This window comes from Pongo pygmaeus, chromosome 10 (genome assembly GCF_028885625.2).
Source record: "Pongo pygmaeus isolate AG05252 chromosome 10, NHGRI_mPonPyg2-v2.0_pri, whole genome shotgun sequence".
NCBI classification, from domain to species: Eukaryota; Metazoa; Chordata; class Mammalia; order Primates; family Hominidae; genus Pongo; species Pongo pygmaeus.
Window position 1 is genome coordinate 108,895,924 of NC_072383.2, and position 104,979 is coordinate 109,000,902.

The 104,979-nt window shown below is 44.3% G+C and overlaps 1 protein-coding gene across 3 annotated transcripts; it reads left to right on the forward strand.

Moving 5' to 3' along the window:
* The first annotated feature begins 19,762 nt into the window (after positions 1 to 19,762).
* ATP2A2 (ATPase sarcoplasmic/endoplasmic reticulum Ca2+ transporting 2) lies at positions 19,763 to 89,271 on the forward strand. Of its 3 annotated transcripts, none has more exons than XM_054443886.2 (21): positions 19,763 to 20,140; positions 20,834 to 20,851; positions 20,940 to 21,022; positions 30,322 to 30,426; positions 34,969 to 35,107; positions 61,174 to 61,254; positions 64,588 to 64,673; positions 65,785 to 66,249; positions 70,825 to 70,913; positions 71,404 to 71,506; positions 72,240 to 72,371; positions 77,547 to 77,669; positions 77,769 to 77,987; positions 78,927 to 79,262; positions 80,505 to 80,725; positions 81,508 to 81,710; positions 83,162 to 83,247; positions 83,529 to 83,662; positions 84,289 to 84,406; positions 84,495 to 84,615; positions 88,590 to 89,271. In XM_054443886.2, exons 1-21 carry the CDS (start codon positions 20,023 to 20,025, stop codon positions 88,601 to 88,603), a joined length of 2,994 nt encoding a protein of 997 aa, XP_054299861.1. In that variant the 5' UTR covers positions 19,763 to 20,022; the 3' UTR covers positions 88,604 to 89,271. The 3 variants fall into 3 exon arrangements, with proteins under 3 accessions (XP_054299861.1, XP_054299859.1, XP_054299858.1); XM_054443884.2 differs by lacking the exon at positions 88,590 to 89,271 and adding an exon at positions 85,687 to 86,066; XM_054443883.2 differs by lacking the exon at positions 88,590 to 89,271 and having other exon boundaries at positions 84,495 to 85,617.
* The last annotated feature ends 15,708 nt before the right edge of the window (positions 89,272 to 104,979 follow it).

Consider the following 104,979-nt stretch of genomic DNA (forward strand, 5'->3'; position numbering starts at 1 on the left):
CTTGACCTCCTGGGCTCAAGCCATCCTCTCACCTCAACCTTCCGAGTAGCTGGGACCACAGGTGTCCACTACCACACCTGGCTAGGTTCTCATATTTTTTGTATACTTGGGAGGCTGAGGTGGGAGTATCTCTTGAGCCTGGGAGGTGGAGGTTGCAGTGAGCGAGATTGTACCACAGCACTCCAGCCTGAGTGACAGAGCAAGGCCCTGTCTCAAAAAAGAAGAAAAAAGAAAAGACTGAAACTTTCTGGTCTTATATGGGGCATAGAGGGAAGATCTGAGCAAACACCCATCCTTCTGTGACTTGGAAATTGAATCCTGCCTGACTCGGGGCCTTTCCCTTTTAAAGCTCAGTGATATTAAACCCTTAGAGCGGGTAACCCTGAGGAGCAAGAGCACTGAGAAGTTTCCACCAAAGGTTTGGATTCCATGCACTTGGGCCTCTAAGAGCCGGTTTTATCCCCTTCAGTGGCCTCAAGAACAGAATGACAGAATGAGGTTGATAGACTCCTTCTGACAGTTACATCTCCCTCCTTGGAAGAAAGAGGAGGAAAATAACAAGTAGCAATGCTTCCCAATTTTACGAAGTGAAAAATAATGGCCAAGCACGGGTGGCTCACATCTGTAATCCCAGCACTCTGGGAAGCTGAGGCAGGAGGATCGCTTGAGCCCAGGAATTCAAGACCTGCCTGGGTAACATAGTGAGACCCTGTCTCTACACAAAATTTTTAAAAATTAGCTGGGCATGATGGCGCATGCCTTTAGTCCCAGCTACTTGAGAGGCTTTGATAGGCAGATTGCTTGAGCCCAGGAGGTGAGAGGCTTCGATAAGATCGCTTGAGCCTAGGAGGTCAAGGCAGCAGTGAGCTATAATTGCACCACTGCACTCCAGCCTGAGCGACAGACTGAGACTCGGTCTCAAAAAAAAAAAAAAAAAATTACTATTCATCCTTAAAGAAAGAAATCCTGTCATCTGCTAAAACATGGATAAACCTTAAGGACATTTGGCTAAGTGAAGTAAGATAATCACAAAAGAACAAATACAGATACTGCATGATTCCACTTATGAAAGGTATGTAAAGTAGTCAGACTCTTAGAAACAAAGTAGTATGGTGGTTGCCAGGGACCCAAGGGAGGGGGCAATGGGGAGTTGTTCAATAGATAGACAGTTTCAATTTTGCAAGATGGAAAAGTTCCAGAGATCAGTTGCCCAAGGTGTGTATAGTTAACACTACTGTACTACTGTACACTTAAACATGGTTAAGATAGTACATTTTATGCTATGTTTTTGACCACAAAAGAAAAAAGGAGGTGAATCCAATTACACACGTGCCAAGGGCTGGCTCGGTAATGATTCTTGGAGCGGAAGCCTGTTTGTTGTGCAGGTGTACCCCACATGCGTGGCTTGGCAGGCTCCCCTGCCAAACCTCACCAGGCCACCTGGTCCACCTGGAACAGATTATCTGAAAATCTCGAAGCACCATCTTCACACATATTGGCCATTTTCCATGATACCCCAAACCGATTTTGTTCTTCAGTACTTTTGCAAATCAGTTATGCACTTCAACTCTCCAATAATAATGACAAAATTAATAACTAGTATTTACTGAAAACTTACTCCAAAGGAATTACATCATATATGAGTAAGGTGAAAATCAACTGTAGTCAAACAACCTTTGAAACTACCTTAAATTGCCAACAAAATACAATATAAATGATCTAGTGTGAACAGCAGCCCTATACAGTAATTCCCAAGCAAACTTAAAGCTTTAGAATGATTGAGGTAGCTCAGAGCAAAAACCAAAAGGAAAGGTGATATGTAGATGTCTCGGCATTCACATCATTCTGTCTTTAAGATAACAGAAATATTTTAAATGGGGAATCTGGGAGAGGGGTGGCTGAGTGAAAAATTTCTGCTGACCTGCAGGTTTTACTAAATTCTCTTTTAATATTAAAGCTCTATCAAAAGTCTGAAAAATTGACCAGGCGCAGTGGTTCACGCCTGTAATCCCAGCACTTTGGGAGGCCGAGGCAGGCGGATCACTTGGAGGTCAGGAGTTTGAGACCAGCCTGGCCAACATGGTGAAACCCCGTTTCTACTAAAAATACGAAAATTAGGTGGGCTTGGTGGAGCTGCCTGTAATCCCAGCTACTTGGGAGGCTAAGGCAGGAGAATTGCTTGAACCTGGGAGGCGGAGGTTGCAGTGAGCCAAGATCGCACCACAGCACTCCATCCTGGGCATCAGAGCTAGACTCCATCTCAAAACAAAAAAAAAAGGAAAGGTGGTATGAATGTCTGGGCATTCATACCATTCTATCTTTAAGGTAACGGAAATACTCCAAATGGGGTTTCTGGAAGAGGAGTGGCTGAGTGAAAAATTTCTGCTGACCTGCAGGTTTTACTCAATTCTCTTTTAATATTAAAGCTCTATCAAAAGGCTGACAATTGGCCAGGTGCTGTGGCTCATGCCTGTAGTCTCAGTGCTTTGGGAAGCCGAGGCAGGCAGATCACCTGAGGTCAGGAGTTCAAGACCAGCCTGGCCAACATGAAACCCCGTCCCTACCAAAAACACAAAAATTAGCCAGGTGTGATGTTGCATGCCTGTAATCCCAGCTACTTGGGAGGCTGAGGCAGGAGACTCGCTTGAACTCGGGAGGTGGAGGTTTCAGTGAGCCGAGATTGCGCCACTGCACTCCAGCCTGGGTGATGCAGTGAGACTCCAACTCAAAAAAAAAAAAAAAAAAGTCTGACAGTTGAGGCTAGGCATGATGACTCAAATCTGTAATTCCAGCACCTTGAGAGGCCAAGGTGGGAGCATCACTTGAGCACAAGAGTTCAAGACCAGCCTGGGCAATACAGAGAGACCTCCTCCCCACGATGCCACCATTCTACAAAATATTTTTAAAATTTAGCTGGGCATGGTGCTGTGCACCTGTGGTCCCAGCTACTCGGGAGGCTGAGGTGAGACAATTGCTTGAGCCCCGGAGGTAGAGGCTGCAGTGAGCAATGATCATACCACTGCACTCCAGACTGGGTGACAGAGCAAGACCCTGTTTCAAAACAAAACAAAAAAAACTGACAATTGAGAAATGGTCATCCGCCAGTATCCCTGCAGTGCCAGACCCCATGGCAATGCCAGCCTTCACTGTCTTCAACATGGGAACAGCCTTCACAGTAGGAAAGAGAGCCTGGGACCTGATTATCACGTAAAGATAAATTCTCCACAGTGCAGAGCAGACAGGCAATTTACAGGTACCTGTAGCATAAAATTTAACAGCCATAAAAGAAGCCTTATGCATTTTGGAAACGGGAAAAAAAAAAAAGCTGAGTCTTTTGGAGAAGAAAGATAAAGTGAAATTTCATCTTTGATTTTCTCTGGGAAACATTGTAAACTAGTTAAAAGACAGACTGCAGAGGGAAGGAAACAATGAGAATTTCAGCTTTGTCTCTGTCCTTTTACTTGTTTATTTTAAATATATATGTAACTATTAAGCAAAAAAATGGAAGTCACTAGAGTTACATGTATCTACACTTGTATTTTTAGCTTATATGAATAAACCTACAAAAAAAAAAAAAAAAAAAACCCAGGCCAGGCGCACTGGCTCACGCCTGTAATCCCAGTAATTTGGGAGGTCGAAGCAGGCAGATCACCTGAGCTCAGGAGTTCGAGACCAGCCTGAGCAACATGGAGAAGCCCCATCTCTACAAAAAAATACAAAAATTAGCCGGACGTGGTTGCGCATGCCTGTAATCCCAGCTACTCGGGAGGCTGAGGCGATTGCTTGAGCCCGAGGGGCAGAGGTTGCAGTGAACAGAGATCGGTCATGGGTGATAGAGAAGACTGTGTCTCAAAAAAAAACACAATAAATAAAAATTTTAAAAAACGTAATAGTGAGTAAAACAAAACAAGATGCCAGATATGTACAAAATTGGTAAGTTTTGTGTAAACTATGAAAAATACCAAATAATACAGTTTGCATTGTTTTGTTTTGTTTTTGTTTGTTTTGAGACAGACTCTCACTCTGTCGCCCAGGCTGGAGTGCAGTGGCACTATCTCGGCTCACTGCAACCTCCACCTCCCAGATTCAAGCAATTCTGCCTCAGTCTTCCGACTAGCTGAGATTACATGCAAGCGCCACCACAGTTAGCTAATTTTTGATTTTTTTGGTAGAGATGGGGTCTCACCATGTTGGCCAGGCTGGTCTCGAACTGCTGACCTCGTGTGATCCACGCACCTTGGCCTCCCAAAGTGCTGGGATTACAGGTGTGAGTCACCACGCCTAGCCCATTTTTGTTTATGGATATATATATCTATAGTAAAAATACAAGAATATGCATGAGAATGATAAACCCCAAGTTCAGGATAGAGGTTACCACTGGGAAAGAAAGGTCAAGAATCAGTTTCAAGGAACATACAAGGAACTTCAGTTCTACCAATAATGTTTTATTTCTAAATGGTGCATAGATGAGTGTTTATTATATTATTATTTTACTTTTTTCTGTGCCTGAAATGTGTCTTAGTTTTAAAAACGGGGGTGGCAGGAATTTGAAGCCTCTATACCTTCAATAATGTCTCTGTATCTTCTATAATGTTAATGGATATGTTTGTTGTTAGAAGATTAAATCAAATGGTTTACGTTTTAGGAGGGCTGGGCCTTAAGATCAGCCTAAGATAAAGGTGCCTGCAATGTCTCTCTACTAGTGCTGCCAGGCACGTGCAAGGCACATCACATGCACAGTCTCTCATGTAACTCACACGAAAACTACATGAGGTAGATTCAATTATCCATTCTTTATAATTGAGGAAATAGGGACACAGATTAAGTAGCTTGCCTAAGAGCATACAGTATTACCTGGTGCCTGCAATTCTCTGAATTTGTCTCTCCATGTTTTCCAAAAGGTGATGTTTTGAAGACTGTGATAATATTGAATCATGTGACTGGAAAAACAGGGCAAATCACAAGTTAAAACACACCCCCGTCTAACGTGTGCAAAGCCCTCTCTGAGGAGTCTCATTAGCCTGGAGCCTGGTTCTAATGCACTAAGCCCTTTCCCTTCCCTCCCCACTGGACTCCCTTTTTAATTGACATTTAATTGCCTGTGGTCAGATTTCCTCCAATCCCTGTGCCTCTGGGCCCCTGATCTTAGGAGACTTGGGGAGTTAGACCTATATTTTCTTGGATTTCCACTGACTTCCCATTAAATTATTATCCCTGGGTACAGTGGACTCCGTGTGCATGTGTTGCTTTATTTCGCCTTTAAAGCATACAGCTTTAATTGGGCAATCACAATGCCTTTCTCCCACTATCGTCAGCAGGGAAGTAAATAATCAAGCTCCCCATCTTAAAACTTCGGTAAAATGAGGTCAGCAAGATGTGTGGTATTGACATGGCACCCAGCAAAGGAAAATGACTCTTGGTGGCTCACATTGTTGTGGGGCTTGTTTGCGTTGCTGTGCAGTTGTAATGGAAAATGAATAAAAATAAAAATCCCGGGGCCCTTTTTGGCCAGCACTTGGGAAGTTAATCCCACTGTCCTGGCAGAATTCCAGCTCAGGTCACTGCATTCTGCTGGTGGAAGCCTCCTTGTGCAGCTTTCAGTGGAAGAGGAACTCTGCTTTGCCTCTTTTCTCAGCAACATGTGCTGCAAATTAAGCAGCTGTCCCTTCCCCACCCTGGACAGGGCTGCATTTCAGTGACTCAGAATGATCCTCTCTCCCCTTGCCACGGCGGGAAGTAGGGACAGATCTGGGATCAGGAAATTAAACTGGTCCAAGAACCAGCTGAGGAGATATTTGCTATAATAAAAATCTTTGTGGGTCTCTGAGTGCTTCTGCGCAGTCGGAGAATCACAGATTCCTAGCATTAAAAGGTTTTTCAGGAGTCATCTAGTTTCTTTCTAAAACCCCATGCATACATTCCCTCCATTTGTTTTATAACATTTTATTATGCAAATTTAAAATGTTTCTATACCTGAAGTATTTAGAAGTTTTCCCTCCCCTCCTCACCTACTTTTTTTTTTTTTTTTTTTTTTTTGTAATGGAGTCTTGCTCTGTCACCCAGGCTGGAGTGTAGTGCTGCGATCTGAGCTCACTGCAACCTCCACCTCCCGGGTTCAAATGATTCTCCTGCCTCAGCCTCCTGAGTAGCTGGGATTATGGGCATGTGCCACCATGCCCCGCTAATTTTTGTATTTTTAGTAGAGACAGGGTTTCGCCATGTTGGCCAGGCTGGTCTCAAACTCCTGACCTCAAGTGATCCACCCACATTGACCTCCACACCTATATACTTTTGTTGCTTCTTTTCATTGTTTTACAGACTTTTTAAAAAATGTTTAACACTCTTTCCAATATGAAATTTATTGCATTTCTTTTCTTTTCTTTTTTGAGACAGAGTTTCGCTCTTGCTACCCAAGCAATGGTGCGATCTCAGCTCACTGCAACCTCTGCCTCCCAGGTTCAAGCAATTCTCCTGCCTCTACAGGCACCTGCCACCATGCCTGCCTGGCTAGTTTTTTGTATTTTTAGTAGAGACGGGGCTTCACCATGTTGGCCAGGCTGGTCTCAAATTCCTGACCTCAGGTGATCTGCCCACCTCAGCCTCTCAAAGTTCTGGGATTACAGGCATGAGCCACAGCGCCCGGCCGGATTGCATTTCATGGTGTTAGAAATAGATCCAAGCTAATTCTTCTCCATACAAATAATCTTCTATTCCCAAAGATGTTTATTGAATAGTGATTTCTAATTTGTGTGACTTAACCTCTCTGAGAATCAATTTTCAGTACCTGGAAAAATAGGAATGATAATGATACGTACCAGACAGGCTTGTCCTAAGGATGCACTAAGACAACATGTGAAAAGGTCCCAGCACATTGCACGCATGGCAAATGCATGTCTATTAAATGGTGTCTTCCTTTTTGTCCCTTCCTTCTTTTTATTTATTTATTTATTTGTTTTTATTTTTTGAGACCGAGTCTTGCTCTGTCTCCCAGGTTGGAGTGCAGTGGAGCGATCTCAGCTCATTGCCACCTCCACCTCCCGGGCTCAAGCAATTCTCCTTCCTCAGCCCCCCAAGAAGCTGGGACTACAGGTGAGCGCCACCACGCCCTGCTAATTTTTGTATTTTTAGTAGAAACAGGATTTCACCATGTTGGCCACTCTCGTCTCAAAATCCTGACCTCAAGTGATCCGCCCACCTCAGCCTCCCAAAGTGCTGGGATTACAGGTGTGAGCCACCCACCGCACCCGGCCTCCTTCCTTCCTTTTTTTTTTTTGAGGCGGAGTCTCTGTCACCCAGGCTGGAGTGCAGTGGTGTGATCTCTGCTCACTGCAACCTCCGCCTCCCAAATTCAAGGGATTCTCCTGCCTCAGCCTCCCGAGTAGCTGGGATTACAGGTGCATGCCACCATGCCCAGTTAATTTTTGTATTTTTAGTAGACACAGGTTTCACCATGTTGACCAGGCTGGTCTCAAACTGCACTTTGCCTCAGGTGATCCGTCCACCTCAGCCTCCCAAAGTGCTGGGATTACAGGTATAATCCACCGCATCCTGCCTCCTTCCTTCCTTTTTATCTGCACCAGCCTATTTTTTTTTTCTAGAACCCTTTTATGTACCAATGAAATCAAGCCTTGCTGGAATGGTTGGTTGTCTACCCCTAGTTTTATATTGGGAGGCTACTAAGAAGAAAGGTTGGGGGAGGACAGGAGGGTGAAGGGGCGTTCTGGAAAAGACCCATCCTAATGACACATGTGCTGTGACTGCAGCCCCCTCTCTCCCCTCAGGTCAGAGAATCCTCTTAGAGGCTGTTCTGTGGTCTCAAAATGCTCCCCGCCCCCAAGTTGCCATGTCAGATGTTTGAGGGAAATCTGATTTCTGAGGACAGAGCTCTAGGTGTGGGTTGTTTTATTTTGGGGATGGGGTGGGGGTAGGAGTTGGCCATGGGTTTGCTGCATTCCAGGAAGAGGGAGGACTGCTCTCCTCCGATGAGTCATGGAAGAGAAACGTCTAATGTTTGCAAACGTCTCCAGCCAAGCCTCTGCTTTCTTGGACTCCACCCATCCCCCATCCATGCAGATTGGACCCCCGTGAGAAGATTTAAATGTTAAGGTTGAAGGCCAAAGAGGCCATGGCTCCACCGGTTGAGATGGGAAGCAGCTAAGAGAACGGGAACGATTGTCCAGTACCTCTAGACTCCAGCTTGCAAGACACGGTACAGGACCTTACAACAGGTGTATCTGTCTCCCAAATCAGGACATACTCTGGGTGGTGCAGGAGGATCAGGTGAAAGAACTGGATTTTCACAGGGGCCCTGCCATCTGCAGAGGGCTTCCAATCAACACGGCATCTGCAGAGGGCTGGGAGATCAGAGAAGCCACAGCTGGAGAAGGAGCAGAGGGGATTGCAGAAAAGGCCAGGGCATAGGGAGTCAGGGGAGGTCTTGCAAATGACAGAAGCTGTGATCTGTCTCTTTCAGGGGAAGATGAAGGATAAGCGGGCTTGAGAGGGATGGAGCTGGTGGGGGTGTGCTGGGAGCCCACGGCTGCCTCAGCCTCAGCCTTAGCCAGACTGCTGGAGCCAGATGGGGTTCATGATGCATCTTCCCAGATGGAACGGATCAGGCATGTCAGACAAGCTTCTCTTAGGATACATGGTGTCTTCCTCCCTCCCCCTATTCGAAATCAGGAGAGAATCACAAGGTAACTTGGGAGGGCAGCCAACCTCCTGGGATCTTTTGTGAACTATCAGGTAACTACAGCAGGATCACAATAGGAGACCTAAACATGCCTCCACCAACACCCCCGCCCCTTTTTTTTTCTATTGTGGGACATCAAGGGAGCAAGCTGGTCAGCTTGGGAACAAAGATCCTATTCTAGGAATTTGTCCACAGCAATCCTATCTGCTGTGTGCACTGTCCTTGGATTTCTGCCAGACTGAAACTCAACCTGCTTGGGGCTGCTACCACTACTGCGAGAGCAACACCCTGGCACCCGGCAGGGAAGGGAGAATCAGAGAACTCATCCTTTAAAATTAAAATTGCATTTAATCACTCTTCTTTCTTCTACCAGGCTCAGGAGGCCAGGCCATCTCTGCATTTTAAGTATTTCACCATTTAAAGTCTAAGCACCTTGGGGGGTGAGGAAGGAGGGCAGTGGAGGAGAACTTTTGAAATCTTTCCACAAAAATCAAAGAACAAACCAACTAGAGGGAAAAATAGCTGCTATATTTAAACTACATTATCCCATCAGGGAGCTATGGTTTTGAGAACCATTCCACAGTACTTTGTTTGGCACTGCTATATGGGTTTCTTTTCTTGCTTTTTTTTAAGATGGCAACATTTTTTTTTTTCTTCAGAGCAGTAATTGCAAAGGAAGCAAAGGTCTTCACTAATTAATTTGGTAGATATTCACTGAGCATCTGCTATGTGCCTGGCACTACACTGGTCGCTGGGGGCACAAAATAGATAAGGAAGGACTCAAGGTCCTCATTGCAAATAATTATCATGCATTTATTCAAGAAGTTTTGATTGCATGCCTTCTAAGTGCATATGATTCTGTTACAGGAAAGGGTCCCGACCCAGACCCCAAAAGAGTAATAGAATTCAGGTCGAGTCCATAGAGTAAAGTGAAAGCAACTCTATTAGGAAAGTAAAGGAATAAAAGAATGGCTGCTCCATAGACAGAGCAGCCCCGAGGGCTGCTGACTGCCCATTTTTATGGTTATTTCTTGATGATATGCTAAACAAGGGGTGGATTATTCATGCCTCCCCTTTTTAGACCATATAGGGTAACTTCCTGATGTCATGGCATTTGTAAACTGTTGTGGCGCTGGTGGGAGTGTAGCAGTGAGGAGGACCAGAGGTCATTCTCATCACCATCCTAGATTTGGTGGGTTTTGGCCACTTCTTTACTGCAACCTGTTTTATCAGCAAGGTCTTTATGACCTGTAGCTTGTGCCAATCTCCTATCTCATCCTGTGACCTAGAATGTCTTAGCCATCTGGGAATGCAGCCCAGTAGGTCTCAGCCTCATTTTACCCAGCTCCTATTCAAGATGGAGTTGCTCTGGTTCACACGCGTCTGACAATTTCTATTCTCCTGGAGTTTATAATCTGGTGGAAGAGGAGAGACAATAAACAAGTGACTTAGGGTGATTAAGTGCCATGAAGGAAGGAGTGTTACTCATATGTGCATTTGCCCATTTGCTATTCCTTCTGCCCAAAATGCTGCTCTTCTTGGCTCTAAATTTTCAAAGGACTCTGTATTATTCCTGGCCGTCCTCCTGTCACTCTCAAATGCGAGTCCGTGACCCAGTCAAGCGGAGATGTCAGATCAGCGCTGAGTATATGCATCTGGACATACAAATGTGTAGTCAACAATATGTAGGTGGGCCGGGCGCGGTGGCTCACGCTTGTAACACAGCCCTTTGGGAGGCCGAGGCAGGTGGATCATTTGAGGTCATGCGTTCAAGACCAGCCTGGCCAACACAGTGAAACCCTGTCTCTACCAAAAAATACAAAATTTAGTCAGGCGTGGTGGTGCATGTCTGTAATCCCAGCTACTTGTGAGGCTGAGGCAGGAGAATAGCTTGAACACAGGAGGTGAGGGTGCAGTGAGCCGAGATCGCGCCACTGCACTCCAGCCTGGGTGACAGAGTGAGACCCTGTCTCAAACAAATAAACAAACAAACAAACCCATTATGTAGGTGGAGTTTAAAGCAGTGGGACTAAGGAAAGATTACAGATAGGAAGACTGCCTCGTCCTAAGCCCTGGGACACTCCAGGTTTAAAGTTAAGTAGAAGAGTCTGGACACAGTGGCTCACATCTATAATCCCAGCACTTTGGGAGGCTGAGGTGGGAAGATTGCTTAAGCCCAGGAGGAGTTCAAGACCAGTCTGGGCAACATGGCAAGACCACCCCATCTCTACAAAAAATAAAACAATTTAGCAGGGTGTGGCGGCACATGCCTGTAGTCCCAGCTACTCGGGAGGCTGAGGTGGGAGGATCGCTTGAGCCTGAGAGGTTGAGATTGCAGTGAGCCATGATGGTGCCACTGTACTCTAGCCAGGGCAACACAGCGAGACCCTGTCTCAAAAAGAAAAAGAATAAAGTTAAGTAGAAGAGGGAGAGGCACAGAAAAGGAGGTTGAAAACGACCAACCAGAGAAGGGGAAGGAAAACCCAGGTTACTATACTCAAGTTGAGTGATATAAAGTGCTGTTTGAGGCCAGGCACAGGTGGCTCACGCCTGTAATCCCAGCACTTTGATAGGCTGAGGGGGGCGAATCAGTTGAGGTCAGAAGTTCAAGACCAGCCTGGCTAACATGGTGAAACCCCATCTCTACTAAAAATACAAAAATCAGCCAGGCATGGTAGTGCACGCCTGTAATCCCAGCTACTCAGGAGGCTGAGGTGGGAGAATCACTTGAACTCGGGAGGTGGAGGTTGCAGTGAGTTGAGATCGTGCCACTACACTCCAGCCTGGGTGACAGAGTGAGACCTTGTCTAAAACAAACAAAGTGCTATTTGAGACTTCTGGGGTGCTGATGATGGAAGTGTTGGAGAAGGCCACTATCATGCAAGACTTCCAAGATGAGGTGGAATTTGAGCCTTCATTTTGAAGGGTGATAGAGGTTCACCAGGCAGATCCAAGCAGAAGAAACAGCCTGAGGAGAGGTCCCAAGGAAGGGAAAATGAGTCATTGTGTCAGGAGCTTAGAATTGGAGGAGAGGTCTTGGTGGATGTGTAGCAGACGACACTGCAAACTGCAATGGAAGAATGTAGGGCATCTCCAAACAGGGTTTTCAGTGTTCTGTGCTAGTTACATCTTTTTTTTTTTTTTTTTTTTTTTTTTGAGGCAGAGTCTCGCTCTGTCACCCAGGCTGGAGTGCAGTGGTGCAATCTCGGCTCACTGCAACCTCTACCTCCCGGGTTCAAGGGATTCTCCTCACTCAGCCATCTGAGCAGCTGTGATTATAGGCGCATGCCACCACGCTCAACTAATTTTTGTATTTTTAGTAGAGATGGGGTTTTGCTATGTTGACCAAGCTGGTTTTCAACTCCTAGCCTCAAATAATCTGCCCACCTCGGCCTCCCAAAGTGCTGGGATTATAGGAGTGAGCCACCACACCCAGCCCTGTGGTAGTTACCTCTGCTTCCTCCAAACCAGTGAGATCTTTGACTTTCCTCAGTGAAGTGAACATCTGTTGTTTGGCAGATCTAACATTTGCAGCTCTGTCTTCTGATAACAGCACCAGGATTTTCCTTTGAGGCTTTGTTTTCCAGCATGTGTGTCCTGAACTAGCAACATCAACATCACCAGGGAACTCAGAAATGCAAATTCTTGGGTCCACCCCAGACCTACTGAATTGAGCATTCTGGAGGTAGGCCCCAGCAAAAGGTGTTTTCAGAAGCTCTCCAGGTGATGCTGAGGCATGCGTGTGAAAACCACCGCTGTAGGGAACTACTTCTTCCCCTCTCAGTCCGTGCAGTTCAGATGGCACTGACCATAGTCTTTGCTTCCAGGGGTGTGCACAAATCCCAGAGAAAATCTTAGGCCTTTCTCTCCAGCTTAGTGCTCCAAAAGCACTAAACTGGAGAATTAGAAACTGGAGATGCTGGAACCATGTCTGCCACCACCTGGAGAGAGGCTGCCTGAGAGTAAAAAGCAAAGGAAAATCTGGGTACAGGCTCACACCTGTAATCCCAGCACTTTGGGAGGCTGAGGTGGGCAAATCACCTGAGGTCAGGAGTTTGAGACCAGCCTGGCCAACATGGTGAAACCCCGTCTCTACTAAAAATACAAAAATTAGCTGGGCATGGTGATGCGTGCCTGTAATCCCAGTTGCTCAGGAGGCTGAGGCAGGAGAATCACCTGAACCCGGGAGGTGGAGGTTGCATAAGCCGAGATCGCACCACTGCACTCCAACCTGGGTGACAGAGCAAGACTCTGTCTCAAAAAAAAAAAAAAAAAAGAACAAAAAACAAAAAGCAGGCGGGGCGCAGTGGCTCATGCCTGTAATCCCAGCACTTTTGGAGGGGCCGAAGTGGGTGGATCACTTGAGGTCAGGAGTTCAAGACCAGCGTGGCTAACATGGTGAAACCCCGTTTCTACTAAAAATAAAAAAAATTAGCTGGGTGTAGTGGCGCAGGCCTGTAATCCCAGCTACTTGGAACGCTGAGGCAGGAGAGTCACTTGAACCCCGGAGGCAAAGGTTGCAGTGAGCTGAGATCACGCCATTGCACTCCAGCTTGGGCAACAAGAGGGAAACTCTAAATAAATAAATAAATAAATAAAAAAGGAAAGAGGCAGAGCTAAGAGGTGGAGAGAGATTCTCAGTGACTTTGAGCACCTGGATCAAGCTGTTCTAAATTTGGAGTCTATTCCCTATAAGTCCCTTTTTTATAAGCATAAAATAGTGAGTTGGATTTTTCACACTCGGCCATCTAAAGAATGCTTATAATCGTGCGGTGTACAGGGAAGGCAGATTCTGGAAAAGACATTCTGTTCAGTTTGACAGATTCTCAGATATTGAAGTTATAGTTCACGGGCATGGAGAAAAAGTGGTGGCCACTAGGTACTGGTGTGTGTTCAGTAACACAAGCCATATGCATTTCTGTGAAAAGAGCACTAGAGTGTGGATTTGGAGCCTGTTACGGACAATGTCTCTGAATCTTCCTCTTTTTTTTTGAGACGGAGTCTCCCCGTCGCCCAGGCTGGAGTGCAGTGGTGCCATCTCGGCTCACTGCAACCTCCGCCTCCCAGATTCAAGCGATTCTCCTGCCCCAGCCTCCCGAGTAGCTGGGATTACAGGCATTCACCACCATGCCTGGCTAATTTTTGTATTTTTAGTAAAGACGGAGTTTCACCATGTTGGTCAGGCTGGTCTCAAACTCTTGACCTCATGATCTGCCTGCCTTGGCCCGCCACAGTGCTGGGATTACAGGCGTGAACCACTGCGCCCAGCCATTTTTTTTTTTTTTTTTGAGACGGAGTCTCGCTCTGTCGCCCAGGTTGGAGTGCAGTGTCACAATCTTGGCTCACTGCAACCTCCGCCTCCTGGGTTCAAGCCATTCTCCCTGCCTCTGCCTCTTGAGTAGCTGGGATTACAGGCACCTGCCACCATGCCTGCCTAATTTTTGTATTTTTAGTAGAAATGAGGTTTCACCATGTTGGCCAGGCTGGTTTTGAACTCCTGACCTCAGGTGATCCACCCGCCTTGGCCTCCCAATGTGCTGGGATTACAGGCATAAGCCACCACGCCTGGCTAGTCCTCTCATTAACTTCTTATGGACAAAGTAGAGAAAGGTGGGTGGTAGACTAATGTCTGCCTAATCATCTTAAGTGACTTTATATGACAACTTAAATAATGCAGGCAATTCTCATCATTCTACTCAACAAGTATGTGCCCCAGAATAAGAGATGACAGATGTGACTTGGTTGAACAGCCTTAGTTCTCATTGGTGTCTCAGTGTAAGCATCTGACTGTGCCAGTTCTGATTTTGGTACATAAATGGATGTTTTCATATAACATGACCCTTAGGTCAAGCTGACTACATCAGGCACTCAACCAAAAGAAAAATGATCTGTTCCAACACTGTGTAATAAAGTATTATAGAAGATAAGGAGGCAGGGAGTGCCTTATAAGATTTTCACTTTACTGATTTTGGACACTGTAGTCAAGTTGATTTTTATAATAGTTGAACAATTAAACACATTTGATTGGTTATTTTCAATCTGGAATGAGTGTCTCGAAGTTCTACTGGATAGAGACATAGAAATGCTTATCAAATTTGTATGTAACCTGAAGCTGGGACATATAGCTAAAGTACTTGAAATTGAAGATCTCAAAAGACTAGAACAGACCCTAAACATGGGTCTAGAGCATGAGAACATTCAAGTATACGCAGAAGTTCAGTGCCTGGGTTAAAAACAATCAACAGTGCAAGTGCACAATGAGATATACCGACTGTAGTTTATATAGAAAGGACTCTCTTTTGAGTTGACTGTTAGCACAAATCTACAGTGTGCAGGGGAAAAGATCCAGCACAAAGGTGGGCATGACAACTCCTCTGCAAGACCATGCCCAAACTTTGTTTTTTGTTTTTTTTTTTGGGATGGAGTCTTGCTCTGTTGCCCAGGCTGGAGTGCAGTTGCTATTACAGGAGCATGCCACCACACCCAACTAATTCTTGTATTTTTAGCAGAGACGGGGCTTCACCATGTTGGCCAGGCTGGTCTCAAACTCCTGACCTCATGTGGTCCACCCGTCTTGGCCCCCCAAAGTGTTGGGATTATAGGTGTGAGCCACCTCACCTGGCCCCATGCCCAGACTTTTGTATTCAGTGCTGGGTACCTCTAGAACTGGATGACAAAGTTGCTGAGGGATTACAAACTCATGATCTAGGAAGAAGCCGGGAAGAGACTTTTCTTTTTCCCTAGATGGAATCTTGCTTTGTCGCCCAGGCCGGAGTGCAGTGGCACAATCTCGGCTCACTGCAACCTCTGCCTCCCGGGTTCAAGCAATTCTTCCACCTCAGCCTCCAGAGTAGCTGGGATTACAGGCGCATGCCACCATGCCTGGCTAATTTTTGTATTTTTTTTTTAGTAGAGATGGGGTTTCACCATGTTGGCCAGGCTGGTCTCGAACTCCTGACCTTGTGATCTGCCCGCCTTGGCCTCCCAAAGTGCTGGGATTACAAGCGTGAGCCGCCGTGCCCAGCTGGGAAGAGACTTTTTAACACAGTAGATAGCTTGAAATACTCAAAGGGATCTCACACCAAAGAGGGATTAAATTCGTTTGGAATGGTTCCAGAGACCTAAACAAGATCCAATGTATAGATGAAGTTAGCCAATGGGAGGTGGATCCAGCCTAGAATGAGACTGCTTTAGTGATTAGAGCTGTCCAAATACAGAACGGACTGCCTTTTACAATCTCCACTGCTTTACAGGGAGCTGTAGAGCATTGGGAAGTTGGCTGGGGCCTCTTTTACAAGTCACTTATTTCCACCGTCCATTTCTGTCAGCTTGCCTTTTAGCAGCTTTTAAACCAGCTTACCTTTTAGCAGCTAATGTCCTCCTTTATTAATGCCTTTGAAGTTCTTTGATCAAATCATCCATCTTTCTGAATCACAGTTTCTGTTTTCTCTCCCTGTCCTCAATTGATTGAAGTGCCTGCAATCCTTGCTGAAAAATAGAGTATTTCTAAAACCTATTCTTACTTTTAAAAACCCTTCTTAACAAGAAGCAAGTATAACACGATGCATAAAATAAATTAAGCACAAGTTTATTTCTACATGAGAGAAACTAGATATTTCTGCCTTTGGGAGACTGCGTTTCTGATAAATTTTGGCAACCCATCAACAACAGTTTTCAGAGACACCAGCAGGTTGAGGAACCAAGAGTATAATTGTTATGATGATGTCTAAGGGGGCCAATTCTGGGCTTAAAATCACACTGTTTCAGCTTAAGGGAGTATTCCAGCCTCCAGTAAATAGAAAGCTTGCAGAGAACAGTCTAGGAGGGCAATGGCAACGTGGTAAAAGTACCAACGTGAACTTGAACCTTCCTTCTTTCTGAGAAACCTGTAATGCTGTCTAGCTTTGTTTTTGTCTGTTTGTTTTAAACTGACTACACTTCACAGTCATTCTCATGAGGCAGGTAGTTCAGAGAGGCCCTCTAGTTTATTTCACAAATTGGAAATCAATGAACTTGAGTTCACTGAAAATTTGCTGAGGCCCTCCTATTGGGGAGGCCCTTTGCAAGTTACTTATGGGCTAGGGATGGTGGGACTCATTCATTCATTCAAACAGCAGACATTTAATAAATGAGGAGCATAGACTAGGGACTGTTCTTTGTACTGAGGATGGACAAGATGGACAGGCCCTGTTCTTATGGAGCTTCTGTCCTAGAGCTCCATGAGACACTAGGAGACAGGCAGTTAACAGCTAAATCAAAATACAACATCACAAGTAAGCACTGTGAAGAAAACTGGCCGGGCACGGTGGCTCATACCTGTAATCCCAGCACTTTGGGAGGCCGAGGCAGGCAGATTACCTGAGGTCAGGAGTTCGAAGCCAGCCTGGCCAACATGGTGAAACCCCATCTCTACTAAAAATACAAAAATTAGGCAGGCATGGTGGCGTGCACCTGTAGTCCCAGCTACTTGGGAGGCGGAGGCACAAGAACTGCTTGAACCCAGGAGGCCGAGGTTGTGGTGAGTTGGGATTGTGCTGCTGTCCTCCAGCCTGGGTGACAGAGCCAGACTCTGTCTCAAAGCAAAAAAAAAAAAAGAAGAAAAGAAAACTGAAAAATGTGATGGAAGGTGAATTGCCGAGAGCAGCCACTTTTTTATTAATTAATTAATTAAATTTTTTTTTTTGAGACAGGGTCTCACTCTGTTGTTGCTCAGGCTGGAGTGCAGTGGCGTGATCACAGATCACTGCAGTCTTGACCTCCTGGGTTCAAGCCATCCTCCCTCTTTAGCCTTCTGAGTAGGTGGGACTAAAGGTGCAGGCCACCCCGCCCAGCTAATTTTTTTCTTTTTTTTTTAGTAGAGATGGAGTCTCGCTATACTGCCCAGGCTGGTCTCAAACTCCTGGGCTCAAGGGATCCTCCTGCCTCAGCCTCCCAAAATGCTGGGATTACAGACGTGAGCCACTGTGCCTGGGTAGCCACTTTAGACAGCAAAGACATCTCTGAGGAGGGGACATGTAAGCTGCGATCTGAATGGAAAGAGAACGACACAAGTGAAGAAGATCTGAGCGAAGAGCATTCCATACAAAGGCTGAGGTCAGGAACTCCTCCAGAAGCTCATAATTGCACCAGAGGTGCTTATAACCCCAAGCAGTGACGGTGGCACAGAATATTCAACATCAAATGCCTAAGCTAATTTCCAGGCTGAGAAAGGTAAACCATCCTTCTCCTGCCTGCAGTGCTTCTATCGGTCCTGAAAGAGACAGAGGAGGTAAGGGAGAAGAATTGGTAGGAAATGGTGCAGAGCTGGTCTCAAAGGGCAACAACAGCCAGCCCTCCATGACCACACGCCCACCGTGAAGTCACGTGCCCCTCTAGAAGAGGCTCTGATGCCGTGACCTAACCAGTCTCCACCTGGCTTCTCTCAGTGCGTTGCCATATAGTATAATTTTTGTTTGTTTGTTTCGTGTAGAGTTTTGTTGGTTCTTTTCCAAGTATCAATCAAAACTACATGCCAACCTCCACTCCTTGGAAATAATTAAATAACATGACGTGCCTGATTTTTTCAGCTGGTGATGCACTGTAATTTGCATCTGCTGAAAGAATTTATCGTAAGTCCTGAAGCCCAGCCACTTGAGACAACTGAGGTGATTTTTCTGCTCTGCTTTTGCTCATGTGGATGGTACGTTATTGTTAAACACAAAAGTGGACTAAATGCTTCATTCTGCAACCTACTCCGGGAAGAAAGCTGCTCTTCTTTGTGAAGCGAATATGTTCATGTTTTGTTCATGAATTCCATGCAATTTCCCATCCCCTTGTTAAGTAATGTAGTTTCTTTATATTGGCAAAATTCCCTTTATCTTGCTGTGACCTGCGCTTTGTCCTCCGGACCAGAGCAAATCATCTGTGGCTTAAGAGCAGGCTTTGGATTCAAGTCCCCTTGTCTCCTGTCGAGGGAAGTGAGTCTATGAAACGGCCTTCATCTGAAAGCCACAGCGAAGCACCTCCTAGCCCAAGTCTAGCTGCTGTGTGGCAGCTCCAGCGGCGTGACCTGTGACTGCCCTGCAGACACCTATCAAGCGCTGCGTGAGCTATTAATAATAAAATCAACTCTTCTCCCTCCTCCCGCGAGGGGGGTTCCCTCGTCAGGGCCCAGAACCCGCTGGGGAAGAATCGGGGCTGGCGTGCGAAGGAGCTGGCGGCAGGGGGTGTAGGATGCGGTGTTCCCGATGCGACAGATGAAGGATTTGGGTTGTGTGGGAAGTGAACTGCGGAATTCCTCCCCTTGGTTTCTGAGGGGGACTCTGAAGGAGACAGATTAGGATGCAGAGCGCAGCCCGGGCGACCGAGGGCGAGGAGGCGAGCCAAGGACACCAGCCCGAGCGCGCCTCGAGGACGCCCCGCGTGGACCGCGCTCCCAGCTCCTCGGCCTCGCCTTCCAGCCATCCGCCCACTGGCCCCAGAGCAGCGAGCCCACTGTGAGCGCCCCACCCTGCGTCTGCAGGTGGGTGGGTCAGAGAACCGCACGCACAGAAGAGGGTACCCAGCTTCCCCTCCGGCAGCCCCGGGGCCGCGGGGCGCGCGGCCTCGATCCGGGTTCCTAGGGGCGGCGCGCGGGAGGGGGCGGGGCCTGCGCGGCAGCGTGGGCGCCAGGCGCGCGGGAGGAGGGAGCCGGGGGGAGGGGGCGGGGCCGCGCCGCCCGCGCCGCGCTGGGCGCTCTCGGCCAATGAGCGGCGTCCACATGCCGCGGCGGCGGCGAGAGGGGAGGCAGCGGCCGATAAATGCTATTAGAGCAGCCGCCGCGGAGCCGTCCCCGACGCCACCTCCTTCTCTTTCGCCGCAGTTTCCTCTGCTGCTGTCGGGCGTGCGGAGCTGAGGGACCCGGGCGAGCGCGCCGCGCACCGCCCCGCCGGCTCGCCTCCCTCGCCGCGTTCCGCCCTCAGGGGTCAGCCGGGCGCCCCCTCCTCCGGCCCGGGCGGGGCCTCTGATCGCCTCAAGAGAGCGGGGAGGGGGCTCGGGGGCCGCGGCCTGCGCTCCCGGCGGGCGGCTGAGGGCGCGGGAGGCCCTCCTTTCTGGCGAGGGGAGGGAGGGTGGGTCAGGAGCCCCCCCACCCACCTTGCGGAGCTCGGGGCCGCGCGAGGGGCGGTTGTCTGGGGGAGGGGGCGCGGGGTGATTCAGCGCCCGGCGAGGCGGAAGCGGCCACAGGAGGAGGAGGAGGGGAGCACCCGTCTGCGCCTGGGCTCCGGGGGTGGCACGAGCCCGCGGCCCGAGTGCGAGGCGGAGGCGAGGAGGCCGCGGGGACGGGAGGCGAGGCCGGCCGGGCCCCCGAAGCCATGGAGAACGCGCACACAAAGACGGTGGAGGAGGTGCTGGGCCACTTCGGCGTCAACGAGAGTACGGGGCTGAGCCTGGAGCAGGTCAAGAAGCTTAAGGAGAGATGGGGCTCCAACGGTAGGTGCCGGGCGCTCGGCTGCAGGGGCCCGGCGCGGCCGGGAGAGCCAGGGAAGATGGCTGACCGGGCTCCACCTCGTGGGCTTAGGCTCCGCGCCCGCCGACAGCTGCGGGCGGAGGGTCGGGCCGGCGCGCCGGCCCCGCGAGGGAGAAAGGGGCTGCGGTCCTCGCCTCGCCTTCCCTGGACCTCCTCGCGTCTCGGGCCCTCGACCTTTTCGGCGCGCGAGGCTCGCAGGCTTCTCTCCAGCAGCAGCCGGCCCCGGTGGAGGGAGGGACGAGGCTTCTGCAGCTGGGTTGAGGCCGGCAAGACGTTTTCTCGTCCCCTGCCGATTTATGAGGAGTCGAGGTCGTTGGAAAGCCTCTGACCGTTCTTGTCCTACCCAAAGTTACACATCTGGCAGAAGTGGTGACATCGCTGACACCACTCCTAGGTTCAGGAGCCCGAAGTGATTTCACGCTTAGGGCTAGACCTCAGGCCATTGATTACAAAGAGTGCATGCTTCCTTGAGATATCTTTATAGTATGTCCTCTGCTAAAAAAAATCGGATATTCCCATAGCTAGGTCTGTGTTTTAAAGATACTGATGCTTAGAATTGTAGCAGTTGTTTTTAGAAAGACGAAGTGCTAAAATGTCTCTCTTTTTTTTTAACCTCCCTCTTGACACATTGCTTGGCGAATTTCTACATTCTACAGAGTTACCGGCTGAAGAAGGTAATCTTAACATGCTGTTGCTGTTTTTTTTTTCCTCTGTTGGTGTGCTGATGGTAAGATGACAGTTACATGTATTTGTTTCTTACAGGAAAAACCTTGCTGGAACTTGTGATTGAGCAGTTTGAAGACTTGCTAGTTAGGATTTTATTACTGGCAGCATGTATATCTTTTGTAAGTATAAAAAATTTATTTTCTTTCCCCCAAAAAGCTGAAAGTATTCCATAGATAAATCAGAAAACAAATGATGTCCATTGGGTGAAAACATATTTGGAGTTATAAGCTGTGTCTCCATGTTTAAAAACAATCTGTGCATTTTAAAATTACAAAACAAAACACTTGAAGCCATTGGTATTCAGAAAAGAGATGCCTGACATTTACAGTGTGGTTAGGAGTTGTCCCAGAGTGTGGCATGGTCTTAGAAATTCTTGTGGTTTATCAGCTTTAATATCAAAAAGTTCTTCACTGGGAAGCCTTTAATGTTTTGGGTTCTTCCATTGTTATCGTGTTGTAAGATCATACTAAGATGATGTTGGACTCTTTGTAGTCTGTAAATAGAACTTACAAAAGGAATATTCCAGTTGCTTTCCCTTCCTGGTAATGGCAAGGTGACAGTTGTTCCTGACGGTGACAAGAATGATGACGGCTGTGATGGCACCGTTGTTGACCAAATTTGGTCACTGACCTTTAGGGTGGTGTGTTTGTCTAAATTGGACCCCTGTCTGAAGTGATTCTTAGGTTGAAAGATCAAGGTTTAGTACAGTTGGTTCTAGATCTTAAAGGAAAAAAACCAGCATGGTGTTTTTTCTTGTTCTGTGTGTGCTTACCCACTTGAGTGCTATATGGTTGCTAAGAAACTAGTGAAACGCAAAGAACTACAGCAGAAAAAAGGTGTTGGGGTGGCAAGTATATTTCTAGGTTTTTAACTTTTTTTTAAATGTTCGGTATTAATTTTTTGTTGCATTTTTTTGGGGGGGCAGTAGACTGCTTGCCAGTTTTCCTAAAAATGATCATGAATAGGACACAGATGTTCCTAATCCTAATAGCATGAGATGCCTTTTATTCTTGAATTACGTTATTCTTACAAAAACCACGATAAGTGAAATTCACCCAGTGCAGTACTTCTTTCTAGTTAAAACAAAATTGATAAAACTTCACGGTTTCAGTTTTGTACATATATGTATGCAGGTCCCAGGGATCAGCCTCAGTCTTTGTGAGAACCATACCATAGAGGGCTATTTTGAGAACGAAATAAACAAAGCAGTGGGCATTTATTTAATTCAGATGAGGAAAAGATTAAATTTGTACCCATCTTTTAAGTAGATAGTGGCAGCAGGAAATAAATTTTTGAATAATTTTTACATAAGTCCTGCTATGAGACTTTATTATGCCGTATTGGCCAAGTATTGTGTAGCAATTAATAATTCAGTCCCCAAGAACCTTTTCTGTGGTTTTCGTTGATTAAAATGGGGACTTACATAGCAAACCATTCAGCATTCTGAGTCAATCACAATGTACCTCTGATATAATCTGTTTCTCCTTGATTGATTAAAAAATTTTCCCCCAGAAAATGGCTGCTGTTTTACCAATTAAGGGAAATGAGTAGAGGTGTCTGATTAACTATAGTTTATCAATACATTGTCATGGGGCAAAATAAATGATACATTTGGAGGTAGTGTAAGATTTGTATTTAACTGGGTACGTAATTCTGAAATAGTCTTAGCGTTGGCAGTTAAATAATGGGGTCCGATAAGGTCATTGGGAACTTCTTAGAAGTTAATCAGCTGACGTATACAAGCCAGAAGCAAAATATGTTTTTACTGAATTCTGTGTGTTACAAGTTGAAGCAGTGTGGGAAACCATGCCACTGGTGTTATTATTGGGGTTGCATTGGGTCTGTTTTTTGAGTGGCCAGTTTGAGTGACTTTATATTAGCATTTTAAATTAATGATGTGTGTGGGTTTTGTTTATTTTTTACTTTGAAGTAATTAGAGGCTTATAGTTTGTAAGCATTTCAAGCAGGTTTTTAAATAAATGCTTTAATTTTTTTTATAGGGTAGGGCCTTGGCTTTTTGGAGCATTATAGAGCTATATTTTGGAGTTGAAATTTGAGTTCTTTTTTGGTAACTGGAATTACTGCTCAGGAAATGAACTGTTACATTTTTATTTTATGAGTTGGTAAATAGCAAAAGAATAAGTGTTTAGGGAGTACTTCTATAGAATTAATTTGCTTTGGTTTGTTTGATCAAGGAATTGCAGATATAAGACCTGTTGTGTTGATTTTCTTCATGTGGGGTTGGGTACTGCAGCTGCATTGTCTTTAGTGTTTCATTCCTCCTGTCTTTATCTTTTAAAAGAAAGCACTGACACTCTTTTTGTGGCAGTTTATTCCTATTGATGTAACAGAAAAAACATGGTAGAATATTCAGGTTTTTTTGGAGAAGTGACTAGGCGATTCTTATATACATCATGCGTCGTCAAGTCATGCTCAAATTAAAAAGAATATTAGTGATTTATTTCAAATATCAAACTAAGTAGCAAACTGTTAACTATAGTTAATATTTTGCTGTGGCATACAATAGGAAGCTATGCTTGTGACCTGTAGGGATCTAGTTTAATCTGTAATATTGGCCAAAGTGTTTTTTTGAAACGGTCACTTGGATTGAAAGAAATAAGCTTCATCTCCCAGTGCATATGAACATTAGAAATTGCTTAATTTGACATTCAAGACCCCCCCTCTATCATTCACTTTATCTTTTCATTCTCTTGTTGATTACCAACTTTGCTCTAAATGTAACACATAGTATGGTTGCTTAACTGGAATGCCTGCCCTTTCTTCGCTTTTCCTGCTTTGTTATTTATTGAGCACCTGTCACAGACAGTGTGGATACAGTAGTGAATAAAATGGACAGAGACCCCTAACTGGAGGATAATACTGCTGAGAAAAATAAAGCAAGGGGGTTTGGATATCAGAGTATGTGAAAGGGGGTACAGTTTTCAAATTGGGTGGTCAGGAAAGTTCTTGAGGAAGGTGACATTTGCGAAAGGAACTGAAGGAGGTGGGCATTGGGGCCATGTTGGTCTCCCGTCTGTCTAAATCATAAAGTCGTAATTAATATGGTAATAATTTGCATAGGTTTCTCTACCTTCCACCCTCGTTTCCCGTGTCAGCTACTTAGATTGACCCTAAAATGCTAATAAAACTTTCTAGACTGTGGCACTTCTCAACCTTTAGGTTACATTTGACCATTTGCATGTGTGTGTCTCTTTTCTTCCTACTAGACCCCCTTGAAAAGCACACCTTATTTTTTAGAGTTAGTGCTTTTTTTTTTTTTTTTTTTTTAATGTAGAAGGAGTCTCATTCTTGTTGCCCGGGCTGGAGCGCAGTGGCGCAATCTCGGCTCACTGCAACCTCCACCTCCTGGGTTCAAGTGATTCTCCTGCCTCAGCCTCCTGAGTAGCTGGGATTACAGATGTCCACCACCACGCCCGGCTAATTTTTGCCTGGCTAATTTTTGTATTTTTAGTAGAGACGGGGTTTCCCTTTGTTGGCCAGGCTGGTCTCGAACTCCTGACCTCAGGTTATCGCCTGCCTCAGCCTTCCAAAGTGCTGGAATTACAGGTATGAACCACTGAGCCCGGCCTAAGTTTGTGCTTTTGATGTCACAAATACTTGGGTGAGCTTGTTTCAGTAGAATTTTCTGAAAATATATGAGATCTTTTTATTGTGATTTCTCAGAAGAGAATACTCAAAGTATTTGATACTGGATTTGTAGTGATTTTAATTTTCTTCTGTATCTTTTAATTTTTGATTTTAAAAATGGGTTAAGAAGGGCAAATTACTGATTGGTTTAACTAGTTTACTCAGAGCTTTTCTTAAAATAATGATTTGAAAGGCGGATTTAGTAGAGTACTTTTTAAAAAGAAGATTGTTTTCTCACGCCTGAAAACATTGAATGTTTTTACATAGCTTTATATCTAGATCAGAAGGGAACGAGTTCTAATTCATGCTTTTTTTTCCATTTTATTAATGACTGAAAGAATTGTTTCCTCACCCAGAAATTATCGTAACGTTTATTGGTAATTCTCTGTATCATTCTCGAAATGTTTAATTTCCATTTCCTCTTTTTTTTTAAAAAAAAAAACTTGATGTAAATTTCTTCATTTATTGAGCAATTGTTTGAGGGCCCAAAGGCACAGTGCAAGTTTCTGAGAATACTAGGAGCAAAATGTGCTTATGCTCTTTTTAAGCACTTTTTTTCTTTCGTTTTCTTTTTATGATACTAAGAGCTCTTCCTATTATCACAGTGTATAGATATCTGAGTCACAACATCATGACTGTCTCCCAGTTTACAGCAGAACGTGCTTTTTACCTTGGATTAAAATTTGCTTTATTTGGCCAGGTGCAGTGAGTGGCTCATGCCTGTAATCCCAGCACTTTGGGAGGCCGAGGTGGGTGGATCATTTGAGGTCAGGAGTTCGAGACCAGCCTGGCCAACATGGTGAAACCCCACCTGTACTAAAAATACAAAACTTAGCCAGGCATGGTGGTGGGTGCCTGTAATCCCAGCTACTCAGGAGGCTGAGGCAGGAGAATCGCTTGAACCCGGGAGGCAGATGTTGCAGTGAGCCGAGATTGCGCCACTGCACTCCAGCCTGAGTGACAAAGTGAGACTCCATCTCAGAAAAAAAAAATTTTTTTTTTGCTTTATTATACTTACCAGAAGTATAATGCAGTACAGAGTGTTGTACAGTATTTCAGTGCTGTACAGAGATTAATCTTGTGGATAATAATTGGGAGATGCTCTATCCCTACTCTATTTTAAACAGTTTAATGTAGTTGAGTGTTCATTAGCAAGTGGTTACTTTGAATAATACTGGCACATTTGAAGCATTGAACTTGTTTGATAATGTAAGTCCCAGAAGACAGGTATTATTGTATTTAGCGCAAAGCAAAGGGAAGAAGAAACACTGTTTATGTCCCAAACTATGGGGCAGTGGTCTTCTCTTTTACTTTTCTTTGCTGCTGTTCATGAAGCTTGTTACCTTTTTGCTGTCTTTTTTTTTGAGACGGAGTCCCGCTCTGTCGCCCAGATTGGAGTGCAGTGGCACGATCTTGGCTCACTGCAACCTCCACCTCGCAGCTTCAAGTGATTCTCCTGCCTCAGCCTCCCGAGTAGCTGGGATTACAGGCATGCGCCACCACGCCCGGCTAATTTTTTGTATTTTTAGTAGAGATGGGGTTTCTCCATGTTGACCAGGCTGGTCTCCAGCTCCTGGCCTTTGGTGATCTGCCTGCCTCGGCTTCCCAAAGTGCTGGGATTACAGACATGAGCCACCTCACCCAGCCCAGATAATCCTTTTTACACACTGTTTAAAATTTTCAATTTTCCTGGAGGATAGGGTCTCCTGTCGCCCAGCGGGTGAATGCAGTGGTGCGATTATAGCTCACTGCAGCCTCAGACACCTGGGCTGAAGCCTGATTCTTGAGCCTCCCAAGTAGCTGGGACTATAGGTGTGAGCCATCAGCTTTGCCCTTTTTTTTTTTTTTTTTTTTTTGAGACAAAGTCTCACTCTGTCACCTAGGTTGGAATATAGTAGTGGCACGATCATAGCTCATTATAACCTCAAACTCCTGGTTTCAAGCAATCTTCCCGAGTAGTCAGGACTACAGGTATGCCCTGCCATGCCCAACTAATTAAAAAAAAAATTTTTTTTATACAGATAGGGTCTCACTATGTTACTCAAGCTAGTGTCCAATTCCTGGCCTCAAGAGATTTTCCCAAAGCGTTAGGATCATAGGCATGCGCCACCTCACCCAGCTGAAACAGATAATTCTTTTTTTTTTTTTTTTCCTTGAGATGGAGTTTTGCTCTTGTCAGCCAGGCTGGAGTGCAATGGCGCGATCTTGGCTCGCTGTAACCTCTGCCTTCAGGGTTCAGGTGATCTCCTGTCTCAGCTTCCCCAGTAGCTGGGATTACAGGCGTCCGCCACCACACTCGGCTAATTTTTTGTATTTTAGTAGAGGTGGGGTTTCACCATGTTGGTCAGGCTGGTCTTGAACTCCTGACCTCAGGTGATCTGCCTACCTCAGCCTCCCAAAGTGCTGTGATTACAGGTGTGAGCCACTGCTCCTGGCTTGAAACAGATAATTCTTTATATTCAACCTGTTGTCAAAATTTTTAGAAACATTTTCCCAGTTCCTTGTATAAATATACTTTGTATAATATAACTTCTGGCAAACCATAATTATGAACTCACATTACTACAGTACTATAATACTGCAGTAAGGGATCTTGCATTTCAGTAATGTCACTCATCCAGTTTTCCTCCCCTTTCTCTTACCCCATCTCCCTCCCAGTCTCATGGATTCTTTTGTCAATCCTCTTTCTCCTTACACAAGGTAAGAGGTTTTCTTACCAATAGATCAGAACTGTGAAGGACTGCCCGACATGATTTGATATGGTTGTTCTTCATTTTGGGCTGTAGTATTTTAAAGTAGAGGTTTGCTCTGATGGTCCCATCACTGCTTGCCATTGTCTTTCCCTTTGCTCTAGCTATCAGGGGATGTTGCTTTAAGTTTGTTCCCCAGGCTTTACTGCCAAGAGGGAAATTCATACCCACTTTAACAAGGTGCGAAGCTTATCTTACAGTTGCTAATGCCTCACTGACCTTTTGGAAAGGTCATAGTTACTCTTCAAGTTGAGCGATTTTTCTCCCCCAAGAGCTAATTAAAGTTTCTTGTTTCTGATATGCTCTCCTTGGCATATGTTTGAAAGTCTAGTATCAGAGCAGCTGTGATCCTGCATCTTATCAAAATTTATAACTTCCTAGAGAAGTTTTCATTCTGGCATTATTCCTGGCCTTAACACTAGAACTCCCTGTTAAAAGCATATACAGTAACATTTATCATACTCATTCTGGTTTTCTGTTTGCCTTAGCTCACTGGACGTTGGTGGTGATTGGCATCAGTCAGGACTTGGTGGTCCTGGTGCCTCCTGTTTTTATTTTTATTTTTGTCCTGCTCGAACAGATATTTCTTATTCTTGCCTTCTTCTAATGAGTCATTTGGATTCATTATTGCCATAAATCATTTGGAGGAGTGTTTTCATGATTTACTAAGTAGATCTTTTAAAGAAGATTTTATTATGAAATATGCAAACATTTTAAGCAATTTTTTAATTAAAAAAAATTCGACCTCCAAGATTAAATCATTAGATGTGGTTAACACTGTTTATGGATTGGTAAGTTTCCACAAAAAGAGGTTTTTAAATTTTTAACCACATAGACCACTCTTTACCATATTCATTATTCTTAGTATTCATTGTGGTGAGTTCTCTCTTTTTACCACGTTTATAGTTGTTGGATTGAGAAGTACAATGTGACTCTTAATTTGTAGTTTTTAAATCTTAACAAGGTTACAGTTGTATGAGCTAAAAGTTTAAACCTCTGCCCCTTTTTCTTGGGGCAGTGTTCTGTAACCAGTTACATTTTTGGACTTAGGTTATCTCTGAAGTGCTGTGTTGCTGTATAGATGTCATATGGAAGATAACCTACAAAATACACTTCGGATCTCCCAACAGCTTTGCGGTTCTGAAACAGCCTTCAGTAGTACCACTAAAAAGAAACAGGGAATTAACTGGTTTTTTGTTTCTTTTATAGAGATGAGGGTCTCGCTATGTTGCCCAGGCTGGTCTCAAGCTCCTGGCATGAAACGATCCTCCTGCCTTGGCCTCCCAAAGTGCCGGGATTATAGGCATGAGCCACTGTTCCCAGCCTAGAATTAACAGTTTATATATGCTCTAAAATTTAAGTCAATGATCGAGTTGTTTATACTGTGGATTTATGTCACATGGATATTACTTGATATGAATAATAACCAAATGAACATGACTGTTAGATGATCACCTTTTACTTTAATCAAGAATTGAAGTTTTATTTTTTCTAAATAGATACATATAAAATGAATGGAATTTATTCCCTCTCCTCAGATTTTATTTGGATTCTAAAATGGAATTATTACATCAAAAGATAAGGTATTTTTAAGAAGTATAGTTGTTTTTTTGAGACTGAGTCTTACTCTAACACCCAGGCTGGTGTGCAGTGGTGCGATCTCAGCTCACTGCAACCTTTGCCTCCCAGGTTCAAGCGATTCTCCTGCCTCAGTTTCCCAACTAGCTAGGACTGCAGGTGTGCGACACCACACCTGGCTAATTTTTTGTGTTTCTAGTAGAGGTGGTTTCACCTCGTTGGCCAGGTTGGTCTCGAATTCCTGACCTCAGGCGATCTACCTGCCTCAGCCTCCCAAAGTGCTGGGATTACAGACTTGAACCAGCACACCCAGCCATGAAGTACAGTTTTTTGTTTGTTTTTTGAGTTTCACTTTTGTTGCCCAGGCTGGAGTGCAATGGTGCAATCTTGGCTCACCGCAACCTCTGCCTCCCGGGTTCAAGCAATTCTCCTGCCTCAGCCTCCTGAGTAGCTGGGATTACAGGCATGCACCACCACACACTGCTAATTTTGTAATTTTAGTAGAGATAGGGTTTCTTCGTGTTGGTCAGGCTGGTCTCGAGCTCCCAACCTCAGGTGATCCCCTCACCTTGGCCTCCCAAAGTGCCGGGATTACAGGCGTGAGCCATCGCACCCGGCTTTTTTTTTTTCTTGTTTTGAGACCGAGTCTTGCTCTGTTGCCCAGGCTGGAGTGCAGTGGCACGATCTCGGCTCACTGCCACCTCCGCCTCCTAGGTACAAGTGATTCTCTTGACTCAGCCTCCCCAGTAGCTGGGATTACTGACACACGCCACCATGCTCAGGTAATTTTTTTGTATTTTTAGTAGAGATGGGGTTTCGCCATGTCGGCCAGGCTGGTCTGGAACTCCTGACCTCGGGTGATCTGCCCACTTCAGCCTCCCAAAGTGTTGGGATTACAGGTGTGAGCCACTGTGCCCAGCTGAAGTATAGTTTTGACTTTCAAGAATTCTTATGAACAAGACATAGCCAGTTGTTTATATAATTGCATTTTCTACCATTTGTTTCTAGAGAAAGAAAATAGATTTTGTCTATCATAATCCCTTTAGTGCTAGCCACTTTTTTTTTTTTTTTTTTTTTTTTTTTGAGTTTTCGCTCTTGCTGCCCAGGCTGGAGTGCAATGGCATGCAGTACACTCACGGCTCAATGCAACCTCCGCCTCCCCAGGTTCAAGTAATTCTCTTGCCTCAGCCTCCTGAGTAGCTGGGATTACAGGCACCTACCACCATGTCCGGCTAATTTTTTGTATTTTTAGTAGAGATGGGGTTTCGCCATGTTGGGCAGGTTGGTCTGGAGCTCTTGACCTCAGGTGATCGCCTGCCTTGGCCTCCCAAAGTGCTGGGATTACAGGTCTGAGCCACCATGCTCGGCCAGTGCTAGCCACTTTTTTAAAAAGTGACATTAAGCCTAAAAAGACACATTCTAACGTGCCATTTCTCTTCTAGGTTTTGGCTTGGTTTGAAGAAGGTGAAGAAACAATTACAGCCTTTGTAGAACCTTTTGTAATTTTACTCATATTAGTAGCCAATGCAATTGTGGGTGTGTGGCAGGTAAGCAAAAATTCCTGTACTGCAAAATTTCAGTAAGTTATGTAAGTGATTAGGGCTATATTAATCTTTCTGTTATCTGGTTTTTCCTGATGTGTTGAGTAAAAATATGTCTGCGGGAAGTTCACATGTATTTTCCCTTTATTCCATTAATTAATTAATGTTTTCTGACACAGTCTCACTCTGTTGCCCAGGTTGGAGTGCAATGGTGTTGTCTCGGCTCACTGCAACCTCTTCCTCCCAGGTTCAGGTGGTTCTCGTGCCTCAGCCTCCCAAGTAGCTGGGACTACAGGCGTGCACCACCACGCCCAGCTCATTTTTGTATTTTTTGGTAGAGACAGGGTTTCACCATGTTGGCCAGGCTGGTCTTGAGCTCCTGACCTCGAGTGAGCCGCCCTCCTCAGCCTCCCAAAGTGTTGGGATTACAGACGTGAGCCACCATGCCCGGCCTATTAATTTAATTAATTGCAAATTTTTGACCTTAATGCATATAAACTTTGCAGTTAAGATTGCCCATTCTTCGCCAAGTGTGGTGGCACCATCCTGTAGTCTCAGCTACTCAGGAGGCTGAGGTGGGAGGGTTGCTTGAACCCAGGAGGTCAAGACTGCAGTGAGCCATGATCGTAACACTGCACTCCAGTCTGGGCGACAGAGCAACACTGTGTCTCAGAAAAAACATTGTTCATTCTTTACGGTAGCAAGGAATTAAAATGGGTGAGAGAAGCTGCTTAAGGAAATGAGAATGTGAGAACCATTATCTATCTTTATGTCTCCTAGTTGCTTCCTGTGACAAACTTTAAAAGCTACACGTCATGTTTATTCTCCTTGGGTTTTTTGGTAGGTTTAGCTATAGAAATTGTTTCCCCTTCAGTGTTTACTACAGACTCTGAGACTTAAAATTCATGTTAAGTGTTCATCTTTTAGGTATTTGATGGATATAATCACCCCTTTGAGGACTGAAGTAGACCTTTTGTTTTTGTTTTTGTTTTGAGACCAATTCTCTGTCGCCCAGGCAGGAGTGCAGTGGCACGATCTCGGCTCACTGCAGCCTCCACCTCCCAGGTTCAAGCAATTCTGCCTCAGCCTCCTTGAGTAGCTGGGATTACAGGCACCTGACACCACACCCAGCTAATTTTTGTATTTTTAGTAGAGACGGGGTTTCACCATGTTGGTCAGGCTGGTCTCGAACCCCTGACCTCGTGATCCACCCCCCTCGGCCTCCCAAAGTGCTGGGATTACAGGCGTGAGACACCACGCCTGGCCTTTTTTTTTTTTTTTTTTTTTTTTGACCGACTTTCACTCTTGTTGCCCAGGCTGGAGTGCAATGGTGCAGTCTTGGCTCACTGCAACCTCCACCTCCCGGGATCAAGCGATTCTCCTGTCTCACTCTCCCGGGTAGCTGGGATTACAGGCACGTGCCACCATGCCCAGCTAACTTTTGTATTTTTAATAGAGATGGGGTTTCATTTTATTGGTCAGGCTGGTCTCAAACTCCTGACCTCAGATGATTCCCCCCGCCTTGGCCTCCCAAAGTGCTAGGATTACATGCGTGAGCCACCACGCCCGACACATCTTATAAACATACATAGTCCTGTTAAAATTGTAAACTTCTAATCTTTACCAATAAATGTTAATGATCTTTATGTGGTAGGTTCATAGAAAGATGGCCTACTTAGAAATTCGTAATTGTGCCATATATATATATATATATATATTTTTTTTAAGATGGAGTCTTGCTCTGTTGCCCAGGCTGGAGTGCAGTGGTGCAATTTCAGCTCACTGCAACCTCCGTCTCGTGGGTTTGAGCAATTCTCCTGCCTCAGCTTCCCGAGTAGCTGGGATTATAGGTTATAGGTGCCTGCCACCATGCCTGACGGTTTTTTTGTTTTTTTTTTTTTTTTTTTTTTTTGAGACAGAGTCTCACTCTGTCACCCAGGCTGGAGTGCAGTGGCACGATCTTGGCTCACTGCAAGCTCCGCCTCCCGGGCTCACGCCATTCTCCTGTCTCAGCCTCCAGAATAGCTGGGATTACAGGTGCCCACCACCATGCCCAGCTAATTTTTTGTATTTTTAATAGAGATGGGGTTTCACTGTGTTAGCCAGGATGGTCTCGATCTCCTGACCTCGTGATCTGCCTGCCTCGGCCTCCCAGAGTGCTGGGATTACAGGCGTGAGCCACCACGTCCGCCTTTTTTTTATTTTTAGTATAGACGGGGTTTCACCATGTTAGCCAGGATGATCTCGATCTCCTGACCTTGTGATCCGCCTGCCTCGGCCTCCCAAAGTGCTGGGATTACAGGTGTGAGCCACCGCACCTGGCCGCCTTCTTATGTTTTTCTCAAAAAAATTATATTACATGCCTGTAGTATCAGCAGTTTGGGAAGCTGAGGCAGGTGAATCAGTTAAGGTCAGGAGGTCAAGACCAGCCTGGCCAACATGGCGAGTCCCCGTCTCTACTAAAAATACAGAAAGTTAGCTGGGTATGGTAGCATGCGCCCCCAGCTACTTGGGAGGCTGAGGCAGGGCTTGAACCTAGGGGGCGGAGTTTGCAGCGAGCCGAGATCATGCCACTGCACTCCAGCCTGGGCGACAGAGCTAGACTTCGTCTCAGAAAAAAAAGATTTGAGTTTTTTAAAAAAGAACATTCTTAAGTCTTTAGTATACTGAATGGTATGAGCAGCAATAGAGGGTTGTGGCCTTCTGAAAGTAAAGAAAATTATGACAGTGTAAGGTAGTATGGGGGGCATACTCTTTTATTTCTGACCAGTGTCATCAAGGAGGGCTTTCTTTTTTTTAAGACGGAGTCTCGCTGTGTCATCCAGGCTGGAGTGCAGTGGCACGATCTCGGCTCACTGCAGCCTCCGCCTCCCGGACTCGAGATTCTCCCACCTCAGTCTCCCAAGTAGCTGGGATTACAGGCGCGCACCACCACGCCTGTTTAATTTTTTGTATTTTTAGTAGAGACAGAGTTTCACCACGTTGGCCAGGCTGGTCTCGCACTCCCAACCTCAGGCAATCCGCCCACCTCAGCTTCCCAAAGTGCCGGGATTACAGGCGTGAGCCACCATGCCCAGCCTTTTCATTGATTGTAATTGTCATCTTTGTCCTCAGGGTCAGAGATAATTTATCTTTTTTTTTCCCCCAAGACAGCTTCACTCTTGCCCAGGCTGGAGTGCAGTGTCATAATCACAGCTCACTCCAATCTCTGCCTCGCAGGCTTAGTGATCCTCCCACCTCAGCCTCCTGAGCAGCTGAGACTACAGGTGCATGGCACCACGTCAGGATAATTTTTGCATTTTTCGTAGAGACACTGTCTCATTATGTTCAGCCCAGGCTGGTCTGGAACTCTTGGGCTCAAGCGATCCTCTTACCTCAGCCTCCCAAAAGTGCTGGGATTACAGGCATGAGCTACTGTGCTCAGCTGATAATTTAAGCGTATGCAAAATACAGTGCTCATGGGATATTTGTTTAACCTTGAGCAGTCCAGTTAAATTCCACCCAACATGATCTTGAAGGGTAAGAATGTCTGATATGAGATTGAAATTAACTTTATCATGAATTTCCCAATTAAGATTTTTTAATACTTTTCCTGGGGTATATACATCAAAACTGAGGTACAGGTGTTACCAGCTTTCATCTTTGTGTCATTTGATTCTCTTTAGGCTGGTTTGAGTCTACAACTTCCATTCTGAAATCGGGAAGAAAATTACTGTGACTACTAACGGTTGATAGTTCATATATGATGTCATGAGAAATATATAGCTTGGGACTGGCAGTGCTATGATGAGAGTCCAGCCATTCATTGGTCTTTACAACTGGAGGGATAGTTCTTAGAATTTGTGAGAGATATTCATCACTCATAACATTTACTGTGTGCCCAAACACAATCTAAGCATGTTACATATGACTTCTTATCCTCACAAACCTTGAGGTAGGAACTGTTAGTGTTGTCATTTTATAGACAGTAAACTTGTGTGTTGTGTAACCTCTCTACAGTGACATAGCTGTTAAGAGCCTGTATTGAACCTGGGCAGCTTAGCCCAGAGTTGGGTTGGGTTGGGTTGGTTTTTTTTTTTTTTTTTTGATGGAGTCTCTCTCTCTTGCCCAGGCTGGAGTGCAGTGGCAGGATCTCGTCTCACTGCAGCCTCCGCCTCTCGGGTTCAAGCGATTCTTCTGCCTCAGCCTCCCAAGCCCAGACTATTAAGCTGTACTGCCTCTCACGAGACAGAATTGATTTTAAATGGCAGGGGGATTTGGCTAAAGGTGAAAGCTGTGTTTTACAGTCTTAGGGACAGCAGAGTCTGTAATTGCTTTTCCTCATTGTTTTATCCCCTTACCTTAATTGAGGGTACTTACGTTTCGTTTTTAATACAAAATAATAAATGTCCTTGTGTCTGTTGCCTTAGATGTGAATTGTTTAGTACAAATGTTACTAGTGGGCTTCCTTTTTTTTAAAGATTAGACCTCTAACATTTTATTCCTTGGATTAGAAATAATTGCAGTGTCAGGCAGGTCTTTACTACTCTTCTGTTTTCTTTTATACAGGAAAGAAATGCTGAAAATGCCATCGAAGCCCTTAAGGAATATGAGCCTGAAATGGGCAAAGTGTATCGACAGGACAGAAAGAGTGTACAGCGGATTAAAGCTAAAGACATAGTTCCTGGTGATATTGTAGAAATTGCTGGTGAGTTGAGTTTGTCATTTTTCTTTTATTCTAGATTGTATTTCTGAATGTAGTCCTTTTCTCAAGGCTCATAATTATATTTAAAATAATTGTTTTCATGTATCAACACATTTTAGTGCCATTCATACAAATCCTACATTCTTTAAAATTATTTTGAAATGTTTTAGCACCTCCCTTCCTGTCATTGATAAGGCTTTTGGTTTTTGTTTTTAAACAAGGTATTTTGAATTCTACTTGTTTAAATACATTTGTAGAACACGAGTGCTAGAGAGGTAAAACCTAATGTTGATTTGACAATTAGTTATAATGAGCAATTTGTTAGAATACTGGCTAATGACGACACAGTTTTTCCTATTTTGTTTCTTGGCACAAAAGTTCATGGTCAAGGGTAATTTCTTGACTCCGAAAGCTGTGCTTGGCGGGGCTTGGTAGCTCACGCCTGTAATCCCAGCACTTTGGGATGCCGAGGCAGGCAGATCACGAGGTCAAGAGATTGAGACCACCCTGGCCAACATGAAACCTCGTCTCTACTAAAAATGCAAAAATTAGCTGGGCATGATGGCATGTGCCTGTAGTCCCAGCCACTTGTGAGGCTGCAGCAGGAAGAATCGCTTGAACCTGGGAGGCGGAGGTTGTGGTGAGCCGAGATCGCACCACTGCACTCCATCTTGATGACAGAGTGAGACTCCATCTCAAAAAAAAAAAAAGTATGCTTAAAAATACTTATGTGTTACACTGAGCCAGGAGTCTCTGCCTGAATTCCAGAGATCAGCTTCAAAGAGTCCATGAATCCACTGTGAGTCCAGAGCTCTCCACAGACCTCCAAGGGTCAGTATCCTCACTGCTGTAGATTAGTGCTGTTTTTTGTTGTTGTTGTTGGTTTTTTTTTTTTTTTTTTTTTTTTTTAAGATGGGAGTCTCACTCTGTTACCCAGGCTGGAGTGCAGTGGCATGATCTCAGCTCACTGCAACCTCCACCTCCCAAGCTCAAGCGATCCTCCCACTTTGCCCCCCAAATAGCTGGTACCACAGGTGCATGCCACTATACTCGCCTAATTTTTATATTTTTTATAGAGAGGGGGTTTTGCCATGTTGCTTAGGCTGGTCTCAAACTCGTGAGCTCAAGTGATCCTGCCTTAGCATCCCAAAGTGCTGGGATTACAGATGTGCCCAGCAGCCATATTTCTGACAGTCCAAAATCACAACACCCCTGGGACCAACCAGGATAGGCTAGGTGGGTTGTTTGTTTTGGCTATTTCACTTAGAGAGTCATTACATACTATTACTCAGATTATCTGGCTTTTCATACCCTTTTGAGTTAAGTATACTATTTACTTTGTTGCTATTTGTGAATTATCTCGTAGTAATATGCTTTTATGTTGACTTGGGAAGGGTGTGCTTTGTCTTTATTGTCTTACTCATTTTAATGAATTCAAAAAGCTGCATTCCTTAACCCATGCTCTACAACTTTGGCCTCTGAAAGGAAATTGCCTTGTCATATTCTCTCATCCAGAAATTTTTGTTGTTCTTCCAGAAAAAAAGGATAGTGTTACATATATGCCAGTAAGTCGATTATTTGGGACTGTGTAGTGTTTGTGTGTAAATGGTGTGTGTAAATGATTTAACAGCTTCCTTAAGTATAGCGTTAAGAAAAGTACAACTCAGAATGAAGTGTCTTGGCTATTGGATTTTTTAAAACTTCCTGTTTTGGCCAGGCGCGGTGGCTCATGCCTGTAATCCCAGCACTTTGGGAGGCTGAGGTGGGCGGATCACGAGGTCAAGAGATCGAAACCATCCTCGTCAAAATGGTGAAACCCCGTCTCTACTGAAAATACAGAAATCAGCTGGGCACGGTGGCTCCCACCTGTAGTCCGAGCTACTCGGGAGGCTGAGGCAGGAGAATTGCTTAAACCCAGGAGGCAGAGGTTGCAGTGAGCCGAGGTCATACCATTTCACTCCAGCCTGGGCGACAAAGCCCCAGACTCCATCTCAAAAAAACAAATTTTCTGTTTTGACACAAATGTTATCATACTATCACAGATGTATTATTCTTTCACTCTATATACACACATTTTTGTATGAACTGTTGAAGGGTATGTTGCAGACATGATGCCCCTTTAACTCCTAAATAACATTTGTTTTATAGTATCAAGGATGTTCTCTTATATAACCTCAGTATGATTATCAGAATTAGGAAATTGATACAGTAGTATGTAAGATCTTATTCAGAATTTACCAGTTGTCACTTTTTTTGATGAGGGGAAGACAGGGTCTCGATCTGTCACCCAGGCTGGAGTGCAGTGGCACCATCACGGCTCACTGCAGCGTTGACCTCCTGGGCTCAAGTGATTCTCCCACCTCAGCCTTCTGAATAACTGGGATCACAGGCATGAGCAACCAAGAGACGGGTCTTGCCCTGTTGCCCAGGCTGGTCTCTAAAACTCCTGGGCTCAGGCAGTCCTGCCTCAGCCACCCAAAATGCTGGGATTACAGGCGTGAGCCCACTGCGCCTGGCCCACATTTTTTTTAATAGCAAAAAATATTTGAATTAGGGAATTCTGATGGTGATGAAGAAAATAGGTCAGAATGGGGAAGGCTGAAGATACAGGGAGGCTATTTTAGTAGTCTAGGCAAGAGATAATGAGGACAGTAACATTAAGAATAATGAAGGAAAGATTTTTGAGTTCATGAATAGTGGCTCTTAAGCAGGAGTGCACATCAGAATCATCTGGGGGCACTCTTTAAAGAAGTTTTTGGCAGGTCTCAGCCTAGAATATTAACTCTGAATCTCCATTGGGTACAGAATTCTGATCATGAGTAGTTCAAAAAGTGAGCCTCTGACTTTGTTACAAAACAGCAGATTTGTTTTGTTTTGTTTTGAGATGGAGTTTCGCTCTTGTTGCCCAGGCTGGAGTGCGATGGCACCATCACGGCTCGCTGCAGCGTTGACCTCCTGGGCTCAAGTGATTCTCCCACCTCAGTCTCCTGAATAACTGGAATCACAGGCACGAGCCACCACGCACCTGGCTTAGTTTTGTATTTTTTTGTAGAGATGGGTCTTGACATGTTGCTCAGGCTGGTCTCTCAAACTCCTGGGCTCAGGCAGTCCTGCCTCAGCCTCCCAAGTAGCTGGGATTACAGGCATGCGCCACCATGCCCAGCTAATTTTGTATTTTTAGTAGATACGGGGTTTCTCCATGGTGGTCAGGCTGGTCTCGAACTCCCGACCTCAGGTGGTCCGCCCGCCTCAGCCTCCCAAAGTGCTGGGATTACAGGAGTGAGCCACCACACCCGGCCTAAAGCAGCTCCTTCCGTCCGTCCATCTGTCCGTCCTTCCGTCCGTCCTTTCTTCTTTGTCCGTCCATCCTTCTTCCTTCCTTCCTTCCTTCCTGCCCCCCTCCCTCCCCTCCTCTCCCCACCCCTCCCTCTGTCCTCCCTCTTTTCCTTTTTTTTTCTTTTTTTAACTTGGAGACAGGTGCTTGCTCTCTTGTGCAGGCTAGAGTGGAGTAGTGTGATCACTGCGACCTCGAACTCCTTGGCTTCAAGGGGGTCCTCCTGCCTCAGCCTCCCCAGTAGCTGGGGCTGCAGGTGCCCACCAACACTCCCAGCTAATTTTTTGTATTTTTAGTAGAGACGGGGTTTCACTGTGTTAGCCAGGATGGTCTCGATCTCCTGACCTCGTGATCCTCCCACCTCAGCCTCCCAAAGTGCTGGGATTACTTACAGGTGTGAGCCACCACGCCCGGCCTTTTTTTTTTTTTTTTTTTTTTTTTTTTTTAAGTAAAGATGGGGTCTTGCTTTGTTGCCCAGGCTGGTCTTGAACTTCTGGGCTCAAGCGATCCTCCTCCTCCTGCCTTGGCCTTCCAAAGTGTTGTAATTACAGGCGTGAGCCACTGTACCTGGCTCAAAGCAACAGATTTTGATAATTGAATAGATAGGAGAGTGTGTAAATCAAAGATACTGGCAAGATTTCTAGTTTACGTGACTGGGTGTGATGATGGTACTCTACTACCTATAGAAGGAAACATTGGAAAGGAGATTGTTTTTCCACAAATATGTGTGGTGGGTGAGGTTGTAGATGACATCACCTAAATATGTGTATGAGATTCTGTTTGATTTTATGCTTACCGTTTCTCCAGCTTCTTCTTCTTTAATTTTTTAAAAAAAATAGAGACACAGTCTAGCTATGTTGCCTAGGCTGGTCTCAAACTCCTGGCCTCAAGTGATCCTCCTGCCTTGGCCTCCCAAAGTTCTGGGATTTACAGGTGTGAGCCACTGTGCTCTGCCTTGTTGGGCTGTTTTAGTGTGTTGAGTCTACTTGAAGACTTAGAGAAATTACTCCCAAAGCCTTTATCCTTAGTTTGCATTAGTAGACAGCTTCAGAGGAAACCACAACCGTGATACCTCAAAGCTCCATCCTTTTTGAAGAAACAGACAAAAGCCAACTTCTCTTCAGTTGGTGATTTTGGTTTCTCTGAATCTCTGAATCCTGGTTCTTGCCAGTCCTTCCTGTCTTTTGTAAGACACTCTAACCTAGTTAACTGTGAGAAACTTGGAAGTCATCTTGATTTTTTCCCCCCTCCCTTATCCTCTGATTTGTCCGTAAGGCCACTGATTCTGTCTCCAGAACACACCCAAGTTCGTGAACTCCGTTTCCTCGGTCAGCACACTAGTTTAGCCATCATCTCACACCGCAGCTGTCATCATCTCCTAACTAGGCTCTGGCTTCCTTTGTTGTCTTCCTCCAGTCCATTCTCCACACAAGGGCCAGAGTGGTTTCTTAAAGGTTGTGTTATTTATTCATCTGCTAAAAAAAACCCTTAAGGGACTTCCCCATTGCACTTAAAATACAAAATTCTCTGACCTGATAAACTTTCATTGTGTGTATGTACCTCCTGCTTTCTTCTATGATTTCATCTTATGCTGCTCCTTCATGCTGCAGACATCCAGGCCTTTTTTTCAGTTTTCAGTACCACCAAAGTCACCTTTTTTTTGGAAGGTTAGGCAAATTTTATAGAGTTTATTAATTTGCTCAATGCACAGATCTCATAGTGGTGAAGCTTTGGTTATTACCCTGACCTATCTCGCTTTCTCACACTGAAATTTCATTCTCTATATTGTTAGTATAGTTTTGTTGCATTTGATAGTTTAGAAAGGACAAATAATGTTTGATCTACAGTGTATGTGACTTAAGATTTTCAGTCTAATGGGCTTTTCCTTATTTATATTGTGGTAAAGTATACATATTATAAATTTATCCATTTTAACCATTTTTAAGCGTGCAGTTCTGTGGCATTAAGTACATTCACATTGTTTTGGGACTGTCACCATGCAGAACTTTATCTTCCCTAACTGAAATGTACCCCTTAAACACTAACTTCCAGTTACCTTCTTCCCTGGTCCCTGGCAACCATTCCCTTTATTTGAATATTCAAAAGACAATGAATTTAATATTCAAAAAAAACCTGAGTTTAAATCCCTTAGGTGAATTTACTACTATGATCAAGCAGAGTACAAATTTAAATCCATTTTCCTTTCACCTGTTTCTGAATCCTTCATGGATAGTGCTGATTCTGGTAGTTATTTACCACTTTTTTTGCCCCAGCTCTTCCCCCACAGTATGGTAATTGCTAAAAAGCATATATATTGCTTTGACATTGGGCTCTGTTTTTCTTTTTTCTTTTTATTACTATTATTATCATTATTATTATTATTTTGAGACACAGTCTCTGCTGTGCAGGCTGGAATGCAGTGGCGTGATCTCGGTTCACTGCAACCTCTGCCTGCCTGTTCAAGTGATTCTTGTGCCTCAGCCTCCCAATTAGCTGGGCTCACCAGCATGCACCACCACACCCAGCTAATTTTTGTAGTTGTAGTAGAGATGGGCTTTTGCCATATTGGCCAGGCTGGTCTCAAACTCCTGGCCTCATGACCCACTCACCTCGGTCTCCCAAAGTGCTGGGATTACAGGCGTGAGCCACTGCGCCCGGCCTGTTATTATTATTTTAGTTAAGCCCAACTGTGTGAGACATTGGGCTCTTAAGTGCTGCTTGCTTTTGTCTTAAATTGTGACCTTTTTTACTGAGTAATGCAGAACAGACATCTAGGTTTAGAATATATGTGGGCATTTTATTAAATACTGTTGTCATACTACTAGGCAGTGAGCACCTTAAGGACAGAACTGTCATATTGGCTGTTGTAACGTTATCGTAGGTTCTCTATGAATGAAATTTGAAATCAGAAGTATATGATAGGCTCAGCTAATGTAAACATAGTTGCTGTGCAGAACAAACAGTTGAAGTGTATGTGTGTGTTCAATACAATTATTATTATTATAGAGACAGAGTCTTGTTCTGTCACCCAGGCTGGAGTGCAGTGGTGTGATCTCGGCTCACTGCAACCTGTGTACCTCCCGGGTTCAAGTGATTCCTGCCTCAGTCTCCTGAGTAGCTGGGATTACAGGCGTGGGCCATTATGTTTGGTTTGCTTGCTTTTTTTTTTTTTTTTTTTTGAGACGAGTCTCACTCTGTTGCCAGACTGGAGTGCAGTGGCATGATCTTGGCTCACTGCAACCTCCGACTCCCTGGTTCAAGCGATTCTCCTGGCTCAGCCTCACAAGTAGCTGGGATTACAGGCACGTACCACCACGCCCAGCTAATTTTTGTGTTTTTTAGTAGAGACAGGGTTTCACCATGTTGGCCAGGATGGTCTCAAGCCCCTGACCTCATGATCCATCCTCCTCGGCCTCCCAAAGTGCTAGGATTGATCACAGGCATGAGCCACCGCCTGGCTAATTTTTTTGTATTTTTAGTAGAGGCAGGGTTTCGCCATGTTGGCCCGGCAAGTCTTGAATTTCTGGCCTCAAGCGATCCACCTGCCTCAGCCTCCAAAGTGCTGGGATTACAGGCGTGAGCCAATGCACCTGGCCTTCAATACAATTATTGAATGCCAGATTATTAGTATATTCAAGGTCTGTGTGATCCTCATTATTATCTTAATTCCAGAACATTTTCATCACCCTCAGAAAAACCCATACGCATTAGCAGTTGTTGCCCTGTTTTCCTCCCACCAGTTCCTGACAACCACAGTTCATTATCTGTTATGTGGATTACTGTCTGTTTTTCTGGATATTGCATATAAATGGAGTCAATCTTTGTGACTGGCTTTCTCTTAGCATAGTGTTACATTTCGTTCATGAATATAGCATGTATTTCATTCCTTATTGCTGAATAATGTTTATTAGTTGATGGACATTTGGGTTGTTTCCAGTTTTGGTCTATTATGAGTAATGAATAATGCTATAACTTGTACATACATGCTTATACTAATTTTTGTGTGAACATAACATTTTCTCTCTGTTAGGTATGTACCTAAGCATGGAATTATGGGGCCTATAGTGACTCTATACTTAACACTTTGAGCAGCTACCAAACTATCTTTCAGAATGGTGGTGGTATTGTTCTACATTCCCACCAACAATGTATACAAGTTCCAGTTTCTCTACATCCTTGTCAGGACATGTCATTGTCTGTCTTTTTAAAGTTTTACCCAGGAAGTGAGTATCATTGTGGTTTTGATGTGCATTTCCCTAATTTCTTAATGATGTTGGGCATCTTTTCATGTGACTATTGTCCATCGGTGTGTTTTCTTTGGAGAAATGTCTGTTTAAATCCTTTGCCTGTTTTAATTGGGTTATTTGTCTTTTTAATGTTGAGGTGTAAGAATTCTTTACATATCCTGCCTTATGAGGTGTGATTAGCAAAATTTTTTCCCCATTCTATAGGGATTCCTTTTTTTCACTTTCTTGACGGCATACTTTGTAACATACAAGTTTTTAATATGATAAAGTCCACTTATACATTGTTGTTGCTCGTGCTTTTGGTGTGATGTCTAAGAAACTGTTGCCAATTGAAGGTCACAAAGACTTTATATATGAGCCAGTGTATATGATCCAGGCGTGGTGGCTCATACCTATATGATCCCAGCACTTTGGGAGGCTGAGGCAGGAAAAACCACTTTTTTTTTTTTTTTTTTTTTTTTTTTTTTTTTGAGATGGAGCCTTGCTCTGTTGTCCAGGCTGGAGTGCAGCGAGTGGCATGATCTCGGCTTAGTGCAACCTCTGCCTCCTGGGTTCAAGCGATTCTCCCGCCTCAGCCTCCCGAGTAGCTGGGATTACAGGTGCACGCCACCACACTCAGCTAATTTTTGTATTTTTAGTAGAGACGGGGTTTCACCATGTTGGCCAGGCTGGTCTTGAACTCCTGACTTCAAGTGATCCGCCTGCCTCAGCCTCTGCGATTATAGGCAAGAGCCACCATGCCCAGCCTAGGAAAAAAAAATTTTAAATTAGCCAGGCAAGGTGGTACAGGCCTGTAGTCCCACTACTCAGGAGGCAGAGGTATGAAGATGACTTGAGCCCAAGAGTGGAGGCTGCAGTGAGCTACTATGATCCTGCCACTGTCCTCCACCCTAGGCAACAAAGCAGGACCTTGCCTCTTTAAAAACAGCAACAACAGCAAAAACAATGGTGTGAGGTAGGAGGTCCAGCTGCTTTCTTTTGCATGTGGATATGTAGTTGTCTCAGCACCATTTGTTGAAAAGACTTCTTCACTAATTTGTCCTGCAACCTTTGTGAAAAATAAATTTACAAATGCAAGGATGTATTTCTAGACTCTCTATTCTTACTCCATTGATCTCTGTCTTTAGGTCAGTACCATACTGTCTTGATAGCTAGCTGTCGTTTTGTATTTTTTGAAATTGGGAACTTGGGAGTGTAACTTTGTTCCTTTAAGATAATTTTGGGCATTCTGGGTTCCTCACATTTATATATAAATTTTTAAGATTTGCTTGTCAATTTCTGCAAAAAGCAAGCTGGTATTTTCATTAAGAATTGTGTTGTATCTATAGATGAGTTTGGGAAATATGGTCATAATATCAAGTCTTTGGATCCATGAGCATAGGGATGTCTTTCTGTTTTTGTTTGTTTGTTTGTTTTTTAAGGTCTAGTTGTCAGTGTTCAAGTCTTGTGCTTCTTTTGTTAAGTTTATTAAGTATTGCATTGTTTTTTGGGGGGAAAATATTTGTAATTGGAATAATTTTTTGTAACTTGAAATTGGCCTATTGGTGATATTTATTTATTTATTTATTTATTTATTTATTTATTTATTTATTTTTGAGACGGAGTCTTGCTCTTTCGCCACTATGACAGGCTGGAGTGCAGTGGCACGATCTCTGCTCACTGCAAGCTCCACCTCCCGGGTTCACGCCATTCTCCTGCCTCAGCCTCCCCAGTAGCTGGGACCACAGGTGCCTGCCACCATGCCCGGCTAATGTTTTTGTATTTTTAGTAAGAGACAGGGTTTCACCATGTTAGCCAGGATGGTCTTGATCTCCTGACCTCGTGATTTGCCTGCCTCGGCCTCCCAAAGTACTGGGATTAGAGGCGTGAGCCACCGCACCCGGCCTAGTGATATTATTTTTAATTAAAATTTTTAGATTCAAGGTACATGTGCAGGTTTGTTATGTGGATATAATGTGTGATGCTGAGGTTTGAGCTTCTACTGATCCTGTTATCCAGATGATGAGTATAGATGATGAGTATAATACTTCACAGATAGTTTTTCAGCCCTTGCCCCTCTTTCCCTCCCACTTTTTGGAGTGCCCAGTGTTTATTGTTCCCATCTTAATAGCTATGTGTACCCAGTGTTTAGCTCCCACTTAAAAGTGAGAACAGACAGTATTTGGTTTTCTGGGTTAACTCACTTAGGATAATAGTCTCTGGCTGCATCCATTTCGCTGGAAAGGACATGATTTCATTCTTTTGCATGGCTGTGTAGTATCACATGGTGTATATATACCACATTTATTTTTGAGATAGGGTCTCACTGTGTCACCCAGGCTGGAGTGCAGTGGTGCGATTTCGGCTCAGTGCAACCTCCACCTCCTGAGCTCAAGCCATCCTTCCACTTCAGCCTCCTTGTGAGTTCAGGCCATCCTCCCACCTCAGCCTCCTTGTAGCTGGAACTACAGATGCCCACCACGCCCAACTAATTTTTGTATTTTTCGTACAGACAAGGTCTCACCATGTTGCCCAGGCTGGTCTCGAATTCCTGGGCTCAAGTGATTCACCCACCTTGGCCTCCAAAAGTGCTGAGATTACAGGTGTGAGCCACCACGCCCGGCCACAATTTCTTTTTCTTGGGATATATACCCAGTAATGGGATTGCTGGGTTGAATGGTCATTCTGTTTTTAGTTTCTTGAGAAATCTCCAAACAGCTTTCCATGGGGGCTGAACTAGTTTACATTCTTGCCAGCAGTATATAAGTGTTCCCCCCCAGCCCCTCTTTTTTTTTTTTTTTTGAGGCAGGATCTCAAGTCTGTTGCCCAGGCTGGAACGCAGTGGCATGATTATAGCTTATTGCAGCCATGGCTTTCCAGGCTCTAGTGACCCTCCTACCTGAGCCTTCCAAGTTAGCTGGGACTGTAGGCACACACCACTATAACAGGCTAATTTTTAAATTCTTACGTAGAATTGAGGTCTTACTATGTTGTCCTGGCTAGTCTTGAATTCCTGGGGTCCAGTGATCCTCCCACCTCAGCTTCCCAAAGTGCTGGGATTACAAGCGTGAGCCACCGTGCCCAGCAATAATAGTCACTCTGACTGGTGTGAGATGACATCTCATTGTGGTTTTGATTTGCATCTCTCTACTAGTGATGTTGAGCATTTTTTCGTATGTTTGTTGACTACTTGATTGTTGTCTTTTGAGAAGTGTCTTTTCATACCCTTTGCCCACTTTTCAACAGTGATATTTGTTTTGTGTGTGTGTGTGTGTGTATGTGTGTGTGTGGATTTAAGTTCCTTATAGATTCTGGATATTAGTCCTTTGTTGAGTGCATAGTTTGCAATTATTTTCTCCCATTCTGTAGGTTGTCAGTTTAATCTGTTGATAGATTTCTTCTGCTGTGCAGAAACTTTTTGGTTTAACTAGGTCCCAATTGTCAAGTTAGAGGCTTAGTCATAAATTCTTTGCTTACGGCAGTGTTGAGAAGAGTATTTCCTAGGTTTTCTTCTAGGATATTTACAGTTTGAGGCCTTACATTTAAGTCTTTAATTTGCCTTGAGTTAGGAATTCTTTTTTCAATTTCATTTTCAGATTGTTCTTTGCTAGCGTGTAGAAATACAGTTGTTTTTTATGTATTGATCTTGTAGTTTGCAATCTTGCTGAACTCATTAGTTTTAATAGTTTTCATGGGTTCCTTAAGATTTTCTATATACAAGATCATGCATTTGCAAATGAAAATGTTTTTACTTCTTTCCAGTCTGGATGCCCTTTATTTCTTGCCTAATTGCCCTGGTTAGAATCTCCAATACAACGTTGAAGTACCAAGAGCAGACATCCTTGTCTTACTGATCATAGGGGAAAGCATCCAGTCCTTCACAGTGAAGTGTGACATAGGTGTGGGTCTCATAGGCAGGTGCCCTTTATCATGTTGAGGAAGCCTAGTTACAGCTGTAATATTTAGGTTGTCAGTATACTCTGGTGACCTTTCATGGTGTTTGTAAACTTATATGCAAATCAGAAATGATAGTTTGCTGGGTTACTAGGACCAGCAGGTCATTGAATTGGGTAAGATATAATTCTAAGCCATTTACAACTACTATATGGAACATTTTGGAAAAGCATAACGTGACTACATAACCTGGGCCAGATAAATAGGTATTTATTTTAGTAAGACTACACATGTTGAGCCTTTTAAACTTCCACCTCTTTTAAAATTAGTAATCAAATTGACTATGCAATCTAGCATTTAGCCCGATAATTCAGTTTTGTGAAAACTATAGAGTGAACTTTAATTCTGAATTTTTTCTTGTCAGTCGAAGTACTATTTGCATAGCTTGAAAGATTAAATGGCATAAATTGTGCTTTTAGACATGGTGACTTTTATATTTTCATTTACATTATGAAATTGGAATGTGAAGGGGTCTTTCAGATGTGTTGGAAAACCGGAGAGTGTTGTAAACTAATTGGAAGCTGAAAATAAAAAAGTACTGACTTAAGGATTTTGATATTTGCAGAAAGGAACAGACCTTTTTGTAGTCACTGTTTGGAATGTAAGGGTCATCTCATGACTTTAAAATTCTTTGTCAGCTTTTGGAAGATATCTGGTAGGATGGTTCTGGCTGAACTTTTCAAAGACTAAGCTGGAATAGATGGTTTTTTGAGGGAGACATGGAGAGAGAGTTTAACGAAACTATTTTTTTTTTTTTTTTTTTGAGACGGAATCTCGCTCTGTTGCCCAGGCAGGAGTGCAAGGGCATGATCTCAGTTCACTGCAACCTCCGCCTCCTGGGTTCAAGCGACTCTCCTGCCTCAGCCTCCCTAGTAGCAGGGATTACAAGTGCCCACCACCACACCCGGCTAATTTTTATATTTTTAGTAGAGACGGTTTCACCGTGTTCGCCAGGCTGGTCTCGAATTCCTGGCCTCAAGTGATCTGCCCACCTCAGCCTCCCAAAGTGCTGGAATTACAGGTGTGAGCCACTGTGCCCAGCCAGGAAACTAAATTTTATGTGTTGCTATACCAGCTAATCATTCCAAAGAGAAATTGGGTAAGCATACATAGCAAATGCTAATGTGAGTCGTAAGTATCTAGAACACAAGAGCCAAATGAAATTGATATGGCAAATAAAAACATGGAGAAAATAACCCACACATAGGCTGTGCACAGTGGCTCATGCCTGTAATCTCAGCACTTTTGGGGGAGGCCAAGGCATGCAGATCACTTGAGTCCAGGAGTTTGAGACCAGCCTGGGCAACATAGTAAAACCCCATCCCTACAAAAAATACAAAAATTAGCTAGGTGTGGTGGTGCACACCTGTAGTCCCAACTACTTGAAAAGCTGAGGCGGGAGGATCACCTGAGCCCAGGAGGTCGAGGCTGTGGCAGTGAGCTAGTGAGCTGAAATTAAGCCACTGCACTCCAGCATGGGCAACAGAGTGAGACCCTGACTCAAAAAAGAAAAAAAAAAAAAAAAAAAGAGAAAGTGACCCATATGTTCACGTCTTACGAAGCCACAGTAATTCTACATTATCTTAAGGCCAAGAAAATATTTCTCCAGATGGATGGAAACCAAAAGTAGTAAAGTTGTACGTAATCTTATGAGAAATGAACGTCATTGTTTTTAAGCTTTCTGTATTATCTGCTGACATTATGAAAGTGAATCAAGCTATAATAGCCTAAGTCGTTTCTGTTTTCTTTTTTTCTTTTTCCTTTTTTTTTTTTAAAGTAGAGACGGGATTTTACCATGTTGGCCAGGCTGGTTTCAAACTCCTGACCTCAATCCCAAAGTGCTGGGATTACAGGCATGAACCACCATGCCCGGGCATGGTTTTGTGGGGTGTTTTTTTGAGACAAGGTCTCCCTGTATTACCTAGGCTAGTCTCAAACTCCTGGGCTCAAGGGATTCTCTTCCCTTGGCCTCCCAAAGTGCTGGGATTACAGGCATGAGCCACCATTCCCAGCTAGAAGTCTTAGTTTTAGAATTTTGGGGCTTCTGGTATATGCCCCAGGGGTTATTTATTGACTCCTCAAGAACACTGTTTTCAGGGTTGTTTAAAACAAACTTTATGTATCTTGGTAACCCAGGGTTGATGAATAGCACTAGGAAATAAATATCCTCAGATGACTTCTGTCTTGTAGTATATACTCTGGAGCGAATCATCTTTTAAGATTATGTAAGTAGTGGAAGCGACACAATCTTAACATAAAATTGCATTTGCTTTAGCACTTTTACAGAAATTGATAATTTTATTTCCTAAAATGAAGACTTAATAGCCAACAGGGTGCCAGCAATTTCAAGATTTACTCGGGAATAAGAAGAATAATTCTTAAACTTGACAGCAATTTAAAGGAAGAAAACTTTCAATTTAAAGGAAGGAAACTTTTACTTCACACAGTCAACATGCAGTACTGAGATTTAGTAGCAGGTATAAACTGCTTTTGAAGCAGTTGAGTAAAAGAGTTATGAAATAGATGACTGGATTCATATAAGAACCTGGATTATGATCCTAGTTCTGCATGACATTGGACTATGTACATTAACCTCTGCAGAATTAGGTAATTGGAGTACTGTTTTAAGGAGCCTTCTTGCTCTAAAAAGTGTGATTTAGATAGTATGGCCATGAGTCCATGTGGACTTTGTTTTTGCTTTTAGAAAGCTGTTGGGGTTGGAATTGACTGGCTTTAAACATTTAGCAAACATTAAATGCCCTTTAACACAAAACAGAGTAGTCAGTCTGCTGTAGAGCAGAGGAGTTGGCATACTATCTTGTGGGTTGGTTGGTTGGTTCATTGGTTTATAGACAGGAGGTCTGACTGTGTCACTCAGGCTGGTCTTGAACTCCTGGCCTCAAGTGATCCTCCTGCCTTAGCCTGTAATCCCAGGTCTAATTGGGAGGCCGAGGCGGGTGGATCACAAGGTCAGGAATTCAAGACCAGCCTGGCCAAGATGGTGAAACCCCCGTCTCTACTAAAAATATAAAAATTAGCCGGGTGCAGTGGCAGGCGCCCGTAATCCCAGCTACTCGGTAGGCTGAGGCAGGAGAATTACTTGAACCCAGAGGGCAGAGGTTGCAGTGAGCCAAGATTGCGCCACTGCACTCCAGCCTGGGGGACAGAGCGAGACTCCATCTCAAAAAAAAAAACGCTGGGATTATACCTGTGAGCTATAGCGTCCAGCCAATATTTTGGGCTTTGTGGACCACAACAATCTCTGTACCAAGGTCTTTTATAAAATATGAAAAGTGAACTGTTTAAAAAAAAAAAAAAGTGTTGGCTGGGTGCAGTGGCTTATTCCTGCAATCCTAGCATTTTGGGAGGCCATGGCAGAAGGATCACTTGAGCCCAGGAGTTTGAGACCAGCCTGAGCAACATTGAGACCTTCTCTTTACAAAAAAAGTTTTAAAAACTTGCATAGTGAGGCTGGGCGCCGTGGCTCACGCCAGCACTTTGGGAGGCTGAGATAGGAGGTTCACTTGAGCTCAGGAGTTTGAGACCAGCCTGGGCAACATGGAAAGACCCCGTCTCTAAAAAAATAAAAAATGAAAATTTGCTGGGCATGGTGGCGTGCTCCTGTAGTCCCTGCTTCTCGGGAGGCTGAGGTGGGAGGATCACTTGAGCCTGGGAGGTCAACGCTGCAGTGAGCTCAGATTGTGCCAGTACGCTCCAGCCTGGGTGACAGAGTGAGACAGAGTAAAACTCTGTCTCCCAAAAAAGGTCGGGGAGTGGGGAGCCTTAAGATTTTGCACACTGCTTAGATCAATGTTTCTCTAACTTCATGTGTGTAGGAATTACCTGGGGATTTTGTTAAAATATATGTTTTGATTGGTTCAGTCTGAAATGGGGCCTAATTATTCTGCATTTCTAATAAGCTCCCAGGTCAGTAATTTGAGTAGCAAGGCTCTAGAGCAGATCTTAATCATTTCTAGATCACAGTCCCTTTGAGAATTAATGAAATTCATGGACTTTCTTCCCCAAAAACATATATTGAAAATCTTGTGTGCAACTTCAGGAGGTTCATTTGTCCTTCTCCTCAGAAACTCCACCTCAGGATTCTAGCTATTTAGTTTTAAAAACTGAAGTACAAGCCGGGCATGGTGGCTCATGCTTGTAATCCCAGCAATTTAGGAGGCCGAGGCAGGCGGATCATTTGAGCCCCGGAGTTTGAGACCAGCCTGGCCAACACTGTGAAATCCCATCTTCACTAAAAATACAAAAATTACCCGGGTGTGGTGGTGGGTGCCTGTGATCCTAGCTACTTGGGTGGCTGAGGCACGAGAATCGCCTGAACCCAGGAGATGGACGCTGCAGTGAGCCTAGATTGCACAACTGCATTCCAGCCTGAGGGACAGAGCGAGACTCTGTCGCAAAAAAAAGAAAAGAAAAGAAAAAAGAAAAATTGTTTTAGTTGTTCTGTAAATCTTGGAAGCTATACCTCTGTTTCCAAAGCCAAGATATAAATTATTACTCTAGAAAATGGATAAGCAGAAGAGCAAAATACTCTAAAACAGAAATCGGCATAGATGAATTAGAAACAGAGAGTTTTTGAGTTCCAGAGCCCCTGAGCACTGTCAGAATAGCTAAGACATTAAGAACTGTGAGAAATGAGAGATCTCCTCAACCATCAGACCATGATAGGCCAGTTGATCTTGAAGCCTGACCTGATTTCATGGGGCTGGCATTTCCTTCCTGATCTCCTGTAATCACCTCCTCTCTACTCCCCATGATTCGGTGGTAGTCACAGTACCAGGAAGTGCCAACCTTTTCATTCTTGCTACTGAGATGAAGATTTTGGAAAAAGGAGAAGAAACCATGTGGTTTGGGAACCACCTTTCCTTTTTTTTTTTTTTTTTTTTTTAGCTAGAGTGCAGTGGAATGATCTCGGCTCACTGCAAGCTCCGCCTCCTGGGTTCACACCATTCTCCTGCCTCAGCCTCCCCGTTAGCTGGGACTACAGGCACCCACCACAATGTCTGGCTAATTTTTTGTATATTTTAGTAGAGATGCGGTTTCACTGTGTTAGCCAGAATGGTCTCGATCTACTGACCTTCGTGATCTGCCCACCTCCCCCTCCCAAAGTGCTGGGATTACAGGTGTGAGCCACTGCTGCTAGCCATGTGAACCACCTTTCCTAAGCATTAACACCAAACCACCTAGATGGGCAGATTTAACTATGACCAACTTTTATATTACAAGATAATGGAACTTTTTTTTTTTTTTTTTTTGAGACAAAGTCTCGGCTCTGTCACCCAGGCTGGAGAGCAGTGGTGCGATCTCGGACCACTGGAACCTCCTCCTGGGTTCAAGCGATTCTTCTGCCTCAGCTTTCCCATTAGCTGGAATTACAGGTGTGTACCACCCCACCTGGCTATTTTGTATTTTTTTAGTAGAGATGGGGTTTCACCATGTTGGCCAGGCTGGTCTCGAACTCCTGACCTCAAGAGATCCACCAACCCTCAGCCTCCCAAAGTGTTGGGATTACAGGCATGAGCCACTGTGCCCGGCCGATAATGGAACTTTTGAAAACCAAGGGCTTGGTGGCCGGGTGCAGTGGCTCATGCCTGTAATCCCAGCAGTTTGGAGGCCGAGGTGGGCAGATCACCTGAGGTCAGGAGTTCGAGACTAGCCTGACCAACATGGAGAAACGCTGTCTCTACTAAAAATTCAAAATTAGCTGGGCATGGTAACGCTTGCCTGTAATCCCAACTACTCAGGAGGCTGAGGCAGGAGAATCACTTGAACCCAGGAGGCAGAGTTTGCGCTGAGCCGATATCGTGCCATTGCGCTCCAGCCTGGGCAGCAAGAGTGAAACTCCATCTCAAAAAAAGAAAAAAAAAAAAGGTAAAACAAAGGGCTTGCCATTACCAGTGCCAGAAAAATACAAGATTGAGAGAATGGGGCAACAGGAGGGACATAAACTTGGTGGGAGTATACATTTGTATGCAAAAGTAAAAGATACAGACAAAGATGTTAACCCTGTAACACTGTAAAAAGAAATGTTAGAAATAACTAGATAGCCATAAAATAGAGGATGATTCATTTAGTTCATGGTATGGTTGTGAAATACTGTGACCTTGAACAAGTACCTTTTAGTGTCTCGTTTTCCTCACCTATAAACAGGGAGGGAGTAAAGATAATAGATCCCTCCTTAGAGTTGTGAAGATTGAATTAGTAACCTATGAAGCTCTTCCAGCAGTACCTGGTCTAGAAATAATAGTCTCAGAATTTCACTGCTTATTATTACTATGCAGCCACTTTTTAAAATGAGACAGGTATGTATAAATATAAAAGGTCTAATATTGTTTTAGTGACGTTTTAGTGAATGTTACACATAAAGAGATGTCCAGAAAATCCAGAAGATACACTTTTTTTTTTTGGAAATGGAGTCTCGCTCTGTCGCCCAGGCTGGAGCGCAGTGGCGCGATCTCAGCACACTGCAAGCTCCGCCTCCCGGGTTCACGCCATTCTCCTGCCTCAGCCTCCTGAGTAGCTGGGACCACAGGCACCCGCCACCACGCCCAGCTAATTTTTTGTATTTTTAGTAGAGATGGGGTTTCACCGTGTTAGCCAGGATGATCCCGATCTCCTGACCTTGTGATACGCCTGCCTCAGCCTCCCAAAGTGCTGGGATTACAGGCGTGAGCCACCGCGCCCGGCAATATACTGTTAACTGTATATATATCTGTTGAAAGAGGGGAAGAAGAATGGTGTTTGACCTTTTAAACGCGCATTTTTCTTTTGTGATAAAAATCTCTGTTGGTAGGTAGGCTGGAGTACTCTAACATTGCTTAGTGCATGGTTGCCTCTGCAACATCTAATGAATTGGTTACCTTTTTCTACCCCTGTAACTCTAGTAACTGGAAACTTGCTTGCTTAATGATCAATGTCATTTTTTTAGTCAGTTCATTATAAAATATTCCTTATGAGCTAAAATATATTGTATCTGTTCTGTATGTTAGCTTTTTAATTTGGGGCTACATAGAAATCTGATTTATCACCAGTTTAGATCTGGAGGGGAGCTTATGAAACCTTATTTTAGGGGATGAGAAGACTAAAACTCAAGAGTTTGTAACTTATCCAGGAGCATGTGGCAGTTTGTGGCAGTACTAGGACTGTCAAATGTTAGCAGTGTAGTGTATCCTAAAATTCTTATTTTTGGCCGGGTGTGGTGGCTCACGCCTGTAATCCCAGCATTTTGGGAGGCCGAGGCGGGTGGATCACTTCAGGTTGGGAGTTCGAGACCAGCCTGGCCAACGTGGTGAAACCCAATCTCTACTAAAAATACAAAAATTAGCTGGCCACATTGGCACATGCCTGTAGTCCCAGGTACTTGGGAGGGAGGCAGGAGAATTGCTTGAACCCAGGAGGCGGGGGTTGCAGTGAGCTGAGATCGCGCCACTGCGCTCCAGCCTGGGCGACAGAGCAAGACTCCATCTCAAACAAACAAAATTAGCTGGGTGTAGTGGTGGGCACCGGTAATCCCAGCTACTTGGGAGGCTGAGGCAGGAAAATCGCCTGAAACTGGGAGGTGGGGGTTACAGCGAGCCGAGATCATGCCACTGCACTCCAGCCTGGGCAACAAAGCTAGTCTCCATCTCAAAAAGTAAAATAAAATAAAATGTTTATTTCCAAGTTAGTCTTAGCATTTGTTTCAAACGCTTTACCATCTTGGTAGTTCTCTTTGGTAACCAGATTGAATGCAGTTATGTAAATGGAGTCTGGTTGTCATTCTAGACATTTTTTGTCTTTTGACAGTCTATGGAAACTTCTTTGGCAGCCTTAATTACTCTACCAGCTAAAACCACAGTCTTTCTCGGATGTTCTTCCCATCCCCCCATTCCTAAATTTCTAGACTTTTACTGGCACAGATTATTTTGGTTTTAGTCTAAACGTAGAATTTAAGCAACTACCGTTATTGAACCTCATTTAGCTTAACCAAAGCTGTTATCTCTTTGGACCCTGATTTTTTATTGTTTCTAGCTTTGTGATGTTCTTCAACTTGGTAATTAGAAGTCTTTTGATACATGTATACTAAAGGAAATATGTGTGCCAAGTGATTTATTCATTGACAGATATTTTATTTGACACCCACTGTGTGCCAGGTACAGTGGTAAGGCTAGGAAATCAGTGATGTCTGAGTGACTCTGCCTTCATGGAGCTTTTGGTTTTAGTGGGGAAGATTCATGAAGACCATGCAAGTGTAAGGAAAGGACAGGATGCTCTGTGGGCACACAGTGAGGGATGCCAGCCTAATCTGGGAGTTAGAGGAAAGCCTTACTATTTATGGGAGAAGAAAGGGTATGTGAAGGCCCAGAAACAAGTTAGAGGAACTGAAGAGCATAGTGTGTTATGCTCAGAGGGAGGTGAGAGGGTGAGAGGCAAACAGCACTTGGGTCGTGGAGGCTGTTATAAGCCCGGGTTGGGATGCCAAAGAAGCTGTTGAAAGATTTTAAGACAGGAGGAGATCACATTTGCCATTTTAAAGACAGTACTGTCTAAGAAACAGATTGGGAGCAAACCAAAGTAGTATAATATGGTATTGTGTAATGTTCCTTCCCTGTTCACTGTGAGGCCTGGAAGTAGTTTAAAGTAGTCAAGTAGAGCTTCTCAAATGAAGAATTTCATTCAGTCTCTGCTAAACTACAAAATTTGTGACTCAAATTGGAAACCCATTGAAAATTTTGAGTCACAGTTAAATGTTTAAGTAGTTTAAGATAAATCTGTTACGCCTTGCGTTTCCTAGGAGCCATTTAGATTCAAAAACAATAGTGGTATTTAGAAGGTAATTTCTGGTCTTACATAGTGTTTTTCTTATAAAAGATTTTAATAACTGGTGTTTGCCACAAATTAGGGTTTTAAAATGCATAATACAATTGATTAATTAAAAGGATTTTTTTTAAAAAAATGCTGATTTTTGGTTTGTTTGGGTTTTTTTGAGATGGAGTCTCACTGTGTCACCCAGGCTGGAGTGCAGTGGCGCAATTTCAGCTCACTGCAACCTCAGCCTCCAAGTAGCTACAATTATAGGCGCCCGCCACCGTGCCGAGCTAATTTTTATATTTTTAGTAGAGACGGAGTTTCACCATGTTGGCCAGGCTGGTCTCAAACTCCTGACCTCAAGTGCTTCGTCTGCCTTGGCCTCCCAAAGTGCTGGGATTACAGGCGTGAACCACGATGCCCGGCTTGGATAATGGTAGTTTTAACCATCAGTATTTATATTTGACATAAGTGGTACAAGTAATGTTTAAGTATCATGGCTTATAAACGTTTGCATGGAGTTCTAAAATGTGGCAAACTGATAATTTAATGAACTCTTACTTGCACTCTTGTGCAAGTATACTGTGAGGATTTTGTTCAGATTGGAAGTCTTTATTGTAATAGCAAATTAAAGAGCTGTGGATTTTCAAGAGCTGAATTTGAAAGGTGTCTGATGTTAAATGGAAGGTAATTCAGAGTTTATTCTTTTATTATACCTGCCTCCACCCAAAGAGTCAGAGAAAAACATTTGGAAGAAAATATTGCAGAGCATCCCTTTGGCGAGAGTAAGAATTTTCCACTACCACTTGCCCTAAGGGCATTGACATGCCTCACCAGGGAAACGTTACAGGATGTGATCATCGGAACAGCCTAGCCTACTCTTCATGCACAAAATCCTTTGTCTGAAATTCACAGAAGCCTCTCCAGACAAAGGGAAATTGTTGTGTCTTCACTTGAAAAGTATTCGGTGGACCTTTACTTTCATGGACCTTTTAAGTCTAAGAACCTGTTCTCCTAATAGAGTCAACCCTAAATTGACTCTGATATCAACAAAAGGAATGTAACAGTCACACAGCAAGTTAAACAAAGGTTTTCATTAATTGAGCTTCCTTAGAGAAGGCTCCTTTTACTTCCTAGCCTGAGTTCCTGTGCATAAAATGAAGAGGACATTGGTTGGTCAAGATGATGTGATGGTCCTTCTAGCTAAGAAAATACTAGAATATGGCAGGTTGGTTGGTTTGTTTTTGAAATGGAGTCTCGCCCTTTCACCCAGGCTGTAGTGGCGCAACTTCGGCTCACTGCAACCTCCGCCTCTGGGGCTCAAGCGATAATCTTGCTTTAGCCTCCCAAGTAGCTGGGATTGCAGGCACCCACCACCACACCCGGCTAATTTTTGTATTTTTAGTAGAGACGGGGTTTCACCATGTTGGCCACACTGGTCTTGAACTCCTGACCTCAGGTAATCTGCCTGTCTCAGCTTCCCAAAGTTCTGGGATTACAGGCGTGAGCCACCGTGCCCAGTCTATGGCAGGTTTTTTGGATTTATGTTTCTTCACTATCTTTCTACAAAGATCAGTTTCTAATAGAAGCCAATTAAACATAGAAACTCTAAGGTAGCACATTTCCCAAGTGTTGGGAGGCTTTGGAGCTTTTTAGCTTCGAGTTGGTGTGCCTGATAGATGAGAAACAGCACAACAGAAAAGCTGTTCATAGGATCCATGACCCTAGCTATTGCATTTTTTTCTCTTGCATTAATTTTTCTAGTGTATTTGTAAAACCTTTTTAAAAATATGGATTCTTAATTTTAAAATTAGCCTGGTGCAATGGCACATGCCAGCAGTCCTAGCTACTTGGGAGGCTGAGGTGGGAAGATGACTTGAGCCCAGGAGTTCAAGGCTGCAGTTCACCGTGATCACGCCAGTGTACTCCAGCCTGGGTGACAGAGTGAGACCCTGTCTGTAAGAATAAAAAATGAAAAAAAAAAAAAAATGTGGATTCCTAGACCCCACTCCAAATGCATTTAATCATACTCCTAAAGAATCTGTAAAAGACCTCCAGATAACTCTTCTTGTTGTTTCTAAATATTTAATTGCCACTTGATTAGAATGGAAGTCGTAAGATGGAAACATTTAGAACAGCTGTGGTCAGTATTTAAGGGTTTCCCAGGCATTTGACATTTGTTCCTCTAGCATTTGACATTTAAGGTATTCCTCAGTATTTGGCCAAAAGTTAAATGTGTATCAATGCAATTTCTGCACAGCAAAGAAACACCTTTCATATATTTTAGTAGACCTTTATAAAGGGAAAGAGTACTTGTTGGTTTCCTTATAATGCCAGTATAAATATAATCTTTCATATACATAATATATAGTATATTATATATTAATACTATATATAATAAATACATACTACACATATTGTATATTTATACTATAGGACCAATAGGTAAGACCTATAATCCTGTACTACCTGTTGGTCCTGTAGGTGTATCTATTAGTGTTAGGTAGGACCATTACTAAATACAGTGTATATATATATATATATACTAAATATATATATTTAGTATTGGTCCTACCTAATACTGTTAGATAACGATTGGATATCCCTAATCTGAAAAGCTCAAAAGATCAGAAACTTTTTGAGCACCAACATATGATGCTCAAGGGAAATACTTACTGGAGCATTTCAGATTTTGGGTTTTTTGTGTAGAAATGTTCAACAGTAAAAACATAAATCAAACACTCCAAATTTTAATTTTAAAATTCTGTTTCCAAGCATTTTGGGTAAGGGATACTCAACCTGTAATATGTTGGCAGTGTTACCCAGGAAATTTAACCTTGGTATTTCTTACCTGAAAAATACATTTTCTATTTATTTCAAATCCTCTGAGCTTCCACTGAAACACAGCAAAACACATGCCAAAACATTGCTTTTGCATCCTCTTGTAGGTTGTACTCAATTTAAATATTAGATTTGTTGGCCTTTTTAAAATTTGTCAAGTATATGAGAGTATGAGCTAGGGTTTATATATTGAATTGTTTAAGTCTATGTTCAGCAGTTACAATGCAGAAATAAAATAGTGCTTATAGATTGACGACCACTATCTTATATTGGACAGAAGTCTTCTACTCCATAGGATCATGACATTGACGTAAATCAAATCCTCAGACACCAAAGGAACATTTGGAAATAAATTTTCCATTTAGGGTCATAATATTCATCATTACAGTTGTCCTCTTTTTGAAATGTTCAAGGGCATGTAGGATCAGGTTAATCATGACAGGCAGAAATAGTGCAGTATAGGGCGTGTTAGCTGTTAAAGACCACTAAAGTTTAGAATATAGTTACTTTGTTGTCGTAAATCATCTGTTAGATGTACTCTCTTCAGTGTAGTTAGAGCAGAATTATATTAAAATGAAAGGTTCTCGTTGATTCAGTCTGAATATTGCTGTTCATTGCATAAGCATTTCCAGCAGGAATTTCACCTTAGCTTGTGTGTCCCTGCAGTCAAATGCAAGGGTGATCTTTGCCTCTTGAGATTATATATTGACAAACTCTGTGCCACCTTGTGACCACATTGCTTACTTAGGCTATAGCGTTGTTTTTATGCACTCAAATTAAAAAGGTAAACCATATTCTCCCTGAACTTAAACTCCGAAGTGGAGAAAAATCAGAACTAATTTGAAGGTTTAAGAAGTTCCGTGTTGGCCGGGTGCAGTGGCTCACGCCTGTAATCTCAGCATTTTGGGAGGCCAAGGCAGGTGGATTGCCTGAGGTCAGGAGTTTGAGATCAGCCTGGCTAACATAGTGAAACCCTGTCTCTACTAAAAATACAAAAATTAGGCCGGTTGTGGTGGTGCACGCCTGTAGTCCCGGTTGCTCGGGAGGCTGAGGCAGGGGAATCGCTTGAACCCAGGAGGTGGAGGTAGCAGTGAGCTGAGATCATGCCACTGCACTCCAGTCTGGGCGACAGAGCAAGACTCTGTCTCTGAAAAGAAAATAAAAAATAAGAAATTCAATGTTTACTTCTTGGACAGGAGTGCTATTTTGCCATTTTGTATATGACTGGTAACATGCAATTCAGTATAGAGAGTAAGTCTGAAAAATGATTTGATTTAAAAATGCCATCTGCAAGTATGGGAGAATTTGCTTATGTAATTTGTAGCTGCCCTTGCGTAAGACTTACAAAACCACCTTAATTATCTTTCAGAAAATCACGGACAGCTGTTTTGTTGTTATTGTTGTTGTTTTGAGACAAAGTCTTGCTCTGTCTCCAAAGCTGGAATGTAGTGATGTGAACTCAGCTCGCTGCAGCCATCTGAGTAGCTGAGACTACAGGCACACCACCATTCCTCCCAGCTAATTTTTTATATTTTTAGTAGAGACAGGTTTTCGCCATGTTGGCCGGACTGGTCTCGAACTCCTGGCTTCGAGTGATCCTCCCGCCTCAGCCTCCCAAAGTGTTGGGATTAACGGACAGCTGTTTTTATGTCCAGCTGCTTCGTGTGATTGTGCACCCATTCAGCAATATTTGAATACCAGCAGAGGGCTGGGCACTATTCTCAAGGTGCATTGCTTTGTCTGTTACTTGGGTTATGTTGTGGAATTTCACTTTATACACATCAAGGAAAGGAGCTGAGATTTGGGCCTTTTAAGAGCTATTAAAGGAACTTGTTGGCCTAGGAAAGAAGACTCAGTTGACTTAAAGATCTTCAGGTTATGCAAGAGGTTTATTATTCATTTAATTGATATTTCTTTTTTTTTTTATGAGACGGAGTCTCGCTCTGTCGCCCAGGCTGGAGTGCAGTGGCGCGATCTCAGCTCACTGCAAGCTCCGCCTCCCGGGTTCACGCCATTCTCCTGCCTCAGCCTCCCATTAATTGATACTTCAAAAAGTATCAAAGGATATATGCCCCAGCTGTGCAGCGTTACTAGTTTGCTACACCTTCCCAGCGATGTTTCTTTATACCATTGGAAGTTGTCATTTTAGTATGAATTAATTACATGTTATACGAGCATATCAAAGGGTTTGAAACAGTGAAAGAGCTAAGACTAACTTGGAAATAAACATTTTATTTTATATTACTTTTTGAGATAGAGACTAGCTTTGTTGCCCAGGTGGTGTGCACCTGTAGTCCTTCTGCTTGGGAAGCTGAAGTGGGAGGTCAAGGGTGCAGTGAGCTGTGATTGCCCCACTGATCTCTACATCCTGGGTGACAGAGCAAGACCCTGTCTCAAAAAAAAAAGTGGTGTTACTGTGTAGTTTTATTTTGCATTTGCCATGTGTTTCGTTAATTGAATATCTTTTTAAAGGGGGCCATTTGCTTCCTGTTTACAATAATTTAGCCTTTTTGATGGAATGAATCATGGCATATACAACTTTATTCTCTTTGCTGTGCCTTGTATATATGTAGTAAGCCTTTTACTTATTGCTAACTAGGAAAGTATTCTTTAAAGTGAAAGCTTGAAGGCCTGTCTGAAGATACAGAGCAAAACTTCTTAGAATAATGTAGTTAGGTTTCCTTAAGCCTCATTCTCTTCCTTCCTAATTCAAATCTTGAATCCATCTAAAGTTTTTTATGACCCCAAGATAGGTTGATCACTTTGCTTGCTTTAACAGAATTTTATGTATTTGTGTTACATGCAGATCATTTATTTTCTTTAAAAATTGATTTGGAGACAAATTCATCTTTAGATAACATAGTTTTAAAAGTTGCTCATTTCAGCTGCCTTTTTTTTCTCCTAATTAGTTGGTGACAAAGTTCCTGCTGATATAAGGTTAACTTCCATCAAATCTACCACACTAAGAGTTGACCAGTCAATTCTCACAGGTAAATATAATATATTAGGTCATTGAATTTCTGAAGACCTTCGCATATCGCATGCCAGTAGAGTTGGCTCTTGCCTCACTGTCCCTTTATGGTATCCCATCTTAATCCTCTCTAAGATACTTATTTCTTAGTGCTTTAGTCGCACTCCATTGCCCAGGCTGGAGTGCAGTGGTGTGATTGCGGCTCACTGCAACCTCCACCTCTCAGGTTCAGGCAGTTCTCCTGTCTCAGCCTCCCGAGTAGCTGGGACTACAGGCTCCTGCCACCATGCCCAGCTAATTTTTGTATTTTTATTAGAGATGGGGTTTCACCTTGTTGGTCAGGCTGGTCTTGAACTCCTGACCTCAGGTGATCCACCTGCTTAGGCCTCCCAAAGTGCTGGGATTACAGGTGTGAACCACTGCACCTGGCTGCCGATATGGTTTTAAAGGCATGATTTAAAAACCAAACAAAATGGCTGGGCACAGTGGCTCACGCTTGTAATTCCAACACTTTGGGAGACTGAGGCGGGCAGATGGCTTGAGCCCAGGAGTTAAACACTGGCCTGGGCAACATTGAAAACCCCGTATCTATAAAAAATACAAAAATTAGCCAGGCCTGTAATCCCAGCTACTCAGGAGGCTGGGTGAAAAGATCACTTGTTCCCAGGTCAAGGCTGCAGTGAGCCATGCTTGTGCCTCTGCACTCCAGCCTGGGGGACAGAGCAAGACTCTGTCTCCAAAAAAAAAAAAAAAAAAAAAAAAGTGGTAATTTGTTCGTTGCCATAGGTAATAATCTTAAGGTTGAATTGTCTGTTTTGTGGAAAGCAAATTACTTATTCGATGTCCTTTTTCCAGGCAAGAAAAATAGACTCCAGTGCTGTAATTTTTTTCACTGGAGGAGTGCTAATGTTGCATCAATCTTTACAATATCCAAATACACAATTAATAAAAGTTAGCTCCCTTAAGAGATGAAAATTGTGCTACCTGGAATTTGCACAATTGTTTGAAACATTTTCCCGTTTTTGTATGATAAAAGCACAATCTAGGGTGGAGGGTTCATACTAACTGGAAGTAAGTTTGTCAGAAGAATTAACTTTAAATACAGTGCTAACTTGGTTTAAATAGTGAGTAAATATAGTCTAAAGGCTCTCAAGATTTATCTGATTATCAATTTTGAAAAGCAACTAATGTCATGGAGACAGTGATGTGAGTAACCTGGGCTCTATTTTTTTTGGTATTGTTTCTTTATGAAAAGCTTACTTATTAAAACTCTCATTAGCAACAACAAACTGGAGGCCAATTAAGCCATAAAATGTTGGGGAAATGGTTGGGTTATATATGTGAAATTCTCATAGTGTGCCCTAAAGACATAGTGGCCATTTAAAAACTTTCTTTTTTTTTTTTTTTTTTTTTTTGAGGCGGAGTCTCGCTCTGTTGCCAAAGCTGTGGTGTAGTGCTGTGATCTCAGCTCACTGCAACCTCTGCCTCCTGGATTCAAGCTATTCTGCCTCAGCCACCTGAGTGTCTGGGATTATAGGCGTGCGCCACCATGCCCAGCTTATTTTTGTATTTTTAGTAGAGACGGGGTTTCACTGTGTTGGTCAGGCTGGTCTCGAACTCCTGATCTCATGATCCGCCTGCCTTGGCCTCCCAAAGTGCTGGGATTACAGGCATTTAAAAACTTTTTAGGCTGGTCACGGTGGCTCATGCCTGTAATTTCAGGACTTTGGGAGGCTGAGGCAGTAGGATCACTTGTGGCCAAGAGTTTGAGAGAGCAATTATAGTCTCTACAATGAAAAACTTTTTTTTTTTTTTTTTAAAGACAGAGTTGCACTCTGTGGCCCAGTGGCGCGATCTCAGCTTAGTGCAACCTCTGCTTCCGGGGTTCAAGTAATTCTCATGCCTCAGCCTCCCTAGTAGCTGGAATTACAGGCATGCACCACCACACCTGGCTAATTGTATTTTTAGTAGAGATAGGGTTTTGCCATGTTGGCCAGGCTGGTCTTGACCTCCTGACCTGAAGTGATCGCCTACCTCAAACCCCCAAAGTGCTGGGATTACAGACATAACAGCCTATAATAAAAAACTTTAAAAGTTTAAAAAAAAAATTTAAACTTCTTAGAGGTTCTCGAATATTATCTTTCTTTCATTAAGAAATCATAATATAGTTTTTGGCTAACTTGTGGAACCAATTTTTTTGGTCAAATATTGAGGTGAGGTTTGCTACCTGTAACTTAAAGTAACATTTAGAGACATATTTTACTCAGATTGACCCTAATTATATATCTGTGACGTGATTTTTAAATTGAAATCAGCCGGGCACGGTGGCTCATGCCTGTAATCCCAGCACTTTGGGAGGCCTAGGTGGGTGGATCACCTGAGGTCAGGAGTTTGAGACCAGCCTTGGCCAACATAGCAAAACCCGTCTCTACTAAAAATATAAAAATTAGCTGGGCAGGTGGCACATGCCTATAATCCCAGCTACTTGGGAGGCTGAGGCTGGAGAATTGCCCGGGTGGCAGAGGTTTCAGTAAGCTGAGATTGTGCCACTGGGCTCCAGCCTGGGCAACAAAGCAAGACTGTCTTAAAAAAAAAAAAAAAAAAAAGTCGTTCTTTATTTACCATGCGATCTTTCCAGTACACTTGCTAATTGCTACTTCAGAGTATAGCCAGATGTGGTGGCCCACACCTGTAATTCCAGCACTTTGGGGAAGACAAGATGAGCGAATTGTTTGAGTCCACGAGTTGGAGACCACCCTGGGCAACATGGTGAAACCTCATCTCTACAAAAAAATACCAAAAAAATTAACCGGCCATGGTATTGGGTGCCTGTAATCCCAGCTATTCAGGAAGCCAAGTTGGGAAGATCGCTTGAGCCCGGGGAAGTTGAGACTGTAGTGAGTTGTGATTGTGCCATTGCACCAGCCCGGGTGATAGAGCAAGACCTCTGTCTCAAAAAAAAAAAGTATCAGTATATATGTTAAAGTATTTATTAAAGTATACAACAAATATATGTAAACAATACAGTCACAGTATCAGAGTATAAAATGATTACTGAAAAATAAATTAATTTGAATAGTTACTCCAGAAAATAATTAATGGGGATTCTACTTGAAAATTCACTTTTTTATTTTGGAATTGTGTTGATTTTTATCCTGACACCCTTTGTTCTGGTATTAATTTCCATTACTAAATTTTCCCAGCTTACCTCCTTTGAATGAATTGGGCCTTTTGCCCCTTTTCTCACACTGACAGTATCCCAAGGGTGGTAATAGGTGGGCATGAATGAGAGGTTCTAGGTTCTTGGTGTGGGTCGCAGAGATCTGTTTTTTCTGTCTCACAACCCGCTTAGGTGAATCTGTCTCTGTCATCAAGCACACTGATCCCGTCCCTGACCCACGAGCTGTCAACCAAGATAAAAAGAACATGCTGTTTTCTGTAAGTACTTTATGAAATGTGTTTTTATTTACAGACATTTCCAAAGCCTAATCAAATGTTATGTTTTTCACTGCCAGCCATCACTGGCTATCCTTCTAAAGGATAATCACACTTTTCATGGTCAGTCTTAGGTGTCAGAATATGGCAGTAACATAACGTGTGACTTAGATGTCTTTTAATTGGCAAGTTTTGGGGGACCAAAAAAAAAAAATGATCAGCTCATACATCTTCAAACTCTTACCTGCAAACATAGTTGAAAAGTAGATTTGTTTGGAAAAGCCTTAGCCAATAAAGGGTATTTTCAAAATGATGTAGATGACAGCTGCTATTTGTATGTGGTTCACGATAAAAAGGTGCGTGTTTAGAGAGAGAGAGAAAGCAAACATGGCAAACCATTAATAATGGTGAGTCTAGGTGCAAAGTATATGAATGTTCATTTTACTATTTCACTTTTTCTATTGATGTGAAAAATTTTTTGAATAGTGAGGAAATGCATGGATTTTTGGTTTGGAATCTGTAATGATTTTAAGTTGGGGACATTTGTGGGTTTGTATGAGAACCTGACTATTACCCATAGTAAGTAAATAGAGGTACCCTGAAAATAGTGAAGCCATGTCCTTCTCTTACAACACTAGGAATTAAAGTGGCATGGGAGAGACTGCTCATACTTGATTTCTTTGGTTTTTGGACCCTGTCACATGAGTAGGAGTTCTCAAGATAGCCCATGGGGCTAGTTGCCGTTCCTATTACAGTGAGAAAAGTAGGGGCCTTGAGTTGTTAGAGCCAGAAGTGGAGAATGCTTAGAGTTGAACTATACGAGTTTGAAAAATTGGAAACACCAGAGGGGTTAAGAGCACTGCTTTGAAGATGGTCTACAAGCCGGGCTCATATAGAAATCTAGGTGGGTCAGTACAGAGCTGCCTGGCATAAGTAAGTACCACATGGAGCATTGCTTGTTGTCACAGTTGTATGGCTGGTTGCTTGAACAGTAGCCAGTGGAAGACCTAGTAGAATGTGTTGAGAATCTGGGTGCCCTAGTCAAAATCCAGCGTCGGTATTTAAGTTGGGATGTGGTATTCATCTTGTGACCAGTTCTCTACTTCTGTCCTAGGGTACAAACATTGCTGCTGGGAAAGCTATGGGAGTGGTGGTAGCAACTGGAGTTAACACTGAAATTGGCAAGATCCGGGATGAAATGGTGGCAACAGAGCAGGAGAGAACACCTCTTCAGCAAAAACTAGATGAATTTGGGGAACAGCTTTCCAAAGTCATCTCCCTTATTTGCATTGCAGTCTGGATCATAAATATTGGGCACTTCAATGACCCGGTTCATGGAGGGTCCTGGATCAGAGGTGCTATTTACTACTTTAAAATTGCAGTGGCCCTGGCTGTAGCAGCCATTCCTGAAGGTCTGCCTGCAGTCATCACCACCTGCCTGGCTCTTGGAACTCGCAGAATGGCAAAGAAAAATGCCATTGTTCGAAGCCTCCCGTCTGTGGAAACCCTTGGTTGTACTTCTGTTATCTGCTCGGACAAGACTGGTACACTTACAACAAACCAGATGTCAGTCTGCAGGGTAAGAGGAGTAATTTAGAATATTCCCTGTCGTGGTTCTTTGTTCATCCTACCAATATGCCTTCATGCCATCAAAACTTTTGATTTGTAATATCATACGTTTCTGTGGGCTGTGTGTATAGCCTGAGCTTAATTTCTAGTATTTGAGAGGATCTAATCATTTAATAAAACTTTCACAAAATACAGGATATCTGTATGGCTGATATACTTGTATTAGATGTAAGAGAATTAGAGAAATTATGTTTTCCTTTAATTTAAAAAAAAAAAAGGCTGGGCGCAGTGGCTCACGCCTGTAATCCCAGCACTTTGAGAGGCCGAGGCAGGTGGATCACCTGAGGTCAGAAGTTTGAGACCAACCTGACCAATATGGTGAAACCCTGTCTCTACTAAAAAGACAAAAATTAGCTGAGTGTGGTGGCGTGCACCTGTGGTCCCAGCTACTCGAGAGGCTGAGACAGGAGAATTGCTTGAACCTGGGCAGCGGAGGTTGCAGTGAGCCAAGATCACACCACTGCTGTCAATCCTGGGTGACAAGCAAGACTCCATCTCAAAGAAAAGAAAAGAAAAAAGACAGGGTCTCATTCTGTTGCCCAGGCTAGTGTGCAGTGATACAGCTGTGGCTCACTTACAGCCTCAACCTCCCAGGCTCAAGTCCTCCCACCCCAGCCTCACAAGTAGCTGCAACCACAAGTGCATACCACCATGCCCCACTAATTTTTAATTTTTTTTTGTAGAGGCAGGTTCTCACTATGTCACCAGGCTGGTCTTGAATTCCTGGGCTCAAGTGATCCTCCTGCCTTGGCCTCCCAAAGAGCTGGGATTACAAGCATGAGCCACCACACTCAGCCTCCTTTCTAATTTTCCCGATCCTCTGTCTCTAGGTGTATGTTAACAGACAAGTTCTAGAGAAAGCTGCTGGTTAACCTCTCTACCTGAAGTCCTAATTGGTTTTTCTATCACATGTTGAATGAAGCATGCTTTTTCCTAAAAAGTAAATAGTCATCTCTCAGTATTCATTGGAGACTGGTTCCAGGACCTCCCTCAGATACCACACTCTGCAGATGCTCAAGTCTCTGAAATGAAGTGGTTCAATACTTGCATATAACCTTGTTCATCCTCCAGTATACTTGAAATCATCTCCAGATTACTTACAATATCTAACATAATATTATAAATGATACGTAAATAGTTAAACTGTGTTGTTTAGGGATAGTTAGCCTGTGTTGTTTAGGGAATAATGAAAAGAAAAAAATGTACATGTCCAGTACAGATGCAGTTATTTTTCCATCTGCTGTTTAGTTGACCGTGGATGTGGAACCCACAGGTACAGAGGGCTGACTAAAATTGCTTTTAACTTGCTTTACTCTGTGTATTCATCATATATATTTTTTGTTTGTTTGTTTGTTCTTGTTTTGAGATGGAGTTTCGCTCTTGTTGCCCAGGCTGTAGTGCAATGGCCCGATCTCAGCTCACTACAACCTCCGCCTTCTGGGTTCAAGCGATTCTCCTGCTTCAGCCTCCCAAGTAGCTGGGATTACAGGCATGCGCCCCCACGCCCGACTAATTTTTTGTATTTTTAGTAGAGATAGGGTTTCTCCATGTTGGTCAGGCTGGTCTCGAACTCCTGACCTCAAGTGATCCGCCCGCCTCCTTGGCTTCCCAAAGTGCTGGGATTATAGGCGTTGAGCCCCCGCGCCCGGCCATCCTATATTTTTTGACCATAATTTGATAAAATAATTTAAACCTGCTGTTAGAAAAGTAACAACTGAATAAATAATGCAATAATTATACAGCTGGATTATTTTGTATAATTCACTTTCCTTAGGTTTTGCTTAAACAACTTGGTACAAGTCTATTCCAAAAGGTACACTTGACTCATGCAGAGTAGACATATATCACATATTTTATTTGGCTCATTAATTGGCAAGGGAATCTGTATTTGAGGAAGTGTTCAATATTAGAATATTAGAATAGGGATTGCTAGGTTAGATTACAAAACTAATGTCTTATAGGGAAACCTCATATACATGAGCATTTATTTAATAGCACAGTGTTACATTTTCCTAGAATGGGCTTGTTAAATAATGCTTCTGTATGATATTGAAAGGATGTAGTTATCTTGGCCTTTTCGTCAGGTTTTAGATAATTATTTTTAACATCGGAAATTGTTTTATAATCAGTTAAGCCCTGTGAATTTTTATTTTGCCAATTTTAAGTTCATGATGATTTTTTAGATACAGGTTCTCCCTCCCCTGCAAGCTCCTTGTGAAGTCCAAACCCACATTTAGAATTGACAGAACTGGGGTGTTCCAACTTTCAAAGTGGAAAGCTTCTAGGTTTGTCTTGGGTTTCTCCAGGATATTAAGGTGTTTGACTGAGCTACTTAAGTTCTTATTTTTTGGAACCAAAAGGTTGGATGAATTGGCTAAAAGTCAGTTTTGTCATACTGGTTGTTTCAGGAAGAGAAAGGGAATTTTCTTATTTACTATTTTGTGTCTCACTTAGCCTGAAAGCTTTAATTCCTCAGAATAGTCTTTATGTCCATGAAAGTAAGCCATGTGTAAAATTGTAATTTTTAAAATTTCAGTTTCCCAGTTCACTGTAAATTTTTTTTTGTTCTTTTCTCCCTTGAATGGCTTGACTTAAAATGTTTTCTTATAATGAAGAAAAAGCCTGCCTGTTCTGAGTGAAGCTCTACCTCACAACAGGAAGCTGGTGCTAATTGGTATTCTGCAGGAGGCTTCTTGCAGTGGTATTGCATAACTGCCCTTGACTTAGGAAGATTTTCATCCTGCATATCCTAAATGGTTGACTTGCTCACAGTCAAAAATGTCGGAGTACATTTAGATTTAGCTAATGTAGATTCAGATTCTGAATGTCTTTTAGAATATTTTGGGCTTTGGTATAGACTCAAAGAATTTCACATTTTTGGCTGGCACAGTGGTTCACGCCTGTAATTTCAGCACTTTGGGAGGCCAAGGCGGGCGGATCACCTGAGGTCAGGAGTTCGAGACCAGCCTGACCAACATAGTGAAACCTCATCTCTACTAATATTACAAAAATTAGCTGGGCATGTTGGCAGGCGCCTATAATTTCACCTATTGGGGAGGCTGAGGCAGGAGAATCACTTGAACCCGGGAGGCGGAGGTTGCAGTGAGTCGAGTTGTGCCATTGCACTCCATCCAGCCTAGGCGACAGAGTGAAACTCCACCTCAAAAAAAAAAAAAAAAAAAGTTATTTTAAAATAAAGATTAACTAATTTCCTTACTGAATGTGGGATGAATTGCTCTGAAAAGATGTGTTTTTAAAACACAACATAGCTTTGTTGTTGTTGTTATTACGGAGTTTTGCTCTGTCGCCCAGGCTAGAGTGCAGTGGCGCAATCTCAGCCCACTGCAACCTCTGCCTCCCGGGTCCAAGCACTTCTCTCCCTCAACCTCCCGAGTAGCTGGGATTACAGGTGCCCACCACCACGCCCGGCTGATTTTTTATATTTTTAGTAGAGACGGGTTTCACCATCTTTGTCAGGCTGATCTTTAGCTCCTGACCTCATGATCTGCCCACCTCGGCCTCTCAAAGTGCTGGGATTATAGGCGTGAGCCACCATGCCCAGCTCAATGTGGCCTTTTTAACTTGAGTTTTACATTTTTAAAATTCCCCTTAGAGAATGATTTGATCAGATTATTAATTGCTCATATTTCAGAGAAAGCATGAGAAAATATAGTTTTGACATCACTTTCTGTAATTTTTTCTTTTTAGAGGAGGTTTTACAAGTTTTCATTTGCAATGAAAACACAAGCCTAAATCTTACTTTTCCAAACTGGGCGTCTGAATTATAATTTGTGAATGCAAATCAAGCAGTGGAAAAATTATCTTTAAGAAAATAGCTTATGTCGCTTTAAAAAATAAAAGTAATCCTTTCCTAAGCATGCTTCCATCTGTATTGTCTAGGGAACATCAATTCATTCAGCTCTGCGGGCTCCTTACTGTATACATATAGTTATGCAGCTTCATAGAACATGAGCTATTGCCACAATAAAAATAAGTGGGAAGGAGCAGAGAAGCAGTTTGTCTTATTTTACTCGGGAAATGTTTATGCATCTCTGAAATGTGAGTTTATTCTTCCCAAGCTTTTGTGCTTAGCTCTAAGGCAGGACTACCTAATACCACTCTCACAGCCAGCCATTTGAAATTTGGGATTGTGAGCAATCTAAAGAGTAACTTGTCTCTGGAACTGACCTTTTGCTGACCGGGAGTCCTCATAACTTGGGTTTTGTGTGGGTTGTTGTGTGTTTGGTGCCACTGCTGCTCATTCATTCAGCACCTCAGTGATGCTGTTTTTCATACTGTTCGATTGGTCGGGGGTATGATGGGCGAAGCAGGCTAATATAATTAAGCTAGTTAGGGTAAGGGACAGTACTGCTGATGCTGAGTGAGCCTCAGTGAGTTTTATTAAAGTTGTTTTTGTAAATGAAACAGATTGTTTGCCTTTGTCTTAAGCTAACAAAGGTAGTTTATTTGTGTAGTATTTTTTTAAAATCCCTTTTAAATACTCTGATGCGCTCTCCTCCTACAGATGTTCATTCTAGACAGAGTGGAAGGTGATACTTGTTCCCTTAATGAGTTTACCATAACTGGGTCAACTTATGCACCTATTGGAGAAGTGTGAGTAACCCTCCTCCTCATTTAAAGGATCTGGTGTGGCAGTTTAGTATTTGTATTGATTTGCAGCATGTCTACAAAGTTAAGACAGCTTTCTGAATGTGGCTCAAGTCAACACTTATTACTAAAGTAGTAAATGTTTTTAAAACAAAAACTTTGAAAGATGAACCAAAGGTTATAATCCAGTCATCTTTTTGCATCTTCTGGGTTCCAAACTTTCAAGAGGGATTTGTGTTTGTTATTCACTAATGCCAGTGGTGGAAGAATTGAATTAAGAATTTCTGGTCTTTTTACTGATTGATTTCTGATATCAGAGATGCATTCTCTCTTTTGTTTTTGTCTAATATGGCTCTGGCATCAAATTCTTTGGAATTTTTTCTAGTATGTTGTCCCAGAAATTCTGTTTTCATTATTAAAGAATTGCGGGGGGCGGTGGGGGGGAATCAATAGTGGCGACCATACCCTGCTCTGAGAGTGTTTTCTCTTTGGGCAGGCATAAAGATGATAAACCAGTGAAATGTCACCAGTATGATGGTCTGGTAGAATTAGCAACAATTTGTGCTCTTTGTAATGACTCTGCTTTGGATTACAATGAGGTAAGTTTCTTCATAAATTAGAAGAAATGGCTGTTCCTAGTTCAAGGGTGGGGTGGGTAGAATGAAAGTCTAGCCAGTCTGCCTTCCTCCCTTTTGAAAGTCAAGGGTGCCTGATTTTGTTTCCCCGTTCCATTCAGAACCTTATGGTGGGGCCAGCATGACCTCACCAAAGAAAGCTGAGAGCCTTTCACATATCCTCTGTGGCTGAGCATTGCAGTTAGTTAACTTAAAGTTGTAGTATATGTGATGTTCTTATCTGTTGATAGCATACTTACTATAAATGAATAAAACCCAGGATAGAAAATGCTTTCCTGAAAGCAAAGGATATAGTTTCTGTCTCAAAGGTAAGCCAGTCCCTGTCAGAGACAGAATGTGAACTCTTCAGAATGATAAGCAATGACATGGAATTACATTATTATGTGAAGGTACTCTTTGAATTAATAGTGTGATCAGTGGCTTCTTATGTTTGGGTGAAATAATAAATACTGTGTTTGATGTCATCTTATATTTAAGGGAAATGAAAAACCTACTTATTAGAATAAGATCACATACACACCTGTACTTTGAATATGTTTTTAACTATCTGGGTCACCTGTTCCAGAGGAGGATAAAAATGGCCTTACAATGTTGTAATAGAGGACAGATTGTGCTTTTGTGGGAAAAAAATATTAAAGATAAATTTATCTGTGTACTTCTCCCTTTTTTCTACTTTCTGTGCCTTTAACCAATACAGGCAAAGGGTGTGTATGAAAAAGTTGGAGAAGCTACAGAGACTGCTCTCACTTGCCTAGTAGAGAAGATGAATGTATTTGATACTGAATTGAAGGGTCTTTCTAAAATAGAACGTGCAAATGCCTGCAACTCAGTGAGTATTTGAACCTGGTTTATTGTTCATGCTGCTTATCAGTCGTACTATATATACTTAGTGTCTGCACTGTCCTACTCTCTTAGAAAACGAATTATACCTTGTCTCCTCAAACTTACAGTATTTCCTTCCCCATATTCACTCTCAGGTAAGATGCTCTTCCTGTGTATTTGACGAAGAAAATAAAAGCAATCAATAGCTAATTTCCTTGAGTGACCCTCTGTGCCCACAGGGGCTGTCCTCTCCCATAGTGCTGTGAACAGTGTTCTTGCTCCTTAGCAGAAGCCACCTCCTCCCAACATCTTTGCTGCATTATTTATTTCCATCTCTACTAGATGTTCTTCAGCATAGGGGGAAATAACAGTGTCTTTCTGTCTTAAAACTTTCCTTTGACCTTATTTCCCCTGTCAGCCACCACACTTTCTTTTCCTGTTCAATTAAACTTTTTTTTTTTTTTTTTTTTTTTTTTTGAGACAGAGTCTCTCTCTGTCGCCAGGTTGGAGTGCCATGGCGTGATCTTGGCTCACTGCAACCTCTGCCTCCTGGGTTCAAGCGATTCTCCTGCCTTAGCCTCCCTAGTAGCTGGGATTACAGGCGCACGCCACCATGCCCAGCTAATTTTTTGTATTTTTAGTAGAAATGGGGTTTCACCATGCTAGCCAGGCTGGTCTCGAACTGCTGACCTCAGGTGATCCGCCCGCCTCAGCCTCCCAAAGTGCTGGGATTACAGGCATGAGCCACCGCGCCTGGGCATCAAACAAACATTTCTTAACTCATTTGATGAGACCAACATAACCAAATACCAAAGGTCAGTGTGGTGATGGTGGTGGTGGTGGCAGAGGGCACTGACATTGTCCATGTATACACTGAACAAATAAGTGGCCTCTGAGCCTTTTTCTCTCTGCCTGTCAGAGTCTTTGAGACAGGACTGATTTGACCAGCATCACTATGACAAGGGCCAGTAGCAAGGATGGGAGTCTCCACAGTGAGTTGGACCTGAGTGAGGTTCCTCTCAAAGAGCTGCTGCTCCCTCCTGCCAAGACCACCATACTGGACCTGTCCTGCGGTACTACCCTTAGATTTCTGTGGCCTCACAAGCCCGGGAGCCTAGACCTCAGTAGAAACACTTTGCAACGGCTGCTGGTGGACACTGGCCATCCATTGAGTCTCTAGCACCTGGGTCTCCTCAAAAGACTGGTCCCCCTGCCTGTCACTTGGCTCAGCTTAAGAACTTGAAATGGACCGGGCGCAGTGGCTCACAACTGTAATCCCAACACTTTGGGAAGCTGAGGCGGGAGAGTCACTTGAGGCCAAGAGTTTAGTGCAGCGTCACTGCACTTCAGCCTGGGCAACAGAGTCAGACCCCATCTCAAAAAAAATTAAGGCCTGAAGTGGCTAAACTTGAAGGATAACTCCCTTTATCTTATCCTGGCCAAAGTGGTAGATGATTGCTTGGATGAGAAGTGATACGCAGATAAGATGTTGCAATACACAAAGTCTGTGTGGGTCAGTTAGTCACGTGGGTGCTAAGGACAGGTGGGAGAGAAGAAGCAAGCTACAGAAGCAGCTCAAGAATGGGAACTGAGGAAGCTGTGGTTGTATTGGAGGAAGGAGTGTGATGCCCTCAAAGCAGCCAAGGAGGAGCAGAAGGAGCTTAGGGACGTAAGTCAGGCTCTCAAAGTCTATGTCTGGTTCCTGCCCCCACAAACCACCACCCAGGAAACATCATTCCTGAGTTATGTGGCAGCAGCAGCAGCTGCTCCTTTTATATGGCAGACAGGCTGATTGCTTGTTGGGCAAGAGCCCTCCCTCCTACACTGTCTCAGAGTGAATACCCTCTCTCTGCAGTCCAGAGTCTGCACAGCCACATGGTCCTCTAATAGGTCCACCAGACCATTTGCCTACAAGCAGCCTCATCCTCAGTGTCCACTGTCTCCTAGCTGTGGAGCTTGGATTCCTATAGAATTGGGTTCTGCCAGACATACCTCTTTTTGGCATCAGACCTACCTGTCTGTCATCACCATGGGGCTGCCAGTCAGTACTTTTGCAGCCTCTTTATAGGACGTTGTTGTAACTTAGGGTTCCCTGGTAGAATAAGGAGCGATGGGAAGGGGAGAGGTCCTGCATGCCTGAAGGAACAGGTCTGGGGGAGGAGAGAGGTAGAACTCAGCCTTTTCTAGTTGTCATACACAGCTGTATAAAGGCAAGCCTCATTTAGCAAAATGATTAGTTGTCACCACGTTTAATGCTTTTTGTGTGTCATAAGCCCTTTCATCCCTTCCTGGGTAATAAGGGCAAATGAGGAGGCACTGTGTCATTGGGGGGTAGTACAGCCTGAGTTGGGAGGGAGCAGTATACCTGTTTTCTTAATAACCTCAAACATCAAGCATTTTAGTGACCACACAGAATTTCAGGGTGAAAAGTTCTAGACCATCATGTCCAGCCTGCAGGTAGGGACACCAAGCCCTTCCATGACCTGTGTGGCGTGGTCTTCCGGTTAGTGTGAGGCAGCATTTTGTCTCCTTTATACTGTCCTGAGAAAACAAAACTCACAGTGGAATTGAGACCGTCTCAGCTGAAGTATAGATTCCTTTTCAGTAAACTGATGCACAATTCACAAATGGCAATCTCAGAGCCATGAAGGCCTTGGACCACTCCTTTGGCTTCTTCCCTCTACCCATGTGTCTTCCATGAACCCGAAGCAGTCCAGGCTTATTCACTCTGCCAGTAAGCAAGGACGTGGATCCTGGCAGAGCCACGTTGCCTGTGATCTATTAGTTGGTGTAACTAAAAATCTGAGGCAGCCTGAAAACAGCTTCACAGATTGAGGGGGTTTGAGTCTTTTGATTCTAGACCTCTGACTACTCCTGCCGAGTGATGGGAAACAAGTCATGTCATGGGGCTGAACCAGCACTGGCTCACTAGCCAGTGACCACACAAGTACGGGCAATGCTGTCATCTTTGTGTCTCCCTGCTCCAGAGCTCCCTTGTCCCATCTTTTTCACATCCCTTGGCCAAGGGATCGGAAACAGCTGTCATGCTGCTCGTTCACTAAGGATTTCCAGACACAAGCTCTTTGCCTCCCTTCCCACTTGAGATAGCAGGAACCCATGTGTAGTTTAGAAGCAGAGAGAGCAGGTCCAGCGTTTTGGCCCCATGGCTTGTTTGGCTAGGTCCGTGGTTCTTGGCCAGCCTAGTACTGAAAGGGATTTCCCTCCCCCACTCCCAGCCCAAGACCTCTTACCTGGGTAGGTCCACGCCTTCCTCAGAATCATTGCATGTTCCTTTAGTCATCCCAGTGCCATTGGCGCAAATGCTTAATTGAAACTAAACACACGTGTCATTGAGATGATACAGAATCCAGCGTAGCACTCATAACCATTCCTTTGCTGCCTGAGGCGGTTCAGTGGCTGGCAGGCCAGCAGGATCGCTGCAGGGCCCTTAGCCCCATCTAGTCAGTTCATCAGCCTTCAGTCCTCCCGTAGCTTCCTAGGTTAGATGCTGATGTTCTTGGGGATTTCTATGATGATTTTTAAATATGTGTCAGTGGGAACAAATTAATATAATTAACTCACCACATTAACCAAATTAAGGTGGAAAAAAACAATAAGGTCACCTCAGTAGGTGCATATGATGAAACCCATCTGTTACACCAAACTAAGACTATAAAAGCATGTCTTTAACGCCGACGGTGTGTTTACACAGATACCATGCTAACATAACAGAATTCTCACCATTTCTATGCAGTATTATACTGGCATTCCTGGTCTGTGTAGTAGGCAAGAAAAGTATAAAAACTGGAAGAGAAGGGGTATCTTTAGTTGTAGGTAACGTTGTAAAGCCAAAGGTTTATTCTCAGTCCTCATCTTACCTATTTTGTTGGTGCCGTCACTCGCTCCCTCTTTGAAGCACCTCTTCACTTGGCTTCCACGATCCCATACTTGCTCTCCCTCCCTTGGCCTCTCATTCGAGGTCTTCTTAGCTGGATCTTTCACATAGCACCGGGAGGTGAAGGCTCCGTAGTCCGCAGCCATTTCTGTCTATAGTTACTCCCATGATCTCTTCTGGTCTCATGACTGTAATCAGTAGCCACTAGCTATCTAAAACTACTTAGAATGCTTTAAAAAATACTTAGAATACCTGAAAACACTTCCCTAGATGCTCTAGCCATATTCACTTAAAGTGCTTATCCATCACGTGTGACAGCCACATGAACAGTGGCCACAGAGCATTGCCATCTTGCACAGAGTTCTGGTGGACAGCTCTGCTTGGGGCTATCTCTTCACCTCCAGCGTTCCCTAGTTTAATTCAGTGTCATTATACTGAATGGTATTCCTTGTCTCCCTTCAGCCAATGCTTTTGTTTTTTGAGACGGAGTTTGCTCTTTCGTCCAGGGTGGCGTGAAGTGGCGCAATCTCGTCTCGCTGGAATCTCTGCCCCCCCCCCCCGGCTTTAAGCAGTTCTCCTGCCTCGGCCTCCTGAGTAGCTGGGATTATAGGTGCCTGCCACCACACCTAGCTAATTTTTGTAGACAAGGTTTCACTGTGTTGGCCAGGCTGGTCATGAACTGCTGACCTCAGGTGATCCACTGCACCCGACCACCTTCAGCCAATTCTTGACAACTAGAGCTTGGGATCCTCCGTCGTCTTCTGTTTTACTTGTCTTAAAAGCCAAATGCCCCATAATGACTTTTGAGGTCTTAATGACCTGCTTCTACCGTCCTCTGCCATTACCTGTCTCACCTTTTGCTCATGTAAACTCTTCCAGCCACGTTGGCACTCCTTTACCATTCCAGGACTTGCCAGGTTGCACTTCCGTTCTCTGCCTGGTGGGTCTTCACCACCACCCACTGGGTTCACACACATCTTTTCAGGCCCCATGGGGCCATCTTTATTCAAATGTCACCGCCTTCTGGCCACTTTATGTAACAGTATGATATTCATGTATGCAAATTTTCTATCCCCCTTCCCTTTTTCTCTATAGCACTTGTGTTACTTTTGCATCTTAGTCTGTCTCTCCCAAAATAGGGGACAAGTTTCATGAGGGCAAAAACTTGTCTGTTTTGTTTATTGCTATATTCCTAGCATCTGTCATGTAATAGGTGCTTACTGTTTGTTAGGTAAAAAAGTTCAGAAATTGCCACCCAGTAGTATTCCATATTTGTTCCCTTTGTAGGTCATTAAACAGCTGATGAAAAAGGAATTCACTCTAGAGTTTTCACGTGACAGAAAGTCAATGTCGGTTTACTGTACACCAAATAAACCAAGCAGGACATCAATGAGCAAGATGTTTGTAAAGGCAAGTATGGCAGATTGCAATTGAGATGTTCTTACCCGGGTTAAGATCCCGGTGAACCAATAAAACAAAATTGTTGATCTAAATCTGTAACATTTCCAGGGTGCTCCTGAAGGTGTCATTGACAGGTGCACCCACATTCGAGTTGGAAGTACTAAGGTTCCTATGACCTCTGGAGTCAAACAGAAGATCATGTCTGTCATTCGAGAGTGGGGTAGTGGTAGCGACACACTGCGATGCCTGGCCCTGGCCACTCATGACAACCCACTGAGAAGAGAAGAAATGCACCTTGAGGACTCTGCCAACTTTATTAAATATGAGGTTAGCTAATGAAAAGTTTCTTTGTCCACACCCTGCACGATTCATTGTGTTTAAACAGTACTCCTTCAAGCAAAAGGTCAAACAGTCCTCACTTTTGCCAAGAAAGAGGTGTGGTTATTTGTTTTTCTGCCTGCCAGCTGTGTCACCCTTAAAATTTAGATTGCTGCTTCAAACATACATAGTTAATAATTTCATAAAAGTGTTATTTTCAAAGTAGAATATTTTCAAAGTAGAATAATCAAGATGAGCTTAAGCTTGTAAACCCCATTTTGCAGCTCATGTAAATCATGATTTTTTTTTAATTGGGGATATTTCTAGAATATTCATTAGTTATTGAAGGTCAAAAGATCCAAGTTGGAGATTCCTTCCACTTTTCTACTCAGAGTAGAATTCTTTTATATCAAGGATGTGACATCCTAAAGCTATGAACAAAATGAAGAAGCTCTGGTACTGTGGGCTCAGAATAGCACAAGAGTTAAAGAATGGTTTAACGGGTGTAGTGGTATTCTTTTTTTCTCATAAGAAAATGCAGAAACTGGCCAGGCACGGTGGCTCAAACGCTTGCAATCTCAGCACTTTGGGAGGCCGAGGCTGGCAGATCACCTGGGGTTGGGAGTTTGAGACCAGCCTGACCAACATGGAGAAACCACATCTCTACTAAAAATACAAAATTAACCAGGTGTGGTGGCGCATACCTGTAGTCCCAGCTACCCTGGAGGCTGAGGCAGGAGAGTCTCTTGAACCTGGGAGGCAGAGGTCGCGGTGAGCTGAGATTGCGCCATGGCACTCCAGCCTGGGCAACAAGCAAAACTCCGCCTCAAAAAAAAAAGAAAAAAGAAAATGCAGAAACCTATCTCAATGTTTAACTGGGCATTTTTCAAACTAGGGGACAAAAAGTAGAATTTGCCACTTTTATTTAAAGTGATGCTCTTATTTTAGACCAATCTGACCTTCGTTGGCTGTGTGGGCATGCTGGATCCTCCGAGAATCGAGGTGGCCTCCTCCGTGAAGCTGTGTCGGCAAGCAGGCATCCGGGTCATCATGATCACTGGGGACAACAAGGGCACTGCTGTGGCCATCTGTCGCCGCATCGGCATCTTCAGGCAGGATGAGGACGTGACGTCAAAAGCTTTCACAGGCCGGGAATTTGATGAACTCAACCCCTCCGCCCAGCGAGACGCCTGCCTGAATGCCCGCTGTTTTGCTCGAGTTGAACCCTCCCACAAGTCTAAAATCGTAGAATTTCTTCAGTCTTTTGATGAGATTACAGCTATGGTGAGCATGTTTGAACATGTACAGGTGACTCAGGCTACACAAGCACATAGTAGCCTCTAATTTTGACCACTGAATTTTTCTGTCATAGCTCCCTAATTTGGGATTTGTCATGATTTGGGTCTTTTCTCTAGAATTCGGTGAATCAGTGGTTGGCATGTTGTGTGCTACTTGCAGGGAAGATCCTAGAGTCGTTTAAAACCCAGAAGGGCCTTCCAGATCAGTCCCAGAGGAACAATCTGGTGATCTAGTCTCTTTTTTAAATGAGACGTGTTTTTATCATAAGTTTTCTGAAAATTGAGGATGTAATCAGTCAGTTGTTTGGATCACCCTGCTTTTAAGTTGGATGTTCTTTAAGAGCTGGCTGTTGATGAAGCATCAGTATTCTTCCCCTCACCTGATTTTCACCCAGATATACTATGTTAAATTTACTTTCTTCTCTTTAAAAAAAAAAAAATCTTAGTTTTGAAACATACTGTAAGTGTACTCTCCTCTCCCCCAGAGGTAACTGAAGTTGGAATTTAGCAAAAATATTAAAAACATGGGAGTGCTGTTTTTGTGTCTGTAGACAGTATTATTTTTGCGTGCTTTTGAAGGCATATTTTTTGGCCGAGTGCAGTGGCTCATGCCTGTAACCCCAACACTTGGGAGGCTGAGGCAGGTGAATCACTTAGGGTCAGGAGTTCAAGACCAGCCTGGCCAACATGGTGAAACCCCGTCTCTACTAAAAATACAAAAAATTGCTGTGTGTGGTGGTGGGCGCCTGTAATCCCAGCTACTCGGGAGACTGAGGCAGGAGAATCGCTTGAACCCAGGAGGCGTGCAGTGAGCCAAGACTGCGCCACTGCACTACAGTCTGGGCGACAGAGCGAGACTCCATCTCAAAAAAATTAAAATTTGTATATTTTTGCAATCTGCATCTTTCTACTTGAAATTTATCCATGTGGATACAAGTACTTCCTCTTGACTGCCACATAGGTTGTGTTTTTGTTTTTAGTAAGATAATACAGATAAATTTGAAATCCCCTTTGTCCCACTTCGGTAAACTTATTTGGTAATTTTACATTTCCTAGGTAAAATGTGTTTTGTGACACCAACTTACGAAACAAAAATTCTATATAACTCTTTGCCAAGAGACCTATGGCTCTATTCGTTTTCCTCCTGCTTCCCATTCAGTGGGCTTTTGCCTAGGGGTATGAGTGTGGCATGCCAGTTGGCTGACCCAACCATTGCTTTCCCTTTCAGACTGGCGATGGCGTGAACGATGCTCCTGCTCTGAAGAAAGCCGAGATTGGCATTGCTATGGGCTCTGGCACTGCGGTGGCTAAAACCGCCTCTGAGATGGTCTTGGCAGATGACAACTTCTCCACCATCGTGGCTGCCGTTGAGGAGGGGCGGGCAATCTACAACAACATGAAACAGTTCATCCGCTACCTCATCTCGTCCAACGTCGGGGAAGTTGTCTGGTAGGTCTCTGTGATAGCATCACTTACTGTACGCCTTTATCTAAATGGGTCATGGAGCCCAGTTCTCGCAGTTTGCTCTCCAGATTGCAGCAGCTTTGGTCTTTGTGCCTGAGTTGGAAGAGGGGAGTGGGCAACACAGAAATGCCTTATGGAAGCAGTGGTGCTTTGGCCCTCGGGAGGGTTGTCTGCAGCTGCCCCAACATGCAGAGAATCCTCTTTAACATGAAACTGAGCTTAAATTAACCAGGTAGTCACGTGAAATTCTTGCCCTCCAAAAGTTGGCTTTATCTCAGTCAGCTTAATTATTTTTTTATTTTTATTTATTTTTTTGAGACAGTCTCGCTGTCGCCCAGGCTTCAGGCAGTGGCACGATCTCAGCTCACTGTCCCCTCCACCTCCTGGGTTCAAGCCTCCCAAACAGCTGGGATTACAGGCATGCGCCCCCACTCCCTGCCACTTTTTTGTGTTTTAGTAGAAATGAGGTTTCACCATGTTGCCCAGGCTGGTCTCTTAACTGCTGAGCTCAGCCAGTCTGCCCACCTTGGCTTCCCAAAGTGCTGGGATTACAGGCATAAGCCACCGCACCTGGCCTCAGTCATCTGAATTTAAGTAATAAACTAAGTAAACGTGAGCTTTAATTCAAAATTGGGTATAAGTATTTTACAGATTACCTGAAGTTGTTGTCATTTATTTTTCTGGAGGCGGGGCAGGGTGATGATGCTCTTTCAATAGTGGCCAGAAGTCATTTGGGCTCTTTGTCTTCTTTTCTTGATTGGAAACAGTATTTTCCTGACAGCAGCCCTTGGATTTCCCGAGGCTTTGATTCCTGTTCAGCTGCTCTGGGTCAATCTGGTGACAGATGGCCTGCCTGCCACTGCACTGGGGTTCAACCCTCCTGATCTGGACATCATGAATAAACCTCCCCGGAACCCAAAGGAACCATTGATCAGCGGGTGGCTGTTTTTCCGTTACTTGGCTATTGGCTGTGAGTACAATTTTTTTATATTACTGATTTTTAAACAAAATGTTTGTGAGCTGAAATTTTGTAAATTCATCCCTTAAAAGCATATTTTTTCTTCTATCCCCGTATAGGGTAGCAAAAGACAGAGATGCCCTCTTACAGTTCGATGAACTATACACCCAATTTACAAAAGTCCTTTCACAGTTCCAGTTTTAGCATCCTGCCCTTACTTGGGCTTTTGTGAATGAGCAATTAAACATCAGGGTTTTCAGATTTAGCCCTGTGTGCAAAGGGATAAGAATGATTCACGCTGGGTTCTGCCTTCCAAGAGTTCATAGGTGGGATTTAAATAGATAATTGTCACTAAGATATAAAATTTAGTCCCTGTTTCCATAAGAGAAGGGTTGTGCAGTGGCTGGTCCCTTTTATATATAAATCATCTCTTTAGCCTTCGTCTTCCTCACCCCGGGTTCTTCCCCATTTCATAGATTGGGAAAGTGAGGTGAAATCACTTCCCTGGGATCCCATAGGAAGGCATTGTGTTTTGATAATATATTCACATGACTTCAAATTCAAAAAGCACACAGTGGCATAGAATGGAAAGGGTATGGGCCGGTCACTTCCCTCTGGCGTTGAGGTGCTCATGTACCCTGTGCCCTTCCGGAGAGATTCCAGCATGCTGTGCACACCTACCTGTTGACCCTTGTCTTGCCTTCTTCCTGCTTGTCAGATCCTTCCATATCCGGACATGTGTAGTGCCTTATCCTTGCAGCCAGCGGCCCCTCATGCTCCATTGTAATTCATGGGTTAGTGGGTATATGCACTTGTTGTTTTTGACTCTACCACATGGGGATATTTGCCTCGTCTGAATTCTGTGTATTCTCTGCTGCACCTTGTTGCTTCTTTGCAATAAACTTCCTGAACTCAAAAGCTAATACTGGGGGGAATCCCCAGGAGCTGCTGAGGGCAGGGCCATGCTGCTCAGTGTTCCACCCTAGCTCCTGACAGCATTTCCCTAGAAAGCTGCTGCTGGGCCTCTAATGGAGCAGATAAATCTGTGTACAACTAGGCAGCAATAGTTTGTCCAAAAGTCCTGGTGTGATCTAGTCCCCCAACACTGTGCAGCCTTACATGGAGGACACACACACTTGCAGCCTTGAAGTACTACCCGCTGAGGGGAGAAGGCACGGCAAGGGGAAAGTTTGGCACAGGATGGAGCAAGTGCTTTTTCTCACACATTCTGGAGGAAAAGTTATCCAGTTCTTCTGTTCTAGAAATACCCCTGTCCTTCAGAAACCAAGATCTAGTTGCTCTGGCTATCAGGCATGAGCAGGTGGTGGTAGCACCACAGGCTCCGGATAACATCACTGTCCCATGTCTTTGATCTTCGTCCTTGTGGGGATTGGCCTGCATGGCCTCGGTGGCAGCGAGCCCTGCAGAGGCAAGTGCGTCAGCATCATTGTGTTTGTTCCCAGGTTACGTTGGCGCTGCTACCGTGGGTGCTGCTGCATGGTGGTTCATTGCTGCTGACGGTGGTCCAAGAGTGTCCTTCTACCAGCTGGTACTCAGTCACCTTTCTTTCTGTACCTTACATGAGAAGTGTTGTGGGGCCTTGACCTTTCTGTGGTTTGGGTATCTATCAATCAAATCATCTTAAGACTCAAACGATAAACAGTTACATCTAAGATGATTCTGAAGGACCAGGGCTTCTCTGAGAAATTAGGGTAAACCTCTTGGCTGGCTCTGCATTCAGGCTGGTCTGTGCTAGGCTTGGTATGGGGTTGGTGCCTGGACTTGGGAAATATACTGGGCTGATAGGAATTTGATTGGATTTTCTTGCAGAGTCATTTCCTACAGTGTAAAGAGGACAACCCGGACTTCGAAGGCGTGGATTGTGCAATCTTTGAATCCCCATACCCGATGACAATGGCGCTGTCTGTTCTAGTAACTATAGAAATGTGTAACGCCCTCAACAGGTTAGTGCACCTTCACGGCAGGCTGAGGCGAGCATGCTGACTGCCAGGGCACCAGGGAATTGTGTGTAGTCACGGTTGATTGAGGATCACAGGACAGTTCTTCCCTTCCAAAAAGAAAGGAGAACAGGCAATACCAGTTTTAAAAGCATGAGCTGTCGTCACCTCCAGGAAGTAGTGGGAGTGCTTAGCCCTGTGTTTCTTAGGAGCTCTTCCTTAAAAGAAACCGTGGGGGCCAAAAATAGGAACTTTGGTACCCCTGTATGCCAGCACCCACAGGGAAGGAACCTCACCCTTTCACACAGACAAATGGTACCATCCAATTAAGCCCGTGACAAAAATGGAAATTTCTAAATAGCCCAAGTCTCCAGGGCAATTGGGAACAGCTTTGAACTCACTAAGATGGGGTCTGCTATGCCAAAACATAGATATAAAATTTCACAGTTTGTCCTGCATTAGGACATTCTCTTCTTCAGCTCTGCCACTGTAGAAAGTTAGTGGAGTTAGGTCAGCGGATGGTGCCACATTAACAGCTGCCTTACTGAAGTGTAGTCCAGCAGGGTCTTACTGCCACTGTGACACATGCCTTGCCTTGGGGGTGCGTTCCCCCACCTCTCCTTGCTCTGCAGCTTGTCCGAAAACCAGTCCTTGCTGAGGATGCCCCCCTGGGAGAACATCTGGCTCGTGGGCTCCATCTGCCTGTCCATGTCACTCCACTTCCTGATCCTCTATGTCGAACCCTTGCCAGTAAGTGGTTGGGTGGGGTTTGGGCTGGGGACCAGCCACCTCCTTCCAGGGGAGGCTGGAGGCGTGACACGTCTTCTCTGTGTGTCAGCTCATCTTCCAGATCACACCGCTGAACGTGACCCAGTGGCTGATGGTGCTGAAAATCTCCTTGCCCGTGATTCTCATGGACGAGACGCTCAAGTTTGTGGCCCGCAACTACCTGGAACCTGGTAAAGAGTGTGTGCAGCCTGCCACCAAATCCTGCTCGTTCTCGGCATGCACCGATGGGATTTCCTGGCCGTTTGTGCTGCTCATAATGCCCCTGGTGATCTGGGTCTATAGCACAGACACTAACTTTAGCGATATGTTCTGGTCTTGACTGACAGTTTTCCATAAAGAAGATGTTTAACTTAATTAATTTTTTTATTGTTTAAAGCAACTGTCTATTTCTGCTGAATTTTCACATGAACATACTGGCTGGTGACGGAGGTTTCATACTCTAGATTTTGTTTTGCTTTTTCTGACTCCAGTGGGGCAAGATTTTCCTTTTTTATACACATAATTAAAGTGTCCATTGACATGTACAGAGAACTAACACTATTTTATGCAAATATTTTTTTGTAGATGAAAAAGCATGTACAGTGTTCTGTTTAATACTCATCCTTGTATAAAAAAAATAGTTGAGCCAGCAGACATTGTCAGCAAATTAATTGGCAGCAGATTTTAGGAAATGAATGTGTGTGGTTTTTTTTCTAAAACTAAATAGCATGTATTGTGTCTTTTGCATGATGATCTGGATTTAATCTGATATCACAGTCTAATTTTTATTCATAAGCCAATTTTTCTGCACTGAGCAGAGTCTTGCTACCTCAGTCAGTATTGTTTTGGTTTGCTACTTCCCTCACCCACTTTGGCCTCCGTTCACCCCACCCCACCCCCACCTCTCCCCACCTTACCCCCGCCCTGCTTGGCTTCCTCTTTAGGATTGTGATGGTTCGTTCTGTTTACATCAGTTTTAACGAGAGGTATGCCTGTACTCGCTTGTGCAGAAAACATTGTTCCAGATTCAATCGACTGGGTTTATGTCCCTTCACATAGTTTTTAAGGTTATTTATTTAAATGTCTAATGTATTTTATTGTAACAGACATTGTTTTGCCAACATTGCCTATTTCAGTGGCACGTCACAATCTAGTTTTAAAAAAATAAAACATTTTAAATGGACAGAGAAAAATAACTGTCTTGTCTTTAACTCTTAAGTGGCTTACCTGGGACTAACAGACATGTCCAACTTTCTCTCCAGTTCTTAGCTCAGAACTTTAGTTGTACTCTGCTTGAGGGGAAGAAGGCTCCTGCTCTGCTGTGTAGGTAGTCATAGGAATTGTATTCTTAATGTACAGGCACTAATTGTCATCTGTGATGTACATTTTATGCAAGTTTCTGCTGGCCTGGTATAGAGAACATAAGGGCGTGTGTGTGTGTGTATGTGTGTGTTTTGTAAAATCTGTAAATAGCACATGACCAAATGAACATATTGTATAGAACTATTTTTATTTGAATGTGGCACTAACTACCACCACCGTTACTACGATCAATGTTTGCGCATGTTCGAGATGAGTCTCACCAACAGTAAGTCATTAACAGTCCTAACTGTGGTGTTTTCCTCCAATGCCTTCCAACATCCATCAACTAACGTGAGTATTTTCTTCCCTGGGATTTGGGTGCTTTAGCCTAAAGGTGACTGCCACCAAGTGAGATAACTGTATGTCACTAACTTATAAGCCTCCTCCATGGCAGACGCTGCTGTGCTCCCTGATGCCCTGTGAGCACCGGGGTTGCCTGTGGCGCCTGCCATGTGACTCGGGCGCGGCATCAGCTGGCTGGAGGTGTGGCTTTCATAGACCTCCACAGGCTGCCTAGGACAAGATGACCAGGAGGGCGCAAGCCAGACAAAAGCCAGAGTGGGGAGAGAGGCATTTCAGCCAGACCAACAGGCTGAAGGAGCTGTGCAGACTGTATTGCTAAAATGAGGGTTCGCAGCTGCCAGGAGTCATCCCAGAACATTGCTACTTATTCATTAAAAAGCTAAAAACTAGTGAAAGCAAGTAACTGAACCAGTGAACTTTGGGTATCGATAGGTTCATCTTAAATAGGCCACTTCCCCACTCCCCCACACCCCTTGCTTGGTCTTGTCCTTTGTGGCTAAGACTTATCTCTGCAGGGGATGTTAAAGCACAGTTGGTAGGACATGGCTCTGCACAGCCCAAAAAACCAGCTTACTCCTTAGCCAGGGTGTGAGGCCTCGACTATATTCTTGAAAATGTACTTAGGCTCTGGTTACTGGGATGGCCAGTAGATGTAATGCAGATGATTGGAGTTTGGGGAGGGTTAGGAGGCATCAAGCAGGACAAGGTGCTGCTGAGTTCAGAGGGCCACGTTCAAGGGATGGAAGTGGAACCTGGAGACCGACTCTTAAAAGCACAGTCCGTGGTTGGGCGTGGTGGCTCATGCCTGTAAGTCTCAGCCCTTTGGAGGCCACAGCAGAAGGACTGCTTGAGCCCAGGTACTCAAGCCAGCCTGGGCAACAGAGTGAGGCCCTGTCAAAAAAATCAGCCTTACTGTGAATCCTCCAAGGCTGCTTGCAGGCAGCTGTGGCTCTCGGGAAGGGAGGCTGCTTTGCCCAGCAGGGAACATTTGGGGCAGGGGGTAAATTTTGCCAGTTTGAGCATCATGAGGTGTAACAAGAAATGGGTTGAATGGGCCAAATGCAAGGAGTGCACCTCTGGGCTGCCAACTGACTTGAGTGCTGCCCTGTTGCTATTCCGTGCAAACAAAACTCACAGCTTTTCCTGACTCAGTTCCTTGACTTAGTGGCCTTTACAAAAAAAGTTGAGTAGTGTGTGGCCTGTTGTCACACAGGCCCTGGTTAGCTTCATGGTTTCTCAGCTTCAGACCCCTCCAGCCCACAGAGGAGCCCACGGAGGGATCCACTTCCGTTGGTCCAGACAGCTGGGAGCGGGTTAGGCCCACTGCTGCTTTGAGCAGGGCCACTTGGTCCATTTCACTGAAGGCTTTGCCGGGTGAAAACATTTCAGCATCTCCTCCTCAGTTAGGTCAACCCATAAAGACCAGGTCCAGCACCGTGGTCTCGGCACAACCCTGGCCTCAGGCCCTCACCTAACAGTGAGGCAGCAGCTGCCCAGCCCCGCAGTGTGCCTGCTGTCAGGTGGCTCTTCCCTGAAACTTATTTCCACATTCTTTCCTGATGGGCAGGTGGCTGAAGGCCCAGCCATCAGTGTCACTTGTTGCCACCCTGTGCCTCCCTTGGCCTCTCTGAGCTTTGCCCAGACGACCAACAATCATACATACCCTAACTGGGACACCACTCTGTAGAAAGCAGATGATCCATTCTGGAGGAAGCTGTCCCTTGAGCTCAGTGAGCTCCCAGGCAAGCAGGGCATCTGGCCGACTTCCCTCACAACAGCTGCTCCCACATCCCCTCGGACTGGACCTTCAACCCTGACTGAGGCGGGCAAACCTAGGAAGACCTGAGACCACAAGCATTAGCTCAGTGTCTATCAAGCATCTAGCCACTGTCCAGGGCCAGAGCATACCACATATGCAGTGCCTGTGAGCAGAGGCAGCAGTTGCTCTGTGACTGTAACCACCAAATTGTCCAAACACCCCCTGCAGTTAGCGAGAAGGGTAGGCTTCACCCTCCTTTACTGAGGAGAATGATGCGGAGGAGTTTCCCCTCCAGGGCTGGGCTAGGCAAGGCAGGCCAGCAGCCAGAAGCCGGGTGCCCACAGGGCAGAGACAGGAAGGCTGTGCTGCTTACTGGCTGCTCACTTCTCCATCAACCTCACCCTCTGCACCACTAACCAAGACCTTGTCCTCTTGCCTGTCTCGCTGCTTTCACAGCTGCAATGATTGTGTCTGCCTCGTGGGGTTTTCCTCCAGAGCCTTCATTCTGTAGCCAGACAACACGAGGAGTCTGTGTCACTGAGCCAGTGCTTCTAGATGCTACCCTGTGTGGGCGGCACCTCAGGGACAGTAAATCAGAAATGCTGGTCTTGAAACCTTGAAAAGATCAAGCTGAATGTTCCTTTTCATCTGTCGCTGTTGATCTTCATCTATTTAAATGGGTATTCTAACGTTTCCTCTCTGTATTTCATGAAGCTGATTTCCTCTCTCTTTCCTTTTCAGCAATACTGGAGTAACCGCTTCCTAAAGCATTTTGCAGAAATGTAAGGGTGTTCGGTTGCGTGCATGTGCGTTTTTAGCAACACATCTACCAACCCTCTGCATGATTGATGTTGGGGAAAAAGAAAAGTAAAAAAGTTCCCAACTCTATGTGTTATGTGGAGGAAATGTGTATTACCAATGGGGTTGTTAGCTTTTAAATCAAAATAATGATTACAGATGTACAATTTAGCTTAATCAGAAAGCCTCTCCAGAGAAGTTTGGTTTCTTTGCTGCAAGAGGAATGAGGCTCTGTAACCTTATCTAAGAACTTGGAAGCCGTCAGCCAAGTCGCCGCATTTCTCTGCAAAATGTCATAGCTTATATAAATGTACAGTATTCAATTGTAATGCATGCCTTCAGTTCTAAGTAGCCAGATTCCTCTCCAGTGACATTGGAACATGCTACTTTTTAATTGGCCCTGTACAGTTTGCTTATTTATAAATTCATTAAAAACACTACAGGTGTTGAATGGTTAAAATGTAGGCCTCCAGTTCATTTTCAGTTATTTTCTGAGTGTGCAGACAGCTATTTCGCACTGTATTAAATGTAACTTATTTAATGAAATCAGAAGCAGTAGACAGATGTTGGTGCAATACAAATATTGTGATGCATTTATCTTAATAAAACGCTAAATGTCAATTTATCACTGTGCATGTTTGACTTTAGACTGTAAATAGAGATCAGTTTGTTTCTTTCTGTGCTGGTAACAATGAGCGTCGCACAGACATGGTTTCAGGTAAATAAATCTATTCTATGATAAATTCTCAGTGTGGTGGTGACTGTTCTCCTGTGGGAGGGGGACTGATGGGCACGAAGGGCCTCCATTCCGCACCCAGGCCTGCCCCTCTACGGGGAAGCAGGGGAGGCTCAGTCTGGGCAGGGTGGCCGTGTGACTAGAGGGGACAGCAACCTCTTGGACTCGACTTCACAGTAGACAGGCTGACTGGTAGCAGGTCCGCCCATGTGAAGGCCACCCTGGCTCCCTACCCTTTAAGGATGGGGAAGTTGAGTGTGTGTTACCAGTGGGTTATTAAACACACAAGGCCTCACTCGTCGGTGTGGTGAAGAAAGCCAAGACTCTGCGCTCTCCATTGTTAGCAGCCTGGAAAGATCTGGAGACTAGCAATGGAGAGATGCTTCTTAGGCTGTTCAGATCCAAAACTTCCACATTCCCCGTTGTTGATAGGTATGGGATGGAGAGGTGAACAGAACTGAAGCAGCTGTTGGAATTCATTTGCTGGTTACTTTAGTGCTTATTTGGCAGTGATGGGTTGGGGATTGGACTTTTGGTTTTGCACATTCCCTAAGATGATTCTTTATCACTTTAAAAAATACCAGGATACAAGGATAGCTGGATGGTTCTATAAATCTAATTTTTAAAACTATCAGTTCTGGTTAGGCACGGTGGCTCACGCCTGCAATCCCAGCACTTTGGGAGGCCAAGGCAGGCAGATCACAAGGTAGGAGATCGAGACCATCCTGGCTAACACGGTGAAACCCCGTCTCTACTAAAAATAAAAAAATTGCCGGGCGTGGTGTGGCTCATGCCTGTAATCCCAGCACTTTGGGAGGCCGAGGCAGGCAAATCACGAGGTCAGGAGATCGAGACCATCCTGGTCTCTACTAAAAATACATCTCTACTGAATACATCTCTACTAAAAATACAAAAAATTAGCCGGGCGCGGTGGTGGGCACCTATAGTCCCAGCTACTCGGGAGGCTGAGGCAGGAGAATGGCATGAACCCGGGCCTCAGGCGGAGCTTGCAGTGAGCCGAGATTGCACCACTGCACTCCAGCCTGGGTGACAGAGTGAGACTCCGTCTCAAAAAAAAAAAAAAAAAAAAAAAATTAGCTGGGCATGGTGGCGGCGGGTGCCTGTAGTCCCAGCTACTCGGGAGGCTGAGGCAGGAGAATGAATGGCGTGAACCTGGGAGGCAGAGCTTGCAGTGAGCCGAGATCGTGCCACTGCATTCCAGCCTGGGCGACACAGCGAGACTCTACTGATCAGTTCTGCTGGTAGAGGAAAAAAACATTTGATAAAATTTAACATCCATTTTCTAAAAAGTATCCCTATGTACCATTTATTATTATAATGAGAAACCAAAAGTGTTAACGCTTTAGAGCTGCATTCCAAGTCCACTCTTGCCCACTACCAAACACTGTTCTAAAATTGCTAGTCAGTACAATCGGGCACGAGAAGGAAAAAATGCCTTGGAATGAACAAAAAGCAACCAGGGGTCATACTGGGTCAATGTTCCTAGATAGGAACTATCTTGTTCCTAGTTACAAATGTTTAATGATTCAGGGAAAATTGACAGCTGAATGCGAGTGACATATAATTCATACTGATATATGAGAATACCAGTGGTGGCCTTAGGCCGATCCTAACAAACATCAGGCAAACAAAAACCAAGGAAGCACACCAAACCTCTGAAAGCTATGGTAATTCAGTGCATCACTTGAGAAGGGTGGTATTTCAACTTAGTAGGTAAAAGTTGGATTATTATGTGGGTGGTCATCTTGAGAAAAATAAAGCTGTATCCCTTACACCCAATAAATTGCAAATGGATCAAAATACTTGGAAAATGCAACTACACCCCCAAAAGAAACATGGTTAAATGGTATAAATGAGAGAAAACAAATAGCTCATGTGAAAAGATGCTCAACTCCACTGGCAAATTAAAATCATGAGGTAACATCTCGAGAAGTGGGTCTTCTGATGCCAAGGATGGAGCAGCTTGCGAGGATGCACTCTAGGGAATGACCAAAATCACTCAGCCTAGAGGTGCTCTCAACACCCTCACCCCCACCCCCGCCCCAAGCAGGTCCACTCCTAGATACTCCTAGAGAATCTCACACATGGGGAAGAGCCACAGCAGAGTTTTTGGAGAAAAATGAAACCACCAGCAGGAAAATGGATGAGTACATTCAGGCATATTCAGATGATATTCCGCTATGAAATAAGCTAGAACTACGGTATCAGCCTAAATAAATCCTGAACAGTGAAGCCAAGTACAGCAACATATCAATATGCACAATACCTCCTCATATCCTCTAAACATGGCCCACGGGCCAGGCTGGCTGAGGAGAGAAAGTGTGTACACCAGAGTGTACATCAACGTGGACTAGTACCAAACAGACCGGTAACGAGTTTGTGGACATCAGCCAGAGGCTGTGAAAGCCCAAATCGATAGTGGTTAATTCAGCGAGGGAGAGGGGCTGAGACAAGGAAAGGCAGGTAGAGCTTTACCTATCAGTAAGGAAAGTGTAGGCGGAGGTGTTCATTATGCCTGTTTGCGTGTCAGATTTTCATTTTTGGGGAGGGTGGGAAGTGACAGAGTGTCCCAGGCTGGGGTGCAATGGTGCCATCATGGCTCGCTGCAGCCTCAACCTCCTGGGCTCAAGCGATCCTCCTGCCTCAGCCTCTTGAGTAGCTAAGATTATAAGTGCACACTACCACACCTGGCAAATTTTATAATTTTTGGTAGAAATGGGATCTTGCTACTTGCCCGGGCTGGTCTTGAACTCCTGGCCTCTAGTGACCCTCCCATGTCAGCTCCCCTAGTCACTGGGATTACAAGCATAAGCTACCACACACAGCCAGCTCTCAGATTTTTAAACATCTATATCCTTTGATCAAGAACTTCACTTTCCTAAAATCCTCGCATATGTTCAAAAAGTATAATCCCTACTGCACTCTTGTAGCAGAAGACTGGAAATAAGCTGATGTTCATCAAGAGTCAAGAACTGAATAAGGTAGAGAGCATTCAAACCATGGAATACTGCGCAGCCTTTGAAAAAGACAAGGTACACGTGTGTACGAGCAAGGAATGATGTCTGATATACGTTGTCTGCCCAGGGAAATACTCAATTACAGAGCAGTTTGTATTATAATCTACCATTTTTTAAAAACAGAAGGAAGTTAACAGTTTCTAGTAATGACAGTTGCTGAGAATAACAAAATGCTGCATATAGATGGCAGATGGTGGAAGCCAGGTCTCTCTGCTGGAGTGGGAGGAAACAGAGGAAGCAAGGGGAGAAGCTAAGATAAGCAAGGGGAGGAGGCTAGAATAATCCATGTGGTAATGAATTAGAGCTGGAGATATCAGGATGAAGTCATGTTTAGCTTCATATGTACGGATGGTTTCATACAGAAATACTGATAGTGGTGAGGCACAGTGACTCACGCCTATAATCTCAGCACTTCAGGAGGCTGAGGCAGGAGGATGAGGAGCCCAGCAGTTTGAGACCAGCCTGGGCAACACAGTGAGACCCCACATCTACAAAAAATTTTAAAAATTAGCCAGGCATGGTGGCGCATGCCTGTGGTCCCAGCTACTCTGGAAGTTGAGGCAGGAGGATCACCTGAACCCAGGAGGACAAGGCTGTAGTGAAACCAAGATCACACCACTGCACTCCAGCCTGCATGATGCAGTGAGAGCCTGTTTCAAGAAAAGGAAAAAAGAAAAACTGCTGACTGTGATGTGTATATACACAGGTCACTACACACATGCATTTCCTTGTACTGTCAGCTCAGAAGGCAATGAACACACTTGGCTCCCAGTGTTAGGTTTCTAATGCCATTCTCTAATAAAAAAGGGCTCCTTGGAGAAATGGCTGACTCTAGAGATGGGACAGAAAACGTACAGTACGTGCCTGAAGAATACCAAAGCACCAGAAAGGAAGGGCTCAAAAACAGCAATCAAAGATGTGGTTATGTGAAAGGAACACAGGAGCCAACTGAAAAAGCCACAACAGCCAAAGCCGAAGAATGTGAGCAACAAAATAAAGCAGTATTGGACTAGAATCCAAAGTATAAATATCCACGAGTCCACCCTGACATAAACAAATAAATAAATGGGGGTGACTACAAATCTTCCATGCAGAATTCCAAGTAATTTACATGGACACTGCCTCAGGAGGTGGAGCCTCGCCTCCTCTGTGGGCTGTGCCATGTTCCAAAGAGTACATACAGTGGGGATGGGAAAGTGCCCGTCACTGTGGAGACCTGACATGCTACCTCAGCCAGGGGGTGTCATCTTGAAAGCATGGGCCCTTGATCTGAAGTGATGAAAATGGCATTTTACCTTTGTGGTCTTCCTCTCAAAATATACAACCTCAGTCTAATCATCAGAAAACACCTGACCAATCCCCAAACGAAAAATCCCTGACTGGTATTCCTCAAAACTGTTGAGGTCATCAAACCAGAAAGTGAGAAAAGTATAATCATTCAGAATGTAAAAACGAATGGGGCCAGGTGCAGTGGCTCACGCCTGTAATCCCAGCACTTTGGGAGGCCAAGGTAGTTGGATCACTTGAGGTCAGGAGTTCAAGACCAGCCTGCTCAACATGGTGAAACCCCATCTCTACTAAAAATACAAAAAAATTACCTGGGCCTGATGGTACATGCCTGTAATCCCAGCTACTCAGGAGGCTGAGGCAGGAGAATCGCTTGAACCCGGGAGACGGAGGTTGCAGTGAGCCGAGATCAAGCCACTGCATTCTCGGCTGGGCAAGAGAGAGAGACTCTGTCTCAAAAAAAAAAAAAGGCCGGGCACAGTGGCTCACGCCTGTAATCCCAGCACTGGGAGGCCAAGGCAGGCGGATCACGAGGTCAGGAGATTGAGATCATCCTGGCTAACATGGTGAAACCCCGTTTCTACTAAAAATTAAAAAAAAAAAAAAAAAAAAAATTAGCCGGGCATGGTGGCGGGCGCCTGTAGTCCCAGCTACTCGGGAGGCTGAGGCAGAAGAATGGCGTGAACCCGGGAGGTGGGGCTTGCAGTGAGCCGAGATTGCACCACTGCACCCCAGCCTGGGCGACAGAGGGAGACTCCGTCTCACCAAAAAAAAAGAAAAAAAAAAAAAGGTTGGCCAGCCTGGGCAATATAATGAGACCTCAAATCGGCAAAAAAATTAAAAATTGGCCAGGCAAGGTGGCTCATGACTGTAATCCCACCACTTTGGGAAGCTGAGGAGGGTGGATCACGAGGTCAGCAGTTCAAGACCAGCCTGGCCAAGATGGGGAGACCCCATGTTTACTAAAAATACAAAAAAAAAAAAAAAATAGCCAGGTGAAATGGCAGGCACCTGTAAACCCAGCTACTTGGGAGGCTGAGGCAGGAGAATTGTTTGAACCCGGGGGGCGGAGGTTGCAGTAAGCCGAGATCGCGCCATTGCACTCCAGTCTGGCTGGGCGATTGAAACTCCATCTCAAAAAAATAAATACATAAAAATTAAAAATTATCCTGGCATAGTAGCACATGCCTGTAGTCCCAGCTACTGAGGGGCCCAAGGCAGGAGGATCACGTGAGCACAGGAGTTTGAGGTTACAGTGAGCTGATTGCACAACTGGACTCTAGCCTGAACAGAGCAAGACCCTGTCTGTCTCAAAAAAAAACAAAAACAAAAACGAAACAACTTCATGGTTGGATGTGGCATCAAAATTGACACAGCAAAATAATGAATGAGGCTGGGTGCGGTGGCTCACGCCTGTAATCCCAGTACTTTGGGAGGCCAAGGCAGGCGGATCACCTGAGGTCGGGAGTTTGAGACCAGCCTGACCAACATGGAGAAACCCTGTCTCTACTAAAAATACAAAATTAGCCCAGCATGGTGGCAGTAGCCTATAATCCTAGCTACTTGGGAGGCTGAGGCAGAAGAATCACTTGAACCCAGGAAGTGGAGGTTGCAGTGAGACGAGATCGTGCTATTGCACTCCAGCCTGAGCAACAAGAGTGAAACTGTCTCAAAAAATGATGATGAAACGGTCAACAAGAATAAATTAATTAGAATGCAGCAGAAGGTGAGGGTGGGGAGAAAAGGCTAGAAAACATGCAAGAAAGGTAAGATACCTAGAAGACAGACTGAGAAAAGTGACAAAGTCAAATATACATTTCACTACCTTCAAAAGAGGGCCAGGCACAGTGGCTCACGCCTGTAATCTCAGCACTTTGTGAGACTGAAGCTGGAGGATCACTTGAGCCCAGGAGTATGGAACAGTCCTGGCTACTTGGGAAGCTGAGGCAGGAAGATCGCTTGAGGCCAGAAGGTGGAAGCTGCAGTGGCCTGAGCATACCACTGCACTCCAGCCTGGACCACAGGCACATGCTGTCACATCTGGCTAATTAAAAAAATTTTTTTTACTGGGTGTGGTGGCACATGCCTGTGCAGCTACTCGGGAGGCTGAGGTGGGAGGATCGCTTAAGTCCAGGATACAGGATAACTAAAAAGAAATCCAGGCTGGGTACGGTGGTTCACACATGTAATCTCAGCACTTTGGGAGGCCAAGGTGGGAGGGCTGCTTGAGCCCAGTACTTCGAAACCAACCTGGGAAACAGAGCAAAAACCCATCTCTACCGAAAAAAACAAAAACAAAAATTAGGTGGGCATGGTAGTACATTCCTATATTCCGCATTCCCAGCTACTTTGGAGGCTGAGGCAGGAGGATGTCTTGAGTCTGGGAGGCGGAGGTTGCAGTGAGCTGAGATTGCACCACTGCACTTCCCAGCCTGAGTGACAGAGCCAGATCCTATATCAAAAAACAAAAACAAAAACAAAAAAAAACAAGAGAGAGAGAGAAGTCAATCATTCCAGCCCTAGTAATAAACTGCAGGAAACCAAAGAAAATCTTAGGAGCAGTGGGGGACGGGGCAGGAGTAAATATCATCTTCAAAGGAGACTGACGTTACAACAGTAACAATGAAAGCCAGAAACCAGTGGGATGGCAGCTTCATGTGCTGAAGGCGATTAATGGCAACCTGGAGAGAGTATGTAGTATTTAAGCATTTAGTATCCAGGGTGAAATAAAGATATTTTTAGGCAAAAACAGAGTTCTTCAGGCCGGGCGCAGTGGCTCATGCCTGTAATCCCAGCACTTTCAGAGGCCAAGATGGGAGGACCATTTGAGGTCAAGAGTTTGAGACCAGCCTGGCCCAACATGGTGGAACCCCATCTCTACTAAAAATACAAAAACTAGCTGGGCGGTAGTGGTGCACATCTGTAATCCCAGCTATTCAGGAGTCTGAGGCAGGAGAATCACTTGAGCCTGGAAGATGGAGGTTGTGGTGAGCCGAGATCACACCACTCCAGCCTGAGCAATACAGTGAGACCCTGTCTCAAAAAAAAAAAAAAAAAAAGAAAGAGAAAAGAAAGAAAGAGTTCTTCATCAGCAGACCCACACTAAGGGAAACTCCAGATGGGGTGGGGGTAAACAGAATTTAAATGATCTGAGAGCTTTTGTCATCCAAGAGGACAAACAGTAAAGACATCAGTTAACTTTAGGTGTGGATATGTTAAATAAGTACATTGCAATTCCTAGGATAACCACTAAAGGAACAGAAACACAGGCAAGACTAGCAAGCCAGCTGAAGGAAAAAAAGGAACCTAAAATTACAGAATAGCAAGGATAAGATGATAGATTCCAACCCCAAATATAATCAATAAAATTTTAAGAATATACTAAATATGTTATTCCTGTTCCTCTAAGAGAACGATTTTAGCATGCCTGAGACGTTCCTATTTTGGAAAGCAATCTGTACTTTTTTTTTTTTTTTTTTTTGAGACAGAGTCTCGCGCTGTCGCCCAGGCTGGAGTGCAGTGGCGTGATCTCGGCTCACTGCAAGCTCTGCCTTCCAGGTTCACGCTATTCTCCTGCCTCAGCCTCCCAAGTAGTTGGGACTACAGGCACCCACCACCACGCCCAGCTAATTTTTTTTTTGTATTTTTAGTAGAGACGGGTTTCACTATGTTAGCCAGGATGGTCTCGATCTCCTGACCTCGTGATCCATCCGCCTCGGCCTCCCAAAGTGCTGGGATTACAGGCGTGAGCCACCATGCCCAGCCTAGCAATCTGTACTTCTAACAGGACTCCCTGCAGGGGGAGGAGAGAAAAACATGTCCAGTAGTCAGCCAGTGAGTGTTGGTAAAGTTTAAATTGGATGTTTTTCTATCAAAATAAGTAGAGGCTGGGTGCAGTAGCTCACACCTGTAATCCCAGTAATTTGGGAGGCCAAGGCAGAAGGATCACTTGAGCCCAGCAGTTCGAGACCAGCCTGAGTAACATAGTGAGAACCTTGTTGCTACAAAAAATTAGCCAAGGCCGGACGCAGTAGCTCATGCCTATAATCCCAGCACTTTGGGAGGCTGAGGTGGGCAGATCACAAGGTCAGGAGTTCGAGACAAGCCTGATCAACATGGTGAAACCCCGTCTCTACTAAAAATACAAAAATTAGCCAGGTGTGGTGGCGCATAAGTAGAAATCATAAAAATGTATTTTGTAAGTTTGGAAATTACTGGGCGACAGAGTGAGACTCCGTCTAAAAAAAAAAAAAAATTAGCCAAGTGTGGTGACATGTGCCTGTAGTCCCAGCTACTAGGGAGGCTGAGGCAGGAGGATCACTTGAGCCTGGGAGGTCGATGCTGAAGTGAGCCATGATCACGCCATTGCACTCCAGCTTGCACAAGAGTGAGACCCTGTCTCAAGAACATAAATAAGTAGAAATCATAAAAGTGTGTTTTTTAAGTTTGGAAATTACTCAAAATGCCTTGATTTGTGACTAAGAATGTACAAACATTAACATTTATTTTTTTGATATTTATCAATCATAACCTGTTTAAGAAACATATTCTATTGAAAACTGAGACTTAACCAGGCACAGTGTCTCATGGCGCAATCTCGGCTCACTGCAAACTCCATCTCCCAGGTTCATGCAATTCTCCTGCTTCAGCCTCCCGAGTAGCTGGGATTACAGGTTCACATCACCATGCCCAGCTAATTTTTTGTATTTTCAGTAGAGATGGGGCTTCACTATGTTGGCCAGGCTAGTATCAAACTCCTGGCCTCAGGTGACCCACCCGCCTCAGCCTCACTTTTTTTTTTTTTTTTTTTTGAGACAGAGTCTTGCTCTGTCACCCAGGCTGGAGTGCAGTGGCGCAATCTCAGCTCACTGTAACCTCCACCTTCGGGGTTCAAGCAATTCTCCTGCCTCAGCCTCTGAGTAGCTGGGATTACAGGCACGTGCCACCATGCCCGGCTAATTTTTGTACTTTTAGTAGAGACGGGGTTTCATCATGTTGATCAGGCTGGTTTTGAACTCCTGACCTCGTGATCTGCCCACCTCAGCCTCCCAAAGTGCTGGGATTACAGGTGTAAGCCACCATGCCTGGCCACAATTTTTTTTTTAATTATAGGGTTTCGCTATGTTGCCCAGGCTGTAGTGCAGTGGCTATTCACAGGCATGATCCCACCACCAATCAGCACAGAAGTTCTGACCTGCTCCGTTTCTGACCTGGGCCAGTTCACCCCTCCTTAGGCAACCTGGCGGCCCCCCACTCCCGGGAGGTCACCATCTTGATGCCGAACTTAGCGCAAACACCCAATTGTCATAGCGCACTGCAGCCCAGAACTCTGGGGCTCAAGCAATCCTTGCACCTCAGCCTTCCAAGTAGCTGGGACTACAGGCACACACCACTGTGCCTGGTAAAAAAAAAAAAAAAAAAAAAAAAAAAAAAAAATTTAATTAGCCAGATGTGCAGGCACACGCCTGTGGTCCCAGCTAAGTGGGAGGCTGAGGTGGGAAGATGGTTTGAGCCCAGGAGGTTGAGGCTGCAGTGAGCTGTGATCGCGCCACTGTACTCCAACCTGGGTGACAGAGTAAGACACTGTCTCAAAAACAAAAAAAAGAAAAAAAAAATGAGAGTTTTGGCTGGGTGCGGTGGCTCAAGCCTGTAATCCCAGCACTTTGGGAGGCCAAGGCAGGTGGATTATCTGAGGTCAGGAGTTCAAGACCAGCATGGCTAGCATGGTGAAACCCCGTCTCTACTAAAACTACAAAAATTAGTGCAGCGTGGTGACAAGCGCCTGTAATCTCAGCTACTTGGGAGGCTGAGGCAGGAGAATCGCTTGAACCCAGGAGGCAGAGGTTGCAGTGAGCCGAGAGTGCACCACTGCATTCCAGCCTGGGCAACAGAGCGAGACTCAAAAAAAAAAAAAAAGAGACTTTACTTTTTATAAACTCTGCTGATCTGCTGATGAACTGTGCAAATACAAAAGGGGGGGTGGCATATGCATATCCACTTATGTGATTTCAAATTATTTCTGGAAAAATACATGAGAAACTAGTAACTATGGTTGCTTCTAGAGAGGCAACTAGAAGGCAGGCAGGGTGGGGAAATTTCATAATTTCCCTTTTTGAAAATTGCTGTCTAGTCTATTTAGAAAGAAAAAAGAAAACTGCTCTGACTTATTATGTGTGAATCTTAAAAGGATATATATAGGCCAGGGTTAATGGCTCATGCCTATAATCCCAGCACTAGCAGGCTGAGGTGGGCAGATCACTTGAAGGCAGGAGCTTGCGACCAGCCTGGCCAACATAGCGAAATCCCATCACTACTAAAAATACAAAAAAATTAGCTGGGTGTGGTGGAGCATGCCTGTAATCCCAGCTACTTGAGAGGCTGAGGCAGGAAAAACATTTGAACCTGAGAGGAGGAGATTGCAGTGAGCTGAGATCACGCTACTGTACTCCAGCCTGGGCAACACAGCGAGACTCTGCCTCAAAAAATAATAATAAAAACCAATAAAATTGGATCCCTACATCACACCATAGAGAGTACATTTTGACCTTGAGTAAGGAAGGATTTCTTAAGAATTGTAAAACATGGGCCGGGCCTGGTGGCTCACGCTTGTAATCCCAGCACTTTGGGAGGCTGAGGTGGGCGGATCACGAGATCAGGAGATCAAGACCATCCTGGCTAACATGGTGAAACCCCGTCTCTACTAAAAAAAAAAAAAAAAAAAAAAAAAAAAAAAAAAAAAATTAGCCAGGCGTGGTGGCACACGCCTGTAGTCCCAGCTACTCGGGAGGCTGAGGTTGCAGTGGGCAGAGATCGCGCCACTGCACTCCAGCCTGGGGGACAGAGTGAGACTCCATCTCAAAAAGAAAAAGAATTGTAAAGCATAACCGTAAAGAAACAGATTCAACTATATTAAAATTAAGACCCTCTGTTAACCAAAAGATACTACAAAGAGAATGACAAGCCATAAACTGGAAGAAGATATTACCAACTCATGTTCTAAATTCTATCTAGAATATACAAAGAATAACTATGAATTAACGAGAACAAGATAATCCAATAGAAAAGTAGGCAAAACAACAGGAATTTCAGAGAAGAGGAAATCATTCCTCTGCAAAATCATTACTAAATATATAAAATATTGTTCAATATTATTACAAAACAGGAAAATCTAAATTACAGTAACTATGTCATCTCACACACAGTGTGTTGGAGAAAATTAAAGATTGATAATACCCAAAGCTAGTGAGGAAATGGAACAGAGTGCTGCAGGTGAGCATGTTGATTTGTACATTATATATTTCTGTAAAAATAAAATACGTAGAGAAGCAGTTTGAAACAAAAAGTTAGAAAAAAAAAGTCCATCAACAGAATAAAATGGATACCTTATATCCACGCAGATTCTTACATCGCAGTGAAAACCGAATAAGGCACCCTACAAAACCCTTGACCAGTACTCCTCAAAACTGACAAAGTTAGTAAAAACAAGTGTGAGAAACTGATAGCCATGAGGAGCCTAAGGAGACATGATGACTAAATGTAATGTGGAATCTTAGATGAGATTCTGAAACAGAAAAAGGACATTAGGAAAAAAACTGAGTAAATCTGGGCCAGGTGTGGTGGCTTATGCCTGTAATCCCAACACTTTGGGAGGCCGAGACAGGTGGATCACCTGAGGTCAGGAGTTCGAGACCAGCCTGGCCAACACAGCGAAACCCTGACTCTACTAAAAACACAAAACATTAACTGGGCGTGGTGGGGGGAGGCTGAGGCAGGAGAATCACTTGAACCCAGGAGGTAGAGGTTGCAGTGAGCCGAGATCACACCACTGCTCTCCAGCCTGAGTGACAGAGCGAGATTCCATCTCAAAAAAAAAAAAAAAGCAAATCTGAATAAACCATGGACTTTAGTTAATAATAATGTATCGGCCGGGCACGGTGGCTCATGCCTGTAATCCCAACACTTTGGGAGGCCTGAGGCCGGCGGATCACAAGGTGAGGAGTTCAAGACCAACCTGGACAACAGGGTGAAACCCTGTCTCTACTAAAAATACAAAAAAATAGCTGGGCGTGGTGGCAGGCACTTATAATCCCAGCTACGTGGGAGGTTGAGGCAGAAGAATTGTTTGAACCCAGGAAGCGGAGCTTGCAGTGAGCCGAGATTGTGCCATTGCACTCCAGCCTGGGTGACAGGGCGAGACTCCACCTCAAAAAAGAAAAAAAAGTATCAATGTTGGCTCATTAATTGTGATAAATGTTCCATGGTACTATACGATATTAACAATAGGGGAAACTGTGTGTGTGTGTGGGGGGAACATGTGGTTACTTTCTGTGCTATCCACCCAATTTTTCTGCAAATCTAAAACTGTTCTAAAAATAGTCTATTAAAAATAGTCCAGGTCAGGGGGGAGGAATAGCATTGGGAGATATACCTAATGCTAGATGACGAGTTAGTGGGTGCAGCGCACCAGCATGGCACATGTATACATATGTAACTTACCTGCACACTGCGCACATGTACCATAAAACCTAAAGTATAATAATAATAATAATAATAATAATAATAATAATAAAAAGAAAGTGGAGAAGGAAGTTAAAAATTAAAAGAAATAAGAAAAATCAGAGCAACAAAATAAGCCTGAAGTAAAATATAAAAAAAAAAAAAAAAAAAAAAAATAGTCCAGGTCGGGCACAGTGGCTCACACCTATAATCCCATCACTTTGGGAAGCCAAGGCAAGCAGATTGGTTGAGCTCACGAGTTCAAGACGAGCCTGGGCAACATGGTTAAACCCCATCTCTGCAAAAAATACAAAACATTAGGCCAGGTGTGGTGGCTCATGCCTGTAATGCTAGTACTTTCGGAGCCTGAGATGGAGGACTGCTTGAGGACAGGAGTTTGAAACCAGCCTGCTCAACATAGTGAGACCCCATCTCTGTTAGGTTTTTTTTTTTTAAGACGGAGTCTCACTCTGTCGCCCAGGCTGGAGTGCAGTGGCACGATCTCGGCTCACTGCAAGCTCACCTCCCGGGTTCACACCATTCTCCTGCCCCAGCCTCCCGAGTAGCTGGGACTACAGGTGCCCGCCACCACGCCCGGCTAATTTTTTTGTATTTTTAGTAGAGACGGGGTTTCACCGTGTTAGCCAGGATGGTCTCAATCTCCTGACCTCGTGTTCCACCCACCTCGGCCTCCCAAAGTGCTGGGATTTACAGGCGTGAGCCACCGTGCCCAGACTAGATTTTTTTTTTTAATAAAAAGAAAAAAAAAATCAGGGGCCGGGAGCAGTGGCTCACACCTGTAATCCTAGCACTTTGGGAGGTTGAGGTGGGCAGATCACTTAAGGCCAGGAGTTTGAGACCAGCTTGGCCAGCATGGTGAAACCCCATCTCTACTAACAATACAAAAATTAGCCTGGTGTGGTGGCATATGCCTGTAATCCCAGCTACTTGTGAGGTTGAGGCAGGAGAATCACTTGAACCCGGGAGGTGGCGTTTGCAATGAGCTGAGATTGCCCTACTGTATTCCAGCCTGGGTGACAAAGCTAGACTCCATCTCAAAAAAAAAAAAAAAAAAAATTATCTGGGCATGGTGGGGTGGGTGCCTGTAATCCCAGCTACTTGGGAGGCTGAGGCAGGAGAATTGCTTGAATCTGGGAGGCAGAGGTTGCAGTGAGCCAAGATCACACCACCGTATTGCAGCCTGGGTGACAGAGCAAGATTCTGCCACAAAAGAAAAAAAAAAAGTGTTGTTTAGGATAAAAATGTGGTAAAAATAAAAATGAAACAAGGGAATAATGGTATTATTTTACAGATAAGAAAAATGAGGTTGTTATTTATCCAAGCTTCAAAAGACTTTCAGGATCACAAAATAAAGGAAGTAAGAAAACAAAATTCACTCACGGGTACTTGTGGCAGGAGTGGAGCTAGAGGAGGGAGTAGGGCCAGCTGGGATCAGCCTGGTGCACAGGCATGTGGGGGTCCTGGAAATGTTCTATTTTGTGACCTGGATGGTGGTGTACACATTTTTCCTGTGGTTTTGTAAACACTTCTACTATGCTTTCACATGCTTCTGTATGTATGCTGTATTTCACCAATGTCCCATTTTTATTAAAATAATCAAGAAATCCCTGCCAGGCCCCAGGCAGGCTCTTGGCCTGGGCTCACTGGAGGTTCATTACGCATGGGGACCACTCTCCCAGATCTGCTCAGGGGTCTCCACACAGCCTTGACTCAGAGAGGGCCCCTCCCTGGCCTCCCCTAGGAGGCCACTGCGTGGCTTGTATATATGCCCAGCATTCTGGAACAAGCTCCAGTAGGGGGATGTACACGGGGTCACCTCTGTCCCTTCCTGTCACACTAGTAGGCTTCACCAAACAGCAGCAGCACAGATGTGGGGAGTGGCCTGGGCCTGCAGGGGTCCTGGGGTCAGCTCGTTTGGGCCCCTCAAGGCTGGGGCTTCAGTCTAGGAGCCACCTTGTCTGAAGGACAGAACCCTGCTGGCTGTGGATCCTACTCAATTCCTAGACCAAACCTCTGTTGCCCCATGGAGACTGATAGGGAAGATGGGCCCGTGGGCCAAGGGGCCAGCTGACTAGGTCATGGGTAGAGGATGACCCAAACATGAGGAAAATAACTTCCCTGGGCCTCTTGCTTACGCAAGACCAGGCCCAGCACTTAGGGGTTCAGGTCAAATCCACTGATCTAGTGCCAAAGGGGTCCTAGCTCACGGGGCAGAAGGCAAGGTTACCATCCTCAGGGACGCTGGCCTGACAAGGACCAAGGTTTAGCCCTCAGAGGCTGCTCCCCATCCATACACCCCTCCGAGGGCTCCAAGTGCTGCCACCCCTGCTACAAGGCCCCTTTCATGTTATGCCCCCACCTGACAACAGAGTGGGAGACCCAACTCTCTGAGTCCTATACCAAAGGAACACAGAGGCACAGAGAACCCAAGGGAGCTGCCCACAGCCACACAGCCAGTGACAGACCATGAGGCAGAGGCTTCCCGAGGGTGCAGAGAGGCCCTCCCCCAGGCCTCAGCCCTCCTAGTGGGGAGGGTGGGTACCTCTGAGGCGGCACTGAAGGAGGGGGACTCAGGGATGATATAAGCATCAGCCCTCCTAGTGGGGAGGATGGGTACCTCTGAGGCGGCACTGAAGGAGGGGGACTCAGGGATGATACAAGCAGCCAGCACCCCCCTGCCCCGACACACACAAAACCTCATCAAGCACAGTCTCCCTCATCCCTCAACAGGGGAGGAACTGAGCTCAGTCCGGGA

What these genes read in the sequence shown, in the direction of transcription:
- ATP2A2 (XM_054443883.2), top strand. Translation starts at nt 20,023, where the DNA reads ATGGAGAACGCGCACACAAAGACGGTGGAGGAGGTGCTGGGCCACTTC. An exon ending in GAGTGTCCTTCTACCAGCTG is followed by an intron (nt 83,248 to 83,528) that starts GTACTCAGTCAC and finishes ATTTTCTTGCAG; the next exon opens with AGTCATTTCCTACAGTGTAA. An exon ending in TCTATGTCGAACCCTTGCCA is followed by an intron (nt 84,407 to 84,494) that starts GTAAGTGGTTGG and finishes TCTGTGTGTCAG; the next exon opens with CTCATCTTCCAGATCACACC.